Below are 103,246 nucleotides of genomic sequence, written 5' to 3' on the forward strand. Positions count from 1 at the left end.
CCTTGGACCAAAATGTATTTAAAAATAACTTGGTGAAGGGCTGAGGTTGTGGCTCAGTGGTAGAGCGTTCACCTAGCATGTGTGAGGCCCTGGGTTGAATTCTCAGCATAAATAAAGATATTGTGTCCAACTACAACTAAAAAATAAATATTTAAATAAAATAACCTGGTGAATGGGTAGATGAATGAACAGAGAAACTTGACACTATGTTGTACTAGTAAACTGAAATATTTTCAGTGATAGAATCTAGATTAAAAACATCTCCATGTGAGAACGCTGAACTGAGTCCAACCAGATAAATAACAGAGGGTAATGCAAGGCCCTGTTCTTAGGTCCAAGAGCTAGCACAGATGAGCTCAGACATGTTTTCAGCAACACATGAAAAGGACTTAGTGGTTAAAATGATAGAGCCCTTAATCATAATAGACAGAATCTGGAATATAGGAAGTAATTGTTTCACTTTCGTCATTTTTCTGATCATTTCTGTGGTATTTTGTGCTTTTCTGAGAAACCATGACTGGGGGCAAGGACTACATAAAAACTGAAGAGTGCTTGGAGAAGATTCCTAGGATATTAGGGGACATCAAACCATGTGTCAAAGGGAATAGTTGGACTGATAAATTTTAACTGGGGGTGATAATATTATTAGAAGGATCGTTGGGAAAATAGATTAGATTTATTTAATGAGACCTCAAAGAGTTGGACTAGGATCACATTTTAACTTCACATAAAGAATAATGAGATTTCAAGTTCAAAACTAGCCAAAGAATGAATATGAAATGGGATATTCGGCACAGAGTGAATTCCCTGTTGCTAGAGGCATTCTCGCAGATGTCAGTATACTGATGCTGAGACTAAGGAGCACCAGACATCTTGTTTAAATGCAAACACTGCTTCCTAGGTCTGCAGCACAGCCTGCTTTCCTCTGCGTTTCCGACGAGCTCCCAGGTGTTGTCGATTCAGTGGCCTTTAAGACCCTTTACATGTAGATATTTTTCATGTTTCTATGAAATAGTTGCATGTCTCCTACACTAACTCTATTCCCTTTGCCTTCCATGTGTGACCCTGTTACACGAAGCTGTGAAGAAATACCTTTAGAAAACTTCCCAAAGAAGACCAAAGTCCTCTATGAATGCCATGTACTGACTTTCCCCATCACAGAAGAACAGAAGGACTACTAGACTGTGATCATTGTTGGTAATTAGATATGGCTGGGTTATTGTTTCTATTCCTGGAGAACAGACTATATTTTTGTAAAGATGGAAAAATGAGTAACATTTGCAAAATTTTTCTTGCTCTTTTTGTTTTGTGCATTTCTGTGTTGGTCAGTTTTTCATCACTGTGACAAAATACCTGAGAAAAATATCTTAAAGGAGGAACAATTTATGTTGGCTCATAGTTTCAGAGGTTTCAATATATGGTTGGCTGGGTCCATGGTTTCTGGGCCTGTAGTGAGGCAGTATGATTGCAGAAAGACATGGTAGAGCAAAGTTGCTCACCTCATAACATCCAGAAAACAGAGCAAAATAAGAAGAGATGGGGAACAAGATATAGTTCCCAAGGGCACACCTCCAAGAACCCAGTCCTTTCAACTAAGTTTCCACTATCTCCCAATAGTCCATTCAGCTTAGAATCCCTCAATGGATTAATCCACTGATAGATCAGGGCCCTCAAGATCCAATCACTTACCCAAATCCATACCTCTGAGCATTGCTGAATTAGGGACCATGCCTTCAACTCATAAGCCTTTGAAAGACATTCCAGATCTAAACCTTAACAATCTCTATAGACAGATTAGGGAGAAATTTATAAATTTCCCTCCAAACTAAGACAAAAGAAAATTTTAAGTGTACATCCCCATGGCTTCATAATTTTCTATCTAATTAAAAGGTTTATAACCCCCTCTCTTTTTGCTAGAAACTCCCCAAGTAATCTCTTCAAGGCGCTAAATGTGGGGGGTAGAGAATCCTTCTGTCACCCATCATCTACCCCAGTTCCACAGAGACTACAGGTTGCTCCTCCTCATATTGTTATCCCCCTTTTCCTTTGTTATATAACCCCTGATTCTGTGATAGGCATATAACTTTCCAGGGGGAAAGAGATCTTATTTCCTAGATTCCTACGGTCATTTCCCTGGTCGCTCTTTATAATGCCAATAATGATGGGAAAAGATATTCCACTAGGAATAAAATAATGATATGAAGTTTTTATTGAAGCATTGCATTGAAAAGGGTATGCTATAGCACAAGGAGCAGTGAGATAAGATCTTTGACCTTCAGCTGTGGTACTAAATACTGATTGGAGGAAGATGCTGCTTTAGGTTATGACATTCTTGAAGAACTTCATTCATCATGAATCTCCCCGCCTGTCGTCAAGAGGGATTAGAGGATCAAAAGTCACAAAACGATCAATTTCTATTCTTGGTGGTAAGGATGGGGCTATGGTAGTTCTTCCGTCTATTGGTGGCTTCTTCTGATAAAACAAAAATCAAGACAAAAATGCGTTTATAAAGACTTGACATGGAAAAGCCACATATTGAGTATCTGCACAATAATAATATTTTAAAGTTACATGTGTAGGAAGGGAAGTATTTTCAACCGATACCATTTTTTAAAAAAATTTCATTAACTTATAACCAAGTCCTGTTTATTGGAATATATATGATAGGTAATAAATAAAATGTAAAGCACTTTATTTCTTTAAAAAGAAAATCGAGCATTCTGTTTTCAACCTTGTCTTTCAGCCTATCCTTCTGGAGAAGTAGAAGACTTGGACAAAAATAATTCTTTTAAAGCATGTTTGAAGGGAGCAGATCTAAGACTGGAAAGTTTTATGGACCCACGAATGTTACAGGGCAAGAATCCCAGGGAGGCATTTTGTTTTACTTTTCCCCTCAAGGCAAATGGCAATTCCAAAAGTAGTGCTAAGAAGCAGAGTAGAGCTTTTGATAAACTCCAGGGCTGAGGAATGAAAGTTCCCATCCAAGAGCTACCAGAGAGAAAAGGTCATGGTAAGTAACCAGGGTTTAAAATAGAAGCCCAAGGCCCTCCCCTGAGGAGTGAAGGGTGAACCAGAAGGACGGGTTCTCATCTTCTCAGTCTCTTATTAGACCAAGGTAAATGGTGAATGTCATGGCCAAATCTCATACCACAAGAGAAACCAAAGTAAATCCTCTCTGGTGGAAGACAACTTCATCCAGACCCTCAAGTTATTTCTACAGTTTTCATAAGCAATGTTTCCCATTTAATAAAAACGAATCATTCCTCCTGAAGAAACTCCAAAATGGGAGGTTAAAAACATTTTTTGCTCCAGTGAAAAATAAAAGAAAAAAGAAACAATAGCAGATACTTCAGAGACCCCCAAAGAGGCATTATTACACACTGATTGTAAAAAGCTATGACTAAGCTGCTCGAGAGAGTAAGTATTTAAATGGCAGCTTTTGGTATCAAATGACATTTAGAACTGAAAAACAGAATCCCAGCAACTCAGGATGCTGAAAGCAGAAGGATTATAAGTTCAAGGCCAGCTTTGACAACTTAGCAAGAACCTGTCTCAAAAAATAAAAAGGGTTGGAGATATAGCTCAGTGGTTTAGCACCCCTGGATTCAATAACCACGACTGGAAAAATGATAATTAAAATGAAAATTCAATCAATTGGTTTAGTATCATGTTAAGTACATCTGAAGACAGAATTAGTGAACCAAAAGATAAATCAGAAGAAAATAATAAGATTGAAGTATATTGCAACAAAAGGATGGAAATTATAGTAAAGGACGTAATCAATGTAAAGGTCAAATGTGTATTTGTAATTTGAAAAGACTAGAAAGGGAATAGGGAAGAAGTAATATTTGATAAGATAATAAATAATAATTTTCCAAAAATGATGAAAGTTATTATTCCGAAGATTCAGGAATCACTGTGGACCCCAAACAAGAGAAATACAAACAATTACACTTTAAGTAAAACTAAAAACAATAAGTTTTTTTTTAAAAAAAAAAATCAAAGACATTTTAAAAATCAAATTCTATGGATTTAAGTGAGTGCTTTCTTCCTTTAAAATTTTCTTTCTCATATTATTTTTTGGTAAGCAACATTGAATTGAAGTTTGAGAGAACTAGTATTAATAAGTGTTCTCAATGTTTTTCAGAAATTTTACAGTAATCTTTTTCAGACAAATTCAAAAATTTTAGTTCTTCTATTAATTAGCAGTTTTGTTAGGATGGGGATTCAAATCCATAACTAATTATTTGGAGTTTTATTAAAAAGAAGGCATAAATTAAAAGAATAGCTAGTATTATGATAACAAACATCAAAGACTTTCACATTTTTGTGTCCTTCCCTTTATTTTCCTGAGCCCTCTCTCCTCTTCCAAGTATTCATAATAAACAAACAGAAAAACAAGAATAAAAACTTACACAGAAATTCAGTTGTTCACATAATCTCTGACAGCGCTGCAAGAAAAAGGAGGAAAATGCAGTTATGTGTCATTTAATTTTTAAACAACTTCATCTAAGTTTAAATATATTTTTAAATGTCCTGAAGAAAATAATATAATACTTAAAAGAAGAAATTACAAAAATTGCTTTAAGGTCCATGGTAAGTATAGAAGCTTGCTGTAATGTAACTTGGCAGTCATATAGAAGAGAAGGGAGTTAGGGGTTAACTGAGATGAATGGCAGTACAAAAACACTTCCAAATATTAATTCTACCAGGAAAAACAACACGGAGTCTTAGGAATATAGTGATTTATCTCTACCAAGCTATTCAGTCTATAAAGGAAGAAGGCAGAAAACCAGGTGCAGAAGCTTTCTGCAAGCTGTTCTGAGCAGAAACTTGAGCTTTCAAAGGTACTCCAAGCAACTTCAAGAAGATGCAAAGCAGCAAAGAGGCCACAAGCTGCAGGTCTACATCTGTGTTAAGGATGATGGCCAAAAAAAAAAAAAAAAAAGCAGAAATTTGGCAATTGAGATAAATTGCCAAATTTATCTCAAATAAATACATATGACTTTTTAGGAGGAATTTTGAATAATATATGTATTTACAGGTTTACAATGTGAAACATCAATTATCAATGTGCAGTCACTCTTCTATAGACTCTCTGAAAAGTAAAGACACTAATTTACAAATCCAAAATAATCTTAGTGGTTTCTGATTACTCACTTGAATTCCATTTATTTTTTATTTTTATTTTTTGACACAAAAATTGTGCATATTTATGCACATGTATACAATGAGTATGATCAAATTAGAGTCAGTAGCATCTCCATCTCCTTAAACATTTATCATTTCTTTGTGGTGGGACTCTTTAAACCCTTTGATTTGTATTTCAAACTTTGCTCATAAGTGATATTTCATGATTGATGTTGTCCCCTTATTTGCAAAAGAGAAGTAGCTAAACAAGTTGGTGAGTTCAGGTGACACAGGGTGTGTGTTAATAGTCCTTGCAGGTCCCGAAAGGTTTTTCTGATGATATTCCCTAATTGACAGAATTTCCATCTCCTACATTCAGACTGTTTCCTATGCTTTTTGTCTTAGGTTTTTAATCTTTACCTCACAGAAAACCTTCCACTTATACTTTTTGTTTGTTTGTTTGTTTGCTTTGGTTTATTTTTATTTTCTTTTTTTTTTTAGTTGTAGATGGAAACAATACATTTATTTTATGTATTTATTTTTATGTAGTGCTGGGGATCAAACCCAGTGCCTCATACATGCTAGGCAAGTGCTCTACCACTGAGCTACAACCCCAGCTTCTCGTTTTGGTTTTTCATGCCAGCAATTAACCCAGGGCTCTCTACCACTGAGCTACATCCCCAGCTCTTTTTATTTTTTTATTTTGAGACATCATCTAGCTAAATTGCCCACGCTGGCCTTGAACTTGTGATCTTCCTACTTCAGCCGCCTGAGTAGCTAGGATTACAGGTGAGCACCATTGCTCCCACCCTAATCATACTGTATGTTCCTGAAAATATAACTTTGAAAATGTCAAATGTTTTCTCTCTAAATCATATCTTCCAAGGAGACAGTAAACATCCTCAATTGAAGTATTAAATGGAAAAAATGAGAAAGCAAAGAATTACCTTCCAGCTTAAGAAAGGATACTGTTGAATTTCAGGATGAAAACGTATTTCCTGTGAAAATTGAGAGACAGAAAATAAGGAGATGGAGGAAATTTGCAATAATGATAATCACAGTAATTGACTAGGAAATGTAATCTCTAAATCTTTGAACGGGTGATCTGTGTTTTGTTTTATGTGCTATCCTGGCACCTGACACAATTGCCTGACTTGCAGATACTCAGTAAAGTTTGGTCTTCAGAACGAGTGAATGAATCTTGTATATGCTAACCACAGTCACTAATCCTTTTCAAGACTGGGACATATTACCTCAGGTCATCCTCTCAGGGATACTACGCTCCCCTTTGTTCATAATAACAACTTGAGCTGTAGTCCTGCTCCACCCACTACCTCTGTCTGCTGTCTCTGAGTCCAGCTACTCCAGAGCAATCAGCTCCCCCTGCCGGGGTCACTCCCTCACTGCAGTAGGTCTCAACGTTGGCTGCCCACTGAAATACTTATCCGGGTAGTTTATAAGTAAACTACCATACCTGGATCAAACTCTAGACCAATAAAGTCAGATTTTGGGGCGTGGCACCCAGACATTAGGGCTTCTAAAAGTTTCCCAAATGATTCCAAAGGACAATAAAGATTGAGAACTACTGCTGTGCTCTGAGGCCAGGCTCCTCCATTCCCCATGACTCAAATCTCTTGTTTTTCTAACAAGGATTTTTAAAATAGAAAGAGCAGCTTTCAGGTCCAAAGGAACTCTTAAAAATGGAAATGGTGGATTTTTTCCTCCACAATTATTTTATTGTTGTTGCCAGGATTGGGTGTCACTAAAAGTCAGAATGTATGAACCATTCATACATTTGCAGAAATAGGCATTAAGAGGTTACTTACCGGTATGCAATCAGCTGTGAGCAAAAGGGCAGTGAGCATAATCACCACTTTCATCTTTCAACTTTATCTACAAGTAAAACAAGAGTATTATTTCTTCTTTTAATATTTATTTTTTAGTTGTAGTTGAACACAGTATCTTTATTTTATTTATTTATCTCTATGTGGTGCTGAGGATCAAACCCAGGGCCTTGCATGTGCTAGGTGAGAGCTCTACTGCTGAGCCACAACCCCAGCCCAAGAGTATTATTTTTTAACTTGGGAAATATGGAACTCTTTCCTGTTCACAGTCCATAATGTGGCTCAGGAGCCAGTAGTAGCTGGGCTGAAGGCTGTTCTCCAAGGAACCAAGGGGTGTGTAGATTAGAGATTTAGAGATGCTGGAGGACATTAAACGATTGGAATGTAGATTGTGATTCAAATGCCTTCAGAATAATGTGTATCCATAATTCAGGATCTCTACCATTTATGTATAGCATAAAACATTTAATGCTTATTAGGAATATTTTCTCAATGAATTTAATAGAACACTCATTTCTAGTAATTTTTTTTGAAAACATGGCTTTTTCATATTTATTTTTTTATTGATTAGAATGGTGACCTTGATGGATAGATATCTATCCTGTTAGTTCTTTATAGTATGGTGTAAACTATTTGATGTATTAGTAAATCCACATTGGTACAAAGTTTTCTGCCTTCTATTGTGGCAAGTTTTATTTTTATTATTTATTTATTTATTTATTTAGTTAGTTAGTTATTTTTGGTGTGTGGTACTGGGGATTGAACCCAGGGCCTTGTGCATGCAAGGCAAGCACTCTACGAACGGAGCCATATCCCCAGCCCTGACATGTTCATTTTGCAGATATAAAAGAAAAATTTAGAAGCGTTGCTATTACCCTTTTAAAATAATATATAAAATTTCTTTTTTTATTGTTTTGAAGTAAGAGAAGGGAGATGAAGCATTTTGAACATAAATATAATGTAGTATTTCTCCATAAGCAGAATACTATAATTTTCATAAAGTGTATTGATTCATTTTCATGAGTAAGTGATATCATTTATAGCTAATACTTATCATAAAAATTAATTCTGGAGCTGGGGGTATAGCTCATGGTAGAGTGTCTGCTTAGCATGAGCAAGGATCTGGATTTGAGCCCCTCCAAACAAACAAAAATTAATTCTGCCATTTGAAGTATGTTTTATAAGGAGAGCTATAAATATTATTTTAAAACAGAAAATAACAGCACATATCCAATTCTCTTACATTATGAAATGTCATAAGAGTATATCATGAACCCAAAATGTCAACAGCTGATTAAAAAAATCATGTTAAATAATATTTGACATGGGAAGAGAGACTTCAAGAGAGCTTCAAGAGAGAAAAGAAACCTTTTATGTAAACACATTGCCAACTAGGAATGCTAACATTCTTTATGTTCTCTCCTTTTACCTGTAAATGTTGTTCCCATTTTTTCTCATGTTTCTAAAAATATGTAGGAAGGAAAGAGGGTTGTACATTTCCAAATTAACTTTTAAAAATCCACATCTGTAGAATTTTTGTGTGTTCTTTTTCTACAATTTGTTTTTAGACATTAATTGTCTTAAAGCCCTAATATAATCTACAACAAACATCAGAGTAAAGTATTAACAATATATATATACCAAAATAAATAAATATAAGCATACACACATAAGCATAGAAGATAATATTTAAAGTGCCAAATAAAAATATATGCTGTAACTATACAAGTGAATTAAAATGTTATTTTCAATGTATTAAGGAATTCTTCAATTTGCAACATTTTAGTTGTCCATATCTTTTATAAAATGAAATTATTTATAATTCAAAGGACGTACCTTGTACCACCAGAAAGAATGACTGCCCAGTATCTGTAAGAACTTCTTTGAATCCTCCTTTGTAGATAATCCAGACAGTGGAAAGATATTTATATGTGTGGATACTAATGATGAGTGATATCAGAACATTAAAAAAATGACTTCTGAAAACCCTCATTTACATATGATGAAACAGGGGTTTCCCTGGCAGGTCAACACCTCAATTTTTACACATTTTTGTGGTTATTCATAAGACATGAATAATTCTTTCAGGAGACCCGAGGGTTTTGCAAATGGACTATAAGAATTGCAACAACCAGGAAAGTATCATGATGTCCTAGCAGTAGTAGGTAGGAGATTTATCTTGAGATTTTCAACTTTGAAGACTTAAATCCATCGAAACTTGCGTGAATCACAGACTTGCACAGGAATCTTATTTCCCCTTCCCTCAGAGGCTGTCTGTAGGCTGGGAGGAAGCACTAGATTGGGAGGCTGTAATCCAGGCTCAGCCACTGCTTAGCTGTGCAGAAACATGACTGGACCCAGGACTAAGAGTGGGAAGCCTCTGATTAACTTGGTTAAGACAGCCAAACAATGCAGAACCTTCTTTATATCCCCTCTAAGAGGCAGGTTGATGTAATCAGTATAACTAAGATCTTGAATGAATGAATTTTTCAGTTTTCCCCTAACACTTGAAAATCTATCAAGTACAAACTACTCAAACTCTTGGTGGGTTTTCTCCTTGTGTACTTTAGAAGATTTAGACTGGTATCTAAACCACTAGATGCTTACTTGCTGGAACTGGCAGAAAGGTTGGTTTTCTTGAGGCTTAGAAGATATGAGTAAGTCAAGAAGTTAGTCTAATTGCTAATCTACATCCTCTTCAAAATAAAAAGATAGAAGTAAAGTTAATTTTTGAACAAAATTCATTTTTATTTTCTTAACTAGTATGTTTTATAACACACACATGCCATTTTTGAAAATTTAAGAGCTACAATTTAGTAATTCCACTCCTATACTCCTATGTATATCCAAGAGAATTGAAAATACGTATTTTCAAAAAGCTTATACATGAATGTTCATAGCAGCATTTTTTCATAACAACCCCAAAGTGGAGACAGCTCAAATGTTCTTCAACTGATGAATGGATAAGCAAATAAGATATATCTAAACAATGGGATATTATTCAGTAATAAAAATTAACAAAGTACCTATGAATGCTACAATATGGATGCACTTTGAAAACATTATACAAAAACAAAAAGAAGCCAAACACAAAACATCACTTGTCATATGATTCTATTTATATGAAATATTCAGAATAAACAAATCCATAAAGGCAGGAAGTAGATTGGTAGTTGATAGAGTCTGGGTAGAGGAGGGAAATGGACAGTGACTACTAATGAGCAAGGCACTTCTTTTTGGGTGGTGGAAATATCTTGGAATTAGTGAAGTAGGATGCACAACTCTGCGGATGTTTTAAAGACCACTCAACTTTATGGATGGCCAATTATAGTTCAGTAACATTTTTATAGAAAAATGTCACATTCACACCCACACCCACACACACATACACACATGAATGGAAAAGAAAATATGAACCACTCATAATCCCAACACACAGAAATAATCACTGATGACTTTTCAGTGCTTTTCCTCCTTCTTTTCTTTAGCATATTATTCATGTTGCTGAAATTATTTAGTAAAGTCTTACTTTGAAAAAAACTAATGTGGTGATTATGTAACTATAAACTCTTTATAAACACTAATTTTTATAGATGCCTAAGAGTTTATTGATTGACAGATGAGAATGAGAGAAAAGAAGAAAGGGCAGATGGAATGCAGCAGCCAAAGGACCTAGAGAAATTAATTACCTTGCCTGCTGCAGAGGCCACACAGTCTTGAGCATCTGGTCAGATTCTTTTGATGGAGGAGTGTTGCTAAAAAGTAACTAATAGAAACTACTCTTATACTGGGTCATTCTTGGAGTTTTAAATATGTAACAGACACAAATGCACATGCACTTGCACAGGTATGCTGAAACACATTATTAAAGCAGCCATACAATCAAAATCAAACTTTCACTAGGATATGAAGAAGCAAAATAGAAGAGAAGAAAGAGCACTGGATTTAGTCAGAAGGCCTGGGTTTCAGTCCTGGCTCCACAGGTAATAACTGTTACCTACAAAAAGGTACCAAAAAGAAAAAAAGAATCTCTCTCTCTCCAAGCCTCAGTTTCTCCATCCATGAAATGGTGTTTCATCAATTCTAGTTACCGCACAGAATTGTGTGAGGATCAACTAATATCTACATGAAAGAGACTTGAAAATTATATAACACAAAATCAGGAGATACAATAAATAATGTGTGGGAGGCTGAGGTAATAGATTCACTTGAGCCCAAGTGTTCAAAACTAGCCTGGGCAACGTAATGAGAGTCATCTAAAAAAAAAAAAAAGCAAATAAATTTATGATTGATCCAAAATAAAGCCTAAGAAATATTTTGCTTGAGTAAATACTATAATTTAGCCTTTAAAAAAAGAGAAATATAAATTGAAAGACAATCATATTTCTTTGGATCATGCCACCTTGAAGGTTCAGAGAATGACTTGGATCATTAGGTGATAACTTTTAAATGCTATTCTGGTTCATGAAGGATAAGCCACAGAGGTAAGAAAACAGAAGGTAAGTGGACTTTCCTTAAATGTCTTTCTTCCTTCCCTCTTTTCTTCATTCCTTCCTCTTTTTCTTCCCTCCTTTGTTTAACAAATAATTATTTTGAATCTACCACATATATGGCACTGGGAATACAAAAATGGATAAAATATATTTTCTTCCCTTGAGGAAATCAGTCTAACAGCAAATCCAGACTCACAAATGGTTAAAGCACAGTGCCCTACATGCAGCGACACAGGTGTGCTGGGGTGTTACTTGATATGGAAGAGGAACCTCACTCCAAAGGCTTCCAGGAGGAAAAGACGATTCCACTGAATCTTAGTGACAAGCAGCCTTTACCTAGGTTTAGTGAGAAGGGTAGAAAAGGAATGTTGGGCAGAGGGTACAGCATGAGAAATGCAGGAAGTAAGAAATTTCATAGGGTGATTTTACAAAATCACCAAGAATTCACTCTTGTTGAAGGTGATGAGGCAGGAAGTAGCTGAAGTCAGTACCTACAGTGATGTTCTAGGAAGTCTGACAAGTTGGGTGATTCCAAAGTCAGAAAAACATTCAAGGAAGTAGTTGTCATGTCTGCCTTACAGCAGAGATGACTTATGGTTAATAGTCAAAATAAAAATGTCTAAATGGAAAGGATCTCAATTAAAATGTCAAATTACTAACTTACTTCATGCATAAGGCACTCTTAAAATAAATTAAAATGATAAATAACTTCATAGAAAAGTAGACTAAGGACATGAATAACCTGTTCAAAGGAGAAGGAATAAAAAGGATTGCAAATTGACAACATGTTAAAATGCACATACACGTTCACCCAGCAATTCTACATCTAGAAATGCCAAGTCAATATAATCATACAAGGAGATAGAAACAATGGAGAAGAAGTTTGATTGCATTGATGCTTATAATTATTAAAAAAAATCAGTTTTCAAATTCTCCATCAGCTAAGGACTAGTAAAATAAATTATAGAAGGTTAGGGGTGGAGCAAGTGGCATGCTCAAGACCCTGGGCTTGATCACCAGCACTAAAAATGATTATGGCAATTCACATAATGTAATGCACTAAATTAGTTATTTAAAAGAATAAAGCAGATTTACATGTAAGAATGTGAAGAAATAGCAATGTATATTGTTAGTTAAAAAAAGCAAGAAACAGAGAACAGGCTCAGAGGCCCACCGGCGTGGTAGACACGTCACCCCAATTGGAGTAGGAGCAGAGTAGAGCCATTGCATGCGCCCGCAAGGTAGGCAGACCTGCGACTGACCAGAACAGGCCCAGCGGCCCGCCGGTGTGGTAGAACCCCAATTGGAGGAGGGGCAGAGCAGAGCCGCCGCCTGCGCCTGCAAGGTAGGCAGACCTGTGACCAACCGGCAGAACAGACCCATCGGCCCGCCTGCATGGCAGACACATCACCCCAACTGGAGGAGGGGCAGAGCCGCCGCCCAGGCCTGCAAGGTAAGCAGACCTGCGACCTACTGGGAGAACAGGCCCAGCGACCCGCCAGCGTTGTAGATAGATCACCCCTATTGGAGGAGGGGCCCAGCCATTGCCCGCAAGGTAGGCAGACCACGCAACCTGGAGAAGGGGCCCAGCGGCCCACCGGCGTGATAGACAGATCACCCCAATTGGAGGAGGAGCACAGCCGCCGCCCGCCCCTGCAAGGGAGACTTTGCAACTATACAATATAAATATATAGGGGGAAAATTCAATAACACAACAGTTTCACCAAGCAGAAAGAAACGCGAGCAGTATGAAAAGACAAGGAAAGAAAGGACCACAAGCAATGCAGTTCAACTCAACTTTAGAAGAGGTAATAGCTGCAGCAGATGGAATGTCAGATAAAAAATTCAGGATTTACATGCTTCAGATGATCTGGAGTCTCAAGGAAGACATTAGACAGCAAAATCAGACAATGAAAGATCACTTCGACAATGAATTACATAAACAAATACAAGAAGTAAAAGATCAACTAAACAGGGAGATAGAGTTTATGAAAAACAAACAAACAGAAATTCTAGAAATGCAGGAAGCAATAAACCAACTTAAAATCTCAAATGAGAATACTACCAGCAGAGTAGAACACTTAGAAGATAGAACATCAGACAATGAAGACAAAGTATTTCAACTTGAAAAGAACATAGACAGCTCAGCAAGACTGCTAAGAAACCATGAGCAGAACATCCAAGAAATATGGGATAACATAAAAAGACCAAACTTAAGAGTCACTGGGATACAGGAAGGCATAGAGCTCCAAACCAAAGGAATAAACAATTTATTCAATGAAATAATATGAGAAAACTTCCCAGACTTGAAGAATGAGACAGAATCCCAAATCCTAGAAGCCTACAGGACGCCGAATGTGCAAAATCATAAAAGATCCACACCTAGACACATTATAATGAAGATGCCCAACATACAGAATAAGGAGAGAATTTTAAAAGCTTCAAGAGAAAGGAAGCAGATTACATTTAGGGGTAAACCAATCAGGATAACAGCTGATATTTCAACACAGACTCTGAAAGCTAGAAGATCCTGGAATAACATATTTCAAAAGCTGAAAGAAAATGGGTTCCAACCAAGAATTGTGTATCCAGCGAAATTAAGCTTCAGGATGGAAGATGAAATTAAAACCTTTCACGATAAACAAAAGTTAAAAGAATTTGCAGCTAGAAAACCATCTCTTCAAAACATCCTCGGCAAAACATTACAGGAAGAGGAAATGGAAAATAACAATGAAAACCAACAGTGGGAGGTAGTACAGTAAAGGGAAAAAATAATCAAAGAGGAAAAACAAACCATGTTAAGTAACATAAATAAACAAATATGGCTGGAAGAACAATCCATATCTCAATAATAACCCTAAATGTTAATGGCTTAAACTCACCAATTAAGAGACACAGGCTAGTAGAATGGATCAAAAAAAAAAAAAAAGATCCAACAATATGCTTCCTACAGGAGATGCATTTGATAGGAAAAGACATACATAGACCGAAGGTGAAAGGTTGGGAAAAATCATATCACTCATATGGACTTCGGAAACAAGCAGGAGTGTCCATACTCATATCAAATAAAATAGATTTCAAGCCAAAGTTAATCAAAAGGGATAAAGAGGAACACTACATACTGCTCAGGGGAACCATACACCAACAAGACATAACAATCATAAATATATATTCTCCAAACAATGGTGCAGCTATGTTCATCAAACAAACTCTTCTCAAGTTCAAGAGTCTAATAGACCACCATACAATAATTATGGGAGACTTCAACACACCTCTCTCACCACTGGACAGATCTTACAAACAAAAGTTGAATAAAGAAACTATAGAACTCAATAATACAATCAATACCTAGACTTAATTGACATATATAGAATATACCACCCAACATCAAGCAGTTACACTTTTTTCTCAGCAGCACATGGATCCTTCTCAAAAATAGATCATATATTATGTCACAGGGCAACTCTTAGACAATATAAAGGAGTAGAGATAATACCATGCATCTTATCTGATCATAATGAAATGAAACTGGAAATCAATGATAAAAGAAGGAAGGAAAAATCATGCATCACTTGGAGAATGAACAATAGGTTACTGAATCATCAATGGGTTATAGAAGACATCAAGGAGGAAATTAAAAAATTCTTAGAGATAAATGAAAACACAGACACAACATATCAGAATCTATGGGACACAATGAAAGCAATTCTAAGAGGAAAATTCATTGCCTGGAGTTCATTCCTTAAAAAAAGGAAAAACCAACAAATAAATGATCTCACACTTCATCTCAAAATCCTAGAAAAAGAAGAGCAAAACAACAGCAAAAGAAGTAGAAGGAAAGAAATAATTAAAATCAGAGCGGAAATTAATGAAATCGAAACAAAAGAAACAATTGAAAAAATTGACAAAACTAAAAGTTGGTTCTTTGAAAAAATAAATAAGATCAACAGACCCTTAGCCATGCTAACGAAGAGAAGAAGAGAGAGAACTCAAATTACTAGCATACGGGATGAAAAAGGCAATATCACAACAGACACTTCAGAAATACAGAAGATAATCAGAAATTATTTTGAATCTTTATACCCCAATAAAATAGAAGTTAGTGAAGACATTGATAAATTTCTTAAGTCATATGATCTACCCAGATTGAGTCAGGAGGATATAGACAACCTAAACAGACCAATATCAATCGAGGAAATAGAAGAAGCCATCAAAAGACTACCAACTAAGAAAAGCCCAGGACCGGATGGGTATACAGCAGAGTTTTACAAAACCTTTAAAGAAGAACTAATACCAATACTTTTCAAGCTATTCCAGGAAATAGAAAAAGAGGGAGAACTTCCAAATTCATTCTACGAGGCCAACATCACCCTGATTCCTAAACCAGACAAAGACAATTCAAAGAAAGAAAACTACAGACCAATATCTCTAATGAATCTAGATGCAAAAATCCTCAATAAAATTCTGGCGAATCGGACACAAAAACATATCAAAAAAATTGTGCACCACGATCAAGTAGGATTCATCCCTGGGATGCAAGGCTGATTCAATATACGGAAATCAATAAATGTTATTCACCACATCAATAGACTTAAAAATAAGAACCATATGATCATCTTGATAGATGCAGAAAAAGCATTTGACAAAGTACAGCATCCCTTTATGTTCAAACCTCTAGAAAAACTAGGGATAACAGGAACATACCTCAATATTATAAAAGCTATCTATGCTAAGCCTCAGGCTAGCATCATTCTGAACGGAGAAAAATTGAAAGCATTCCTTCTAAAATCTGGAACAAGACAGGGATGCCCTCTCTCACCACTTCTGTTCAACATAGTCCTCGAAACACTGGCCAGAGCAATTAGACGAAAGAAATTAAAGGCATAAAAGTAGGAAAAGAATAACTTAAATTATCACTATTTTTAGATGACATGATTCTATACCTAGCAGACCCAAAAGGGTCTACAAATAAACTATTAGAGCTAATAAACGAATTCAGCAAAGTGGCAGGATATAAAATCAACATGCATAAATCAAAGGCATTCCTGTATATCAGCGACAAATCCTTTGAAATGGAAATGAGGACAACCACTCCATTCACAATATCCCCCCAAAAAATAAAATACCTGGGAATCAACCTAACAAAAGAGGTGAAAGACTTATACAATGAAAACTACAGAACCCTAAAGAGAGAAATAGAAGAAGATCTTAGAAGATGGAAAAATATACCCTGTTCATGGATAGGCAGAACTAACATCATCAAAATGGCGATATTACCAAAAGTTCTCTATAGGTTTAATGCAATGCCAATCAAAATCCCAACGGCATTTCTTGTAGAAATAGATAAAGCAATCATGAAATTCATATGGAAAAATAAAAGACCCAGAATAGCAAAAACAACTCTAAGCAGGAAGTGTGAATCAGGCGGTATAGCGATACCAGACATCAAACTATACTACAGAGCAATAGTAACAAAAACAGCATGGTACTGGTACCAAAACAGGTGGGTGGACCAATGGTACAGAATAGAGGACACAGAAACCAACCCACAAAACTACAACTTTCTTATATTTGATAAAGGGGCTAAAAGCATGCAATGGAGGAAGGATAGCATCTTCAACAAATGGTGCTGGGGAAACTGGAAATCCATATGCAACAAAATGAAACTGAATCCCTTTCTCTCACCATGCACAAAAGTTAACTCAAAATGGATCAAGGAGCTTGATATCAAATCAGAGACATGGCATCTGATAGAAGAAAAAGTTGGCTACGATCTACATACTGTGGGGTCGGGCTCCAAATTCCTCAATAGTACACCCATAGCCCAAGAGTTAATAACAATAATAAACAAATGGGACTTACTTAAACTAAAAAGTTTTTTTCTCAGCAAGAGAAACAATAAGAGAGGTAAACAGGGAGCCTACATCCTGGGAACAAATCTTTACCCCTCACACTTCAGATAGAGCCCTAATATCCAGAGTATACAAAGAACTCAAAAAATTAAACAATAAGAAAACAAATAACCCAATCAACAAATGGGCCAAGGTCCTGAACAGACACTTCTCAGAGGAGGACATACAATCAGTCAACAAGTACATGAAAAAATGCTCACCACCTCTAGCAGTCAGAGAAATGCAAATCAAAACCACCCTAAGATACCATCTCACTCCAGTAAGATTGGCAGCCATTATGAAGTCAAACAACAACAAGTGCTGGCGAGGATGTGGGGAAAAGGGTACACTTGTACATTGCTGGTGGGACTGCAAATTGGTGCAGCCAATTTGGAAAGCAGTATGGAGATTTCTTGGAAAGCTGGGAATGGAACCACCATTTGACCCAGCTATTCCCCTTCTCGGTCTATTCCCTAAAGACCTAAAAAGAGCATACTACAGGGACACTGCTACATCGATGTTCATAGCAGCACAATTCACAATAGCAAGACTGTGGAAGCAACCTAGATGCCCTTCAATAGACGAATGGATAAAAAAAATGTGGCACTTATACACAATGGAGTATTACTCTGCATTAAAAAATGACAAAATCATAGAATTTGGAGGGAAATGGATGGCATTAGAGCAGATTATGCTAAGTGAAGCTAGCCAAGCCCTGAAAAACAAATGCCAAATGTCTTCTTTGATGTAAGGAGAGTAACTAAGAACAGAGTAGGGATGAAGAGCATGAGAAGAAGATTAACATTAAACAGGGATGAGAGGTGGGAGGGAAAGGGAGAGAGAAGGGAAATTGCATGGAAATGGAAGGAGATCCTCAGTTATACAAAATTACATACAAGAGGAAGTGAGGGGAAAGGGAAAAATAATACAAGGGGGAGAAATGAATTACAGTAGAGGGGGTAGAGAGAGAAGAGGGGAGGGGAGGGGAGGGGAGGGGGGATAGCAGAGGATAGGAAAGGAAGCAGAAGACAACAGACACGAGTATGGCAATAGGTAAATCAATGGATGTGTAACCAATGTGATTCTGCAATCTGTATACGGGGTAAAAATGGGAGTTCATAACCCACTTGAATCAAAGTGTGAAATATGATATATCAAGAACTATGTAATGTTTTGAACAACCAACAATAAAAATGTAAAAAAACAAAAACAAAAAAACAAAATAAGCCATGAAAAGAGAAAAGCAGATATAAAGAATAAATGTGGTAGCTAGAAAATATATTTAAAGTGACAGAAATAAACATAAATATATCAATGATCATGATAAATGTAAATGGATTAAATTTGCTTAAATTATTAATGAGATAAAAACAAAAAAATCCATCTTCGGGAGTTTAAAAGAATCTCATTTGGAACACAATGACATAAATATTTAAAATTAAAGTGGAAAAAATATATAAAAGAATTTTGAATTCAGGGACTATTTCAAATCAAAAAACATAAAAACCCTCCTACTTGGATAAAAGGATGGTGATACATATACATACAGAGAGACTTCTAAATGAATAGCTGAGTTCAAGTTAAAGGAAGGGGTATCCTCAAAGACCAAAAGTGAGGCAGCACTGAGAAACCAATGACATGAACAGCGTGATCTGACACTGTCTGCCCATGTAAGGTGAGGAGGAGAAGATAGAAAACCAAACAAGACCAAGCCAAGGAGAGTCATGTTGTCATGATTTTAGGGTGTATTCTGTGAATTATCCGGTGTCAGTAAAGCTTTTTAAAGTGCAAAAAAAAAAAGCAAGAAAGAAATCATATAACAACATACGTACTTCAAAAAAGGTATATACTGGGCTGTGGTTGTGGCTCAGAGGTAGAACACTTGCCTAGCACACATGAGGCATGGGGTTCGATCCTCAGCTCCATATAAAAATAAAATGAAGATATTGTGTCCACCTAAAACTAAAGTAAATAAATAAATATTAAAAAAGAGGTATATATTGATATGCCCACATGTACATTTAGACACTCTAGAAGAAAATACAAGCTGTTAATAACGATTTATCTCTGGAAGAATACAGACTTTGTAATGTTATATGTATTTTGACATTTTGAGGGATTTTAGACATATTAAAATATATATTTCAGTAGTTATTTGTGAGTGTAGTAGATATTACAAGACTGTTGGACCCACAAAGTGAGAATAATTTGCTGAGTATTATTGAGACCACTTTAAAAATCTAGATTATTCTCTTGCCAATTCCAAAGTGAATGATATCAAACTACTACATTTTGTCCCCCACCCTTACTTAACAAAAATTAGTTCCTTTCCACAAGACCTAAGTGTAAAAAGAAAGATATTTTTAAAAAAACATCTTAAAAATAGTTTTTAAGTATAGTTTAACTTATCTAGGTTCCTAATCATGTGTTTTTTTTCTGAGACTGGAGTGAATATATTTTTTGCATTAACAAGTCTCCAGCTGAATTTTATCTAAGAAGACATTTATTGATTAGTAAGGATTTGGGTTATAAACAAACTGTTTTCTAAGTACAATAAAAAAGTGAAAAATAGAGATGCTCAATAAAATTTATGAGAGAATAAATGAAATCATCTGAGGTCTCCCACTTCACAGAGAAGGGTGGTGATAAGAATGATGATGAATATGGGGACAGAGTCATGAGAATGTCATTGTAAGAGACATCTAGACTGGGAGGGAGAGCTGGGATGGAGAAAGCCTTTGTCACCCAGCAATGGTTCCCGGGTAACAGTCCTTGAACAAGTGCCTCAGATTTATCCTGGGAGCTCTGACCCTCAGAGGAGGGGAGTGGGTTACAATGATGGTTTTCCATAAGGAGATCCAGCTCCTAAACCCTGGAACCTCTGACTGTGTCACCTTACATAGTGCAGGTGTGATTAAGCTAAAGACTTGGAGATGGAGAGATTTTCCTAGATTACCCAGGGGGCCCAATGTAATCACCAGGATCCTTAAAAGTAGAAAAGAAAAGAAGAAGAGGAGATCAGAGTGAGGTGATACAAGAAAGAAGCAACCAGCCTTTGCTGGCTTTGAAGATGGAGGAAGGGGTCACAAGCCAAGGAATGTGGGCAACCTAGAAGCTGGAAAAGAACAGAAAAAGAAATTCTCTCCTTGAGCCTCCAGAAAGAAATGCAGCCCACTGACAGCTTGATTTTAGCCCAGTGAAAACTGGGACTCCTAATATCCAGAAGGGTAAATTAGCACATTTGTGTTGGTTTAAACCCCTAAATTTGTGCTGATGTCTTGTAGCAGGAGAAATGGATATGCCATCAACAATATCTAGAGCCTCATCCTGAGTGATTCTGATTTAGCTTTTTTGTTGTTGTTTTGTTTAGTTGTCCAAGTTTGGAGAGCCCTGCTTAGAATATGGCTTTGATTACATTCAAGAGTGGATTTAAAGTGTTTACTTCATCTCATTTTTCTGAAGTGTGTTGTGCAAATACTGCCCCTGTGTGGGAGACCAACTCTCCTGCTGGGTGATGTGGCGTCAGGCACCCATGCTGCTAGACTGCCCTGCTCTTCTAGGGTTCGAGTGACTGTCTCTTCCTGCCTGGGCGTGGCTTCCTACAGCCCCATGGGTGGATCGAAGATCACCTGTTCCTTTGTAATATAACCCCTTGCCCTGTTTAAGATAGAATCTTCCATGGAAGTGCCTTGTGTGTGTCCCCTTCTCTTACTGTGCCCTTGGGTGTGGCCTCCCCAGGTGTCAGTCAACCTGCTGACAGTGGACATCATGAAGATAGACTCAGTCCCCTGAAACCTGACGCCTTGCCTCATTTGAATAGCTTCTCCTCAATAAAAGGGATCAGCACATGCTCGCTCTGGATCTTTCTACGGACCCTTAAGGTCAGAGGAGCCGCCACAGCGACCCCAAAGAAAAAGGTATTTGTGTCTCTTGTGTGGTCATTTTGTGCAGCCCAGTCAGCCCAGTTTACCTGGAGTGACCCCTGAGCCTTTTAGTTGCGAACAGAAAATCGGCACCCCTGGAGAAAGGGAATGTAAGCATGACCAAGTGACCAGGAGTTCCAGAAATCAAGTCTTAATCATAATCATTTCAGGCGAATTTGGTTTCATCACTTTGCAAAATTCTCTGTATGTTTACCTTCTACTTTGGGAATAGTTGATTCTAAACATGCCTCTCTGGTAAAGAGGTTCTCTTACAAATTTTTCTTTATAGTTAAAAAGTCCTCCTTATTTCCAAATTCAGTGCATCCAGCTAGTATTGTGAGCATTACCCATGAGGGAGGTGCATCCAACTGTTTCCCTCCAGGTACCTCCCAGGGGCAAGTCAGCTACACAGGGGCTGACACCAGGGTGACAGCTGGCGCTCGGTTCTGTGCTCATACATAACATCAAATTATGCTCACTTGGGAACAAACACATAGCATAATTACAGTGGTTAAAACTGCTGCTTAGCTTAGAAACAAGTATTCCCATTTTGTAATCAAAACCTTGGAGTCTTATGATGTTTTGTGAGGATAATAACTACAGCCTCTTTGTTTCCAACTACAATTTTTGCCTGATTAAAATAAAACAAAATATAAAACCAAACAAAAAACCCTCTGAGGTAGAACTTTTCAACATAACTGCACATTAAACTGACTTTTAAAGCTAATTGTTCATGCCCAGCTCCTGTCCTCAGACACTCTAATTTAATTGATCATCAGTATTTTTTAAGACCCTTACCTCCTCAGATGATCCTAACAGGAGAACCACTCTTCTAAAGGACTGGCTTCCCGGGGTGACCAGTCCATCTCCTACAATCTTTGAAGTGTGACACCCCTCAGAATTCCTGCCACTGGTGGTTGCTAGGTTGTCCCATTATTGTAGGAGCCAGTGGCAGAAAATTTGGTCTCAACAATATGGTTCCTTTTACAAATCAGAAAGCTGGTAAGACATTTTACTCTCCTGAGTAAGGCTGGCCCAGGAGTCTTGTACTTATTTCCAAAAGCTCAGAAAAGGTACACTTACTGCAGGATGATTGCCGATTACTCTGAGGAAAGATGTATAATACAGACAGCCATGATCTAAATTTGCATGATACCGGAAACAGCTGTTAGCAGATGCATTAATGAGGGTCCTATCTGTTGCTCTCTTGGGAAGGATAATCACCCGTTAGCTTAAGCAGGACACACTTTGAGAACTGTTGTTTTGGAGGAGGTATTTGTAAGTGCAAACTTATAGACGCAGATCTCAACAGATTCTGCAAAGCTGTTTATTTATTCATTCGTGGACTCAATCACTCAGGCACTGAAGGGGCTCATTTTCTGGGTAGAAAAATGGCCATTGGATATAGATGGGATTGAGTTTCATAGGGTACAATGAGGGTGGTTTAATGACTGGAAATGGTGGACGTGCCTATCAGACAGTCAGGGAACTAGTTGTGCAGGTTAAAATTTTAACTCAGAAAGGCAGTTGGGAAAAGTTTGAAACTCATTGTTACTAAGAGGAGATAGGAGCTCAGATCCTGCCCATTGCTTTTCTTCTTCTGAAATTCATTGTTTCTAAGAGGAGATAGGAGCTCAGATCCTGCCCATTGCTTTTCTTCTTCTGAGATTCATTGTTTCCCCAGAGTTTCCCTATTGAGTGTGCGGTTCAGGACTGATTAGTAATGGGGGAAGGTCAAAATTTTTAGGGCCCAGCATTCAGTATCTGCCTCCTTCCTTTAGGGCCCATTGTTCCTGGAAAAGGCTTTATTGGGAGAGGTTTCATGTTTGGCTAGTTTCTCTCCCTCCTCCAGAGCTACACTGTCTTTCCATTTTTCCCAGGGACTGTCTTGTAGGAATATGATTTTCCATAACCCTTCAGTATTGACCATGCAACACAAAGTGGTTGGGATCTTTCAGTTCTGTTTTTTCACTTTGATAGGTCGTGATGACACCAAAACAAGGAACACTAGAATCTCAACACTGCCATCCGTCCCACCCTTGACAATTTTCAATGTACTGCATCAGTAAAGGTGATAAATACAGAGGAAAATGGCTGGCCTAGGGATATCCTACCCGCTTCCAGATTGGGAGGAAGGCAATATGTAATGGGCCAAGCCAAAGCTCCCTACTGAGGCCTATGGAGGACCTAGGCTTAGCTGGAACCATAGTCGTAAACAGAAAAGTCAAGGACTAAAAGTGTGGTTTTCTAACTAGTATCATCAGCCTCACCTAGAAGCTTGCTAGAAATACTACTGAATGTACCTTAAATTTTTTTATTGTGATTATATACATATATATATATATATCATAAAATTTATCATTTTTAAAAGTACAGTTCAATGGCATTAAGTACATTCACAGTTGTGCCACCTCACTTCATCTCCAGAACTTGTTTATTTACCCAGAGTGAAACAAGTATAGTTTGAAGCAAGACCTCCAAGCAATTAGTGTGCATGTTAAAGCTGGGAAGTTCTGAGCTAGGGGACTTGTGGGCACAGGAAAGGTAACCATAACTGTGCTAAGTATTCTGCATGCCTCCTCTCATCTAGTCTTCCAGCACCTGAACTCCACCATACAGCACGGGAAATAGGTAAGCATTTTACTCACGATTGCACACCTGGTAAGAGGTGGAGTTGCGGCCTCATCTGGGTCTGTGATTTCAACGAGCATGCTTTACCTCTTTGAATTTCCTCTATGCCCAGAAAGAACCCATATGGGTGTCTTGTATGTGAGAATGTGCATTGAGGAAGGAAGATGGCTGAGTACTTTGAGGGAAGAAGTAAAATAAGATCCCCACTGCAAACAAATATTTCTGTGGCTTTACACAGCTCACACATCTAGATCTATTAGATCTGGAGAGTCTGAGACTCTGCATTCACAGAGAAAGGAATTTTACTTTATTTTGTCTCTTCAGAAATATTAGTCTCTGGAATGAGACTTCCTGTCCTTTTTTAGGCATTTCAACTGACTCTATTGCTCTCTTTTCAGATCTGTTTAGAATAGGGAGATCAGCTAGAAAGCTGCTGCCAGGGAGTTCTGTGCTGGATGGGGTGGTGAGGCCAGGCTCACCTCTCTCTGACCTAAAACCCCAAGGTTCAGGGCTTGGTGTGACTCAGGGATACAAACTCCAGAAGATCTGATCTGGAATGTGACTCAGGAACTCTGGCTGATCTTCCTTACTCGGATCTGAAACTAGGAAGTTGAGAAAAACCCCAAACCTTGTGTAATTGAAAGGATAAATCCCCTATAAGGAAGAGAACCACACTGGAAAATTCCACTCATGAGCAGATAACTGGAACGCCTGACTTTTGAGTCAACAACTGGGAGGTCAGCTATGACCAGGTGCCCACCAAGCATGCACAGTTGAACAAGTCCTGTCCTTCCAGGAATTGAACACCTAAAGGGGACCTCTGGTCCATAAAAGTTGCTTGAGAAATACATAAACTAAGGTTTATCTTAATGATTGTCTCACAACTACTCCCTGATAGAAGATCAATTAAGCAACTTTGCTTAAATGGTAGAATCAATGACCTGTGAAGACTTATTTAAAAATTACCATGCCCAAGACACATGTCCAGAGATTTTGGGTTAACTGGTCTAGGCCTGATATTTTAAAATGTGACTTAAAAATAAATGTTGAGCTTCAGGCACTCAGGTACTCCCTAATATCTGTAGAATATAAAGGTGAATAACTGGGCTAGTGTCATCCGGGCATGCAACTATTAGCACATGGGTCAAACTTTAGGGGTTTCAGGATACTTTTGTATGTTCTTCTCTTACTTAAGTCTGTTACAAAGGTAAACTGAGGCACACTAAAAATTTTAAAGTCTTTTTGAGCAAATAGTGATTCTTGAATCAGGCAGCTCCAACCAGAAGTAGTTCAAGGGCTCCATTCCAGAATGCACAAAGGACATGCTGCTAGAAAGTCTCTAGTTACATTAGTATGTTTGTTGGCTGTTTCTGGTTGAGCTTAAGTTGTTTTTCTTCAATATAGATTTTTGCAAGAAACAGCTCAAGTTCTGCGAGTATTTGCAGATGGAGCAAGGTTAGGTCACTCGTGAGCACTAACTGGCTGTGTCTGCTCCAGGGATTATTTGGAACTCGTCTCCCTTGTAATTTATCTCCATGGAGTCTTATGACTTCCTGGAAAATATTGTTGTATAATGTCTATTTTACAGTCGAGGAAGCTCAGATTTAATGAGATTAAGTGATTTTTTTTTCCCTTCGAGTTCAACAAAACTAACAAATGGATTCTATTAACTCTTGCATAGTCATGAGTTTAGTGATGCGCTGGTTCCAGTCATGCCCTGAGAAAGTTTGCCTGGATTCTTGCTTTGGTGAGCATGTCATTTATTCCCCCCACCTTACACTGGAGTCCAATTTTTAAAAATAAGAATTATAGAAAAATTCAAATTGAAAAAGTGAGAAAATACTACAATAGACCCTCACGAAGTCATCACCAGGCTTTAACAATCACCAGCTCAGGGTCAGCCAGGTTTGGTTCATACCCCCATCCACCGGCTTCTATTTTGAAACTAATCCTAGTAAATATTTTGGTATACATCAATAGGGTATTTAAAAAAAAAAACTCAATTTCATTTCCATACCTAAAAAAATGAGCAATAATTCCTTACTATTGCCAAAAATGATGTCATTATTCACACATCTCTAACACTCTTAAAAAAAAAAGTTGCTTTGATTAGGAATCAAATAAGTTCTATAAATTATAATGGGTTGCTATGTCCTTTTAAATGTCGTTTTCTCCTTCATCTCTTATTTAATCTCCCTGTAATGTATTTGATGAAGAGACCAGGTCATTGGTCCCCTCCATCTGGATTTTCATGACTGGAACTTCCTGGTGTCATCTAACACATTCCTCTTGTCACTTGACAGGCCCAGAAGCCAGATTTGAGTTGGGTTAATTTTTTTTTTTTTCCAGAACTCCCAAGGTGCTATTAAAAAACAAAAGTATAAAGTTTAGGAATTTGGGGAACAAAATGTACTCTAAATACATATAAATTCATGGCCTAAAATTAAGGAGTGACCTGCATGACCATGGCCAGGATGTGCCCAGGGTCTGCTGGAGGATCTCTTTTCTAAGTCCAGTCCAGGTTTACCCTCCCTCTGTCAGATGTCCCTGCCTCCACCTCTGAGCATTTGGGTGTCTTCCTGATTTGCACCTCTAAGGGGGCAACAAGGCAGGCAGCTGTAGGGCTCTTTCCTTTTCCCTCTGACCCTAGAACATCGACATCTTAGACCTATTTGGTACTGAGAGAGCTGCACTTTTAGCAGCTACTATAAGAGACAGAGCATTTGCTCAGAGTGACATCTAGTGGTTTTAAAAATTTATTTTATTGAGGTATAGTGTGATCCTTTCTTAAAGGTACAACAAACGAATTTGCTTTTAAAATATGTGTTTTTATTACTTAGTCCCTTTTATAACTATTTTATATATTATCAGATAATAAAAATATAATAGTTATAGAAGCAACTCATGATCATAAGAAAAACCTCAAAGGATACTGAATAATAATTGCCTTTCTAATTAGATTTGTTTCAGAATTTTACTTAAATCTTTCCTGATGCTTCTTTTGATAGGAAGTGAAAGTCCTTCAACACTAAGCATAATCCTGACTAATGGTAGGTTATCCTTTTTTAGTGGCTGCATGATATTCCATAGAATGGGGAGGATGATGATATATTCCCTCCATTCCTTGGATATAACTGGAAAGAAGCTTGGGTGGAGTCAGGAATCATGGGTTCCAGTTCTGGCTGTGTCATTAACTGGGTCACATATCCTGCAAGCTTTCCACACCTCAATTTCCTTAGTTCAGAAATAAAACAAGGTAGGGGAGAGAGTTAGGGATACTCATCAATGAAGTACATATTAAAACCCCACAGAAATGCTAAGATACTGCCTACTCAGATGTGGACTAGACCTTGCACCATGTGCTGTCCTAGTGCCCAGGTCTGGCCTTGGGCTGAAACTTACACCATCAGCTTTCCTGGTTCTCCAGCTGCCAAATGCAGATCTCCAGACTTTTCAGCCTCCATAACCACAGAAGACAGTTCTTTAATTTTTATTAAAGATTAATTAATTAATGTAAATCTGTATCTATCCTATATATCTATTAGTTCTGTTTCTCTAGAGCACCCAGAATAAATACAACACCATTTAACAAAATGATCCCATTCCTGAGATTTTATCCTAAGAAAATGCATCTTTCAAAAGATTTTTGTAAAACAAGCTATATGCACAAAGTTATTAACCACAGTGTTATTTATAATAATGAAAAACTAGAGACAATACACATGTTTAACAACTGGGGAGAGGCTATTAGATCACAGTGCATCCATTTGAAAGAAAATTACACAACCACTGAACTAATAATCATGAAGACTGTAACAACAAGGGAAAGTATTTACAATTAGTGTAAACTTATGAAAATGCAGAACATAAAATTTTATAAGCACATTAATTATAACAAGTAAAAAAGAATAAGTAGTAAAAACATCCATGTTTGGATCATGGAATTATGCATATAATTTGGAGGGGGCGGGTACTGGGGATTAAATTCGGAGGCACTCAACCGCTGAGCCACATCCCAGCCTTATTTTGTATTTTATTTAGAGTCTGGGTCTCACTGAGTTGCTTAGTGCCTCACTTTTGCTGAGACTGGCTTTGAACTCGCGATCCTCCTGCCTCAGCCTTCCAAGCTGCTAGGATTACAGGTGTGTGCCACCACGCCCAGCTGCATATAATTTTTAATAACTTTCCTTTACCAATGTGACATTTTTAAACAAAAGGTGTAAAATGAAAGCAACAAGGGGGTTGAATTATCAGTGGTTCTTTTTTTAATATTTATTTTTTAGTTTTTTTAGGTGGACACCATATCTTTTTTTTTTCTAAAATTAATTTATTACTATTTGAAAATGATGTGAACAATATAAAAAAATTCAAGAACTACAAAACAAGTAATAATAAAAAAATGTCTCCTTATTACCCTGGTTCCCGTAGGCCTTGATTTTTACCTTTCTTTTTTTTTTTATTGTTGGTTGCTCAAAACATTACATAGTTCTTGATATATCATATTTCACACTTTGATTCAAGTGGGTTATGAACTCCCATTTTTACCCCATATACAGATTGCAGAATCACATCAGTTACACTTCCATTGATTTACATATTGACATACTCATGTCTGTTGTATTCTGCTGCCTTTCCTCTCCTCTACTATCCTCCCTCCCCTCCCCTCCCCTCTTCTTTCTCTACCCCCTCTACTGTAATTCATTCCTCCCCCTTGTATTATTTTTCCCTTTCCCCTCACTTCCTCTTATATGTAATTTTGTATAACCCTGAGGGTCTCCTTCCATTTCCATGCAATTTCCCTTCTCTCTCCCTTTCCCTCCCACCTCTCATCCTTGTTTAATGTTGGTCTTCTTCTCGTGCTCTTCTTTCCTAGTCTGTTCTTAGTTACTCTCCTTATATCAAAGAAGACATTTGGCATTTGTTTTTTAGGGCTTGGCTAGCTTCACTTAGCATAATCTGCTCTAATGCCATCCATTTCCCTCCAAATTCTATGATTTTGTCATTTTTTAATGCAGAGTAATACTCCATTGTGTATAAATGCCACATTTTTTTTTATCCATTCGTCTATTGAAGGGCATCTAGGTTGCTTCCACAGTCTTGCTATTGTGAATTGTGCTGCTATGAACATCGATGTAGCAGTGCCCCTGTAGTATGCTCTTTTTAGGTCTTTAGGGAATAGACCGAGAAGGGGAATAGCTGGGTCAAATGGTGGTTCCATTCCCAGCTTTCCAAGAAATCTCCATACTGCTTTCCAAACTGGCCACACCAATTTGCAGTCCCACCAGCAATGTACAAGTGTACCCTTTTCCCCACATCCTCACCAGCACTTATTGTTGTTTGACTTCATAATGGCTGCCAATCTTACTGGAGTGAGATGGTATCTTAGGGTGGTTTTGATTTGCATTTCTCTGACTGATAGAGATGGTGAGCATTTTTTCATGTACTTGTTGATTGATTGTATGTCCTCCTCTGAGAATGGACACCATATCTTTATTTTTATGTGATGCTGAGGATCAAACTCAGTGCCTCATGCATGCTGGGTGAGCACTGTACCACGGAGCCCCAGCCCCAGCCCTATCAGTGGTTCTTAACTGGAGTACACATGAAAATTATTTATTCTACTTTGTGAAGATTCTGAGATCAGGCTGAGGCAACTATATACTTATTATACACACACACACACACACACACACACACACACACACACACACCATGCCTACTCCTCCATAAATAAACACACAGGTAATTCTGATGCATATTGGTAGGCAAATTCTCAGCATAAAGTTCCACAAATCTATGCACAGCAAAAAGCTGGGCATTACCTAGAAGGCACTGAGGGCAATAAAGTCCGACAGTTCTCAAGGGGCACCTGAACTACTGCAGCCATTGTCATTAGCATTTGTGGACTGTGGGCAGTCTGCGGCTTGGCCCTCTGAGGAGGATTGCTCCACAAGGCGAAAGGCCTCCAGGAACTCATTGATGTCGATGTGGCCATCCTTGTTGAAATCAATGCTCCGGGCAAGGTCACATATGCAGTCATCTGTGATGTCGATGTTCATGTGAGAGCTGAATAGCTTCCATGTCTGCCTGAACTCATCCAGGGAGATGAACCCTTATCAGAGGGAAGAAATCACTTCAGTGAGTCGATCAGCGTTCATTTCCTCTGACATTCCTGCAAGGACACTTGCTCCCCTACTGTTAATCCAAAACATCCAAGGCCTTGTACCTAGTGTAAACTCTCCCAAGGGGATCACAAGAAACCTCATATCAGGAGGGGTTCTCAACAGGGAGAAATTTTGCTCCCCACCAGGGACATGTGGCAGTGTCTGGAGACATATTTTATTGTCACAACCAAGGTAAGAGTGGGGTGCTACTGGCATCTAGTGGATAAAACCCAGGGATGTTGCTAAACATCCTACAACACACAAGATGAACTCCTCCAAAAAGACTTATCCAGCCCAAAACATCAATAGTACCATTACAGAGAAACCCCGCATCAAATCCTCCCAAATATATAGTAATTTATGTTTTGTAAAAAGAGCCCTTAAAGCTAGGCATGGTGGTGCATGTCTATAATCCCAGTGGCTCTAGAGACTGAGGCAGTAGGATCACAAGTTCAAAGCCAGCCTCAGTAACTTAATGAGGCCCTAAGCAACTTAGACAGACCCTGTCTCAAGACAAAAAGAGTTGGAGACGTGGCTCAGTGGTTAAACACCCCTGGAATCAATCCCAGATACCACCAAAAAAAAAAAAAAAAAGCACTGAAACTGGGCATGGTAGCCCACATCTACAGTCCCAGCTACAGGGGAGGTTGAGGAAGGAGGATCACTTGAACTCAGGAGTTCAAGATCAGCTTGTGCAAAATAAAGTGATCCTGTCAAAATAAAGGAGCTGGGTGTGGTGGCATATACCTATAATCCCAACTGCTCAGCAGGTTGAGAGGCAGGAGGATCACAAGTTCAAGGCCAGCCTCAGCAATTTAGTAAGATCTTGTCTTAAAATTAAAAAAAAACCAAAAAGGTCTGGGGGATCTAGCCCAGTGATAGAGCACCTCTGGGTTCCCCAGTACCAAAAAAAGGAGGGGGAAATAAAGACTTTGGATCCATATATCATACATCTACAGTTGACTGGTTTGTTGTTGTTTTTACAGTGCTGGGGATCACGTTAGGCAAGTGTTCTACCACTAAGCATATTACCAAACCAGGTCAATTCCACCCCCAACCTCCAGTACTAGAGGGTTGAACCCAGGGCCTTACCACTGAGCTATATTCTAAACCTTTTTCAAATTTTAATTTGATCCAGGGTCTCACTAAACTTCCCTTTTTGGCCTTGAGGCTTGTGATCCTTCTGCCTCAGCCTCCCAAGGAGTTGTGATTACAGACCTAAGCCACTATGTTGGGCTTGATTGATATTTTATAAGGGTTCAAGATCATTTGATGGGGAAAAAATCACTTTTTCAACAATGATGGGGACATAATTATGTACCTACAAGTGAAAGAATGAAGTTAGGCCCTACCTTACTATACACAAGAGTTAACTCAATATGGACCCAAATGTAAGATCCCAAACTATAAAACTCTTAAAACACTGTTGTAAATATTTGTGACCCTGGATTATGAAAAATTTCTTAGATATGACACCAAAAACACAAGACAACAACAACAAAAAAAAGAGACAAACTAGATGTTTTCAAAATTCAAAACTTTTGTGCATCAAAGGACATAACCAAGAAAACGAAAAGACAATATACAAAATCAAAATATATACTCACAAAGCATATATCTAATAATGCCCTAGCATCCAGAATACATAAATAACTCTTATAACTCAAGACAAATAGTCCAATTAAAAATTTGCCTATTCAAATAATTTGAATAGACATTTCTCCAAAGGAGATAAACGAATGGCCAATAATCATATAAAAAGATGTTCAACATCACTGATTATTAAGAAAATGCAATTAAAACCATATGTAATTCTTCAGATCTATCAGGATGACCATAGTAAGTATTTAAAAGACAAAAATGAAAAATAATGCAAGTTGGAGAGGATGTAGAGAATTGGAATTCTCATATACTCCTGGTAGGAATGTAAAATGTTACAGCCATTTTACACTCTTGTGGAAAAAAAGGTTTTGGCAGTCCTCAAAAATTTAAAAATAGAATTGCCAGGTGACCAGATGATTGCACTCCAAGGTCCAAGAGAACTAAAAATACATTCACATAAACAGTTATACATAAATGTTTGTATCAGTATTATTCATAATAGTCAAAAAGGGAAAAAGGGGAAATAATCCAAATGTCTATAAACTGATAACTGAATAAACAAATTGTGGTATATCCAAATATAAAAAAGGAACTGATACTGCTTCAACATGTATGAACCTTGAAAACATCATGCTAAATGAAAGAACTCATTTATCATACTAATAGCTATATAGGATATGATTCCATTTTTAATAAATGTCCAGAATAAACAAGTCCCTAAAGACAGAAAGTAGACTAATGGCTACTAGGGAATGGGGGACAAGGGATAGAGAGTGGGAAATGACTGCTAATGGCTACAGGGTTTCTTTTGGGGGTGATGAAAATATTCTAAAATTAAATAGTAGTGATGGTTACAAAACCTAGTGAATATACTAAAAACCATGGAGCTGTGCCCTTTAAATGAATAATATGGTATGTGAACTATACTTTAAAAAAAGTAATGTATCATAAAATCTTTGAACCATTGGGGGATCAGGGTGAAGGTTCTAGGCACTCTTCATTACTTTGTGGCAATCTTCAATGAAACTATAAAAGACATTATTACATCAGGGGGCTGGGGTTGTAGCTCAGCAACAGAATGCTCGCCTAGCACGTGCAAGGCCTTGGGTTCGATCCTCAGCACCACATAAAAATAAATTAATTAAATAAATGTATTGTGTCCAACTACACCTAAAAAATAAATATTTAATAAAAAGATATCACATCTTCTAGTAACTTCTTCCTATGAGAAACTCTCATTTAGTTTGTATTCATTCTACTCTGTGCCATTCTTTTTAAAATGAGCTACCATACCCTCTCTCCCTCTCCCTCTCTCCCTCTCTCCCTCTCCCTCTTTCCCTCTCTCCCACTCTCCCTCTCCCTCTCTCCCTATCCCTCTCTCCCTGTCCCTTTCTCCCTCTCCCTCTCTCTCTCTCCCTCTCTCCCTATCCCTCTCTCCCTGTCCCTTTCTCCCTCTCCCTCTCTCTCACTCTCTCTCTTCTTTTCTTTCTCCTTCCTCCTTCCTAGGACTCACTATGCTGTCCAGACTAGTCCTGAACTCCTGGGCTCAAGCAATCTTCCTGCCTCAGCCTCCCAAATAGCTACATAGACTTATTCTATTGCTCAAGTACTTTTCTAGTGTCTATCATTTATAAACATTAATACTACTTACCTTACTCCCAAAATGTTGAGTGGAGATGAATCAGGAATGAATTGGGAAGGAGACTAAAAGGTTCAAGGTAAAATACTGGTGGTACATCAAAAATGGAAGAATAATGAGGGTTTTTACCTGAGTGATCACTGTCTATGATCCTAAAAATAGTCTCCAGGTTGGATCGGTTTCGATACAGGGTTTCCAGCAAACTTGACTGTATATTCTGTAAGAAAAAACTCATTTCCCTCTATATCTTATGTTTTAGCTTGTCCTGATATATATAATTAACACACAATAAACTCTGACAATTGCAAAAACCTGAAGATATTTTATCATCCCACCACTCCTTTAACCCCATTCAGCCTTTCAAATAATCTAGTGGTTAAGAAGCACATAGCCCATTATGACAATGTTCTAAGATTGGCTGTAGGATTGTTTCACAGATTTTCAAATGCAGTCCACCCTCCATATTCAATCATCAGCCTCCATGAATTCAACCAACCAGAGATCAAAAATACTGGGGGAAAAATGTGCCTATACTGAACACGTACAAACTGTCATTATTCTCTAAATAATATAGAAAGTTTTTTTCACATTAGGCTAGAGATATACAGGAATATGTTCATAGGTTATGTGCAAGTACTACACCATTTCATATGGGGTACTTGAGTATCCACAGATTTGGGGATCCACAGGGGATCCTGGAACTAAATCCCTACAGATACTGAGGGATGATTCTGTATAATTCAAAACCATTGAATTGTATACTCTTGAGTGGATGATTAACATCATGTGCAAATCTATTATGATAAAGCTGTTTTAAAAATAATACCTCACCTACTTTATATAGTCATCATCAAGTATTCATTGACTAAATACTTTTTTAAATGGGGGAAGCAGCATGGTATTAAGGAAACAGAATGGATCTTCAAGTCCATGAGTTTGTTGTTGTTTTGTTTTGGTGCTGGGGACCAAACCCAGGGCTTTGGGCAGGCTAAGTACCTGCTCTACCACAGCTACAACTGTGGTCAGACCCAAGTTTAAGTCCCAGTTTACAAATTCTATGACCCAAGGCCAATACTTAACCTCTGTGCTTCAGTAGGTCTTCATAGATCTAATAGAGCTGATAATACCTACCTCTTGGATGGTTCTGAGGATTAAATGAGACAATATATGTAAACCACTTAACACAAAGACAGAAATGCAGCAAATACTTGTTCTTATTTCTCATCCATCCTGCCTTTTTGGTTCTAAATGGTGTTTCTGATTCAAAGTTCTCTTTAAGGGGTTTCATTGTCCACGATACGCTCTCATCCACATTATCCCATGATTACCTCACGGCTCAGCTGTTCTTTGGCCAAGTCCTTCAACCAGGACCTGTACTCCAGTGTGTTGTTCATTGAGCTGTTCACCAGCTGTGGCCTCAGCATCCGCCATGGCAATCCCAGATGCAACACGGACTCCACAGCTGCCGCCCAGTCAGTCAGGGTGATTAAACCTACAGGAAAGAGCTAATTTATTGACTTGTCACCTGGAAGGTGACAAGGGTCACCTGGAAGTCTCGTTTCCCACCCAATGTACATACATTATCATCCTGACATTCTCGTACTACCTGTAAGTAACAGAAATAATGGGTATTATCAGTGTTTGTTGTTGGTTGTGGCAGTGCTGGCTGGAAACCAGACTTGCCTGAGAAAACATAGAATGGCCAGTAAAATTTGAATTTCATGCAGACAACAAACTCTAAGTATGAGCCAAATTTTATTTCTTGACTCTTTGCCTAAAATTTAAACTTTATGCATCCTAAATTTTCACTTATTAAATCTGGCAACCCAACTAGAAGCTATATTAGCTCTTAAAACAATATCATAAAAATTGACCAAATACAGCATTAATTGTTAAAAAATCCAAATCTCTTGATTTCTTAGAATATAGTATTCACCCAAATTCTTGGGAGGCTACAATAAGTGTAGATGAAAAGATTCAAATCTATAAATGTTACTGCTATTTTTGATAGAGATGTGGTTAATCCAATTTGGGTAGATAGTCCACTGAGTTGAACATAGACAAAATTTCTAGCTTGGAAAACAGAACATGGAACAGATAAGCACAGATTCAACAAGAAGAAGACGGCAAGTCATTGACCTTTTGCTAGTCTTGGACACACTCTTGTAATTTCTTCCACTCTGTTTTTTTTTTTTTCTTAATTCTGGCCTTCTTCCCTTGACCCCATTTATTTTCATCATCTCTATCTCTATTGGGCCAAGTTCATATTGTGTTAAAAGTTTAGAACTCAAAAATTTGGAAAAAATAAATGAGACACTAAGTTGAATGAGAGGAAGAAGCAGTCAAGGGTAGTTCAGGTCTTTCAGTCAGTCAACATGTAACTTATTCGCTATCTATTGTGAGACCGATTTTTCTGTCTGGGTTCCTTCCTCCATGAAGCTCCTACTTTATTCTTACCAGTTTTATCTGCATCGTGCTTCTTAAATTCATCAAGGAGGTCTGAGGAATGAGCAAATAGCTTTTCCCGCAGAGCTCTCAGAGCTGATTCCTCTACTCTGCTAATCCTGGGACAGAAAATAAAGACAAATATTTTTAAAAGCTGGCATAGAAAAAAATAGTTACAGGTTTTACTACATTTCTCCTTTATCTTAATATTGCAATCTCCCAAGGGCTCAGGTATGAGGTTCTTTTGTTTTTCGTTTTGTTTTCTGGTACTGGGGATTGAACCCAGAGGTCCTCTACCATTGAGCTACATACTCAGCCCCTTTTGAGACAGGGTCTTTCTAAGTTGTCCACACTAGCCTTGAGCTTGTAATCCTCCTGCTTCAGCCTCCCAAATCACTGGGATTACAGGCATGCACCTCTGTGTTTTTGAGGGATGAACTCCTTCTCTTATTTCTTCCCACTATTTCCTACTTTTTCCCGTTGTACACAAATAGGGTTAGTTTGTGACCCTATTTGTGTACAACAGGAAACAGTGGGGAGACTGCTGTCCTTCCCAGTTTAGGACAGTGGTTGGATCCATTCTGGAGAAAGATCACCTCCGTGGTAAAGTTGTCTAATAAGCTTCTGCCACGGTTTCGCCATCTGTAAAACAGGTCTAAGTACAGTATCTATCCATAGAACACTGAGAAGATTAAATGAGAAAATTCATGGACAGCACTAAATCCCGGCCCATCAAAATAACTCAACAAATGGTAGCCATTATAATCTTTATGTTCACCTTATATTTTATTATGTTAAGCAGTCAAAAAGCAAGATTTATGAATAATAAAATAACACTAATTTAGCTTTCTCATTCTCATTGGGTCAATAGAATATTGCTGGGCAGCATATTTGGCCCAAAATAAGTGCTCAATAGACATTTACAGTTGAATGAATAAGAATATAAGAAGAAATAAAAATTAAATGTATTCTATTTGTAGCGTCTCATTGAGGGACCAGCCAGTCTACAAATAATAACCAGCTTATCTATCTTTTTAAGTACCAAAGTTTAAAAAAAACATTTTAATCATGTTTGATGAAAATGTTCATTGTAATTTAAGATAATTAACAGTTGGTAAATGGCCTTCATAGATCCTTAAAAAAATGTGAACTACCTGAAACTCATCCCAAATTTCATGGGTATGTGAGCATATGCACTTTAACTGGAGCATGTTTATTGTTTTATCAGAGGCTGATAGAAGTGGGACCACTAAAAAGTTTAAGAACCACTAGTTATGTAAGGCAATTAAACTGCTTCCTGGAAACTGTAAATCGTAGTCATCAATACCTCTGCAGGGACAGAGTATATGGCAATGCCCTTAAGAACTATCTGGGGGAGCTGGGGACGTGGCTCAAGTGGTAGTGCGCTCGCCTGGCATGCATGTGGCCCAGGTTGGATCCTCAGCACCACATACAAACAAAGATGTTGTGTCCACTGAAAACTAAAAATAAATATTAAAATTCTCTCTCTGTCTCTCTTTAAAAAAAAAAAAAAAAAGAACTATCTGGATGTAGAAGGCTCTCTGTCCCTGCCATCAGGCAGCATGGATGAAGCCCTTGTGAACTCTACATGGATTCTCTTATTAACCCCTCAACACCCACTGAAGTAGGGCACTATCATTATGCCATCTTGACATCAGGACTCTGGGCTGGGTATGCCATTATCATGAGAAGTGGATTTAAACAAAAAGTAAATGAGTTCTGAATGAGGGTTTCTCTAAGAAAAGTGAGACTTTATGGACATTGAGACATCCATTACAGCTGCTCAGATATCAAGATCTATGTAATGTTTTGAACAACTAATAATAAAAATTATAAAAATAAATAAATAAATAAATTTTAAGTTAACCACTGTGCTCCAGAGAGTTGGTGTCATTGGGTAAATAACTTCTGGGAAAATCAGGTGATGTTGCATTTATTTAATGCAATCAGTAAGTATTTCAAAGAGTTCTTTGTCTACCTTATTAAAATTCACTACTTATAGGATTCCTTGCAGTGACTTTTTATGGTGACAACACCTAAGGAATCATGGTGTTCCAGTGCTGGGGCCCACCCCTGGAGACGATGATTTGGTAGGGGTGGATGAGGCTCAGGTTGCTGATTTTTTATAAAGCTCCACAGAAAATGTTTCTGCACAGTACATTTGATTCTCACTTGATCCATTTAGATTTTTACATATCAAATCAATTCTCTAAACAGTAGCCCATGCCTATAGTCCCAGCAATTCAGGAGGCTGAGGCAGGAGGAATGAGACAGAGGCGGCCTCAGCAACTTGGCAACACTCTGTCTCAAAAAAATAATAATTTATTTTTAAACACCACTTCCTTTTCTTTAATTAGTACATTATATTTATACACTATAGTGGGGTTCACTGTGGCATATTCGTATTTGCTCATAATTTCTTCCCTAGTATTTCCCCTTTCTCTTTCCTCTGCCCACCCCCTCGATCCACTTCCTCTACTTTGCTGTTCGCCCTTCTGTTTTTGAAGCACTTCCTTTTATGTGAGGCTGTTCCAGTGCTGGGGCCCATCTGTATTTAATAACACAAGGCTTATTTTAAATAATCCAATTTTACAGCACTCATGGAAGGTAAATGCTAAATATGAATGTGTTCTCGATCCACTTGATTCATGTGAATTTTGTCCATTTTGATTTTTAATTTAGTTAGGCTGAATAATTAAAGAAGCTTGTTTGGGAGACTAAACTTGTACCTACTAGCATCTTATATACTCCAAGGCCCTCTGCTCCGTGGGAGGCAATGCTGCATAGTCATTAAACAGGTGGTTTCTGAAACAAGACTGCCTGGGTCACTACTGGCCCACTGATTTAACGTCTTTCCTGAGTGATCTCATCTGTCAAACTGAAATTAATCAAAATATCTACTTCATAAGTTTACTGTGAGAAAATATCCATAAATTCTTTATAGTACTTAACAGGCAGTAAGTTCTCATCTAAGGCTACCATCCAGAATCATCTCAATAGATGGCATTTAGTAATGTTACATACTTCCTTGCCAGAAAGAAAGGATATCTTTTAACAAATACATGCACTGAAATCTATCTGCCAAATCCCCAGATAATGAAAGAACATTTGTTGTGGCTTACTGGGGGAGGGGGAACAACCCAAACCTTTATGGATGAGAGAAATTGAAGAATAACCTTAGCAAGACTTAGTGGCCTGATATATGGACTTACTCAAGATGTACCCATGGAGAATTTCTGCAGAAAGCAAACTGATTGCTCCCATGAATGGTGGGTAGATACGGATACTAAGAGTATATGGAGGAGAAGGAGGAAACCTGCTGTGGTTTGGATATGGTTTGTCCCCTAAAAGTTCATGGGTTAGAGGCCTGGTCCTCTGTGTTGGTGGGACCTTGGGGAAGTAGGGCTTTGTGCAGGTTCTTAGGTCATTGGAGGAATGCCCTTGGAAGGGATAAAGGAAGTTTTCATTGAGTCCTTGAGTTAATTCTTATGAGAGGGTTGTTATAAAAGAAGCAAAGCTGGCTCCTCCCTCTTCCTCTGGTTTCCTTTTTTGATTTGTGATCTTTCATTCCTTATTCTCACCATGATACCTTCTAGTATTATACCCTTACTAGAGGCTGAACCCTGGGGCTGCCTGATCTTGGACTTTCAGCTTTTAACTCTGTGTTAACAAACCTCTTTTCTAAATAAATCTCTCACCTCAGGTACTTCATTATAGTAACAAAAAATGGAGTTCTATAAGACCCTGGCTATAATGTCTATTCTACAGCTGTATGCTGACATAGCTAAATTCTGAATTCTCACATTGAATTTGGATAAATGTAATTGCATTTGGCATCTCAAAGTTCTCTAAACACTGCATTTTTTTTTTCTGAAAACCATTCATTGAAATGTCTTGCCTTTGCCTCATGGTGAGCATGTGGGTTGCCTTGTTAGCTTGATACTGCACAATATATGGGCTCAGGGATGGCCCCAGTTTGACATAGGCCCCTCTGTTACTGCCAACTTCATAGTAGTTGGAGGCAGAAAAGATGGTTAACACCTGAATCAAAACAGAAGAGAGATAGCATTCATGTTCATTGAAGAACCCTTCAACCTCAAACCCATATGGCCAACCCAATGTCAGGGCTGCTATTCCTCTTTGCACGGGTCTATGAACCTTTTCTTTTTCTTTCTTCTTTCTTTCATTCTTCTTTTTTAACGAGGGCATGAATTGTGACTCAAGTCATAGACACTTGAATTTCAAAAGGAGGCCTATAACATGTTTTCACATTTTTGCTCCAAATAAAAATGGCATGGTTCAGAGAAAACCAGTCATTTGTTTTAATTTAAGGGCAGGTTTGGTCTGATGAGCTGGAATGACCATGAAAAAACTAGTAGGCAAATGAGCTTATGAAATTGTTGTGCTGCCTCAAAGCTATACAGACTTCTGTGCCTCCTCTGAGATTCTCTGTAAAAGAGATTTCCATTGTGGATACCTTGGAAGTTGCTAGACATGGTGTCTCTTCCTGGAGATTTACAATGAATATAGGAAATCAAAGGCTCTCAGAAGTCTTGCAACAAAGAAACTCATATATAACCATTTAAGCAAACATTTCTTCCAGTAGTTGATCTCTCACACACCCCTTGCCATGGAAATGTCTTATTCTCCTATAAAGTTAGTGTTCCCAGGAAGACAGAATCCCATTCTAGTGTCATTACGTTAGAAAAATATTATAGGATTTGGAAACACCCAAAGATGTTAGGATATTCATTCTACTCCCGAGAAAACAAATGATCCTGAATCCCCACCTGGAATAGTGCATAAATCTAATTACCCTGTTAGGTTGCTTGAGACATATGACAGTAAGCTTTAAAGAATAAAGATGGGAAGTTGGGCATTGTGGCTTATTCCTGTAACCCCAGCTACATGTGAGGCTAAGGCAGGAGGATCCCAAGTTCAAGGCCAGTATGGACAACTTAGGAAAACCTTGTCTCAAATTAAAAGAAAAAAAAAGAAAAGAAAGAAAAAATAAAAAAATAAAGTGTTTGAAATGTAGCTCAGTGTGTGCAAGGTCCTGAGTTCAATCCCTAGTATCATTAAAAAAAAAAAAGAATTAAGAATAAGAAAAAAGAAAGTAAAGAAAAAGAGGCTATAAAAGTCATGGATAAATGACTATAAAGGGCCCAGTTGCTTTGAGCAAGTTGGTAACAAATGCACTTCACAGTCCAGGCCTAGGAGGAGCTCTTGGGACGCTTTTGTGACACACAAACCAACACTGCTGCAGTAGGTTCACCTACTTTGCGGTTGTGGCAGAACTCATAGCCTTCAGGTTTGCATTCATGGGAACGGATCAGAAACTGCAGGTTGTATTTCTGTAACAACTGTTCTGTCACATCAGGCCCAAAGTAACAGCCTCCTCCTCTAACGGTGTTTGCTTTGCAGCCCTCCTGCATCATGGGATCACTCCACAGGATGTCGACAACCTGGGAAGACCAAGAGACAGGTATTCATTCAGAGTCATTCACATGAAAGCAGAAGAAGGAGGTTGCCAGTCTCATCCTAATCAGGTGAAATAATTGAGTATATTTCAGTTGTTTATCCCAAATGTACTTCTAAGCATAAAACTGCAAGCTGGGTGCAGTGGCGTATGCCTGTAATCCCAGCAGTTTGGGAGGCTGAGGCAGGAGGATCACGAGTTTAAAGCCAGCCTCAGCAACTTAGCAAGGCCCCAAGCAACTCAGTAAGACTCTGTCTCTAACTAAAATGTATTTTTTAAAAGGCTAGGGATGTGGCTCAGTGTTTGAGTGTCCCTGGGTTCAGTCCCCAGTACCAAAAACAAAAACCAAACAAACAAAAAAATAAAAACCAAATCCTGAATGTGATTTATAAGTACTTGCACATTATTATTGAGTCATGTTTTGCAAAAGGAAAGGCCTGAATTTTAATATTTCAATTCTAAATTAGTATTGAAGCCCAGATGGATGTCTGGGAGAATGTACCTAAACTCATCCTCTCTCTCTCTGTGGTTTCTAGATTCAGAATCAGCTGCAATCCCTCCTCTTTCTCACCACCCTTCCTCCAATCAGTCAGCCAGTTCTTACATCTTAATTCTGAATTCTTTTCTTTACTGGGTGAATCATATGAAATGGTAGGTTTTGTAGGTAAAATAATGATTAAATCCTACTAGCAAGTTCATGTAGTTCAGTTACACTACTGCCCAAGATCACCACCATCATCTCCTACAATATTTCCTTCCTTCCTCCCTTCCTTCCTTCCTTCCTTCCTTCCTTCCTTCCTTCCTTCCTTCCTTCCTTCCTTCCTTCCTTCCTTCCTCCTTCCCTCCCTCCCTCCCTCCCTCCCTTCCTTCCTTTCTTCCTTCCTTCCTTTTCGAGGCAGGACCTTGCACATGCTAGGCAAGCACTCTACCACTGAGCTACAAGAGTCTTTTAAGAGACCTTGCTGCCATAGTCTTGCCCCCATGAAATGTGCCCTCCACCTGGATGCCTGTTCATGGGTTTTAGCAAGCACTGTGCCTAATTGAGTAGTGTCCACTGGATATCCATTCTCCTTCTTCTTCCAATATAACAAAATGATTGTGTCTGGGATGACACTGAGCCCACTAAACACTCCTTTTTCCAGTCTCCCTTGAAGTTCCGGGAGGAGGGCATGTGACAAAGTTCTGGAGCCTTTGGAAAGGTCTTAGTTGCCTGATAACAGAGGACAGAAGTTACTGCCTAGCTCTTTTGTCTTTGAGCTGTAGCAGCCATCGTGCTGACAGGTACAAACTAGTATTTAATACCATCCAATAAATTGTAGCTTACCTTCTTACCCACTGATGCTAAGTCACTAAACCAGGCAAGAGAGCTCACCTGCTAAGTCTTCCCGTTCTTTATGAAACTCTAAAACATAGGAATCATTAAGCAAATACTAATGCTCTTCTGGCATTTTCTAACCCCACAAAAGTATAACCTTCAATTTATACCGAAGGAGGAGATTGGGGCTGTTATTAAAATCCTGGGTCCCACCAAATGGCAGTCCAATTCTAGGAAACCCACCTGCCTCCACTCCTGCAGAGTGGGCTCTGGCAGCTCTCCAGGGACGGTGTGGGCTTCCGAGGTCTGGGGCAAGGGCTCCTCCTTCTCCCAGATCCCCGGGAAGCTGGCTCGCTGCTGGCACCGCTCCAGCTCCTGGTCCACCGAGCGCCGTCCCAGCCAGGCCAGCTCTGTGTGCTCAAGAAGGGCGCTGCAGGGGACGCTGGAGGACAGGCTGGCTTTGTGGGCCTTGTCTGAGCCCAGGTGAAAGGGTAGAGAAGGGGGAGAGCGGCTTTGGGGAAGAAACCACGGGGTGGACGTCTGCGCAGAGCTTGTCTGGTGTGCTTTTCTCTTCTCCTCTGTCTGTCTGTCATTTTCCTTTCTTATCTTGTACCTCAGCGTGGAAACGATCTAAACAGGTCCCCAAAAGACACAGATAATGAAACTGTAGATCCTTTCTGAAAAGCACTTTTGCACACAGGTCAGTCCTAAAGGCTGGGCTCCACAGAAACAAATTACTGGTCAATCTGTGCACTGTTGGCCCCTGGCCTAGAACAAGACAGGTACAGACCTTTGAGAGTAAGCCCTAGAAATTTGTGTAGCAATTTGATATTGCCATGCCATTCAAGCACATGATCAGTGGGCTCATATTTTTCATTTGTATTTAATTTTTTTAATGATTCATATGTGTTGTATTTTACAAAGGTATTGATGTGTGACTAATTGGGAAATTCTAAAACCTGGATAATTTGAGAAACACTAACCTAGGGCATTGTTTCTCTCTAAGAACCTATGATTTTCAGATAAGATGGAAAAGGGCAAATCTCTAGAAAGTCAAATCCTTACTGAATTTCCTAACTTTCATATGTTTCAAATTCATATATTGAGCCCTTTCCAAATAGGTACAATTCTGGGCAGTTCACACAATTGATTCTCCTTATCACCCTTGTGAGATAACATCATTATTTATAGTACAGATAAAAAAACAAAGGCACATAGATACTAAGACTTGTCCAGGACTGAAGCCACAGAGTTCTGACTCCAGAGCCCATATTTCTCTGTAGTTCCTTCCCAAGTGTTCCCCAGACCACACAAATTACTATATTACCCATTTTGTAGAACTCTGCAAACCAAACAGTAGGAAGTTAGTTTATTTTTTAATTAGCCACAGAAAGTCAGCTGTTAGTATTCTTCCTCAAAGTTCCTCCTACTTCTGTTTTCATAATTAAAAATGATTCTTCCATGACATGATCTGTTCTACTGTGACTTAATGTCTCTTCTCTGCCTTTGGGCCAACACACCCTAACAGAATGGTTGAATTCAAAGTTTTCAAGAAACACCAAGATATAAAATGTAGAAGCTAAAAAAACATAATAATAATTAGGTGCTGGGCAACATGTAGAATTAACAAAAGAAATACCAAGAACTGGTTTTAGGCCTATCAGGCTCCATGCTCTCTTCAAGAATATAAAAGGGTTGAGATTGCACAGAGGTACAGAAAAGGTTGGTAAAATCCAAGGCTTTTGGAGGAAGTTGCGGGCCTTCTCACCTTCACCTCTACCAAAGAGTTATCCTTTTCTTCTTTGAACTGAGTTTGGGTGGATAGGACATAGAACTCAGTTACCAAACCATGAGGACCCACAACCAGCCCTGATAAGTAAGACCAAAGTTCAGAACCCTTGGCCTTTGAGTTGGTTGCAATTACTGGATGATTCTTGAGAGTCTCCCTTGAAAAGGGGATGAGCCTGTTTCTATGTGTGGGAAGAAGAGCTGGCATTGGAATTTGGGGAGCCAAAGGGACAAACCAACCTAGAATGTTGCTACCCTAACTTAAATCAGTGTTAAGATCTAGCTACCCTTCTTCCTTAGTAATAGAATCCCTGATTCTTATGAGGGCACATAACCACCTAAAATAAAGACTTTACTTGCAAATTTCCCTTTCAGCTAAATGTAGACACATAACTAAATTCTGGTCAATTAAATATGAAAAGGTTTGTTTCATAATTGGATATTCAATTATACAATCATATAAGAGGAAAAAGCATGCCTTTCTTTTACTCTGTTTAATTTCAATTTCTGCTGACTAGAATGTGATCATAATGCTTGGAACTCAAGCGGCCATCTTTGATCATGATGTAACATGGTGAATCAGCAAGATAGAAGAAGTCTGAAATCCTGTGACTTCCATAGCATCACTATACCAGCCCTGGACTGCTCTCCTCCAGCCTTTGTTTACATGAGAGAGATATAAACATGTCTTTCGTGAAGTTTTTTGTCGCTTCAGTCAAAAGTAAATACCATTTTCACTTTTGTAAGCCACAAATGTTTTCATTTAATCTTGATAACACTGAAGCCAGATTTAAATTTTTTTTTTTTTAAATTAGGTAGTCAGTGTAGTTAGGTAAATCGGGTCTAACATCGAGTGAAATCTAAAATGGAGGCCATGCTGAGAATGATTCCGGGACAACTCATGGAATGTTAATGAAGTCCCGAAAAGGCCTAGGCCAAAGTCCACCTCAAAGAAATGTTAATGGAGCCCAGGAAACAGCCCCTAACAGATTTGGAGATAGCCCATCCCAGAGAAGTGATAAGCCCATCCCAAAAGTCCTTCCTGCCCGTTTGGCCCACCTGTGTCCCACCCCTCGGGCCTTCCAACCTACATTCCATCACCAAACCTATAAAAAGGGGAACACATTTGCCCGCCAACTGGATTCCACCCCTTGGGTCCCCTTCTTCGTCCGGGAGAAGTCTTTTCTGCTGTCCTTTAATAAACTTCTAATCTCTACTCTGACCTTGCCTCGGCGTGTGCTTTTCTGGTGTTATTCTTCAACATTGGAGAAGCAAGGACTCGTCACCGGCCAACAGCGGTAACAACACCTCTGACATGGTTAAGACTATCATTCCTGTCAAATATGTTTTTCAATTTTTGCTGGGGAGATTGGCAGCCATGATAAAGACAGCATGTCTAGCCTCCCTTCTAGTGAGGGGTAGCCACATACTCACATTCTGACCAATAGGATAAGAATGGGGAGATGTGCAAGTTCTATACTGTGATAAGAGCATTCTTATTCCTTCCCTTCCCCTCTTCTATTGCTTAGGATTTGAATGTGGTAACAAGTTTTCTTGAGTGATGTACTCTAGAGATGGGAAATGAGACATAATAATCCTGGGTCTCTGAACAACTTCATAGAACAAAATTGCCATATCAGGCACTTACTGGGTAATGCAAGATTCAAACCCAATCTGGTGGACTCTTTCATGTGTGCCTCATGCAGAGAAACTTTCATATCCTGTAGAGCTGCCCAAAGTTGAAGTAGCCTGGCCTGTGTGGTGATGAGTTCCCTCTTCTTGGAATGCTCAGGAAAATGTCATCAAGAATGTTGTAGTGAGAACACGAAAGAAAGAAACTGAAAAAGACCTTAGAAGATGAAAATATTTCCCATGTTCTTGGATAGGCAGAATTAATATTGTCAAGATGGCCATACTACCAAAAGTGTTATACAGATTTAATGCAAGTCCTGTTAAAATCCCAATGTCATTCTTCAAAGAAAAGGCAATCATGAAATTCATTTGGAAAAATAACAGGCTCAGAATAGACAAAGCAATCTTTGGTGAGAAGAGTGAAGCAGGAGGCTCCACAAAACCAGACCCTAAACTATACTAAATGGATATAGTAATGGATAACTATACTAAACTATACTATACAGAGATATAGTAACAAAAACGGCATGATATTAGCACCAAAATAGACATGTAGACCAATGGTACAGAATAGAAGACACAGAGACTAACCCACATAAATACAGTTTTCTCATATTAGACAAAGGTGCCAAAAGCATACATTGGAGAAAAGATAGCCTCTTCAACAAATGGTGCTGGAAAACTGGAAATCCATATGTAGCAAAATGAAATTAAACCTGTGTCTCTCACCATGCACAAAACTTAACTCAAGTGAAACAAGGACCTAGGAATTAAACCAGAGACCCTGCACCTAATAGAAGAAAAAGTAGGTCCAAATCTTCATCATGTCAGATTAGGATCTGACTTCCTTAACATGACTCCTAACACACATGAAATAAAATCAAGAATCAATAAAGGGGATGGATTCAAACTAAAAAGCTTCTTCTTAGCAAGGAAACAATCAATAACATGGACAGAAAGCCTATAGAATGGGAGAACATCTTTACCACACACACCTCAGATAGAGCACTAATCTCCAGGATATATAAAGAACTCAAAAAAACACCAAAAGAAATAAATAACCCAATCAATAAATGGGCTAAGGAACTGAACAGACAATTCACAGAAGATACACAATCAATCAACAAATATATGAAAAAAATGTTCACATCTCTAGCAATTAGAGAAATGCAAATCAAAACTACTCCAGTCAGAATGGCAATTATCAAGAATACAAGCAACAATAAGAGTTAATGAAGATGTGGGGGGAAAGGTACACTCAAACATTGCTGGTGGGACTGCAAATTGGTGCAACCACTCTGGAAAGCAGTATGGAGATTCCCTAGAAAACTTGGAATGGAACCACCATTTGATCCACCTATCCCACTCCTCAGTTTATATCCAAATGACTTAAAATCTGCACACTACAATGATGCAGTCACATCAATGTTTATAGCAGCTCAAGTCACAATAGCTAAACTATGGAACCAACCCAGATGCCCTTCAACAGATGAATGGATAAAGAAAATGTGGTTTGTACACAAAGTGGAATATTACTCAGCCTTAAAGAAAAATGAAATTATGGCATTTGCATATAAATGGATAGAGTGGAACAATATCATGCTAAGCAAAATAAGCCAATCCCCCAAAAAACAAAGGCCAGATGTTTTCTCTGATATGTTGATTCTGATCCATAATGTGGGGGGCACTAGGGAAGAATGGAAGAAATTTGGATTGGATGGAGGGGAGTAAGGGGAGGAGAAGGAGTATGGTGGTGGGAAGAATGGTGGAATGAGATGGACATTAATACCCTATGTACATGTATGATTGCATGAATGGTGTAACTCTGCATCATGTACAGCCAGAGAAATGAGAAGTTTTGCTCAATTTGTGTACAATGAGTTGAAATGCATTCTGCTGTCATGTATAACTAATTAGAATAAATTAAAAAAAGAAAAAGAAAAGACTGTTGTAGCAGAGTTTCCTGTGTGGGATGGGCAGTTGGAATATGGGTGCCATAAGGTATAATTCAAATATAAGAGTCTACTATTAAAAGAAAATACAACTTTCCAGGTTTTCACTGCTAAAATGAATTGGAAAATAGCCATTTGTTGTTAATAGGCTATAATACATCTGTCTCCCACTCTCCCACCCTCCCACTTCCAACACACACTGGTGATTGTCAGTTCCTTCAGGAAAGGCATCATCTTTGGTTCATCTTGATATCTCCCCTAACAATTTCTTTATGCATGGTAAGCATGTAAAACAGATATTTTTTAGTTTAATTGAAATCGATCTTCATCTATGTATCTTCCAGTGGCACCTTCCCTGCATGTGGTAGGTACTATATGTGTTGAGTTTAAAAATGATATGAATTATTTGGGAACTGGATAGAAGGGTAGTGATTAAAACTATCTAGATCAGGAAAGGCAAATACGTAGCACTAGCTACCTCCTGCCACTAGTGTGTCCATGGTAGACATTACCAGTTGATTACAGCATACTGGCATCTTGATCCCAGCTATGGATTCTCAGTCTTTATGCTCTTCTTAGTCACCAGGAGTCCTCATGCAAAATGACATTTATTTTTTGTTGGTAGTGAAACTGCACATTAAGGTTATATTTGTATTATTTCACGAATCAGTACCTTGTGCCTGTCTAGTTTAGCCAAAAGCTCCAGGTCAGTCCTGTCTGATACTCCACCGTGAAGAATCAGGACTTTCTCATCAATCAGAGTGGCCAATGGAAGCCAACAGAACACATCTTGAAGAATTCTTAATATTTTCTTTCCATGCACCTGAAAAAAAATGATATTAGCAAGATGTTAAGTTTCAAATAACTTACTCATCTGATTAAAGAGAAACTTTAGCTTATAAAGACAGGCACACCTTATATTTTTGCATCACTTCCTTGGTGAAGCCATATCTAGATACAGAAGGGAAAGTAGGTATTAAAATAAATTTAGTGACAACAGTTATGGCATGCTTACAGTTTTATAAAAAATGCACATTATATATAGAAAATAATATATATATATTTGAAGTATTTAGAAAAGAGACTGAGAAATAATCACCAAAATGTTCAGTCATAATATTATATATGGATAAAGAAATTGTGAGATATTTTAATTTTCTTTCTTTTGATAATCCGTATTTCCCACTTTTTCTATGGTGAATCCTTATAATTTACATGCTAAATAATATGGACATGGGTACAAATTAATAGTCTTATTAGAATTGTAGAATAACATAATTTAAAAATTTTTTAAATATTATATATTGTGTCTTCTACTTCCAGAAATTAGAAAACCACTTTTCAAAAGCATCTAAAATAAGAAACTCTGGCAAGATATTTTTTTATAATTGCAACAAGCAAGTATCAAATACCCAAGCATGTTTTGGCTTGTACCGTAAGTTCATCAAATGGTCCTCGTGGTTTCCTCGGTTAAGATGGAACTCTTTGGGGTAAACCAACATGAAGGCAAAAAGAACCATCAGGATCTCTATTGAATCCTTGCCCCGATCCACGAAGTCACCATTGAACACATATGCTCGCTCTGGTGACGGGAGGCCATTCTTCCCAACACAAAGATGAGTTCAAGAGCCAGTGGGGGAAAGAGAATAGAAAATCAGGTTAAAGCCAATGGCCATCTGACCATCAGGTCTATAGCCAATTCTTTGCTTTCTGCATCTCCTCCAAATGTGAAACATCAGTAAAAAATGGAAATATTTTCTACTGTGTTATATTTCCTTTCCAGCAAAGCTGAGCTTATGAGATGATCATCAGAATGGACACTTTATAGAAAGCCAGACTGTCCATGTGGTGTCAGTAAAGGGCACTGGAAATGTGATTTGAAGGCCAGCTTTAAGTTCTGGCAATTATAATAACAACAACAGCTGCTGCAGATTCCTCAGGATTAAACAAGATAATCCGTAGGAAAATGCTTTGAGAAATGAGTATATGTATAAAGCAATATCAATTTGATAAAACACCATTATATTCATATACTTTGTTACATGTTCTACATTTTATAGCTAAAATAGATATAAAATAGTTTACACCTATTGGTTGCTTTGATAATAATCAATTTTCTTTAACTGGAAAAAAAATAAATTGCTGAATAATGCTTTCTTCTACTTATTAAGCTAACATAGTTCACAAAAAATTTCCAGAATATAATGCGATGATGACTTCTATATTATATATTTTCTACCTAGAAGCAAATATTATTAAAAATAATATCTTAAGAATCCAAGCAATATTTAAGCATTTGTTTAGTAGACACTATATTTCAAGTTCTAAATTAAGTCTCAGAGCAAGTAAGAAACTTATTTGGAACATTCATACCTTATAAAATATAAATATTAAGTCATCTAACTGGCCATGTAAATCTCCTAAAAAAAAAAAAGAATATCAGTGCTGATTGACTGTTACTATTGTTTCTAATTTTTACTATAAAAGGGAAAATATATGTTTCTAGAAAAATCTGACAAAGTTAAGAAATCAAGGGTTACTAATTTTTTCCATATGGAGATAAATATTCATTTCCCCTTGTTGCAGAGATGGTTAATACTGAAAGCAGAAAGCACAAGTTTGTCATAAGTAGTATTTTATAATAAAGAGTAAATGGCCTACATTTTTTACTGAAGAAAAGATGGGAAAGAATAATGCAGGGTCGCAACCCAGGTGAGAACTGGAGAGTTTTGCCACTGTTAAAGTTGGAAGCTGCCACTCACTTATGGACCAGTGTTAGGAGGAGATTCTTTAAGAGAAGTTGTAAAATCTAGACTTTACTATGAAATCCTCTAATTTTCAAATGTTGGGAACACTGATTTTAAAAGCTTTAAAAACATTGTAGGGCAAACAGGACATATAAACAGGCTGCATGTGGCCCTTGAAGTGCTAATTCACGGTCCCTGGCGTGGACACAGCCTCCCTGAGCTATGGCGTGGGCATCAGTCTATATGGATGCTTGACATCTTGAGAAAATACAAGGAAATGGAAGCACTTCTCATTAACAGGACTTCTCTCTGGAAGAGGAATGAATATGGATGGAAGGAATAATTCCTTAGGCATTGGGGGGCTTGCTCATGTCCCAGTGAATAAATTCTCTTCTCACAAGGAGGGTCTGGTGGTTTGCAGGGGTTTTGTTCTCAGTGGGAAATGAGAGTTTGCAGTCAATATGAATTGCTTTGGAAACTAAAGCAGAGGCTGAGCCCTGGGCTCCAACGTTCCCCCTCTCTGAACCATGGCTCCCTTAAGTAAATATGGGGAAATCTGTAAATGGTCAGTTTAGGGGCATGAAACTTGACCTGCCCACTTGCCACTGCACCTCCCTTGGGACAAACCCTGCTCCTGCCCTTCTCCAAGGGAGAGCTTCCTAGTTTGTGTCTAACAAGGGGAGCCCTTCAGGCAGGTTCTTACCACACACTGTGATCTCCTCGCTGTAACAGGTGGAGAGCCGGTTGATGTTGGGCAGCTGCGCCAGGTGTTTCCTGGCCTCATACAAAAGATTCAAGACGTATCTAGCATGGAGCTGCTACTAGGAGGAAGAGGAGGGAGGGAACAAAACAACACAGGTGGCCCTCAACTTTGCTATTTAACGACCCCAATCACTAAAGACACCAAAAGTGACCCCAGTGAACTGCTCCTAGGACTCTACACAGAGCCTTCCTCTCTCACCATCTTCTGCCCTTGTTTCTGCTTCTCATCATCCCATTTTCCCCTCCACAGATACTGAGCTCATGTGCTCTTCCTAGTTACTCCATAAAACCCTTCCTCTCCTCTAGCTGGGGAGCAGCTCATGATTATTTCCATAGACTATTAATAAGTACATGTATGTTAATGGCATCTAGTGACCCTGACACTGCCAAGAAACAGCTCAACTGCTCTTGCAGTGAGTTATCTTCGTGTGAAAGAGGGGAAAGACTGGCATCTGGCCTAGAGGCAGAATCTGACCACTTCTCACCTCTGCCTCTACCACAGAGTTTCAAGCCATTAACATCTTTTGCCTGGATCACTGCATGATGAGAACTGCTGACATCAGCCCTTCCCTGTGCATGCTCTCCTTACACAGCAGCCCAAAGTACCATTTTAAAAAGCAAGTCACACCAGGTGTGAGGGCACATGGCTGTCATCCCAACGACTCAGAAGGCCGAAGCAGGAGGATCTTAAATTCAAGGCCAACCTTGAACAACTCAGCAACTTAGCAAGGCCCTCCGAAATTTAGACCCTGTATCAAAATTAATAAAAAGGGCTGGGGTGTATCTCAGTGGTAAAGTGCCCCTGATTTCAATTCCTGATACCAAAATATATAAAATTTGAAAGGAAGCTACACACTGTGCTCAATGTCTCCTCATCTCGCTCTGAAAAATAAAAACTCTACTCCTCCCCAACTCATCTCCTCTTCCTCTAGCTCTACCAAGAAGCACCTGAACAGTCCAGACAAGTTCTAGCCTCAGGCCCTTTTCCATTTGTCCCTTCTGCCTAAAATACACGTTCTCCAGATATTCACAGGGCACCACCTTGTACCTTTGATCAAAAGTCACCTTCCCAGGCCACTCTATGAAATTGCTGACCCTCCCCCTGGCAACTGACATTTATCTTTCCCATCGCTTTTGTTGCCTTCTAACATGTCACAGAATTGACTTTTTACTGTTATTTGTTATTTATTATCTGCCTCTTCCCTGAGGGCAGGGGTATGTATCTGTCTTGTTCACTGCGATATCCCCAGTGCCCAGAATAGTGTGGGCCCACAGCGGTGCTCCACAATCATCTGCAGGATGCTTACATGATCAGGAGGCGCTCTGAATCAGGAAAACCGGCTGAAGGGCCAGGGTCCTGGCTTAGCAAAGGGAACATGCCATCTCTCCAGGCAGCGCATGGTATGAACACCCTAAGGCCAGGGCCATTCTTTCTGTGCTGCGTTGGTCTCCCTTTGCACATGGCATGGAGTGGGTGGGGACCCAGTCTCCCCAGGTGAGCTTACTTGTTTCAGTCTGAAAGCTTCCACCAGGGCAGTGGCGTGGTCAGGGAGGAGCGGGAAGGAGAGATGTGGTCCTGTGTAACTGTCCGGCACCTCGATGGATTCGTAGTCACTGTATTTCTCCATCTCGGCCTCCTGGGGGAATCTCTCCTCAGTGAACATGCGGTCCAGGAACTCCTCTAGTCAGACAGAAAAGGGGGCTGCCTTATGATGGGACATGCAGTCCACGGCACCACAGAACCTAGTCCATCCTGGACTGGAGCTGGAGCGGGACCTGTACAGACTGGCATCAGCTCCCATAAAGGAAAAGGAAAAGGGAACCCAGGATGCCTGGTATGGGTGGGAGGGAAGGTTTTGTTTTCATGTTAATAAAGACATTAACTGGTAATGGACTCTATTTTTATTTTAAAAGATCAACATTTGTCAAACTGAGAAAGTGCAGACTTGTGAGGCTTGGGTGTGTAAGCAAGAGGAAAGGGCACAGGCAGGGTGGGAGGAGTTGGTAGGTCTTCATGGTGCACTCTGAATGTGGCAGAGGCCCAGCCGGCTTGGTGCCTGAAGCTACCTCCAGCTGCCTGCCTCCGCCTCTCCAGCCTGGATTTACTGAGGGCCTCATGTGGCAAGCCATATAGACTGTGGAACCCAACCTCCCACCCCTGCCCCCATTCAGTGACTCAGGAGCTGACATCTACAGACTCTAGTTCCCTCATCTGCAGGTGGGACTATTTTGAGGCTTGTGCTCTGTGCTATTTCCCACTTCTGTCCTCCCAGTTGCTGGCTGAGTGACTCACCCTTGATTGGCTGCCTCCCTTTCATGAGCTTCCCCCCACATCCACCCCCTAGTGTTTTCTGCACTACAACCTAACTGGGCATGTTTCTAGGTGTGTTTGGGGGAGAACCAAGAATAAAATTCCAATCTGTTGTCAGCCCTTCACTCATTCACTGGCTGTCACCAGATTCGTGGTCTCAATCCCTGTGCATCCTCCACCCCACTCTGATATCTAGGACCTTCAGACAGGAAGACATGCCCCACGGCAGTTCATACTCACTCTCCTGGTGGCTGTCTGGGGTGAAGTGATCCATAAGGTAACTGAAGAAATCATGGAGCTGGAAAAGAACCCAATGAGCCTTAGTAAATGTCTGGAAATGGAGACTATCATGCTAAGTGAAATAAGCTGGTCCCCCAAAAAACAAAGGCCAAATGTTCTCTCAATAAGGGGTGGAGGGAGGGAAGAATAGAAGTTCATTGGATTAGACAAAAAGGAATGAAGGGAAGGGTGGGGTATGGGACTAGGAAAGACAGTAGAGTGAATGGGACATAACTTTGCCATGGTCATCCATGAATACACGACCAGTGAAACTCCACACCATATACAATCTCAAGAATGGGATCCTAATTAGAATAAGTTTTACTCCCTGTATGTGTAACATGTCAAAAACATTCCACTGTCACGTATATCGAAATAGAACAAATAAAAAATTAAAATTAAAAAATGAGGGAAGAAAGAACCTGGGCGTGTCCAGACTGGTTGCCCCTTTTGAGCACCTGTTTTGCTGCCCAAGGCCTAGAAAGCAGAGCTAGAGGCAACCCCCGGCTCTTCCCTCCGCACCTTGACCTGGTCTTGCTGCCCAGCATACTCTATAGACTGGAAGATGCTCCAGGTGCACTGCCGTCTCATCTCCAGGCGGGCCACGTAGCGCCGGTACCATCTCTGGATTAGGATCGCTGCCTTGAAGGCTGTGACACAGATGGAGATACAAGCCTGTGAGCTGGGACTCCCCAGGTGGGGGATGGGGAATAGGGCAAGGGCAACACCCAGACCCTCTCCCACTACACATGTGGGGACAAAATGGAGGGGGCAGCACTGCCCACTGATGCCTGTAGGAAGGTATTTGCTTTGTTTCTGGTCATAGACATTTTCTTTCAACCCATCCCAAACTCATCTCCATTCATACCATTTATTGATGAAAATATTTATAGATTATACTAACTCCTTCCCCTATCCCAACTCACCCCTGTCTGAAGGAATGCATTCCCAACCCTCAGTGGATGCCTGAAACAGTGGATAGTACTGAAACCTATATATTTCATTTTTTCCTTAGTGAGTCAAAAACTTCCACCTTTTACTTGAAGGAAACACTTTACAGCTTCTCTTGATATATCTGAATTGCCAGCATTACTACTCTAATGCTTTGAAGCCATTATTAAGTTAAAAAAAAAAGATTTACTTGAAAACAAGCACTATGGATACTGCAACGGTTAATCTGATAACTGAGATGACTACTAAGTGACTAATGGGCAGGTAGAGTATACAGCATGGATACACTGGACAAAGAGATGATTCAAGTCCTGGGTGGGATGGAGATGGACACTATTACACTATCCAGAACAGCATGCAATTTAAAACTTATGGATTGTTTATTTCTGAAAATTTTCATTTAATATTTTCAGATTGTGATTGACTATGGATAAAAGAAATTGTAGAAAGTAAAATCATTGATAAGGCGGGGGAGGGACTACTGTACAGACAGAAAGATTGTACTCTGAGGATTCTGGAGAGATTTTTTTAAGAATTCAGTACCCTGGAAGACTGGGATAATGTGGAGAGTGAGAGAGGGGAAGGACATTTGATATTATCACAATAGATCGAATCTCAGGAGATCTGGGTCCTGTGCCTGGAACAGCCCTGCCAAGCTATGTGGCCACAGACAGCTCATTTTGTGCCTCCATGTGTTCATCTGGAAAAGGGGTTGGACTAGATGAAGATGGGGAAAACAAACATTAAACCCTCAAATTAATATTTCACAGTGAAGAGTATTTCCCAGTCCTGTTTGGTGCTATCTCTGTGAGTCTTAGGCACACCCATCATAAAATATCCATGACTGCATCTTTGGGCTTCTCCTTTTTGCCAGGACCTGTGTCAGTTGACCTTGTAGGGCAAATTAGGATGTGTTAGCCTCATCTGATGTTTAGGACCTTTTATGGTTTGAATATGAGTTGTTCCCCCAAAGTTCAGGGGATATTGAGGCTGGGGCTGGGGCTCAAGTGGTAGAGCACTTGCCTAGCACGTGTGAGGCACTGGGTTCAATCCTCAGCACCACATATCAATAAATGAATAAAATAAAGGTCCATTAATATCTAATAAAATATTTTTTAAAAATACAGAGATATTTAAAGGTAAAATGATTAGATTATGAAAGCTGTGACATCAGTCCATTCTAGTTTGAATGGACTGACAGGATGAAAACTGTAGGTAGGTGGGACATAGCTGGAGGAGGTGGGTTACCAAGGACATGCCCTGCAAGGGTACATCTTCTGTGTAGTCCCTTCCCCCTGCATACACATCTCTCCATCTCTCTCTCTCTCTCTCTCTCTCTCTCTCTCTCTCTCTCACTCTCTCTTTCTCTCCTGCCATGAATGGAGAAGCTTCCCCCTGCAACGCCCTTCTCCCATGATGTGCTGCCTCATCTTGGGCCAGAGCAATAGTCTTGGCTGCCTGTGGACTGAGATCTCTGATACCATGAACCAAAATAAACTTTTCCCCCTCTAAATTGTTCTTGGTGGACATTTGGGTCACCGTGGTCAAGTATTGTTGCCAGAGGAGGGGACAGCTGTCCAACGTAAGTAACTGGATTCTTCTTAAGCTCCTGTGGACATGCTGTTAGTGATGAATGGACTATTTGTAGACAAAGCTGGATTAAAAAGCAAACCCTGCAGTTTAACGGAGGTCAACCTCGTGAATAATAGACAGATTGACTTAATCTATAGCTTGCATTAGAGAGTTGATCAATTTCTTGCTGATTTCCTTAAGAGGAAAGATGATGGTGAAGTGAGAAAAGAGAAACTGGAAAGAATTTAAGCAGAGTTAATTTTGATTTCCTGTGAAATTAAAAGTAAGTATTTCTCAAAGCTACTTGCTAAATAATAAATGATGAGGACGAAGCTTTACCAATCAAATTTTGTAAAACCATTTCCAGAATCATTGATGAAATGTGCAGAATAGGCACTATAGATTCTGTAGGAGCTGTTGGTAAATCCGGAGATTTCTGCTCTTGCTCTAGACCTGCAGCATCATAATTTCTAAAAGTATAACCCAAGAAGGAATCAACAAGCTCCACACATTATTCTTATTTGCACCAAGGTTAAGATCCACTGAGGAAGATCATGGACAGGGACGTTGTTTGCTAATACCTTGCCCCCAACATTCTAAAGCGGTACTGCCAATAACTAGACATCCTCAGCTCTGCTTTGGCTACTTTTCCTCTTTCTCCCTGCTGTCTACCTGGGGTCTAGGTAACCTTTAATTGTGGGATAGTTTAGGATCCTTTACCCCACCATCTGTTTTCAATAGCACAATGCCAAGTATTTGGACACCTCTTACTTGGACTACATATGAAACTAATCCGAGGTACTGCTAGTGATGAATGGACTATTTGTGGATAAAGCTGGATTAAAAAGCAAACCCCGTGGGTTAACTGACGTCAACGTCATGAATAGTAGACAGAGTTTTTATGTGCCAATTAGAAATGAAATGTTTAAACAGATTGTGGAATTCCCTATACCCACAATGCATTAAAAACAAAACAAAACAAAACAACAACAAAAACACTGCATATTGCGGGGATTCTGGATCAATGTGCTTGTCTACCATTCATGAGGCACTAGGCTTCGTCCCTGGCACCAGAAACACAATATAAAAGTGAGAAATGCTTCATAAAGTGATTAGGAAAAAAATTAACAGAGAGCTGAAGTCAAAACAATTAAAGGGGGGCTGGGGTTGTGGCTCTGCTGTAGAGTACTTGCCTAGCACATGTGAGGCACTGGGTTCAATTCTCAGCACTGCATATAAATAAATAAATAAATAAATAAACAAACAAACAAACAAACAAACAAACAAACAAACAAATAAATAAATAAATAAATAAATAAAATAAAATAAAGTTTCATTGACAACTAAAAAAATAGTTTGAGAAAATAAAATGAAATAAAAACAATTAAAGGGAAATCTCCAGGTGCCAGAAATGAGGAAAGAATCTATAACCAAAAGCACCTGGAGGCACTGACATCAGTCAGCTCCCAGGGGAATATGAATCAGAGAGTCCCAGTAGCTGGGGTTAATACGCTTATGGGGATGGGAAGAGTCCCAGATCTCTGTGGACTGCGAGGCTCTATAACTGAAGTCTGCAAAAAGGCAAGAGCTGGGGAAGTTTCTGTTCCTGATGGAAACAGGTAAATCTTTGCCTCCCAAACTTACTCACAGCAGGGAATGAGCTGACATAAATCCAAAGTCCCCTGTGAGAGAGGAAGTCTCAGCCTGTGCCATGTGTGGGTTGCCTTCTTGTCACTAGGTAAGCAAATCTGAACCGAAGATAACTCAAAAATGTGTCCACAAAAAAGACAAAGTGTTGGGAAAAAGTGTTTGCAGACAAATTGGGAAAAAATATTTGCAGTTTATATTACAGATAATTGATATCCCCACTATATTAGGAAATTCAAAAAAGAAAGAAGAAAAAAAAACAATTAATTGGGGGGGGGGTAAACAAGAGATGTAAAGAGACAGTCCTGTGGAAAAAGAAGCAAAAGGTTTAAACCTATGCAGATATTCGACCTCACTCATAATAAGAGAGAGAAGTTAAAACTGCTGACAGACATATCTTCACCTATTAGATGGTTATAAATATAAAATTTGGCACTGTGCTCTATTAGCTCTATTAGGCTGGGAGGTAACAGATATTTTCTAAAGGCTAAATTGTATGGCCCCCAAATTCATTTGTTGAAATTGAGGTGTCCCAGTACTGGAGAATGTGACACTATTTGGAGAGAGCGTCTTAAAGAGGTGATTAAGTTAGAATAAAGTATATGATGGGCCCTGATCAAAAGTGATTGGTGCCCTTATAAGAAGAGGAAATATGGACATACAGAGATACCAGGGAGTTTTGTGTACAAAGGAAAGCTGTGTAAGAACACAGCAAAAAGGCCTTCATCAACATGTCAAGGGGAGGGGGTCCAGGGGAAATCAAGACCTTGACCTTGGACTTCCAGCCTCCAGAACTGTGAACAAATACATTTCTGTTGCTTAAGATACCCAGTCTGTGGTACTGTTCTAGCAGCTCTAGTAAACCAACACAACATCACTGGTGGGAATGCAACTGGAGAAGAATTTAGCAATATCTGATAAAATTACACAGGGATTTACTCTTTGACCCCACATTCCCATTATATTGAAAGAAATCTATGACAGAAATAAACTGACAAAAATATGAAAAGCTGTATGCACGAGTTGTAATAGAAAAGCACTATAAACTATTCAGTTATCTGGGGACCTGATTTGAGTAAACAAAACTACTATCATATAACAGAGTATAGAGAGATACAAAAAGGAATAGGGGATATCACTCTTCTGCTATGGCACAATCCACAGAATATATTATTAAGCGAAATAAGGAAAAGGATAGGGTGTATTGGATATTACCATTTATCTAAGAAAAGGGAAACTGTGAAAACACACACACACACACACACACACACACACACACACACACGCACTCACACACCATGCTTATTTTTTTAGGAAAAAATGAAACAAGATTTTTTTTTAATTTTGTAGTTGTAGCTGGACAGAATGCCTTTATTTTATTTGTTTATTTATTTATTTTTTAATGTGGTGCTAAAGATGGAACCCAGTGCCCCACACATGCTAGGCAAGCGCTTTGCCACTGAGCTATAGCCCCAGCCCCCTTCAAACATTTTTTATAATTACTTACAGGTGGAAGGAACCAAGTGTAAAGAACAGAGACAAAAATTATACTTCTCTGAGGGGACCTTTTGTAGATTTGACTTTGGAACTAGGGAAGACTAAAGATGACAGCAAATTCTTTGATACTTCTCTCACCAAGAGGTGGGGTCTATGTCTCCTCCTTGTAAATCGAGGTGAGCTCCCTGACCACTGTGACTGGGAGGATGCAGTGGAAATGATACTGTGCTGGTTTTCAGGCTCAGATCTTAGGAATTTAACCGCTTCTGCTTCCTGCTTCTTGGAGTTTGCTTTTGAATGCTCACCTAGGGGAAGCCAGCTGACATGGTCTCAGACTAGTTAGTCTCAGCTTGACTAGTCTAAGACCAACCGCTAATGGTGTGAGAAGCCCAGACCCAGGGCGAGGCCTGCAAGATGAGGTATGGTATGGGGAGAGAGGCTGGGCACAGGGAGAAGCCAGATCTTTGTGAAGAGCCAACTTAGAAGAAGAGTCTCCAGTCCTAGGTGCACCAGGCATCACATAAACCACCCAGCTAGGCCCTTGGCAATGTCCGAACGCACAAAGTCATGAGCAGAATAAAATAATTATCATAAACCTCTAATACTTCAATGGTTTGTTATACAACATTATGTAACTGGAAGAGGGATGGTATAAAAGCTTCATAAAATTATAAAACAAATTTAAATCAAAATGAAAAAAAGAGAAGAGTCTCTAAAATCCAAAAGCAAAAAGTAAAGTGATCCTAACCTTGTATAAGTTGGTGGCCTCACCCACACAGAAAGGAGTTATTTCAAATAACTTGAAAATTCAGGAACTTGTACATCCCTAGAGGATATATTTGAACCAAAAAAAATTACAAAGAAATCTTAGAGTTCCCAGCAACCATATTTTCATATTTTTATTGTTGTTCTGAAACTATATAAATGGTAGGATGAATAGCATTATGTTAATGTCTTTATAGAAATGTTTAACAAAGAGAAAGTGTATATTAAATATCATTATCAAGGCTGTTAAGTAAAAATATTGCCATCCTAAATTGGTCATGTTTGTTTCTCTTCAAATTATACATGCTTTGTGAGTCTGTTCACTGAAACACCTAGAAAGGACACCCAGCCTGGGAGCAAGGAACACCACAGAGCCCTGGAGAAACAGCTGCTCCTGATCCTAGGCAAAAACCTCTCAGAATGTGGTACATTGCCACACTAGGAAGTAGGGCAGCCGCGGGCTTCCAGAGATGCCCTGACAAACCAGGTGCTGATGCTGGTGCTCCCCCCAACACAAACCCCTCCTTCAACTCTGTGTCCATCCTCTTTCCCTCACTGTGTTCCTTTGGTAGGGCCAGTTCATACAGAAGCTGGCTCTCCCCACTCTAGGGACAGTAAATGCTATTCTTTCTCCACGATCCCCTTATTCACATTGGACAGGTCAGACTTTTCAGAGGTAAGTTAGTCAAAGACTCTTTAATTTTTTCTTAGAGTACTAATTCTTCCCGTGTCTTCACCATGGGAGACCCATCGACCTCCATCTAGACTTATTTGGGTGGTCACAGTTAAAGGAATCAGCTGACTGTGCAGAAGGGATAGAGAAAGTGAGACCCTCTCAGGGTTCCAGCGTGCCCGCCACCCAGCACATCTATCACAGCCTTCTTTTCCAAAGACAGTTAAAATAATAACAGATTTAACTGGCATGTTATGGTTTAAAAAGTTCTTCCACATACACTGTTTCATGGAAAACAATATTGAAAGGTGTGAGGAGGGGCAGTTTATATCTGCATCTTTAAAACGGAGATGAATCAAACAGAGTTGTTGAGCAGATAAATAAAATCATGTATGTAAAGCATGTAGTGAGTGCTCCCTAAGGAAAATCACTGTCTTTATTTATTTATCTGCATTTCATGGATGTCACAGAGCACAATATGGTTTGAATATGAAGTATCTCCCAAAAGCTCCTGTGTTGATGCAGAAATGTTCAGAGGTGAAATGTTGAGATCATGAGAGCTGTACATGAATCAAGTCTCTCCTACTTTGAATGGACTAAAAGAGTGGTCACTATAGGCAGGTAGGGTGTGGCTGGAAGAAGTAGTTTACTGGGGCATGCCTTTTATATTTTGCCCCTGGTACCCTGATCTCTCTCTGCTCCCTGTCTGCCATGAGGTGAGCTGCTTTCTTCCACCAAGTCCTTCTGCCCTGATGCTTGGCCCCACCTCAGACCCAGAGGTATGGAGTCAGCGGACCATGGACTGAACCCCTGAAACTATGAGTCACAAATAAACTTTTCTTCTGCTAAGTTGTTCTTGTCAGGCATCTGGGTCACAGCAGTGAAAAGTTGACTTAACACAGTGTCCTTGACCAGTAGCACACCGCCAGGGAAGAGCAGGGCAGGAGCCCAGGTTTCTGACTCAAACACCTTCCCTCTTTCCCCTTCACCCTGGTCACTGTGACTTACGCATCTTCCCCTCCAGACTTGGCTGGTCAGTCCTCACTTTAGGAGGATATCCATGACTTGTTCTAACCACTTACTTACCCAAAAGGTAAAAGCCACTTTTAATTTTATCTTATGATATTTTTTTGTTTGTTTACTTCAACTTTCAGTACAGCCCTCAAAGGATAGAAAAGCTCTCCTCCCACCTCTGTGGATCCACTTCATCTTGGCAGGATCACAATGGTCCATGAATACCTCCTCGTCCCATCATTCAGACATTCATGAACAGCTAACCTTGGTTTATTTTCAAACCATCCAAAAATTTTGGTACTAAAAGTAGCTAATACTTACTTGGATACTTACTGTGAGCCACATTCTGTTGTAAGTACTGAATCTTAACTCATTCATTTAATACTCATAACAAACGTGTGGGGATGTAGTCTTGTTATTTTCTCTGGTTTAAAAAATAAGGATACTAAGGCCAAAAGAAATTAAGAGGATCTCATTTACAGGTGGTAAGTAGTAGAGCCAAGATTTGAACCCACACCCTCTGGCTCTTCACTCAGTGTTATGTAGTAGTGATGCTTTGTGTTTGATACAAAAACCTTCCCACCTGAACTTGTCAAAGTGTTAGCAGCTACACACTCTTCTCTATTTTCTTTTTTCTATCACTCTTCATTCCATGCTGTGGTTGACTTTTACCCTCAGCTTGGATTTGGGTTCTATCAATGTTCCAGTTATAGTCCTACCACTAAATCGCAGGTGTGTTTACCTGGCGTTTAATTAGTGTCTCATCTGTGCTGAGGGTGACCGTGCTCTTGAAACATTCTTCTTTTGGTTTCTAAGATATCACGTGCTCCTTGCTTGCCTCCTCCACCTCTGGCTCCCTCTCCTCAGCCTCCTTTGCAGGTTCTTCCTCATCCACATGCTGCTGAAGTGCTGGAGACCCTCATGACTGTCCTGGGCCCCAGGCTGTGCTCTGTCCTTGCTCTGCCTCCAGGTTCTCTCCTGTCAGGGCTTCAACAACCATCTACCATTCTTCCATCCACTTCACCCCTCCAACTCATCGTCACAGAAGCCGGAAGGATGTTTTAAATAGGTAAATCTTATTATAGAACTCTCTAGTTTGAATTCTTCTTTGGTTCTTCACTCTTTTAGGGCAAAGTTTAAAATCCTACAAGACCCCAAGACCTGGGTCCTGCCTACCTCAACAGCCTCATTTCATGTCACCCTCCTTCTCTGTCACTTCAGACCCTTCAGATCCTTGACCACACTTTGGTTCTTCCGGCCACGTGTCCCTTGCCCATGCTGTACGTACTCTCTGCCTGGAATGCTTTTCATTCTCTTTTTTTTCCCATCTTTATTTTTTTTCACTTGTATGGGTTTAGTTTTGAGATAAACTCCAAGGGAGGACATTAACTCTCTGGGAAAATTTTAATTCTGTCAAATAAAGTTGTCTTGAGCATTCTGGTGGTTATGTTTCAAGGGGAAACTGATTTCTAAGAGTTGCCTTGAGAAGAAATGTAATGGTTTTCTGCTTCCACCTTGAGAAGCCCCTCCACATGCAACATGGGTTTTGGGGTACCTGGAAGAGGGGAAACACATACCTTTCTCTGCATTCTGAAAAGCAAAATGATGATGGATAGAGGTGCTGCTCCCCATAGTTTAAGTACAGTGTTCCCACCAGACGCGGAGGGCAGATCCACAGGGCAGTGAGCTGTTTGATGATGAGAGGGGGAATCTGTAATAGGGAAATTCAGGTAGAGTGTTAGGAAGGACCAAATTGTCCCCGAGAGAGACCAATTGCCCTCATGTGAGAGCATCCCTCCCACCTCTCCAGCCCCAGTGCACAAAGTGTTCCTCCCCTTCCATTTGTTACCCCATCTCTATCTTGTTTTCTACTGGCTTTTCCTTTACAGTCTAGAAACAAACTGGATTCTGCTGCATTTTCAGAGCAAATCTTCAGAATCATAATTACCCTTTGACCTCCTCTTATGGTTTGGGTATGAAGTCCTCCTAAGGCTCTTCGTATGTTAAAGGCTTGGTCCCCAATGCACCGATGTTCAGAGGTGAGGCTTTGGGGAAGTGACTGGACCATGAAAGCTCTGACCTCATCAATGATTTTTTTTCTTTTTTTTTTTTTTTGGTACTGGGGATTGAACTTAGGGGCACTTGACACTGAACCACACCCCCAGTCCTATTTTGTATTTTATTTAAAGACAAGGTCTCACTGAGTTGCTTAGCACCTCACTTTTTCTGAGGCTGGCTTTGAACTCATGATCCTCCTGCCTCAGCCTCCTGAGCCACTGGGATTACAGGCATGCGCCATCATGCCCGACTCCTCATCAATGAATGAATTAACTGATATCATATTTATTTTAAGTTACCAACAATCAAAAATATGTCCCTGGCTCAAATTTAGAAGCAACTAGAAGTCACAAAATTTCAGCATAAAACAACAGGAAAATACTGATTATTGCTGCATCAACGTTTTTTATTGAATCTTCTTTTGCCTCCGGTACCTTGTTTCTTATGAATTTGGAAATCTAAACACGGCAACAGAATACGATGATTTAACTAAGAGTCATTTACCCTATAAAAAAGGTTATTGGAGATAGAAATATGGCACTTCTGCACAGTGAAGAAGTGATGAAGTCTTCCATAAGGCCACACATCCAGTTGTAACCGGGTCACCAAAGAAAAAGGATGTACTTCTATAAACCAATGGGAAGCAGGCAGAGGGCACTCAGCTGTCACCAGAACAGCAAAGATGCATGAGATCCCTGCTTGGGTCTCTGTTTCTCCTTTGTGTATAGATAATAGTTTTTCTACCAGAGTTGTCATTGGGGGGAAGGGAAGTTATATATGAGGACTACTTTGCAAATGTTTGTCATTGTCATGAAAAGTGTAGACTAGGAACATTTAAATGACACTCTCAAAAATTTCCTAAAATATCTCTCCCCACAAAATAAAAACACCCTAAATAGTTTCAGTACAGAGTCAACTAAAAACATCATGGTATGCTAAAAACAATGTGATAGTTTTCAGCAACAACAAAGAATAAGGCAGGTTCATATGGCAACCCTCTGAAAATATCCTCAAGATATACTGTAATGTGAAGAAAAGCAAACTGCAGCTGGACATGGTGGCACATGCCTGTAATCCCCATGACTTGGGAGGCTGAGGCAGAAGGATGACAATTCAAGGCCAGCCTGGGCAATTTAGCAAGACTCTGTCTCAAATAGGGGAAAAAAAAAAAATATATATATATATATATATATATATATATGGGTTGGGGAGGTAGCTCAGTGTTACAGCACCCCTGAGTTCAATTTTTAGTACTGAAAGCAAAACAAAGAAAATAAAATTGCACAATAGTGTGTTTAATATTGTCTCATGTTTTCATCTCTATATAAAAAATAATCAATCAATAAGTGTATAAAGATCAAAGAGTGTACACCAAACTGTTAATAGTGATTATTTTGGAAGAATGAAGCTGGGTAAGAGAAGTTCTATCTCTCTTTTTTTTTTTTTTTTGTTTTTGGTACCCAGGTTTGAACCCAGAGGCACTTAACCACTGAGCTAGATCCCCATCCCTTTTTATTTATTTTGAGACAGGTTCTCTCTACATTGCTTAGGGTCTCTCTAAATTACTGAGGCTGGCCTTGAACTTTCAATTCTCCTGCTTCAAGTCTCCAGAGCCACTGGGATTACAGGCATGGGCCACCATACCTGACAAAAATCTCATTGAACTTACTTAGTTCTCTTTATAACTTTAATCATTAACAATTAGTAAATGACCACATCAAGTACAACCACAAGAATGGGAAGTTATACTCCATGTATGTATAATGTCTTAAAATACATTCTACTGTCATGTAAAAAGAACAAATAAAAAATTAATAAATGAGGGCGAGGGTATAACTCAGTGGTGGAGTGCTTGCCTCGCACACACAAGACCCTCAGGTTCAATATCCAGCACTCTAGAACACAAAAAATAATTACTGATATTTTCCCATATGAGAAAAAAATAGAAAAAAATGACTAAACAGATCCTGCATATAGTGTTAAGAGAAGAAAGTGAAGTTATACACAGACTAGTAGAGAATGTTCTAGAAGTCACTAGAAAAAAATTAATAGAAAGGAAAAGTGAAATAATTCTCAAGAGAAAAACTCAAAGAGTAAAAACTTCATAAAATTAGGTATGCTGTAGCCTCACCCTGTTGAATTAGTACTTTTTGGTGATAACTAACTGCTCTCTGGCTCGTGATTCATGGTTAACAGTCTTTTTAGGTGATTGACACATCTCTACCACTGCTTGTACCTCTAGAATTTGACTTAGCATAGCCATACCTAGAATTATCAGTTTTTAAAAATGTAGTTAGTATTTATCTGCCCAGTAAATGAGTCCAATAAATGGAAGAAAGATTGGTTACCCAGGACTTAAAGACCCTGGAACACACACACCAAAGACCCTCTCTAGCTGAGTTGATGAAATAACAGAGGGGTTTTCCAGCTGATCCCCAAACCAAACCTGTATTTATCTCCTGTGGAAAACATGCATTCGTTACCCTGACAGTCCCCACGACCCATTTCTGTATTGCAGGCTAATAGGTTCTTACCTTCTTGGGTGTTTCTTACTATGATGCACAAGAAAACAGAAACCTTCAACATACAGTTGCGATGGCCATTCTGTCTTCAGAGTTGGCCAAGGGATCCGGCCAATCTGATCTCTCCAGACCTACAGGTCCAATAAATAAAATGCTGTCTCAGTCTGGCACACCATCTCTCCGAAAGGCAAGGATGATATCCACAGCCCTGGCCACACATCCACTGTGACAGGGAGACACTTTCAGGGCTCCCCTCCTTGAAGCACTGGACACACCAGACCTCAGTGAGATCAGGCCCTGGAAAGGAGAGATTGTAGTCAGGTGCCCTCTGCACACCCAGGCCCACGCCTGCACGTAGTCTCCCTTCCACTCTCTCTCTCACTCCAGCTCCTCCCCAGTCCTAAATCTTCTTACTCTGCTGGATTAGGAGGACACGTTTCCCAAGCCACGTGTGAGAAGCCTGATCTCCTTAACCCAGAAATAGAAGAGTGCTGACCAGACAGAGGGGCCCGGGGGCTCCAGAGTTCAGGGGTCCTCAACAGGAGCCACACAGGAGGTGCAAGGCATTTTCCATTGTGGCTGGCTTGTTTCTAAACCTGATTGAATATCATGCCCTTCTTGTGGCCACTTTCCCCTTAGGATATAACCGAAACTGTTGTTAATCCGCAGTCTCAATTTACTGGCAATTGATCTAAGATGCTTGAGTGTGGGCTGGTAAATACTAAATATTTCACTGGAACTTGAAAATAATGTTTATTTATCAGTATCTAGCAGGTTAAGCTTGTTAATTATATTTTTCAAGTCTTGATCCTTATTTACTCTTTCTGATTTGCCCATCTTCAAAAAAGGTGTTTTGAAGATTTCTATGGTGAAATTTAGCAATTTCTCCTTGTATTTGAGTCTTTACATATGTATTTTGAAGTTCTATAATTATATATTACTTTGGATCATATAAAATTGCCATTGGCAATTACCTAATTATAATACATAAAGGCTTATAACCGTATTACTCCTTTGGTAGAGGGCAACTTTTCAAAATTAAATATTGTTCTACCTTTGGGCTGGGGTTGTAGCTCGGCCTTGAAGCACTTGCCTCGCAAGTGTGAGGCACTGGGTTTGATCCTAAGCACCACATAAAAATAAGCAAAATAAATTGTGTTCATCTACAACTAAAAAATAGGTTTTTTAAAGAGAGAGAGAGAGAGAGAGAATTTTTTTAATATTTATTTTTTAGTTTTCAGCGGACACAACATCTTTGTTTGTATGTGGTGCTGAGGATCGAACCCGGGCTGCACGCATGCCAGGCGAGCACGGTACCGCTTGAGCCACATCCCCAGCCCCCCTAAAATATATTTTTTTAAAAATATCGCTCTCCTCTTTAAGGTCTTTTTGCCTTGAATTCTCTTTTGTCTGATATTAATATTTTTACACTGGGTTACCTTTTGTTAGTGGTTGACTGCTTTCATTCTTTTTTCCAAATTGACTGTAAGACTGATAATAGCCTGTATTATTGAGAGTAAGAGAAAAAAGAGTCTTGTATAGATATTATTGGTCAAAATGTAAATCATTTTACATTTTTGGAATCTATTAAATTAAGTTTTTAAAAAAATGTATTTTAGTTGTCAGTGAGTCGTTTATTTTATTTATTTATTTATATGTGGTGCTGAGGATCAAATCCAGGGCCTCACACATGCCAAGCAAGTGCGCTACCACTGAGCTACTACTCTAACCCTTTATTAAGTTTTAATTATAGTTTAGTAAATTATGTATCTACTAAATTACAAATTTGAAATATATAAACCCTTTGATCCAGAAATTCAGCTTAAATTTTATATCCAACAAAAAATAAAGGATTTCATTACTATTTTATTTGTGATTATGAAAAATTAAAAAATAATAACCTAAAATTGTTTTTTGTATGGTATTCACTACATTTTCTGGTTTCTTTTTACATTTATTTATTCTAATTTGTTATAGAATGTATTTCAATTCATAGTACACATATAGAGCATAATTTTTCATGTCTCTAGTTGTTCACAAAGTAGAGTCAAACCATGTCTTCATGCATGTACTTAGGATAATGATGTCAATCTTATTCCACCATCTTTCTTTTCCCCATGCCCCCTCTCTTTCCCTCCTTCCCCTTTGCCCTATCTAAAGTTCCTCCATTCTTCCCATGCTCCCCACCACCACCCCATCCCTATTGTGGATCACCATCCACATATTAGAGAGAATGCCACAGTCTGGCTGGGCACAAATCATGAGCCGCGTTCTGGCAAAAATGCCATGCGTCATTCCAACTCGGCTATGGCTCTCAGCAAGAGAACATTCGGCCTTTGGTTTTGGGGGATTGGATTATTCACTTAGTATAATATTCTCCAACTCCATCCATTTACCTGCAAATGCTATGATTTTATTCTCTCTTAATGCTAATATTCCATTATGTATATGTACCACAGTTTCTTTATCCATTCATCTACTGAAGGGCATCTAGATTGGTTCCACAATTTAGCTATTGGGAATTGTGCTGCTATAAATATTGATGTGGCTACATCACTATAATATGCTGTTTTTCAGTCCTTTGGGTATATCAAGGAGTGGGATAGCTGGGTCAAATGGTGAATCCATTTTCCAAGAAATCTCCATAGGGTTTTCCAGAGTGGTTATACCAATTTGCAGTCCCAACAGCAATGTGTGAATGTGCCTTTTTCCTCACATCCTCGTCAACACTTATTGTTGTTTGTATTCTTAACAGCTGCCATTCTGACTGGAGTGAGATGAAATCTTAGAGTAGTTTTGATTTGTATTTCTTTAATTGCTAGAGATGTTGAACATTTTTTCATATATTTGTTGATTGATTGTATATCTTCTTCTGAGAAGTATCTGTTTAGTTCCTTGACCATTTATTGATTGAGTTATTTGTTTTTATATATATCCTAGGGATTAGTGATCCATCTGATGTGCATGTGGTAAAATTTTCCCCTATTCTATAGGCTCTCCATTTACCTCACTGATTGTTACTTGTGCTGAGAAGAAACTTTCCCGTTTGAATCCATTCCATTTATTGATTCTTGATTTTATTTCTTGTACTATAGGAGTCTTACTAAGGAAGTTGGGGCCTAATCTGACATGATGAAGATTTGGGCCTACTTTTTCTTCTATTAGGCACAGGGTCTCTGGTCTAAATCCTAGGTCCTTGATCCACTTTGAGTTGAGTTTGTGCATGGTGAGAGATAGGGGTTTAATTTCATTTCATTGTATATGGATTTCTAGTTTTCCCAGCACAATTTGTTGAAGAGGCTATCTTTTCTCCAACATGTTTTTGGCACCTTTGCCTAGTGTTTGGCCCGTGATGTCACAAATATGAGGGGCTCTCAGGGTTCAGCACACTGAGTCTAGATATTTGTGGTTTGGAACACCAACCATGACCAGCCCAATTACCATGGTAACCTGCAGGTGCACAGCATGTTTCCTTCCTTCTGCTTTTTTTGCCACTGACGTATTAGCCCACTGGTTGCCATTTGTAAGAGTGTTGTTATTTCATTGGATTATTACGACCCTCAGCAAATTTGCCCAATAACAGGCTATTCATAAAAGGTTTGCCTAGCAATAATAAAGTGGATTGAGTTCTCTGAAACTGGTCTCTGGAGGTCTCTTTTCAACTCTGTCACCACACCCTCCTCAGCTGTTAGGTGAGCTTCAGCTGGACAGAGTGATCCCACAGTCTAGTATGAGAAAACTGTACTTATGTGGGTTTGTCTCTGTGTTCTCTATTCTGTACCATTGGTCAACAAGTCTATTTTGGTGCCAATACCATGCCATGTTTGTTATTATTGCTCTGTAGTATAGTTTAAGATCTGATATAGTAATGCCACCTACTTAACTCTTCTTGCTAAGGATTGCTTTGGCTATTCTGGGTCTCTTATTTTTCCAGATGAATTTCATGATGGCTTTTCCTATTTCTTTGAGCAATGTCCCCATTGGGATTTTGATTGGGATTGCATTAAATCCATATATTGCTTTTGGTAGTATGGTTATTTTGACAATATTAATTCTGTGTATCCAAGAATAAAGGAGATCTTTCCATCTTCTAAGGTCTTCTTTAATTTCTTTCTTTAGTGTTCTATAGTTTTCACTGTAGGTCTTTCACCTCTTTCATTAAGGTGATTCCTAAGTATTTTATTTATTTGTTTATTTTGAGGCTATTGTAAATGGGGTAGTTTTCCTAGTTTCTCTTTCAGAGGATTTGTCACTGATGTACAGAAATGCCTTTGATTTATGGGTGTTGATTTTATATCCTACTACTTTGCTGAATTTATTTATTAGTTCTAGAAGTTTTCTGGTGGCATTTTTGGGGTCTTCCTAGGTATAGAATCTATACTGATGCCTTGACATCTTTGGGCCTTGCTGACCAGAGGGAGGTATCCCTCCCATGGTAGCTGATTCCAAAAGAAAACTATCCCAAACCAGATATCAAAAAACTAGGAGTAGTCCCTACACTCAGGAATCTGCTGAAATTATTCCAACTAGCCCGTCCCAAACCTGTATAGCCTGCTTATCCTGTCTCTCTTTTTTTTTTTTGCTTTTATTTTTTAAATACATGACAGCAGAATGCATCACAATTCTCATTACACATATAGAACACAATTTTTCAGGCTGGGGTTGTGGCTCAGTGGTAGAGCACTTGCCTAGCATGTGTGAGGCACTATGCTTACCCTGTCTTAACCATTCCTTTCCTATAGAGAGCGTCTTGTCCTTTGTTCCTGTCTCTTTCTCTGCCTGTGACCCACCTCAGTGTTCTCCACTGTGGCCATGCATGGCCCCTCCTCTTGGTAACTGTTTTAATTTCAATGGCAACTTTCTCATATCTGTTGGCCTCACCATACCTAAATAAATATAAAATCTAAAATTTAAAAGATATATGCATTGTGAAAATAAAACGAAAATCACAGCAGACGCAACACTGAAAGAGCTTTTCAACATGGAGTCAGGAAGCCCTCAAGGGAATATGACTTATCATTTCTCGAGCTTCTGCCTAGGAATGTGAATATTTAGTCACCTTTACCCCTTGATTGCAGGCATCTGTAATGACCAGGATAATCACATCATGCGTAGAGATTCAAGATGTGTGTCAAAGGACTATTGGACTCTTGTTTTATGAACATTTTTACTACATAATGCATTCTTTTTGTTAGATTTGATTGGTTACATAATCCCTACCCCATAGCTCCTGTTCTTTCTCTACTTCAAAAGAAGTTTCCTACGAGAGAATTTTTACCACTTTGCAATAAATCAGCACTGCTTGCCTATATAAGCTCCTACTTTCCCTGTTACCTTTGGAACATTCATTTAGTGCTATCTGAAAATCTCTTGAATTTTAATTCATAAAACCCCAAATAAAATCCTCTTACTTTTATGCTCTCAGAGCATCAATTGATTGACATATTAAAAACTGTCTTGATGAATACGGTCTGGAGGGAGTATTAGCTACAAGATGGGAAGAGAGGCAGAAGATTACAATATGTACTGTTTGGTTTATTTTACTTGTATACTTTTTAAAAAGGCTATTTTTAAAAACATCAACTTTCCATCTTCCATGCAACTACTGTAGGCCAAATTATTTAAATTTCTCTTCTTATTTTTTCTCTTCTCTAATTTTTTATCATGGTAAGAATACAACAGGAGATCTACCTCTTAGGGTTTTGGGTTATTGTTGTTGAGATGGAATCTCGCTATGTTGCCCAGGCTGCCCTCAACCTGAGCTCCTGAGCTCGAGGGATCCTCCTGCCTCAACCTCCCAGTAGCTGGAAAATAGGCACATGCCATCATGCCTGGCTTATGTTCTTAGATTTTTAAGTGTACCATACAATAGCATTAACTATAGGCATGATTTGATACAGCAGATTTCTAGAAATCCCTCACCTTGCAAAACTGATTTATACTGGTTGAATAGCAACTGCCCATTTTTCATACCGCTCAACCCCTAAAACCTCGGTGCTACTCTCTGCTTCTGACACTATTTGAGATACTCCTCGTAAGTGAAATCATACAGTATTTGTGCATCTGTCTTTTGTCATTTAGCCTAATGTCTACAAGTTTCATCCATGTTATCACATATTGTAACAAATGTCACCCAAAATAAGCCTCTTTGATAAGAATTATTTTGAGTAAAAGGCAATTAGAAAGCAGCAAACATAGGAAAAGCTCTTTGCCCTCTCCCTATTTGCCTGTCTTCCTGATATAGGGAGGACATAAATTTACAACAGTGTCTCTCTTCCCTTCTTTATCTGTAAGGATAAGCTTACTCACAGGAGAAAACTCTAGGGCAGCAGAGAAATCTACTAACAAAACTTGACTAGCTAGCCTTTATCTATCACTAGTTTCAGTTACACCTTCCAACCGTTTGCCACCCTAGAGACTCAGGGACCTTTTCTTTTGTCACTTCTATAAACACTTTGCTAAGAAGTTTCTTTGCTTAGAAGCTATATTAACTCATGCTCTAACCAAACCTTTGAGTTACTCATCTCTGGGTGCTCCGGCATGTTATTAGTATGAAACACGTTAAGAAAATTGTTTTTTTGGTTTGTTAACCTGTCTTTATTAGTCTAATTTGCAGGACTCCAATCCAAGAACCTAAAATGGGTAGAGATGTTGATATTTTTTTCTCCTCTGTAGTATCATCTCCCTCTCTTTAAAAGGAGGAATATTCCATTGTATGTACACATCCTATTTCTTTTATCCATTCATCCATGGATGGACATTTAGATTGTATTTATATCTTTCAAGACATTTTAATTCTTTATTTGTTTTACTATACAGATGGCCCCAACTCAACCTTGGTTCAACTTATATTTTTTGACCTTATCATGGGGCAAAAGCAATACACATTCAGGAAAAAAAAAAGACTTCAAACTTTGAATTTTGATGTATGATTCTCACCTGCTTCCCATCTCCAGTAAGCTATGTCTCCCAATCAGTCACACAATCATGAGGAGGAAACAATGTATTGTGTATTGTATTGTTTCCTGTGATGGCTGAAAGGTGGCTGTATTAAATGCAATTTTTACTTAGAATATTTTCAACTTATGATTTTTTTTTCTTTGGATGTAACCCCATTCTAACTTGAAGAGCACCTCACATACTGTAACAAATGCACCTCACATATTGTAATCCATTCTAAGTTGAGGAGCAAGCTGGACAAAGAATAGTAAATTGCGAAAGCATGACAAGGCACAGGAGCTCAGAATAGGGGAATTAACTGGGTGGGGAAGTTAATAGGAAGATAAAGGTTAGTTTAATAAGGTTTGTTTGTACAGAATTATCTTGCTTCTACTGCCTGTCCTTCCTAAGATTGTTGCCTTCCTCCTGAGATAGGGAGGACATCTTCCACACAAGGTTTTCTCTCCTGCTTTCAAGGAGGAAAAGGGGAGGGTCAGAACAACCTTCTATCTGCTGGTTTTTCAGGTGCCTTTAGCTTAAAATAACCCTTATCCTAAAATGGCATAATCTGAGTGATGTGTTCTGAACTCTTTCAATATACTTGGAGTTCAGAAGAAGAGAGAATGTAGGAGAGCAAGTCTTAGATAACTGACAATTAACCAAAACTGAATAATAAAAGGCATACATTTGAAATTTGTATACCACAACAAATTCCTAACAGGCTAAATAAAATCCAGTCTATATCCAGATGCATGGTAGTCAAACCCACACAATACAAAGGACAGACATCTGAAGAGCAACCAGAGATTGCTCTCCTGCTGAGAATCCTCAATAGCATGACCTTACCTGGTTAAAATTAGGGTTTTCTCCAAATTTCCACCCAAAGATCATAATATATTTTCAAGAAAACAGGAATGAAATGAAATAAATTAGTGAAAATTTCTAGTCTCAATGACAGTGTGATATATCTGGCATGAGTAAACTATCTCTGATATTTTATTTAAAGAAAGCCTTGTATGAAGGAAATTGAATAACACTATCCAAGAAGAACCATGACTATTACAGGCCACTGGATAGGTGTGCCATGCAGAGGGATAGAGGTCCTCTGTGACCAGGTAACACTGCCTTCTAGACATTTATCTTCCTTCATTCGGCTAAAACACTAAACAAGAATATACAGTCAAAATTCCTTTGTTCATGATTTTAATCTTCTGTGACTTCACCCTCAAAGAAGTTTCTTTCATGTACATGGGGGGGGATGGGGGGAATCAAATCCTACAAAACAGCTGTTCACTCCCTTAAATCCTGAAACTTGTAAACAAAACATCACAACTAGGAGAGCTGCTTCTCAGGACAGCTGTTTAAATCCCTTTGACCCCTGGGGTAAGAAAGCACAGAGGACACAACACTTGGTATCTTGAAAAACAGTTTTATTCTCCTTGCCAACATCTCTTCCAACATTTTATTAACAAATGATAAGTAACTATTAAAAATGACTTGATTTCATACTCCCCTTAAAAAGTGGTAAGAAATTATTTAGAAAAAAAGAAGGTCCACTGGTTGAAGTAAAAACATTAGAAATATAAAAAGTGAGAATCCCATCACATGGAAATATACAACCAAAGGTTCCATGAACACACCTTCAAACAGGCTCTATTCAAAATAGAGCTCTCCATTTTTTTTTTTTTTAAAGAAATCCTTCTGCCTGTGTGTGTGTGTGTGTGGTGTTGGAGATAGAATCTGGGCCCTCATGCATGTACAGTTCTACAACTGACCCTGACCTATTTAAGCCTTAGAAGAAATTTTTAACTGGGCTCTTCTAGAAGCACTTCATAATGAACAAAGAGGTAATTCTAGCTGACTTCTTTAGGGGATAAGCAGAGATATGATAACAGAATCATGAGAAGCTGGGAATAAAGCCAGAGTAGAAGCTTAAAAAAAAAATCAAGATGACGAGGAAGGGAAGAGAATGCAAAACAATGCTATTACCCATTCCATCAAAATGCCACCGAAGTGACGCCTGACCCCCATTTCATAAGGTTGAAAAGTATAATGAGGAAGGAGTCTGTATTGTTCATAAAATAATAAAATACTTCCACTTTGTCTTTTTTTTAAGTGCAGCTCTTCAAGAATTTCATTTTTTAAAAAATCTGTAACAGAAGAAAAAAAATAAATGCATTTAATTCAAACAGTGATTTTGAACATTCCCAAGATAAATCAGTGACCAAAACATCAGGCCAGGTTTACAAACTTCAGATGATTCTTGCAATTAGAATGGCACTGCCCTGGTTTGATTTCAGGGGTAGCAGGAAGGAGACTCTTGCTTTCTCCTTAATGTCCTTCTCCTTACCTATGGACTCACCAGTACCTGGAATAAATTCTGGAAGTGTCCTTTGCCTTCAGAATCTGTCTTCCAATGCTATGAAGGTGCTGCGCCTCACTATTATTCTGGGGACACATTAGTCTTCCCAGATATTTACTCCTCTGTGTGTGTGAAGAGATAATATCTTGTCTTGAGAAAAGGGTATATTTAGAGGTAAAGAGGCACAGGGCACTGGAAGATTTCAGTTTCATTCAATTCAAACAATTCAAAATAAAATACCTAATGATGTCAATCATATGCCAAATGCTTGTCAGAAAATACTATGTACATATAAATCTTAAGTATCACTATCTTTCATGAGAAATACCAGCACATACCCACCTCTCATCCCACCCCAATATCAACAGCTATGACAATTCTTTCAAATTGTCATATTTGAAATGGACAAATTCACTCTTCAGCTTACTTATGTTCAGCTCATGTTTCTGATGCTCGTTTTGTACTTTTCTGGGTTGGCAGCACTCATTACTGTAGTATAAACTGTATAGCTGAAATAACAAGAGAAATTTTTATATAGACATCATTTCCTCTAATATGCTAAAGACAGGGAAAAAATATCAAGCCCTTCCCTAACACTGAGATCTGGGACAAGAATACAAATAGAAGTTCATATATGTCAGAATGTTTTAAAATGTATAAATCAAAAGGTCAAAACGTTCTTTCCTCTTCTTTGACAACACTGTGGAAGACCAAGTTGAATGTAAAATTCTCAGATTCATTAAAGCTCTATTGCTATGGCAGTGAGAGTCAGCTACCCTTTGGCCCTGACCCTGGCTCTGTCCTACCCCACAAGGGGACTTCCTTGCACATATAAGACACCTCAGACATCTAAGCTTCATCTATATCCCCCACTAAGCAGCTATTTATTGGCCTCTATAAGGACAGGGTGTCCACAATGGCTGCTCACCACCATCAGGAGACGGATTCCAAGAAAGAGGACACCTGGACCCCAGAAATGGGCTTGGGCTTTTCAGGGAATCCTAGGGTACTGAGTCCTGGGGCAGATTCTGGGTGGACACCTGACCCAGCACATTCCTTATATCATGGGAAGATCACATCCAGAGGATAGTGATCTTTTATTCCACATTCTGTAAAGCAAGAGAACAACACAAGCACATATGCACCCATGCTAAGGTCCATTCCTTCACTCTCTTCTTCCATTGCTTGTGTTAGAAAGCAGCCGGGGCACATGGTCAAAGCAACTGGAACTGGGTTGTTCAGGAACAGGCAGAATCTGGCACTGAGCACCACAGCTGAATCACAGAGCCAGATGAAGACAGCACTGTGAGCATGCTTAGAGCTTGACCAAGGGTATCAGGGGTCCCCTGAACAGGACCTCAGATGCTTGCTTACTTTAGTCATAGGTCTATTCTCTATCACTTCCCTACCACTACCCTCAGGACGGAGCTACATCCCTAGTCCTTTTTTATTTTTTCAAATTTTGAGACAAGGTACCACTAAATTGCACAGGCTGGCCTTGAACTTGCAAACCTCCCACCTCAGACAGAGTAGCTGAGATTTCAGGTGTGCACCACCACACCCAGGTCTCTATATTAATGCTTTCTCTGCTGATGGCCACAGAGAACATTCTGTTGCCAGCAGGCTTAACTTTTGAGTACGGCACAAGGGGGCAACATAGAGCTAATCTGGTATGTTCTGACATGTCTACTGACCTCACACACTCAACAAGCCCAGATGGGGTTAATCATTACATGAAAAGGGCCTGAGAGTTAGAATGCTGCGTTCATTCTGGTTCAGTGAGGACTGTTATTTAAATTTAAATTTCCTCTTGGGTTTTTGATTACACAATAGAGAAAAATGTTACTTAGTAAACTACTTATAACTTCTAACAATTTTATTTTGACAAACATTTCAGAAACGATTTAAATAGTCAGAGCCTGTAACTCAGTAACTCTACTTCTGGCAATTCAGCCAATGGAAATAATTCAAAAAATCCAAAAGTAGCGGGTGTGTGAGATACATATATGTTTATTTCTGTTTTAATGGAGGAAAAACTAGTAAGTGAAAAAAGATTAATTTCATTATAATGCATACAATTAAGCATCGTGCAGCATTTAAAAATACGAGGGATATTCAAAGCATAGAAATTGCTTTCTTTTATTAAAATAAATATACTAAATGCTTAATTATAAAACTAATTTAAAATAAAGTAATCATTTATGTAATTACTTTCAAAAACTGTAAGAACACTAAGATAATTTTTAACCCCTATTTTGTAATGCTGGGAGTCCAACCCAGGGTCTCTCACATGCTGGCCAAGCACTCTACCTCTGAACTATATCCCCATCCCTTTTAATTTTTTGAGACAAGGTCTCCCTAAATTGCCCAGGTTGGCCTCAAACTCCTTGGCTCAAAGGATTCTCCTGCCTCAGCCTCCCTAGCATCTAGGGCTACTAGCATGCATGTACACCATGCCCAGTTTTTTTTTGTTTTGTTTTGTTTTGTTTTAAAGAGAGAGAGAAAGAGAAGAGAGAGAGATAATTTAATATTTATTTTTCAGTTTTTGGTGGACATATCATCTTTATTTTATTTTTATATGGTGTTGAGGATTGAACCCAGCGCCCCGCACATGCCAGGTGAGCACGTCACCGCTTGAGCCACATCCCCAGCCCCAAGCTTAGTTTTTAAACTCTATTTTTAAAATGAATATTAGAAGAGCAAAATTATATCCTAGGAAACAGCCAATAAAGTGTTAGAGCTGGCTCCTACAGGCTAGTGAGAGCAATTGTCAAATATATAGGTAATTCATGAACCAACTGAAAGCTTCAAATCAGCCATGGTGAAAGTTCAGGTTGAGCATCCAAAATCCAAAATATAAAATGCTTTGAAATCCAAAACATTTTGAGCACTACGTCGGCCCTCAAAAAGTTTTGGATTTTGGAATGTTTCAGATTTTCAGATTAGAAATGTTTCACTGGTAAAGTGCATGAAAATATTTCAAAACAGAAAACACTGTGAAATCTGAAACACTTTTGGTCCCAGGCATGTTGAATAAGGGCTACTTTACCTGTATTTACAACAGGAAATTGGCAAATGCTAAAAATCAGGGAAATTATTTGTTTTTCTCCCCTACCCCAAAGAGCTAATTTATAAACAGACCATTGGGGGCATTGGGGGTGGTTCTTTATCCAAATAGCTTATTTGTTAGAATATTTATTTTTAAAATGAGGGGTTACTGGGTGTGTTGGCACGTGCCTGTAATCCTAGTGACTGGGCAGGGTGAGGCTATAGGATCCCAGTTTAAGGCCAGCCTCAGCTATTTAGCAAGAGTCTCAAATTATTATAAAGACAGACTTGGATTGTAGCTCAGTGGTAAAGTGCCATTGGGTTCAATCCCCAGTACCAAAAAATTTTTAAAATTTAAGAACAAAAAGAAATTAAAGAAAGGCCAGGCACTGTGGCAAATGCCTGTAATCCCAGCAGATCAGGAGACTGAGGCAGGAGGATCATAAGTTCAAAGACAATCTCAGCAATTTAGTGAAGCCCTAAGCAACTTAGTGAGACCTTTTCTCAAAATAAAAAATAAAAAGAGTTGGGGATGTGGCTCAGTGGTTAAGAGCCACTGGGTTCAATCCCTGGTACCAAATATAAACAAATAAATAAATAATAAAAATAAATTAAAGGGTTAAGAAACTATTTCTGTGTTCTTATAGTTTTTAAAGTAGTTACATAAGTAATGACTATATTTTTAAAATGAGTTTTGTAATAAAATAATTACTATATTTATTTAAATAGTCCATGCTTTGAATAGCCTTCAAAATTTTAAACGGCTACATAATGGTGGTAGAATACTGATTAATTTGTTTTCTATGTTGGCTATTAGAAAATTATGAAATAAATTCTTAAGTGTTAATCTTTGTATCAGTCCTACTTAATGAAAAGACTTCCAAAGAAGTATTTTGGAGATAGATTTCTATTATGGTGCAAAATAACAGCTTTGAGAAAATCTTTATACTCAGGAATCTTAAAGCACGCAGATAAAATGCAAAAGAAAAAAAATCCACAGGGTATTTGATTGTTTTTTTTGGCAATAGTGGGGATTAAACCCAGGGCCTCATATGTGCTAAGCAAGTGCCCTTCCATATTGCTAAATTGTCCAGGCTGGTCTCAAACTTGGGATCCTCTTGCCTCAGCCTCCTTAGTATCTGGGATTACAGATATGTGCCACAATACCTGGCTTCTACTGGATGTTTAAAGTTTTACTTGACTAGGTTATTTATCGAAGAATACAGTTTGATATTACTGCTGTGGAGAAAGCAGAGATGAGAAAGTAGAAAATGCTGTTTGGAGTTTATTGAAGTAAAGGAAGGAGATAACTATCTTTGCTTGCAGGTACTTCCTCATTTATTTTAAAAAGTTCAGTTCTGCCCCACTAAGCATAAGAAGGTGCCCACATTCCTAATGAGGTAGTTTTGGGTGTGAATAAGGCAGTTAGGGTTAAGTCCCCTTCCTCAGTTGTTCCCCTGAGGGGGATGACAAGGAGGGAGGCTGATGGTGGTGATAATGGACCTTCAGAGTTTCCCCCAACAGATTTGGTGCAGTTGCCTCCCAAATTGAGATAAGAGCTAATTGTGGCCTAGAGCTTTGCCTAAATTATAGTCCAGAGAAACCACAGCTCACACAATGCTACCTTCAAGGGTACAGGCTAAAGGAATTATTCTTACTAAATTGGGTGTAGAATGAGGAACAACATGGGGGTGGAGGTAGTGGAAACTTCCAGGAAGATAAAGAACACCAAAGGTGCTAAAAGTCTAGTTCTAATGAAGTGATGTTAAGGAGCTCATCCCCAGTGAAAACTGCCCACAGCCACCAGACTGAATCAGGGTGAAGATGTCACTGCCTTCCTCCTTCTCCATCTTCTGTCCTCCTCACCTTTAGTTTTGGCATGAATTTCTCATCTGACTCGTGGTATATTTGTTTATCTACCCCACTCCCCACGCAGAATGTTAGTCCCCTGAGAGTGGAGACCGTTCTGTCCACTGCTGAACTGACAACACCTATGGTGTCTGATCCCAGGAGCCCTCACATGCCTGGGGAACCACAGTGGGTGAGTGAAGTCACTGTTCTGAGGTGACAGATGAACAGATGTGCTTAACTTACTTGTTATAAACTGGAACCACTGACAAAACCTGCACAGAAAAAAAAATTACAAAAACATGAAAAGGTAGAAGAAATACATGTAGAATATCTATAGGAAGAATATAACCATTTAACCCTTTAGTGTATCTCAAGGCTATAGTTATTAACCTTTTAATCCTTGCTCTTTTTTTCTTTTAAACAATAAACATATATTACAACTATGTCTGTTTACTTTTAATGTGAATAAAAACTTAGGTGAAGGTGGAATTTTAACCTATATAGAAAAAAGCTCAATAAATGTCAGGTAACTTTTTAAAAAGTTTTTAACTAGGTAGAACTGTTACTATAACTTTTTCATCTACTACATTTGTTTGATTTCAGAGAATTTCTTTTTTCACCAAACATCCTGGGTAAACCGGACATCAGGACACAAGTTACCTTGAAAAGTGTCTCCAGGTTGATGTTTTCTGGTCCTGTAGCATTAAGGGCTTTGATGGCAGGTGTTCTGCAAGGACAACCGTCAAAGGTCACTAGGTACTTTAGGAAACTCTGAATCCCATCAGTCTTTATTCTCTTTTACACATCCAGGGCCCTGTCTCATTATCTCCCCTATGTCAAAACAGACTGTGGCCCCCAAGCCTATTAGCTGCGTTGGCTCACACCACCATGATGGGACTCATTCAACTGTTGGTCCTGTTGGCTCCTATGCTCAAGGAAGTTTCAGAATTAAATTTTTGCTACCAAATTTGGGATAGTTAAGGCAAGTGAAATATACAGTCATCTGTTTTTAGCAGCCACAATGAATGATAGAATTTTCACAATTAGAAGGGACAATAAAAACCCCAACTACACTGAAGTTCATGAGTCTGGCCTTGTCCTTTTATTTACAGATGGGTGAACAGAGATCCAAGAGGCCACACAAAGAGTTATTAGTGAGGTTGGTGGTGAGCTTCAGGGATTCTAGCCATTAGGCCAGCGCCAACTTCATCCTTTCCAACCCCAGCAACTACCAAAAGGCCCTCACCATGACTCTCCTCCACACACTGTACTCCCCACCCTGGTCAAGACACTGGTGAGGGGGTGAGTACACTCTCTAGGAGGGGACAACACCTGTAGGTCTCTCCAGTCCCTGGGGCAGGAAGGGGATATTCTCTTGACCACAAAAAAACATGGCCAACCAGAAAGCATATGGAAGGCTACCTCCGGTCATCTCTCTTGGGTGCTGGCTTCCAGTGGTCATAATTTGTCTCAACTCGGAACCACCTACAACAGAGCACATTATCTTGTCTTATCCAAGGTTGTTGAGATATAATTATAGAAGAAATATTAAAAAATAAAAATACCCCAGTTTTACCAAATTAAAAAGAAAGATTTGATACAAAATGACCAGAGTCTTTAATTCAACTCACTCTCCATTCAAAGGATCTAGAGGCCAAATGTCTTCTGGGCCACCTCTGTTCCTGGTGATGACCACTCCCTCCTGGGGGGATGTACCACCAACGATGTAATAGACATCAGCAATGAGGGGAGTCTTGGCCAACTTGTAAACGGCTGCTTCAAAGTTTTCCGACTCACTCAGCGTCTGAACAAAAAGACAAACCAGCAGAGGCAACATCATCCAAGGGAATGGTCCACACCCAACGATGAACAAAAATGATCCAAAGCACTTTCTCCTGATATATTGAGCCATAGAACTACTCTAACTTATCTTCCTCAGATGGAAGAAACCTCAGCTGCAGTGGGGGCCAAAATCAGCAAGAATTCCTCATGAAAGGACAAAACTGTTGCAGGTCCCACACCTCGTTCACCAAACACAAGCTGAGTGCTTTCCAGGCAGATCTCAGTCTCAACAGATGCTTTGTGTTTCTCCCTTCATTTGTTCTTTCAAGGGCATTTCTTGAGTACCTACTGGTGGCTAGGCACTGTGCAGGAGCCAGGCTGGAGCAGTGCATATGAGTGACCTGGTTCTTTTTCTTCCCAAATTTCCAAGGAAGACAGAAAAGTCAACCAGGCAATGGGGACACAGAACAGTAAGTGTTAGCACTGGAGAAGGCAAAGTGGCAGAAGTCATAGCAGGGAGCCCATCCTCTCCCAGGGCAGTAGAAACGGCATCCCATGGAAGCGTCACAGGAGCTGAACTCAATTATGAAAGTGGTGGTTGCAGAAAGAGGACAGGGAGTGGGGTAGAAAGTTCTAGTTCAATGGACTTATAGCAAAGGCTTGAGATAAAAGAACACATATGAATGGAGAGCTTAACTGCTGTTCTGACACCCCTGAGGGTCCATGAAGACTTCCAAAGTTCTGTAGCATGGGCAGTCAAGGGAATCTTTCAAAATCCTCAGCTTCCATGGGTGCTCCTTCTGAGCTGATCTGCTCAGGAACATTCTGCAGTAGAAGGCCTGTTCTTTCTGCCTGCACCTTCATAATTAATTTTTTGAGAGTAGTACATTTTAGGCTAACTCATCTTGAATATTGTCAAGACACACTGTTAAGGGTTTGGGTGGGGATAGGGTCAAATAAGAGAACAATTCAAAGTCGGGTGTGGTGGCAGCTCTGGAGACTAAGACAGGACAGGAAAATCACAAGTTCAAAGCCAGCCTCAGCAATGGCAAGGTGCTAACAACTCAGTGAGACGCTATCTCTAAATAAAATACAAAATAGGGCTACGGATGTGGCTCAGTGGTTGAGTACCCCAAGTTCAATAAAATAAAATAAAATAAAAAGAATAATTCAAAATATTGGTATCTGCAAATGTTCCATCCTTCAGCACCCATAAATCACCCTGTCTTTACATACTGCTGTGAGGGGTATTTTGATTTGCATTGGTTTGTTCTGAACTGAGAAAAATGACAAAGTGAGGTAGTTGGAGTAATGGGATATTTGTTTGATTATATCAAACACCCAACTATATCATCATCCAACTATTATTAAATAATGCATTGCTTCTTACAGAGAGCTCTGTGTGAACAAAGCAAAAGAACATCAATAAGAAATATTGAAGGCATAGTGACTTATTTCACTCAAGTGACAAAGTCAGAGAAAACAAGTGCTTTATCTATTTCAGGAAATGGAGGAAATGGGGAATTTATGGTTTGGATATGAAGCACCCCCCCAAAGGCTCGTGTGTGTTGAAGGTGTGGTCCACAATGAAACAGTGTTCAGAGGCGAGAATTTGGGGAAGTGGTTGAATTATAAAGGCTCTGACTTGTTTTTGTTGGGTATTTTGGTTCAGCAATGAAAAGCTGACTAAAACAGAAATTAACTCGGAGAAGTGGGGTTGAGGCTATTCCTATACCTGGCTTTTGGAATGGAGAGGCATTTGGAAAAGTTTGGCAATACAGGCTAGGAAATCCCTAGAATATTGTAAGCTGAGCTTAATGAATATTTCTGATGTGAGTTCAGAAGACCAGAAGTCTGAAATAAATGCAGAGAGTGAAGACTGTAGTCACGAGGTTTCAGATGAGAATGAGAACTTTGTTGAGAATTGAGCTAGAGGCCATTTTTATTACATCCTGGCAAAGAACTTGTCTAATTTTGTACATGCTGTGAGATTTTGTATGAGCTGAATTTAAAGGTGATGGACTAATTAATCTGTTGGAGGAAATTTCATGGCAACACAGCATTCAGGCAGTGGCTTTTAGCCAAGTATAAAGTCTGAATCAGAAGCAAGAAGCGGAACAGAAAGATCTGAAAAAAAATTTAGTTTGACAAGAAAAGCACATGTAAAATTGGGGCCAAGGGAGTTGTGGTTGCTGGAGATATTAGCACCATTAAACAGAAGCCATGCGCTAGGCATAGAGACATCAGAAAAGATGCCTTGTTTTGAAGACATCTCAACAACAACAGAGGATGTCCTGCTCTCGTAGGACTGCCTATGTATGACCTTGTTTCCCCAGAATTCATTTCACCATGCACTTAGAGGCCACTGTAGCCGTGGTCCATGAAAGCCTGGCTCTTGCTGACAGCAAACGTTGGCATTTTCCACTTAGTTCTGGTTTTGTGGGAATGCAGAATACAAGAGTTACAGAACTATGGAGGCTTCCATGGATATTTCAAAGGAAGGCCGGGGTGAGGGGGTGGAGGGTATCAGGCATCATGTGCTAGGCCCTGAGAGGGTGATACATTAAAGTAAAAGAACATCCATTGCTAGTGGGACTGAAAATTGGGGCAACCACTCTGGAAAGCAGTACGGAGATTCCTCAGAAAACTTGGAATGGAACCACCATTTGACCCAGTTATTCCATTCCTGAGCGTATACCTAAAGGACTTAAAATCAGCATACTATAATGACATGGTCACAGCAATGTTTGTAGCGGCCCAATTCACAGTAGCTAAGCTGTGGAACCAATCTAGGTGCCCTTCAATGGATGAATCACTAAAGAAAAATGTGATATATATATATAAACAAAATAATATTACTCAGCCATAAAGAAGAATGAAATTATGGCATTTGCCAGTAAATGGATGGAACTGGAGAATATCATGCTAAGTGAAATAAGCCAATCCCCCCAAAAACCAAAGGCCAAATGTTTTCTCTGATATGCGGATGCTAACATGCAATAAGCGGGGGTTGGAAGGGAAGAATAGAAGTTCATTTGTGATGAATGCATAGTTTTACAGCATCTTTAGGGAGTGCTCCAGCAACAAGTCGAAGAGAAATGCGAGAGGTCAGGGAGAGGCAGGAAGTGGGCAGATGATTTAGAGCAAAGTGAGGAAAGGTCAGAAAGGCAAAGCTGGACAGGGCCAGATCCTGATACCAGAGATGTGCTCCCTAAAGTGGGCCTTCTATAGTCAAAATAAAGTTTATATGGCCTGGAAGCTGCTCATTTAATAGACTTGTATAAAGCATATGTTCCTTTAGTGGTATGTGAAGCTAAATTGTAATGCATTTGATTCATTAATTCAGATATTTGTAAAGGAGATTCTAAAAGGAGTGTATATATCTATACCCATAGAAGAACCTAAATTAATCTCTTATATTGTGCAAAATTCTAGCCTATGATAAAGATTCTCTCCTGAACAAACTCTAGCTGGGCTCCTCTAAGTCCTCTTCTACTTGCCCTAACCTTGGCCTATCAAGAGATACAAACACTAGCCGTTTCTATCAGCTCAAGGCTGTATCCCTAAGATGACCCTCCCTGCTAGCCTGTCTGAGGACACTCAAGGTCATCAAAAAAATTCATTCCAGCCAACACCTGAAAATAGTATTCTATCTCCCAGCCTTAGTGGGAGGATAGGAGCCCAATTTCCATAAGGCCAGTTAGCAAACCCAGATGGGTTTCACATGGGCAACCCCTCCTTTCCACTCAGAATTCTTCCCTTCCCTGACTCTACTAAGCCTCTATTCAACTCCTTTTCTATTCCCTCATTCTTCCTTTAAAATAGCCGACCACCTCTGCTCAAATCCAAGTCCTTATTCTAATTGTAGTATATTACTGATTAAAACCTCCAATTGCTACTTTAATTAGGGCCTGGCTTTGTTTACCTTTGATACTTATTATTTAAAGGTTTTAAGTGCAGTTTGCAAACATTTAAGTTCTGATTCTTTTCAGCACCTTTTTACATTAAAAGCAGTATTTCTAAGTGACATAGAACATCGCAACAAGAACACAGTGGTCTAGAAGATGAAGTTAGTGTGAGGTGGGCTCAACAATAAACATACTCACAGTGCGGATAAGCCAGCTGACTGGAGAGTATCTCTCAAAAAGGGCAGCAATCATATTCTCCCACCACCAGCCTTTATCTGCCGAAGTGAAGAAGGAACAATAAGTTTGTTACTCAAACAGCATGAAAATGTATTTTTCTTAAATTTTGTTAATTTCTACCAGGCATCGTGGTGTACACCTGACATTCCAACTACTCTGGAGTATCAGGATTACTAGTTTAAGGCTAGCTTGGGCAACTTAGAGACCCTGTCTCAGAACAAAAAATAAAAAGGACTCGGTGTAGATCAGTGGCAGAGCATCCCTGAATTCAATTCCCAATACTGCAACAACAACAACACATTTTTTTGTTGTATTGTTTTGCTTCATTCCCATTTTACAAGTTGATGGAAGAGAAAGACTGGCTGAGAAAAAGTGATTTTACTAGTATGCAGCCTTGAAAGATTAAGTCTGAATTTCATAGTGACATAAGAACACCATATACATATGCTTATGTGTGTACACATACATACAATAAACATAGATGTTCTTCTAGTGAGTAAAAATATGCAGATATTCTCTCAAGTGTTGAAAGTAAAATTTTGGGTACCTGGATACAATGATAATTATGGCAAAAGAAAACACTGTATTAATTATCCCAGGCAAAATTAAATCATGTATCTTTTAAGAAAAGTGGCTCAGTAATTATTTGGAAGAATGTATAGAACTTATATCTTTACAACACATATCTCTAAAACCTTTAAGTTTGATTTGGGCTTACATTTTTTTTAAAAAAAACACATATTTTCAGTCACTCCCCAAATTATTTTCCTTTAAAAGTCTCTGTAGTGTATTTATTTAAAAAAAGAAAATCATGCAAGAAATAAGCAGTGGAAGCAAAAGAAAAAAAATGACAAATTAGACTTCATAAAAACTTCATAATTTTGTGCACTAAAAGATAATAACAGAGTGAAAAGAATAGAGTGGGGGGAATATTTACATATAGATATCTGATAAGGAGTTAATAGCCAGAACATATAGAGAATGTCTAAAACTCAACAACAATAATCAAAAAACAAAAACACCTCAATTCAAAATTGGGCAAAGGGCCACACCTGAAATCCCAGTGACTGGGATTATAGATGGGCAGAGCATGCCAGGCAGAAGGCATGGGTATCAGGACAGACTTCAGGAAGAGAAAGAAGGCCAGTGAGGTGCAGGCAGAGGAAGGGCAACGGAGAGAGGAATACAACGAGGTGCAGGAGGTGATCAAGTGGGGCTCTGGGGTCAGAGTCAGGACCTTGGGTTTGTTTTAAGTGAAATGAAAAATCCACTGCAGAGTTTTTTTTGGGGGGTGACATTTAAAATTTTGTATTGTTATTTTAATTGATGAATAATAATTGTATTTATGTATAGAGTACAATGTGGGGTTTTTCTTTTTTTTTGTACTAGAGATTGAACTCAGGGGCACTCAACCACTGAGTCACATCCCAGCTTTTTTTGTGTTTTATTTAGAGACAGGGTCTTTCTGAGTTGCTTAGGACCTGCTAAATTGCTGAGGCTGGCTTTGAACTCGTGGTCCTCCTGCCTCAGCCTCCCGAAGTGCTGGGATTACAGGCTTGTGACACCTTGTCTGGCTACCATGTGATGTTTTAATACCTGCACACATGGTGGAATAAGCCAATTAGGCTAATTAGCATATCCATCACCTCATATCCTTATTATTTCTTTGTGGTGAGACTGTTTAAAATCCACTCTTAGCCATTTTGAAATATACAGTACATTATTATTAACCATAGACACCAAGTGACCCCAGACCACCAGAATTTATTCCTCTTGGGTAAGACTCTGTACCCTTTGACAAGCATTTCTCCTTTCCCCATCCCTACTTCTTAAACCTCTGGTAACCACCATTCTCCTCTCTTCTGTAAGTTCAATGTTTTAGATTCCACATGTAAATGAAATCATGTGTCTTCCTGAGTTACAGTGGGTTTTAAACAGGGTGACCACGTGATCGTTCTAGTGCTGGGGAGAGAGAGATTTACAGGAAGGCGAGGGTAGCAGCTTCTGTATAACTGGCTGGGGATCCCCTGGAGGGGCCTCCCCTGGCTGTCCTGCACTCTCCCTGTTCTCCTGTTCTGCTTTGTTTGTAGTGCTTACCACTCCCTGAGATCATCTTCATTGCTTCCAAGCCTACCGTCCCTCTCCTGTCACTAGAATGAAGGTCCCTATCATGTGGTAGATGTAATCCCACATATTCTGTTGAGCAAAGGAAATACCTGGCTAGAACTGAACAGGGATAGGGTGGGAGACGCTCAGGAGTTTGATTACCTCGTTCATCACCAGAAACTGTAAACTTGTGTGGACTCTGACCAGTCCATAATCCTACGTAGCCAATAAAAGTGGTTCCTGTGAATGCAACCTGAAATCAAAAGACAAGGTATCATTTTACTGTTCCAACAAAACATACATTGAAATCACTTGTTTTGTCCCATAATTTCCTGGATTTTTTTTTTCCTAACAGAATAAGACTCGAAGACTCTAAAATAGCCTTCTAGAACAGGGGTTCTTAACCTTGGGGATCCATGAATAGAATTCAATGGAATGATTGGATGGGAAAAAAAAGGTCTATCTTTATTTTCACTAACCTCTAACTGAAAGTTAACTCTCTCTATTATGAATGCACACGACAAACCAAGCAGTGACAATGGTGTGGTGATTTTTGTCCCCAGTAGAAATGGCAGCTATTTTCACATGCACCATGGCAGTTACAGATAACTTGAAATGCTGCCTCCTTCAGTTGTCACTGCTCTGAAATTATGGTAGTTATTAAACTCACTGCTAAATCTTACTACTTAATATGTTTAAACGTATAATACTGAAATAACTGTATTTCAATATAACTGGTTTCTTTTATAATCCCATAAATCTTATTTTAGGAAATCCATGCACAAATAAGCCTCATTCCAGACGTCAAAAATGGTGTTTGATTTAAAAACTTGTTTTGACTTGGTTACAAGAGATCAATCTCACACATTTGATAAGCTCTGTGAAGTCAGAGGAAACAATTTAAATGTGCTTCACATTTAAACTTTAAATATTTAAAAAGTCATCTTACATATCTTTCATTTAACCTTCATGATCATTCCATGTGATAGGAATCACCCCACTTTAAATTAAGATAACTAGCTCTGGTGATCAAAACATACCACTATAATACCCCAGGAAAAAAGTCAAAGTCTAGCAGTTATTTCCAATACCAGATTTTATTTTTCAAGGAAGTACTTCGAACAGTGCTTAGCTCATACTGTCCAAGGGTTAACTTGTATCTTTATATTTTGAGAAATACATTGGGCCTAGGTTAATCTTTTTGTTTAGAAAGCTTAATTTTTAATTAGCAACCCTTTTCACTGAATTATTTATCTTCACCTCCTCTGGCTGTAAACATAGGGTAAAGTAGCTAAATCACAAATGGCCTTTGTTTTTTGGTTTTTTTGGGGTTTTTTTTTTTGGTACCAGGTATTGAACTCAGGGGCACTAGACCACTGAGCCACATCCCCAGCCCTATTTTGTATATTTTGTATTTTATTTAGAGTCAGGGTTTCACTGAGTTGCTTGGCGCCTCGATGTTGCTGAGGCTGGTTTTGACCTTTCGATCCTCCTGACTCAGCCTCTCGAGTTGCTGGGACTACAGGAGAGCCTTCTGTGACTTCCCCCATCTCCATTCATAGCCATGAAACGGGAGTAAGCTTATGTTACTATTACAGGCCTTTTAGTAATTATATGAAAAACAAAACATGTAAGTATACAGTCACTCCATTCACATGACACACTGGCCTTCATAGTACTGTCGCTCTTGAAGGGTTGAGAAATTAAAGTTCCTAAAAATCAAAATCCCATGATAGTTTCAAGTTGTACATAATGTTGTAAGATATTTTATCAGGCAGCTCTACAAATTGGCCTTTATTTCTAAATGTTTGTACTGCCCAATTGTCTTTGCCAAGTCAGTTAAAATGAAGAAACCCTTAGCGGGGGACTCTAATTTATATTTTAACTGAGGTTGAATTTTGGCCAAAAAACCCCCCAAAAAAACGCTATTAGGGATTGAAGGCCTACACCTCATTTCCACTATGTGATTTGAGGCAGGTTAGTCTCTGTGAGGCCCAGCCCCCTTAAAATAAAAATGAAAATGTTGACTTGGGCCAACTTCACAAGGCTGCTCAGAGGTTCAAATGAGGTCCTATACAGAAAACTATTTTTAAAATCATGAACACTAAACACAAATGAGAAATGAATTGTTGTGTGGATTACCTGTTGTTAATTTGGCAAAATAATTTATTGGCCACAAATTCTCTGCTAAAAATCAAAACCCATGTGTACACTGACTAGATTCTGAGAGTGAAGCCACCTCAGGGGACTGCTTCTCATGGGAGATCCAGGGAAAACAGAAACAAATGAAGTGACAATTGTTAGGGTAAGTTTTAGAGGAACAGTTGAAATAGTTTATTTTTATTGCATTTATTATTTTCTCTATTTATAAGAATATTTCCGGTCAGGCATGGTGGCGCAGGCCTGTAACCCCAGGGACTTGGGAGGCTGAGGCAGGAGGATAGCAAGTTCATGGCTAGTCTGGGGCAACTTAGCAAGACCCTGCTTCAAAATGAAATGAAAATGGGGAGTGATATAGGGCTGGGAATCTCAGTGGTAAAGTGCTCGCCTCACATGCATGAGGCCATGGCTCCATCCCTATGCAAAACACGCACACAAATGTTTGCTCATTGTAGAATAATGGAGAAAACATAAAGTTGTCAATTACAGTTATCCCTTCATTTAATGATAACTTAATATTTTCAATTTCCTGCATTTATGTTAGAACTTGCTACTCTGCAAAATTGTTTTTGAAGTACATCTTCAGCTAGACTTGAAATTGTTAATTGTAGCAAAGTGAAGGAATAAAATTGGGAAAGGAGAAAATTTCATCTTAAATTTTTCTGAGTTGTTTGAATTTTTCTGAGAAAAAGTTTACCTTTGTAAAAGCAGATGACTAAATGAGTTTTTAGTAAACAAGCTTTTAGTATTTCTGAATCCATCCCTAAGCACAAAGAGAACGCAGTCCTTGTCCCAAAAGATAAAAATCTGTCTTTTGTATGTTGTATTATTTCATAGGAATGATATCCTTTGTATATTCAATTAACATTGATTAATGCTAAATTTTTACAGTCATGTGACAATAGTATCTATTAGATTATGTTTTTAAAGAAACCATGCTGAAAATAAAATAAGTATGATTTTTTTAATGATTATATACAAGAGTGATGTGGGCAAATTATACTTGAAAGGTGAAAGTCCATTCATTATTTGGCCACTATTTATCAAGCAACTTCCACATGATTTAATCTTAAGAACTATTTCAATAAAGCAGTTATTAACCTCTCTGGGTCTCTGAGTCTGCAAAACAGGTATGAGTAAATCTCCAGGTTCACAGAGGAAATGACCCAAGCAGGATTCACACCCAGGATTATCAGACCCCAAGCTGGGTGTTCCTAGCCAATACTCGGCCCCTTACCTATTCGAGAAGCAGCCTGAGAAAGCAGAGGAAAGAGCGAATTTAGCCTAATAGATGGACAACTTATCATACCCCAAAAGAGACATCCCTAAGGGAAACTGATTGACCTCCTCAAATCCAAGCTCAATAACAATAAATGACTCTAGTTCCTATATGCACAATTAATGTACATCTTTCTCCTGGTTTTGCTTCTCCAAAGGGTTTGATTTGTTTCTTATAGTGAGAATACACTTAGTATACCAAGCTCTCCAAATGACTGTTAACATGGATTAGAAAGTGTTTTGGAATTCTATATCATACGGTATGGACCATTACCTGCCCATTCTTTAAGAATTGCACATTCACCGTCAACTTGCGTAAGATATTTCCAAAAGCATAGTCCAGATTCCGACCGTGGTAAATGTGCCCCCTGGAGTCTTGAGCCACAATGCTGGTGCAGAATCTGAGAAAAGGGAAAAGTCCAACATGAATAAGTGAGACAAATAAGAACAAGGAAAAGGAGTGTTTTGTTTTGTTTTTTTAAACAAATCCTTGGGGCTGGGGTTGTAGCTCAGTGGTAAAGCGCTTGCCTAGTGTGTGTGAGGCAGTGGGCTGGATCCTCAGCATCACATAAAAATAAATGAATAAAATATTGTGTCCATCTACAACTAAAAATCCTTAAAGTAAGAGTTTTTCTTCCTTATAGCTAACATACATGCCATAATTCTTGTATAAGAATATGGATTCACAATTCAAGCTGAAGAACACAACCAGACATAACTCATCTGAGTTCATTCAGTGTTACTAGACCTGTGCTATTGGTACACAAGGATGGTATTGCAAACATGCAGAAACGAACCATCTTGGGCTCATCTAGCCCTCTGAACGCTGACTCTTCCTCTGCTTAGCAGTATATATTCTATTTAACACTTTAAAAAAAATATTTAGTTTTTAGTTATAGTTGGACACAATACCTTGATTTCATTTATTTATTTTTATGTGGTGCTGAGGATCGAACCCAGGGCCTCACACGTGCTAGGTGAGCACTCTACTGCTAAGCCCCAGCCCCAGCCCTTATTGAACCCTTTATTGCAAGCTAATCCAAGCTCACATCTCCTTTCCATGAATTCCTCGGAGCAAGTACAATGGCACTAAACCATTTGGTTCTATGAATGTTTTATTTTGTCCCCTTGGGAAAATGGTCAGCTTTTTAGGGACTTGGTACTGTTCCTGTTCCACTCAGAGCTTGTTGCACAGAGCTACTAAGAGAAAAAGATCCTAAAAAACTCTTGGTTGGAGAGAATTATTTTGAGTAAAAGAGAAGGAGATTTGTTAAAACATCTCACTATCCATATTCTCTGATAATAGCTAGTACTTTTCTGTATTGCTGATTTCCTATAATTATTATACATTACTCTTATAAGTAGGAAAAAAACAAATGTTACTAAATTTTTTTTCTTTTCTTCTTCTTCTTCTTCTTCTTCTTCTTCTTCTTCTTCTTCTTCTTCTTCTTCTTCTTCTTTTTTTAGTGTATTTAGAAAGGAAACTTGGTAAGGTTTTAATTCCTTCCAGGGCTTCCAATCTTACCTTCAAAGGGTTTATAAGAGGAACGGGACTGATAAAATAGGGAAGTAACTAAAATAAAGGTTTTAGAATCTTTTCAAAAGTGATCTTTCAAAATTGTCAAACTAACCATCATTCCATCTCATTCCAAATACTTTACATGATGCACTACACGAGCACAAGGGACAAGCAAGGAGATAGTTCTGCTTTGGAAGAGGCACTGCAGGGCCCTGGAGACTGGTGTGCTTTTTAGCAGCATCTTTGGAACATACCAGCCACCAGACTTCCAGCAAATTGTCCCCTCTGAGATTTGGTTTCTACATCACAAAACAGAAAATACCATCTTCCCAGTGGAGCTGTATTCATGAAGTGTCTGGAACCCAGTAGACTCCATAAGATGCACTAATATTTTGATACAAACAGCCTGACTTTGGAAATGAGAACAAAACATTTCCTTTTTTTAATGCTAGTGGAATATAGCATAATAGTGTCCTTTTTTGTAGATAATTTAATAAAAACTTTAATCTGAGATCCAAAAGTTAGAAAGTTTTTACTAGAACTTTTGGCTTAATCTGCCTACAATGACTCCAAAGAGGGTGGAAATGGTCAGTGATTTTTCATTGAGAATGCCATGTGCCAGAAGAGAACAAAGTTGGAGGTAGGAGAGGGAGACGGTAAGATTAACTTAGTTTAACTTAAAAGCACTTTAATTTAGCAGACCTGTGTCTTATGTGTGTCTGAAAGCACTTTCCAGAAGAGGAAGGAAGGTAGTCATCCTACTTCTTAACTTACCCTTTCTACTTGCTCTGGGAAGATAACAAGTGCAGTAAAGTTTAATTATCCCAAGAACTTTTTTTCCCTTTCATCTTAGGCAGCCAGAAGCTGTAAGGAGCTACCAAATGTTACTACATGAGGTGACAAAACAATGTCTTAAAGGCAGAACCCAAGCCAAACCTCTTAGTTTCAGGACCTGTTAATCCACTAACAGGAGTCCCTCTGCACTGAAAGTTGAGTCAGAAAAGTTGCCTGGAATCAAGCACACACTCCCTATTGCTTTCAGTGTTGATTCCACACTTTCTTATGTCCAGTGCTCAGACCAAAGTTTGGCCTTATTAGAAAGAGCAAAGTTCCTTGTGACCCCAGCGTTGGAGGAAACAGACTCCGAAACAGTACGCTGGATCACAGGCCACGAAAAGAATAAATGCAGCTGTACCAGTGAGTGCAGGATGACCCACTACCTGTGTACAGCTGGACAGTTACAGAGGCATCTAGAGGGTCCAGATGAGAATGGGTTGTGTTTCAAAAACTTTCTGGAAAAAGTACATTTTGAACAAAGTTTTGAAAGTGGGATGCTACCTGGATTAGTGGGGAGAAACAAAGGGCGTTCGGGAACAGGGAAAGTTGAGTCAGAAAAGTTGCTTTCATTCTAGAAGCTCATGATCTGCTGCTCAGATATCCCCAGAGGCAAAGAGGAAATGCGGCAGGTTTTGGGTAGTCAGTCAACATTCCTTTTTTATCTCACTGACAGCACACCTCTAGGTGGCAGGAGTCCCTGGCAAGCTGCCCAGGAATTGGACACTCACGCAGAGTACTCGTAGGCCAGGTTGACCAGGAGACCGTCCGCCAGGCTGAGGTTCAGGAAGTCGCTCATGCCGCGGATCTCGTCGGTGAAGGGTTGGGGAAGGAAGCTCTCCAGCTCCGTGATCACCTTTCCAATCAACGTGAGGGCCCACTTGGGGACTCTGTCTCTAGAAACGAAAAACCAGCGTCTGACCTGCTTAGAAGATAGATGGGTGCAGGGAGGCGGGTGTTAAGTGCCTCTGTTTCCCCATAGAGCTGACAGCTCTGGAGCCACAGAGCTCTATCAGCAGCGTCCTAGAGGAAAAAGAAACCTCGGAAGGGGTGATCCCCGAAGTGGCAGGAGTGGGGAGCCCCAAGGCCTGCAAAGAAGGCGCGGATTGCGTCCTCTACTCAGTAACCATGTGACAGCGCACCATCCTGACCCGGAATGGGGTGCCACTGGTGACTTAAAAGTCAAACCAGCCGCGCCGGATAGCCCCGCCCGCCCCATGCTGCTCAGCGCCAGAGCAAAGCCTAGTCCTAGAGGAGGAGGAGAGGAAGACGTTGGAGACGGAGGGGAGGAGTATAATCTGGGTTGAAAGCTCAAAGGCAGCGAGCCTCTGGGCTTTTCCGCACTCGGACCCCAGCCGCCCGTGTTCCCACAGACAAGGTCCTGAGCCCGCGGCTCACCCGATGATTTGCACCACCGCCGCGCGCACCAAGTCCGAGTCATAGTGCCGCAGCACCGGCAGCCAGCGCAGCTCTGGGGCCGCGTCCAGGCTCACGTTGAAGAGCGGCGGCGTTGGGCACGAGGCGGAGGCCCATGACCAGACCCCGGCTAGTGGCACCAGCAGCAGCAGCAATGCCTGCGCGGGTTGCGCCCCACGGTCCGCCGCTCTCATGGTTCAGGATCTGCCTGCAGCAACTCGTCCCGCTGCAGTGGCCACTGACGTCTTGGGAAGCCAAGGAGTAGCTGGCGAAGGAGGAGGAGCTGGGGCGGTGCCGAATGCCAGAGGCGGGTACTGCAAACTGCCCGCCCGCTGGGGACAAGCCCAGACACCCAGCAGTGACACCCGTCGCCATCCCTGCAACTCATCTACATCACCACCCGCCCTGGCTGTCAGTCCAGTGCTGACGTCCCTCACCACCGGGAGGCTGAATGCAGCAGGCTACAGGCTTCTTATTGCTGCAGCCGGCCCTATCCCAACTACGTGGACTGAGGGAGTGTGAACTGCAGCCTGCGAGGGAGGTTAAGATTTTCAGTAGCGAATGTGTATGGGGAAACTCCTACTATGGTAGAAAAGAATCTGTACTCCCGGCCTCATTTGCTTATTATTATTTTTTATTTTTTTGGTACTGTGGATTGAACTCAGGGGCACTCGACCACTGAGCCACACCTCCAGCCCTATTTTGTATTTTATTTAGAGACCGAGCCTCACTGAGTTACTTAGCACCTTGCTTTTGCTGAAGCTGCCTTTGAACTTGCCATCCTGCTGCCTCAATCTCCTGAACCCTGAGATTACAGACGTGTGTCACTGCAACAGGCTTCACAGCATTTTAAATTTTAAATTGTTTGAATTGCTTGAATTAAAAAAAAATTTAAAAATATACCTTGACATATCATATTTCATACATTTGATTCAAGTGGGTTATGAACTCCCATTTTTCCCCCCCTATACAGATTGCAGAATCACATCGGTTACACATCCACGTTTTTACATACTGCCATACTAGTGTCTGTTGTATTCTGCTGCCTTTCCTATCCTCTACTTTCCCCCCTCCCCCCCCCAGAGGGAAAAATGGGAGTTCATAACCCACTTGAATCAAATGTATTAAGTATGATATGTCAAGAGCTATGTAATGTTTTGAACAACTAATAATTTAAAAAAATTTTAAAAAATTAAAAAAAAATAAAATAAAAATATACCTTTAAGTTGTAGATGGGCACTATACCTTTATTTTATTTACTTATTTTTATGTGGTGCTGAGGATCAACCAACCCAAGGCCTCACTCATGCTAGGCAAGCGTTCAACCACTGAGCTACAACCAGCCCCTTGCTTGGGTTTTGTAAAGGGCAAAGGAATTTTTCTTTTCAACACTCCTACTTCTCAGGTTAAAAAAAAAAAAAAAGCTAAAAATTTGGTTAACATTCATATGTCCAGTATTTTTGCTAACAACAACCGAAAAAACCCCCCAAAACAAAAAACAAGCCAAAATATAGGTTCTGCTAAATCATCCTGGTTTTACGGATGAGGAATGAGGTTCTTAGAGGGAAGTCTTTGCTCCAAGTCACACCACTGGTGAGCTCTGTCTTGCTTCAAGCTAGACTGTCTGCATTCAAAACCCACCTCTCCAATGCCTAACCTGAAGCTTCCTCACCAACTTGCATTCTCAATATTTGGGAAATGGGAAACTTTCAGGTCAGGAAAATCGTCTAAGACTGGTACATTCTTAATGGTTAGCATAATCATCTATGGGTAAAACACAGTAAATGTATACTAGAAACTTGGAAAAAATATTTTCAGGGATTCCCCAAATCCCTTATCCTCCTGTCTACCAAAACCTCCATTATAACCTCTACTTTTCCCATTTTTATGGCTTTTATTTCACTGGGTTGAAGTTTCTTTTGAGTCCTGTTTTGCAACATAATGCCCAACATAGAACATAATCACAAATATTCCACTGTGCAAAAGAGGAGATGGTGCTTAAGTGCAAACAGGAGATATTATTATTATGTCTTAAGTACTTAAAACAAAATACAGGTTCTTGTCCTCTGAAATCCAGGCTAGTGGAGCTGCCTGGACTGTAAATTCAGTGATGTAATGATTCTTCCTCAGTAATCAATATAGCCAACTGAGATAAGAATGGTTGAACATGATCACCAAGCAATCTCCTTTCTACAGTCTTTCTGAACTGTCTACAGACAATTGGTCAGGACAAAGACCACTGGAAAATTTTGAAGATCAGTGGTCAGTAACAGTTAAGTATTCTACAAAATTCTCTTGGTTTCCATAGGCTAAAGTTTCAACCCTCAGTTCCAGCTTCTTCCTGTTTTGTTTTTTTTTTTCTTTTTTCTTTTTTTTTGTCTTTTTATCAACTGTAGTATTGGGGATTAGACACAGAGCCTTATGCTTGCTAGCTAGGTAAGTGCTCTACCACTGAACATCACCTCCAGCCCTATCTCTAGTCTTAATTTGCTCTTTTGTAAAGCTTTAGTAACAGCAGTTGTCTCCTTAATCAAAGTGCATTAAAAGATTCACCAATAAAGTGAACAAATTATGAGTTCAAAGAGGTGGGCTTGCATTAAAAAAAAGTGATTTCCAGTCACTCCAAGACTGATATTAAAAAAATAAAAATCAAGGACTGAGGATGCAGCTCAGTACAGTACTTGTCTATCATGTGTGAGGCACTGGGTTTGATTCTCAGCACTGCATATAAATAAATAAAAAGATAAAATTAGGGATTGGGGATGCAGCTCAGTGGTAGAGTGCTTGTCTAGCACACAAAAAGCCCAGGGTTCAATCTCCAGCACTGCAAAAGGGAAAAAAAAAAAAGGTATTTTTTTTTTTTAAATACAGAATTATGCCCAGCTTCTGTATTTTTTTAAAATTTTAACTTTATTTTGATGCGCACTTGTAGTCCCATCTACTTGGGAGACTAAAGCAGAAAATTCACTTGAGCCCAGGAGATCCAGACCAACTCAAGCAACACAGTGAGTTTTGTCTCAAAGATAAACAAAAAACGGGATTTATGAAGGGTTTCAAGATGGTGGTATAGAGAAGGTTGCTTTTCTGGCTGATGCTTGGGATGAAACCAAGAAAGCAATTAGGCAGTTTTTTTTAGCAAGGTGACATAGTGGACTAAGAATTGGCCTCTCTACCATAAGAGTGGAACTGGGGAGATCCCTGGTTACAGTCTTCCAGTGTGAACTGTCAAATGCTGGGCCCTGGAGATGTGCCAGACCAACTGGCATTCAGTGAAGAGGCTGGAGTCCACCTAAGCCTAAACCTCACCTCCAAAAGTTCCACCTATGGGATTACCTCATTCACTCTAGCAATCCACTCACAAGGTGAGGTATCACATTGGTCCAGATGATCGCACCTAACACTGCTGAGAAGAGAAACTGAGAATCTTTTGAATTCCAATGGAAACAATTCTTTAACTTTTCATCAAAAAAATTTTTTTCTTTTCTCTGTTTAATTGTGACTTTAATGGTTCATGGACATGTATACATATTCACATTAGTATTTTTCTCACTTCTATCATTTTTGAAGCCAGTTATTTTTTATGGATCAATTTTTTTTTGAGGTCTAGGATGTTTGATTAGTCTATTACAATTTAGTTTTGTGTTCTTTTAATTTTTAAATTTTTACTTTATATTTTTTGTCTCAACTGTCTCCCTTGATTCTTTTTTCTTTCACTGACAGTCAATCTCTATTTTTTACCCTTCCTTTAATTTTTTACTTCTATCTTCTCCTCTCTCATAATCATCATATCCTATATAACTTTGTTCTCTTCCTGTCCACCATTTGAAATTGTAAACCCTTTTGTAAACTTACTGTTTTTATTGTAGATAATAACTGGTCATATCATTTCTGTTTACTGTGTCAATTAATATTGTAGACATCGTAGCTGGAAATATTTGGTTTAATGGTGTATGTTGTTTGCATTGACTGTTGTTAAAAATTGTGCCAAACAAACAAAGGTACTCCAATAACAGAATCCAAGACACCACAGTGGAAGAAATGTCAGAGAATGATTTTGAATATACATGGTTAAACTCATATGTGAGGTAAAAGACAATGTAACAAGTGAAATCAGACAGAAAATACAGGAAAAGAAAGATCACTTCAATAAAGAGAGATTCTGAAAAAAGATCTAGAGGAATCCTCAAAATAAAGGAATCAATAAACAAAATTAAAAATTCAATGGAAGACATCACCAGCAGACTAGATCACTTGGAAAACAGTTTCAGGCAATGAAGACAAAAATATATAATCTTGAAAATAAAGTTGACCATGGAAAAAAGTTGTTAAGAGACCATGAAGAGAACTTCCAAGATATATGGGATAATATGAAAAGACAAAATTTAAGATCTATCAGGAGAGATGAAGCCTTAAAGATACAAACCAATATCAGAAAATTTCCCAAACCTAAAGAATTAAATGGAAAATCAAACACAGGAGGCTCATAGGACCCTAAATAAGTAAAACTGCAACAGACCCACACCAAGTCATATCACTATGAAAATACCTACACAGAGAATGAGGATAGAATTTTAAAGGTTGTGAGAGAAAAACGATAAGTCATATTTAGAGGAAAACCAATCTGGAACTCAGCTGATTTCTCAACCCAGACCCTCAAAGGAGGTCTTGGAATAACATATACCAAAATCTGAAAGAAAGTGGAGGCCAGCCAAGAATACTATACCCAGCAAAATTAAGCTTCAGAATTGATGATGAAATAAAAACCTTCCATGATAAACAAAAGTTGAAAGAATTTACACCTAGAAAGCCTGCACTACAAAACATACTCAATGAATTATCACATGAAGAAGAAAAGTGAAAACCAGCAAAGGGAGGAACTACACTACAAGAATAGTCAATCAAAGGAGAAACTAATTCAAATTAAAAACCAGAAAATAAATCAAAATGACAGGGAATAAAAACCATTTCTCAATAATAACACTGAATGTAAATGGCCTCAACTCATCAATCAAAAGACACCAACTAGCAGATTGGATTGAAAAACAAGACTCAACAATATGCTCTCTCCAACAGGCTCACCTCATAGGCAAAGACATTCACAGACTGAATGTAAAAGGATGGGAAAAAATATATTATTCACATAGATCTCATAAACAAGCAGGGTTTCTATCCTCATATCAGATAAAGTGAATTTCAAGCCAATGTTAATCAGAAAGGACAAAAAAGGACATTCCATACTGCTTAAGAGAATTATACATCAATAAGACCTAACAATCACAAATATTTATGCCCCAAACAATGAAGTATCTACATGCATCAAACAAACTCTTCTCAATTTCAACAATCAAACCACAACACATTAATACTGGGTGACTTTAACACACCTCTCTCACCACTTGGATAGATCCTCCAAACAAAAACTAAATAAAGAAGGTGTAGAACTAAAAAATACAATTACTAATTTAGACTTAACTGACATATATAGAATATTTCAACTTCAATAAGAGAATACACTTTCTTCACAAATACAAAAAGGAAATAATACCTTGCAGTCTATAATAATTCAGATAATAATTGCCTGAAATTAGAAATCAGCAATAAAATACAAAATGAAAGCTACCCTAACACCTGGAGATTAAATAATACACTATTGAATGGTCAATGGATAGCAGAAGAAATCAGGGATAAAATAAAAAATTACTTAGAGGCAAATGAGAATAGTGGCACAACATATCAAAATCTCTGGGCAATTATGAAGGCAAAAAAAAGAGGAAAGTTCATTGCATTGAGCACATGCATTAAAAGAATAGAAAGTCAACAAATAAATAACATAACATTACATCTCAAAGCCCTAGAAGAGAAGAACTAATCAATGCCCAAAGCAGAAGACAGGAAATATTAAAATCAGAGCTGAAATCAATGAAATTGAAACAAACAAACAAAAACTATTTTAAAAAATGCACAAAACAAAAAGTTAGTTCTTTGAAAAAATGATAAACCCTTAGCCAGCTAATGAAGAGAGAGGAAAAAAAAAAAACTCAAATTACTAAAATCTGTGCTGAAATAAGAAATATCATGACACTACTGTAATATAAACAATAATCAAAAACAATTTTGAAGATTTATACTCTAATAAAATGGAAAATGTTGAAGACATCGACAAATTTCTAGAGACATGACCTACCCAAATTAAACCAGGAGGATATAGAAAATTTAAACAGATCAATTTCATTGCATGCCAACAAAAAAAGGCCCAGGACCAGATGAATTTTTGGCCAAATTCTACTGACTTTCAAAGAAGAACTAACACCAATCCTCCTCACATTATTCCATGAAATACAAAAGGAATGCTTACAAAATCATTCTATGAGATTAGTATCACCCTAATACCAAAACCAGACAAAATACATATCGAGGAAAGAAAACACTTCAGACCAATATCCCTGATAAATATAGATGTAAAAAATTCTTAATAAAATTCTGACAAATCACATCCAAAAACATATTAAATAGATAGTGCATCATGATCAAGTGGGTTTATCCCAGGGATGCAAGGTTGGTTCAACATATGGAAATCAATAAGTGTAATCCATCACATTAATAGACTTAAAGACAAGAATCACAGGATTATCTCAATAAGATGCAGAAAAAGCATGTGATGAAATACAACATCCATGCATGTTTAAAACACTAGAAAAACTAGGAATAGTAGGAACATATCTCAATATTCTAAAAGCTATAGGTTAAAACCAAGACCAACATCATTCTAAATGGAGAAAAATTAAAAGCATTTCCTCTAAAAGCTGGAACAAGACAAGTATTCCCAAGAATCTTTCACCATTTCTATTATACCTAGTCCTTGAAGCTCTACCAGAGCAATCAGACAGAAGAAAGAAATTTAAGGGATATGAATAGGAAAAGAAGAACAAAACTATCCCTCTTTGCCAAGGACATGATTCTATATTTAGAAGATCCAAAAAATTTCACCAGAAAATTTTTAGAACTCACAAATGAATTCAGCAAAGTAGCAGGATATAAAATTAACACCCATAAATCAAT

General features: G+C 39.0%; 2 protein-coding genes and 1 long non-coding RNA gene across 3 annotated transcripts; all 3 read right to left on the reverse strand.

The window, feature by feature from the left end:
* Nucleotides 1-2,186: 2,186 nt before the first annotated feature.
* LOC144366512 (uncharacterized) lies at nt 2,187-6,191 on the reverse strand. The gene is made up of 3 exons (XR_013425573.1): nt 6,078-6,191; nt 4,416-4,451; nt 2,187-2,472 (listed from the first exon to the last, which is right to left on the reverse strand). It is a non-coding gene; the product is annotated as an uncharacterized LOC144366512 (long non-coding RNA).
* Nucleotides 6,192-27,386: 21,195 nt separating this feature from the next.
* Ppef2 (protein phosphatase with EF-hand domain 2) lies at nt 27,387-67,135 on the reverse strand. Its single transcript, XM_005333290.4, has 17 exons — nt 66,760-67,135; nt 63,745-63,878; nt 54,571-54,698; nt 54,010-54,067; nt 52,964-53,139; nt 51,400-51,514; nt 50,323-50,369; nt 49,384-49,550; nt 48,864-48,900; nt 48,623-48,772; nt 42,821-43,207; nt 41,063-41,248; nt 39,682-39,824; nt 35,775-35,881; nt 34,646-34,809; nt 33,447-33,534; nt 27,387-30,024 (listed from the first exon to the last, which is right to left on the reverse strand). Exons 2-17 carry the CDS (start codon nt 63,797-63,799, stop codon nt 29,771-29,773), a joined length of 2,262 nt encoding a protein of 753 aa, XP_005333347.2. The 5' UTR covers nt 63,800-63,878; nt 66,760-67,135; the 3' UTR covers nt 27,387-29,770.
* Nucleotides 67,136-75,095: 7,960 nt separating this feature from the next.
* On the reverse strand, nt 75,096-96,515 carry Naaa (N-acylethanolamine acid amidase). Its single transcript, XM_078021423.1, has 11 exons — nt 96,170-96,515; nt 95,503-95,667; nt 92,693-92,819; nt 89,143-89,233; nt 86,836-86,912; nt 82,579-82,751; nt 82,370-82,432; nt 81,608-81,674; nt 81,191-81,219; nt 76,478-76,557; nt 75,096-75,834 (listed from the first exon to the last, which is right to left on the reverse strand). Exons 1-10 carry the CDS (start codon nt 96,379-96,381, stop codon nt 76,482-76,484), a joined length of 1,080 nt encoding a protein of 359 aa, XP_077877549.1. The 5' UTR covers nt 96,382-96,515; the 3' UTR covers nt 75,096-75,834; nt 76,478-76,481.
* Nucleotides 96,516-103,246: the final 6,731 nt, after the last annotated feature.

This window comes from Ictidomys tridecemlineatus, chromosome 9 (genome assembly GCF_052094955.1).
Source record: "Ictidomys tridecemlineatus isolate mIctTri1 chromosome 9, mIctTri1.hap1, whole genome shotgun sequence".
NCBI classification, from domain to species: Eukaryota; Metazoa; Chordata; class Mammalia; order Rodentia; family Sciuridae; genus Ictidomys; species Ictidomys tridecemlineatus.

Excerpts from the sequence above, each read along its gene's own strand:
- Ppef2 (XM_005333290.4), bottom strand. The coding sequence starts at position 63,799 with ATGGGGAGCAGCACCTCTATCCATCATCATTTTGCTTTTCAGAATGCA. Across the intron at positions 51,515-52,963 it reads AAGCTTTCAGACTGAAACAA|CAGCTCCATGCTAGATACGT; the intron begins GTAAGCTCACCT and ends TCCTCCTAGTAG. Across the intron at positions 33,535-34,645 it reads AAGAACAGCTGAGCCGTGAG|AATATACAGTCAAGTTTGCT; the intron begins GTAATCATGGGA and ends TTTTTCTTACAG.
- Naaa (XM_078021423.1), bottom strand. The coding sequence starts at position 96,381 with ATGAGAGCGGCGGACCGTGGGGCGCAACCCGCGCAGGCATTGCTGCTG. Across the intron at positions 95,668-96,169 it reads GCGGTGGTGCAAATCATCGG|AGACAGAGTCCCCAAGTGGG; the intron begins GTGAGCCGCGGG and ends TTTCGTTTCTAG. Across the intron at positions 76,558-81,190 it reads GTGGTTCCAGTTTATAACAA|CTATACAGTTTATACTACAG; the intron begins GTAAGTTAAGCA and ends TTGTTATTTCAG.